Genomic DNA, 144,179 nt, shown 5'->3' on the forward strand with positions numbered 1-144,179 from the left:
TGGGTGTTACTGGAGGTAACACAAGTTATGGGCTCCATGTGATCGCCTACTGAGCTCTTCTTGCTCACAACAACCATTCACAGTGATTGCCAATGTGAGGCTTGAGCAGGAACTGCACTTTAAGCCGACAGTGATAGCCTGCATCCATCACCAATGAAACGGAAGATGACTGGTTCCCTGCGCCAGAACAGCAACCATCTGCTACTTGTGACCTGCTCCTTGCACTGACAACTCCCAACTTGCAGGCCCCACCAACACAAACAGCTCCTCCTCATGCAGATTAGGGAAATAACTCTTTAGCGGGCCCTGAACCCAACCTGTGCACTACCATTATCAGTCTAAACTTGAGACTTTTTCCCCGCCCAGTGTGAGCAGATAATTGCAACTGGCCCTTTCTGCTTTTTGGCTCTATTTTCACCTAAAACTTTTAAAACTAATATCTCTTGTTCTGCTGATTGGATTTTTGCCATTTTATTGTAATCTGATTTATTAAACATTACTCAATTTTTTTAAATTGGTTTGGAACTTTTCTTTGCTTGTGTTTTCACTTTACTACTGTTTGATTGCTGTATAATTTTTTTACATATTGCCTGTAAGTTAAGCCTGAATACTTTTTGCCAAGCTCCCATAGGGTTAAGCTCCAGTTTATTTAGTAGCTTGACAAGGATTGTGTTGTTTATTTAAGTGTGGCTTCCACCTTTCACAACTAGTAACCCTATTTCTTACACACAAAATTTCTTGTCACACAGTACCACTTCCACAATCCTGTTTTCATAATATAAATCGTAAAAATTGTGACGAGCGAGCACTGTCGTAACTAACCACCAATGACACCAACTAGCATCAGTCAAAAATTATTTGTGATCTGGCATCTACACTATTAAACAGGTAATGATTTTGCCTGGACAGTCCAATAGGTGTATTAGCCTAAAGGAACAAGGCTTACTACAGGATCGTTACAACACCCTTTCTTAAATAAAGGTTTTAGAATACCGCCACTTCAAGACAGATGAAGACGTTGTGCTCTCCTTGCAAAATACTGCAACAAGATTCTTAGCTCACTAATCAAGTAAATGTTGAAATGAATTTACAAGAAATACCTTCCGGGCCTGGAACCAAAGTTGAACAAAATGGACGTATTAGCTCTCAGAAAAAATGTCAAAATGTGTTGCATCTAATTCCTACTAGTAGAACGTTGCCTCTATTTAAGAACATTTTACCTGCTAAATTTCTAATCGAATTTGCAAATATGTTAGGCACGGCAGTGTTGTAGCCGAGTCATAGCGGGATTGCTGTGCTCAGTACTCAGGTGTTGATTTTTTGCCAAATTCAAACCACGGTTTTCCCACAGCGTTACCCAATTAACTTAAGAATAAAACACAGTGCAATTATCATTGATTATTCAAATATCCTAGAAAATGTGGGCAGGCATTATGACCTCCTGAACATAAATTGTCTAAAGAACTCCAAGGAACAAGATGTATTAAAACTGTAATTAGGTAAAGTCGATTTTATCCTGGGGCAATTTTATCTTCTGATATTCCTACCAAGTCAGAATGAGTATTTTTCCTGCTCAGCTAGGACAATGCACGTGCAACACGGTGAAAATTATTTCAAAACCTTTGTCATTTTTTATATGTGTTACTGCTACATAATGACTCATTACAAATATTTTCGTTTTCTTAGAAGCTCATTTTTATGCCGGTTTCATCGGTCTAGAATCATAGCATGTAAATGCTTCCATGCTATGATTATAGCAGGAGATATTTTTTAACTACAAATTTCTGCCATGGTAGCACAAATAAAAAAAAACTATATAAATAAATCATTATAAATGATACCCCACGTGCTATTCACACTCAGCTTTATAAATGTGTTGCAACTTCTTCAGTCTGTAGCTGTGCCTTTGCAAGGTGAAAATGAGGTTTTTGACACAGTCGCGCTCGCTTTAAAACAAAGCTTGCAAATGAATTAACAGTGAATATTGATTTCCTCCCGAAAACCTGCGGGAGTGTTGCTCTGATTACGTCATCCTGTGTAATCATCATTCTGACAGAGCGAGGGACTGTTTCAGTAATTCTCTCACGCTTCACGCAGGAAGAGGTGGGTATCAGCACAACACATAGAAGCTGCAGGTTCTAATTAAATTCACTATCTGTCTAACTTGTGTCTGTTGGATGCATGAGAGCGAGGCTTTCGCTAAGGGAATCCATCTGGGCCGGCCTCTCCCTAAGGGGTCTCCACACAAGTGTATTGAACATGATTGAGTTTTCAAAGGGAAAGTTGTTTTTGTCTAATTGAAGCAATAATATCAGGAAGGTTATTTCTGGCCAGTTCCCTGCTGTTTTCGCGACACACAATATGTTCCAGGTGTCTGCTAGGCAGAACAGTAAAGTAGTATTTTTTCGCTTCCTCTTGGCTGATATTTCTATGTGTCAGTGGACCAATAAACTTTGGGTTATTTAGACCGGAGGCTTTAAGTAGAAATTCTACACCTTTCAATAAATGTAGCAGTGTCGCCTTTTTTTACTGGTCCTTTAGCCATAATGTAGATTTCCATTAAATATTTCATTGCATATTTTTTAACCTTGTATCAGTTATGTCAGACTTTCTGAGTTTTTTTTTAACAATTAAGAAGCGAAAAGTATTAATAGAATGCAATTGGGAGATTCAATAAGCATGGCATATTGTAAATGTGAAAATGAGAACTTATATAAGGGGTCTGATTTACACAAATGTAAACCAAATCAGTTCTGTCAATGCACATTTTACAAAGTAGGTGGGTAGTTTTTATAAAACGACTCTAGGAAAAAAACCTACTCAAAATTATGAAAATATCTTCACACAAAATTGCCGACCATAAAATGGAAACAAAGCATATAACAAGAGAACTATAAGGAAGTCCCCAGAGCCACTATGAAGAGGCGAGAAGATTGATGTATTTAAGTCTGATGCGGTTAGTTAGATCTGAGCTGTGTGGCTAAAAGTGGTGTTTGCTTCAGTTTTATCACTATTGCTCTTTAAAAGCAAAGATCAAATTGCACTTGTGCGCATTCTGTTACAAAACATTTTCCACTAGTCATAAAGTATGTTGAAAATGTACAAAACCGGGTATTTAGTTGTGAAAACGAACAACAACCTTTGTACTCAATCGGTTGCAAAAGCATAGCTCATACTAGAACTAATTATCAGCACCGCTCTGTTTTTTGTCCAAATTTATGAGGGTCTGACATTATTTCCCTCAGCCTTCTCCGCACCTGCTTTCCACAAATTAATAGCCTGTGCAGTTTCACCAACTGTGACGGATTTACTTTCCATTTGTTTTGCATTGGAAAGCACTCCTTTAGTAACAGAAAGCAGATCTATTCTAAACTTTCTCTACTTTGCGTCAAGTGGGCACCTCATTGGTTTAACGTAGGTGTTTAAATTCATTCACCCAGTAATTTTAATACAATGTCTACCGACATTTTTACACAGGGCTTTGTACCAAAATGTGTGCCTTCTCAAGGCATGCGTAGAGTTGAAGAGAAGACTTTTCTCCAAAACTCTCTGTGCCGTTCAGCTCAAGTAGAAAGTTGGAAACGTTAAAAAAAAATGGCTAAGCCTATTTCTTTGGACTGGAAGGAAGGTCGCGCTTCCTGTAAACAATCTATGTTAGACATCATGCAGACACTATTGCATTGTGGCGCAATGTTGTGTGAATTGCACAAGTCTAAAGTGAGGCCTGTGTTGTACTGGTTAAACTGGTCGAACTGGGTAGAATATGCATAGATATCCAAATGCAGCAGTAGATTTAAAATCCGTAATGGAAATGAAAATGATGGTGCTATAGGCAGAGCTCCCTCGCTGACACACGTCAAAAAATAATTAGTGTTGCAGCTAGAAGGACTCGGGAAAGACTGAGGGCCTCATTTATGAAAAGTGACGCATCATTGCGTGAAAACAGTGATGCGTTACTTTTCACTGCGCCCTCCCTGCGACTACAATGATGCGTCATATTTACAGTATGACGCATCATGTCGCAAGGAGTCACAGATACGTCCGTATTTCTGACGTATCTGTAGGCGCAAAAGTGACGCATTGCTGGAGTGTGTCACAAAAGTGACGCAACTCCAGCAATGTGTCCTTTCACATGGGGCAAGCCCCATGTGAAAGGGCCTGCGTCAGTCTTACGCCTGCTGTGAGGCAGGCGCAAGATATTGACGCATTTGCACCCTAGAAGTGGCGCAGTGAAATCTCGTAGATTTCACTGCGTCACTTCTACGATGCTTACTTACGTGGGAACGCCCACCCTGCATACATTATACCTGACGCAGGTATATTGTAGCGCAGGGGTTTACAAAGTGACGCATCTAGGTAGATGCCTCACTTTGTAAATATGGCGCATCATGGCGCATGTTTTACGCCACTGGTGCGTCACAAAAAATGACGCACCGGTGGCGCAAAAGTGACGCAGGGGCTCATCAGGGGCTCATAAATGATTTCAGATTACATTTCAGACAATGATTGCAGCGATATGTACCGAAATAGGGTTTGAAAAGTGCCTGGATCAAATGTGTCCTGAACTGAAATGCACTCTATGGGGCTTACCTTGTGCCGCCGGTCCGTCACTTTTTGTGATGCTCCGGTGGCACAGGAGCCTGCTCCATATTTACCAGGCAGCACTAAGCCACTTTTTTTTGGCTTAATGCTGCCTTGTAAATATTGTTCCCCTAAACAGTTTTCTGTGTGAAAGGGGTGTGCAATGGGTGTTGCTGTGGGCATTCTCAGCAACATGCCCAGCTTTTTGACACTGTCCCAGATTTATGAGAAATCGTAACTCTGGTGCAGCGCTAAAAATGTACGCCTCCCCAGAGCAGGCGTAAGGGAGGCGGAACGAGGAGAAATATCTTTATTGCTTCTTGTTTTTCCTTTTTGTATATGGTGCAAATGTGCCTGCGTTGGCGCACGGCAGCCCATTGTGTGCCAGCGAAGGGGAAAAGGATAGGAATGCACCGTATCTGATATATACAGCAAATTCCTGCCCTCTTCTTTTGCTGTAGGACAGCGCAGATGGAAAGCATGCAGTGCTGCCCTACGGTAAAAACTCATAAATGAAGCACCATATCTCCATTTTAGATTCAGAATATCCTTAACTATGCACTTTGGCTATTTTGCACAAAATTGGTTAAAATCCGTAAATATTGGCTACTCCCTTTGTTTAACTTTTATTGACCCCTTAAGTGCAGGTTTCAGCCATTGGCCGACAACCGCACTACCTCCCCACTGCATCTGTTGGCCATTGGCCGACACTGGGAGTTATATAAAGTTTGCACCAGAGGGAGTCCCTTATTTTAGCCAGGGCTGATTGGGAAGAGCTTTTTGAGCAGTTAGAGTGTTGCTTTTTGTTGCTGTAATGACGATCGAAGCGCAGGGTGCGCTGACATCATTACAGTCAAATTGAAAGTAAAACAAGTCATTGGGCTCATTCTAATTTCCCTGATTCAATGCTTGGGGGCATATCTCAGCCCCCTGAGCACTGAGTCTCTTGGAGGAGATGTCACTGGAAAGGGGAGATTCTCCCCTTACTAATGGTCATCTGACCAATGGTTCTCTGCCTGACGATCACTGCCGGAGAGCTACCCAAGCAGGGATCCACCCAGTAGGAACCAGGGATAGGATGAGCAGCCCCTTAGGCAGGGGCTGTTGTTCTCCCTAGCAATTTAATTATATCAGTCTTTCTGCCCCCGTGAGGTAGATGGATGTTGTTACCCCCAATCTGCCATCCCAGGAGGGCAGAAGCCCAGTAAACACCAGGGTAAATAAACACAATAAATACAGGCATGGGGGCTACCCACTACAGGCTTGGCCATGCCCCCACTCCTAAGAAAGTATGGTGACAGTGTTTCTATCCCCACTGGAGGACAGATAGGAGAAATTGCCCCCAACCTGCCCACCGGGAAGGAGGGGGGCAGAAAGCCCACTCAACACCAGGGATTTTTTTTAAATATAGGCATGCCTCACCCCAGAAGGTGAAGAGACACTCTCTCTTCCCCCTGGGGGAAGATGGGGTTATTACACCCGATCTGTCCCCCAGGGGGCAGAAAGACCACTAGACACCACGATCAATAAAAACTAAATATAGGAATGAGGGATATGGGCATGGCCATGCCCCCATCCCTATCATTTTATGGTGATAGTTTTTCTTCCCCCACTCCCTGAGGGCAGGTGGGAGCGATTGCCCCAAATCTACTCTCCTGTGGGAAGGGGCAGAATGCCCACTAGACACCAGGGAATGTATTCTTTTAATTATCAGGGTGGGGGCTGCCAACCATGGACATGGCCATGCCCACACCCCAGCAAGAGGGCAGACAGATTTTCTGCCCCCATTAGATGCTAGGGTCTAAATTAAAAATATATAGACGTTGGTTGCCCACTATGGGCATGACCATGCCCCCACACCCAAATACATTTGGTGACAGTCTTTCTGCCCCCTAGAGGGTTGATGGGGTTGACTATTCCCAGTTAATCCCCACAAAGGACAGACGTTTCATTTGTTGACTGTCTTTCTGTCCCCCTGCAGGGGACAGAAGGCCCATTACACACCAGGGGGGAATAAACATACAGCCCCACCACAAAATGGGACAAACAGTCTTTCTGCCCCCCTGGGGGGTGGGTTGGGACTATTACCTCAATTTGCCCCAAGGGGCAGAAAGCCCACTAGACACCAGAGACTACATTTATGCAGTATTTTTGTGGTGAAGGCGGAGGTGGCCCCCCTGGGCTGGGTCCATGCTCTCTCACACCTTGCAGCCCAATGGACTTTCTGCCCCCTTGGTGGTGGATAAGGGTATTCACATCTAATCTTTCCCCCAGGGGGACAAATTGGCCACTAAATACCAGGCATTTCAAACAGAGTAAAACAAAAATAAAAGGAGGGTGCAGGCTTCCCTGGTATTGAGCCATACCCCCTCCTCAGACGAATAGTATCTTTCTTCCCCCCTATGGGGCAGGTAGTAGTTTTGTCCCAAATCAAGGAGATTGACTCAAATATGTGCCGGGGGGAGGTAGAAAGTTGACCTGACACCCTGACAAAAGGGATGTTGCATTTGGGGCAAAAGAATGTGGTGCAGGTGTTGCATTCTTGCATTGGTCACATCCCATAAGTCTTTTTGCCAACCCCACGGGCAAACAGCGGGTTTGCCCCAATGTGTCCCTGAGGGCCAGAAAGCCCACTGTAGGGCAGGTGTATATTTTTTTCATAAATAATAATGGGGTGGTTCTAGCCCATTCTAACATTTGCCCCACCCTCACCCCTAAAGCCTTAACAGTCTTTCTGCCCCCTAGTGCACTAAGAAATGTTCTCGTATGAAAATGTATACAGTGCATAGCTTCTCATAAGAGTATGGCAACCGCTTATGAACCTATACAGACTGTATGAAAAGCCAGGTTTTCATTTTATTTTTAAAGACGACAATGTCACATATTAGGCGCAGATCGCTCAGGAGCTTGGTCCAGTTGAACGGCCCCAAATAAGAGAAGGATTTGCCACCAGTTCTAAGCCGGCAGATATAAGGGACTTTCACCAAATGTGCTGAAGAGGAGCATAAGGTGAGAGCAGGGGTGTAGTCATGATTCCTCTCTCCTAGATAGCCGACTCCTGAACCATACACGGCTTTATGCATTAAAACCTTGGCCTTAAATTATATCCTTTTTTCATTGGGAGCCAGTGAAAGGCCTCTAAATGAGCGGTTATATAACCTAGGGGGAGAGTTCAGTAAGAGCCTGCCCACCAAATTTTGTACCACATGAATTCCGCGCAGAAGCTACTCTGGGAGACCAAGATAAAGGGCATTACCATAGTCCAGTCTCGAGGTAATCAAAGATTGGATAACTTTTTTTCTAGCAGACTCGGAAAAAAGAGGTTGGCATTTTTTAAGCATCCAGAGTATTTCAAAGTAGGAACTTGTCAGAGCCTGGATCTGAGGATGGAAGGAGAGGGCACTATCAAATTTAATAACTAGATTCCTTACAGAACTCTGTTCAGGGCCTGGCTGCGGGGCTTCCTTCAGCCAGCAAGATCTCCAGAGATTAGGGAAGAAGCCCAAAGATCATGACCTCAGTCCTGTCCGGGTTGCAATTTAGTTGGTGCAAAGCAAACCACTGAAACACCTTGGAGAGGCAGTTTGTAATGGACTCCCCATCTAGCTCCTCTCCCTTTCTACAGGAGAACAGAATCTGTGTGTCATCTGCATATGAGATATTATTTTTATGCCCATTGAATCTGCTAGTGCGGCCAGAGGCGCAAAATATACATTAAATGAGTAGGACTCAATGCTGAACCCTGAGGAACACCCACAGTCAGCGTCCGAGCTTGAGATGTGAAAGGAGGCATCCAGATTTCCTGGCTTCTGTTATCCAAAAAAGAGGAAAGCCATTTCAGAGCAATGTTCCTAATCCCCATTGCCTGAAGACGATCGAGCAGCCTTTGATGAGGAACACTATCAAAGGCTACAGATAGATCCAGCATAATCAGGATAGTCTTGCCTCCCTTATCAAGAGTGCCTCTAACATATTCCACTACTTCCAGAAGCGCTGTTTCTGTAATGAAGTGTGGCCTGAAGCCTAATTGACTAGAGTACGACACGTACATATGGGGCTGGGGTGGGGGTACGGCATGTACATACGGGGCTGGGGCTACAGCGCATACATACGGGGCTGGGGTGGGGGTACGGCACATACATACGGGCCTGGGGGTACGGCGCGTACATACGGGGCTGGGGGTACGGAATGTACATACGGGGCTGGGGTGGGGGTACGGCGCGTACATACGGGGCTGGGGTGGGGGTACGGCACGTACATACGGGGCTGGGGTGGGGGTACCGTACGTACATATGGGGCTGGGGGTACGGCACGTACATACGGGGCTGGGGTGGGGGTACAGCACGTACATACGGGGCTGGGGGTACAGCGCATACATACGGGGCTGGGGTGGGGGTACGGCGCGTACATACGGGGCTGGGGGTATGGCACATACATACGGGGCTGGGGGTACGGCACGTACATACGGGGCTGGGGGTATGGTGCGTACATACGGGGCTGGGGTGGGGGTACAGCGTGTACATACGGGGCTGGGGGTACGGCGCATACATACGGGGCTGGGGTGGAGGTACAGTGCATACATACAGGGCTGGGGGTACGGCGCGTACATATGGGGCTGGGGTGGGGGTACGGCGTGTACATACAGGGCTGGGGGTACGGCGTGTACATACGGGGCTGGGGTGGGGGTACGGCGTGTACATACGGGGCTGGGGGTACGGCGCGTACATACGGGGCTGGGGGTACAGCATGTACATATGGGGCTGGGGTGGGGGCACGGCGCGTAAATACAGGGCTGGGGGTACGGCGCGTACATACGGGGCTGGGGGTACGGCACGTACATACGGGGCTGGGGTGGGGGTACGGCACATGCATACGGGGGTGGGGGGTACGGTCCGTACATACGGGGGGTGGGGGGTACGGTCCGTATATGTGCAATGTTGGGGTATCCACCGTACATGATGACACAAACGATGTGGGTGATGGCGTGTACGTCGCGTAGCGGGCCCCCTTTTCCTCGTGCATCGCGGCGTACTTAGCTTTTCCGGCACTTTTTGGCTCCCGTAAAAATATAGCCGTGCGGAGTGCTGTGGGTACGAATCATACTTGCTGGTCCGTAAAACGCTGCCTGACTCCGTGCGGACGTCGCGTACGCGCTGTCCAGGATCGGAATTGTATGTATTTTTTAGCCGTACGGTGTTTTTTATGAATCGTACGGAAATGGTATTTCTGTATGAATCGTACTTGCTGGTTTGTACGGTGGAATTCCCGGGTATGAGTCGTACGGAGAAAACGCTCCGTACGACCATTTGTACCCGGGTTTTACAGGATCGGAATCGGCACCTTAGTGTTTATTTGTATTTATTTGTAGTTAAATAAATATACTTACTTTATTTGGTTGATGGAGTGTCCTTGGTAGATGTTGTGGTTTTATTGAATTTTGTAGAAGCTGTTAAAAAAAAAACAATTGTTAGCTATGCTTTGTTATTTTAATAAATGTGTTACTTTTAAATAATTTAAGTTATATGTTGGTTTAGTCATATACTTACTTTGTGCTATATTTTATTGTTGTGTACATTTATCTTTGTGTTGAATTTTCTAGGAGGAATTTTAGTGAAGTTGAATCTGTTATATATAAAGGAAAACATGTTATAATATTTGTAAAAGCTTATTTCATTTCTTTAATTACAAAGTTTTGTGCTTACCTTTATTGCGGGATGTTTGGAATAGTTTTTGGTGTAGTTGTTTTCGCTCTCTCTTTTCTCTCTCAAAGGTTCGCCCTTCCTTCCTCGTTGTCCGTTATACAGTAAATTTTATGTAAATTTTTTGATTATTTTTATAGTGTTTGTTTAATTAGTTAGAGTTTTCTATTCGTTTGTGTGTTTCAAAATGTATTGGTCGAGATAGCTTTTTAATTTTTTTAGCTCTTAAAATGTAATTTGTTCAATATTTATTATGTTTATTTATTGTTTGTTTTTATTTTGTGTATGGTTGTTATTTAATTTTATATGTAGATGCATGTGTTATGTATTTTTATATATTATATATATATTAATTTTTATTTTTGTTCTTTGTGAAATATTTTTAATGTTGTATTGTTTGTTTATTTGTTTAATTTTGTATTTTTAATTTATGTGTTTTAATTAATGTGAATAAATTGTAATTATTTTTATTGTTTCTTAAAAATATTTGGTATATGTTATTTTATTATATTATTGTAAATAGCATTATTTTAAGTTTAAATGTTATGTTCAATATAGTTTATATGTATTTTAACGATGTTTGTGTTGTTGATATTGTTTATATCAACATTTTTGTTGTGTCTTATTTTACTTCAATTTTATCGATATTTTTGTTGCCAATATTTTTGTGATCAAGTTCTTTATAGACAATATTTATTTATCGATCTTAGTGTCATTTCTATTTTGTGTACTGTGTATCGATATTTTTGTTTATGATATTGTTGACTCGATAATTTTGTAGTTTTATGTTATCAGAGTCGATGTTGTATCAGTGATCCCATTCATTCAGTATGTATTCGTGGTTGAAGGACGCCTCCAGATAGGGGCTAACTCATTAATGGTCTCTTGAATCCAACTATCGAGGCATGCAGCATCCTCTTCAAGAGAACCAGAAAGGACAGGGGTGTTTGCTACCAGGACTTGTGTCAAGTCACTTTGCTCGAACTTTGTGAAAGGTCCTGTAAAAGACCTCATAGATGCTAGTGGCCACATAAATGAAATGGGGGTGGTGATCAGACCATGCAAGGGGGGTTGGCTTCAACACCTCCAGGCTCACATTGGAAAATGCTTGGTCTAGTGCATGGCCAGCTTGATGTCTAGAGCTAAAAGCCTGTTAATTAAGTGCAAAAGCACTCATGGGCGTAAACTAGGGGTGGGCAGAATTTGTGTGGTCACGCTACGCAAAGCTCCGCGAAACGGTAAAAAATCTCTGCGAGCACGCAAAAGTTCAGCGAACTTGCAGAATTGCTTGTCCTGCCCATTTGCGATGCTTTTTTCTTGTTCGCGAATGCTGTTTGCGTGCTCGGGTAAAATATATCGCAAACACGCATTTTGAAAGCGCGAACAAGGATCGCAGAATTTTTGGCAATTCCACTTTCTCCGCGGAACGCGGAATTACCCAAATTCCGTGAGCAGAACGGAATTTGCCACCCAGGCCTAGTGGAAACAGAAGCGAGGAAGCCGGATGTGGGTAATAGTGAGGCACTTTATTGTTCAAAGGGTTGAATTTTGTAAAGAAAATGATAAGAAGGGAAGGAGAAGGAAACAAAACAAACATTTATCTATATAGAGAACGAAAGTTAAATGTCTGTTCTGTTTCAATAGGGTTCCAACTGAAATAGGTTTTCTTTATCCAGTCTTTTCTTCCTGGTATCTTCACTGTTTTCTCTCTCTTGATTCCTTTAGGTGCCTTGTCATGCTGCAGGGGTCACCGGAAGCTTGCAGAGGAAGCAAACAACACAGAACAAGGATGCGGTAAGTACAAAATAAGGGGGTGTCCTTATCTACCCTTTACCACACCCAGGTGGGAAGAGCATCCATGCAAAGCAAGTTAGGGACATAGAAGAAAATAGGAAGAGGGAAAATAAATAATTATAAGTGCCGTTTTGATATGGGCTCAGTGTTGGGAAACATTACACTAAGGAAGGAGGAATAAGGACATGATAGGGGTTTTTGTTTTTCATATCGTCCCTGGGTGCACGGTATTGAAATTGTCATGCCCAGAAATACCAAAGAAAAAAAGGGGTAGAAGAAAAAGATATGCAGCTGCGTAGCAAAGGGTTTCCTCCCCTGCTGCCCCAACCTCCGTCCCCTTGAGCGTTCATGTATCACTTTTAGACGCAACTCTCCTGAGTTGCAACAGCTCTTTGGACGTCCTCCGGTGACCACCACTCCTCGCTCCACACGTCCGGGGCTTCTTCCACTTCAGTTTCCTCTTGGTTGGTGCCCGTCCTGGTCACATCTTCTCCGGTGGTGCTGCCTTTCTTCTCTTCTCTGTCGGTGCTCACTCTCCTTGCGTCTTCTTCGTCCCTTGTTCTCGTCGACGTCCTGGTTGGGATCCTTTTCTCTTTTAGGCGCGCTGATTGGTCTTCTGGTTGCACAGTTGCTCTCCCGGATTGGTCCGGCCAGTGTGAGGCGTAGTTTTGGTCCTGCTGAGATGAACCACAGTCCATTATCAGTGTTTCTTCCTCCACGGCACGGTTGTTTGGTCACAGAAAGAAAAGGGATCGTGGTGCTGGGATAGGGGGTAAGTCGGGTCCTAAGAACGGGACCTGAGGCACTTCCTCACAGTCCCAAAAAGCTACATGGAGAGATCAACAATAGGGGGAGCTGTGGAATTTGGGGCAGTACTCAGTTGCCATTCATAGAAACCTACCAATCACAGACATTGTTTAAAACTAGACTCCAAGAGGATTCCAGGGTAGTGTGTCTTGTGTGGATCACACAAGGTTTTCTTATCCACAATGCCATACAAACCTCAAACTTTGATTGAAATCACACATTTGCGATACATTTCTGTGATGGAATATTCTAGAATTTGGAGGAATCCACAAAATCCCTACCACCCAAAATTACCAAACTTGTGCTGATAAAAAAGTTGTGACACTTGTGTGGCTGGGCCTAGTGCCTGTGACAGGAACGGATTAAGTCAAGATCAATGGAAGTTCCCTCACAATGACCCCTATTGACCTTGGTTTGATCCGTTCCAGTTGCAGACAGTAACCCCAGCTACACAAGAGGTGCAGCCTTTTTATCTGCACAAGTGGGGAAATGCTGGTTGGTAGGACTTTGGTGGATTACTGCAGATTACGGAAATTTACATCACAGAATGTAAGAGAAATGCATTATTTAGGCAAAGTTTGAGGTTTACAGGGCATTGTGGGTAAGAGAACCTAATGGGATATTTGTCTAGCTTTCAAAAATGTCTATGGTTCATAGGTTTGCATTGGTGGCATCACAACACGGCACCAAACACTGCAGCTACCCCAATTGCTTATCTTTCAATGTAGCTCTTTAGTGCATCTTTGTGTTGTGGTCTTGTGGACTATCCCCACAAGTGTGGTACTGTTCTTATGGGAACTCAGGGTGGTAGGAAATATGTGGGTCCATACAGAACTCAGAACTTTTCATCACATAAATGTGAGGTAAATATGTTTTTTAGTCAAAGCTTGTGGTTTGGAAGGTTTCTGGGTGAAAAACAAAAAGCACTAGGCTTACCCACACAACCGAGGTGACATTTCTATCTTGAGACTTGAGGAAATGCTGAGCAGAAGGAAGATTGTGGCTCCCCACAGATTCCAGATCTTTCCATCCCAGAAATGTGAGGAATATGTATTTTTATGTCAACGTTTGAGGTTTTTTAAGGGATTCTAGATAAATAAACTTGGTGAGAGCCATGAGAGTCACCTCACACAGGATTCCCCAAGGTGTTTAGGTTTTAAAAATGTGCAAGTTTTCTTAATTTTCCTAGGTACTGGCTGAGCTTGGGCCCAAAATGCACAGCTACCCACTTTCCAATAAAAGGTCCTTTTGAGTGGAGAAATTTGATATTTCCATGTTGCGGTTTGGGCCATTTCCTGTCACGGGCACAAGGTTCACCTATGCAGGTGAGGTGCCATTTTTATCATTAGCCTTGAAGGAATGCTGGGTTGAAGTTAATTTGTGACTCCCAGCAGATTCCTTAACTTTCCATCAGAGAAATGTGAGCAAATGTGTTTTTTTGTCAAAGTTTGAGGTGTGCAAGAGATTCTCGGTAACAAAATCCTGGTGAGAGCACCCTGGATTCACCCATGATTCTGGATTTCAAAAGTGGGCTAGTTTAATAGGTCTGCCTAGATGCCGGCTGAGCTAGAGACCAAAATCCACAGCTACCCACTTTGCAAAAAAAGAGTCAGTATTGAGTGGAAAATGTGATGGATCCATGTTGAGTTTTGGGGCATTTTCAGTCACTGGCACTAAACATACCCGCACAAGTGAGGTACCATTTTTATTGGAAGACATATGGGAGCATAGAATAGTAGAACATTTGGTAACACGAATTGGATTTGTCTGCATTCTTACCCTCCAAATATAAGCCATTGTGTAAGACAGAAGACATTGTGAAAACAACCCTCTAAATCATTTGCTATTATGGGTACCCACAGATGAAAATGTATTGTACAGTGCAGCTCAGTTGTTGACTCTGGGTCCCTTGGGTTCTTAGAGAACCTACAAACTTTATAGATTCACTCAATCAGAATGATCTAGCGGATGTAATGGTATAATGATTTTTTAAATCGGACACTGTGACGAAAAGTTACAGATGAAAATGTTGTCACAAATGGCAATTATTTCTTACTCATTATCAATATTTCTTTATTTCAACAGTTAGGGCCATATTTATGCTTCGCATTTAAACCACACAACATGATACATGTGTGGGAAAACCTTAAGTGAGATTTATCAAGCCACGCGAGGGCACTTTGCGTTGCCCTGAGTGGATCCTTAAATGCGGAGTAAAGCAATGCAGTGCAAATTGCTGCATTGCCTCACTCTGCTCAGAGAAGTCGTTCCATAGGCATTGCGTGGGTGTTCCGACACAGCTCTGAAAGATTTTGATGCATTCCCAGATTTACCAGAATTGGTAAACCTGGGAATGTTCCAAAAAGGAACGCCTTCCCAGGAAAAGTAAAACGAGGAGAATTATCTTTATTTCTCCTTGTTTCTTCCTCTTTTTATGTATGCTGCAATCTGCAGCACATGTAGATAGATGAATATGCCTCTCAGAATTGTTTTTGTGCTGGAAGTTATCCCTTCCTGCACAAAACCTTCCTTCATGCAACGGAGGCACCCTTGCCCCATGGCGCAAGAGTGTCTGTATTGGCGCTCAGCTGCGAAAAGGGCATTAGCGCAGGTAAAAAAAGGTAGGAATGTACCATATTGACTTAAATATGGTGCATTCCTGACCTTTCCCTGTCACACAGTGCAGCACAGCAAAGTGGCATGCTGCGCTGCATTATGGGACAAGTTTGGATATATACCCCTTAAATTCTTAGAATATACCTCAAGGGATCTACACATATGACCCCTTGCTGAATTTGTAATTTTGTCTACTTTTCAGAATGTTATAGCTGCCCTGGATCACCCATGGTTTTCATACTGGTTTCCAGTACAAACTGGAAGTAGGTTGAGAGCATAAGAAGTAGGAAAAATTGGCTAGCTACCTCTTTAAAAAATTTCAAAATTGTGGTAAAAAAGCCTTTTTTCTTTCAGCTCTAAATGTTACTGAAAGTTAGGAAGATGGTGACATTAGTGCAGCAACCCAATCATTGATGTCATTTTTAGGAAAGAAATATACACTTTCATCCAAAGCACTTTTTTCCTATTTCCCACCAAAACTGAAGATTTAGCTATATTTTGCCTCTTTTCTCGGTCCCCTCCAGGTAAATACACAAACTCTGAGTACCTTTAGAATCCCCAGGATGTTTTGAAAAAAAGAATGCAAATCTGGCATTGATACCTTATTTCGAGAAAAGTTATGGATCCCAAACGGCAAACTACTCCAAATAGCCAAAAAAGGCTTAACAAGGGGGGAAAAAGCTTAGCAGCGAAAGTTTAACAACAATGTTTGCAAAGGCCCAGCAGCTAAGTGGTTAAACTAGATTCAGCTCAGATGCACTAGCACTTGGTTTTAAGACTGACAATGAAATTATGTTTAACTCGTTGTCATCATACATATGGGCAACAGGGTAAACAGTTAGGAGTACCAAGAGCAGATGTGGATTAACGCAACCTATTTTGCAGGGAGGCCAATATTTTATATTCTGCATATTGCATTTTTGTTATGTATGCTAATTTTATGATTTAACCAATGTAGAGAATATGGTTATTATTTATTTTTATATTTGGGAAATGAGTAATAGTTGCATGCAATAATTTGTAGTGCTAGCTATGACAGTGAAGGCAAATTGGATAAGGAAGCCATTATTTTATGCTTTCCTAATTCTGCACCTGCTGAGAGTACTGGCTGATAACTCAAGTGTCTTGTTGGCTTTTGGGATTTTATTGCTTGATGGTTGTGATAATAATGTAAAATGCACAATTATATTAAATATTTAAGGTTTCAATTAAGTTTATTTTATACTGCACAGCATATTGTTAATGACAATAAATTGAAACTGAAAACCATACAATGTATCTCCCAATTTGGCTTTGTGTTGTCTTCTCTTCCATTGTGCTGTGATTTTCCTCTGTGTGTGTGTGTGTGTGTGTATGTGAAGTGTACTTTAATGACTGATGATGTGGTTTATATTACGCATTTGATAATTCAGTACAATAAATCTTTACAAATCAGAGTGCCACACACATTAGCTTATTTTAAAGAACAAAGGTCCTTAGCTTAAAGATAGATAATGAAAACATTTCAACATAGACTTCAATAAGAACTATGGATAGTCTTCCAATGTCCAGCCAGACAGAGGAACATTTATTTAGAGCAGATGCAAAAGGAATTAAACAAAGTGAAAGCAACAAGGAGGGTGAAACACGGGCACAATCCTGTACTGAGCTTACAAGAAGAAAAATGAAAAATGAGAAGAAAACAAAGTAGCAGGCAAAAACTTTGGAGCAAGTGGTAGCTTACAATACAGTACAATCTTAAGTAAGCTCTAACCAGCAGTTACCACAATACAATTTACACAGTGGATAAATTGCGGTACTGTTTGAAAAGTCTGACTTTGTTAATTATACAGTGACACAAATTAGCTTAGCATAGAATCATGTAGCCTCACACCATTCATGACACAATCAGTTAACCCAAACCTTTCAGCCGATAGCCATCAGCATACTAGGGTTTTGTGTTGTGTCTCTAGCTTTGATGGAATGTACGTCATAAGTAGATTGTGAGAGCACTCAATTGGGGTTGAGAGGTTTTACTGATGGGATTCAAGAAGTGACAGTTGGGGAAGTTGGGAGAAGTGTAACCAGGTGGTCAGAGGCTGGTTGTGTTAATAAAAGGAACTTACATACAGCTACATACATGATTCATTCCCACAATTTGGAGATGAGCTGTTAGAACAACCGGTGAATCCACAACGCTGCATCACTCATCTGCTGCTCACTATCCAGGATTGAGGTGACTCCAAACCCTGTGATGTGCTCTTTTTTTGGGGTGTGTGGCAGGGGTGTCAGGAACTGTACAGCATCCTCACCTTCTCATATGCCCAGTTGACAGTTTTCTTGAGTCCATGACTACTGGTCTTGTCTGGGGGTGCACTATTAAGCAGATGGTCACGTTCATCACCCGTAGTTCTTCGCTGTGAGGAATCACACTCACAGAGCACCACGTGCATAGACAGTCGAATTCCACAAGCATAGGGGTACACGCATGCAGCAAAGGAGCATCATCACAGTACGTGCAGCCATTTTGGAACTCTAAATTCAAGAAGAGTTTTTTGTTCTCCCTCTTCTTTAATACATTTTTTGGTTGTTGGTATTAAACTGTAACATTTAAATTGATATCAATGCTATACCATTCTTCAATATATGTGCTTCCCAAACATTTTCTTAAACCTCTTCTAAGCATTTTTCCCAACACCAGGAGATCTGGTCATGAGTGAAAAGAATACTTTATAAATTGGAGGATGAAAATGAGGAGAAATTTACAGCCTTAAAGAAAAAGAAAATACTGGTGCACGTCTTAGGTCCAGACGGTTTACAGATTTACAATCAAATAGAGATACGTTTAGGTCGAGTGATGAACTGGATGTGTACAGAAATACATTGGTGGATTTGGTTGCCTATTTTTGTCATATAGCATGGCCATTGTTTGCTATCATTTCTTTCAAAGGAAGCAGAACAATAATGAATTGGTGGAAGATTATGTGTCCTCCTTAAGGAAATTGGCCTTAACCTGCAAATTTAGCAGCCGTCATGATCGTTTCATTAGAGATCAAATAATAATGAACACTAATAATACACGCATGCAAGAAAATGTAAGGATTTATTGAGTTTATCCTGTGATGTATGTAGTAGTCTTTGTGAAAAAGGCGGAATAATCTAGAAGATGTACACAAGCGACCAATGTGAACCCAGGAGAACAGGAACAAGTGTGTGGTGTGGTGACAAGGTGAGTACCTCCATATACTAAAACCGAGAAAAGTAGATCAAGTTGGGGTAAATCTTCAGGAAAAAAGAACTATGACTCAGGGCCAGGCTTTTGAATACAGCAAGTGTTATCGCTGTTGTAGTGGTGCACATTTAGCTCGTGGTAGGAAGTGTCCTTCTATCAAACAAAAATGCTCATTTTTGGGAATTATAGGCCATTTTACCAAAATGTGCAGGAAGGAAATGTATGCCACAAAAGTCAAATGTGTCCATGATGAATCTGGTACAGATTCCTCTTATGGGGTATGAAATAAGGAGGCTCTGTTCTGAGCATTGACTCCAATCTCTTAGATGTCAATCTTGATTCTAGAAACAAGCCTATGCATGAAATGAATTTCAGAGGTGTCACCATTAACATTGCTATTATGACAGCTACAACAGTTCAAGAAATCAATTTAAAAGCAATGACAGACTATTACAGTCGCACATAAATACAGAAAATTTTAATTACAAAACAATGCATTTATAAACCACAACAAAAATCATAAAAAATTGGAAAGATCATGAAAAGGTACCCATAATAAATGAAAAAACAATGATCACTGCGAAAACATCTTTTACTGAAAGGACAACTACACAAAATAACAATTAAACAATACACAGAAGGTGCTTGCACAGTTACACAACAAATATCAAATGAAGACACAATGTACAGTGTAAACAGAGGAACAATGGCAGAGGAAAGAATGTTAAAACAAAGACAAGTCTGACAGGTCACAAGGACAACAATAGCAATAAATGCTTCCTCTTAAATATATGCCAAGGACAGGCATCAACGTCATTTTGACCTATGTACTTTATAAGGTCATCATCAGGACAGACAACAACATTTTGAGGAATTAAACAAAATGATTTGTAGAGTCCGAATTGAATGCGCATTGACAGAGATCGAAGTGTCTGCATGCTTGATTTATTCAGCAGTGTTAAGCATTGTATTGTTTTAATTTCGAGGGTGTTGGCTTTAAAGTTGAACCAGGTTCTTGTGGGGCACTGTGATTTATACATGTGTGCCTGAATGTTTCCACCTGGATTCTGATCTCGCATTATTATTCTTGTTGCTTCCATGTTTTGATTACGTCTGAATACATTCGATTCAGACTGTACAAATCATTTTGATTGGCTGCTCAAAATGTTGTTGTCTGTCCTGATGATGATCTTATAAAGTGTGTGCCAGTATATTTCTGTGAATGCGTGTGATTCAATATATGAATGAGAGTATGAGGGTGAGGGAGTAAGACTGTGACTTAGAATAAGTAAGTGTGAGTGAGATAGAGTGTGTTTGTGTGTGAGTGTGTATTATGCCTGCAAGTCTGTTGAAGGTCAGGGCATACTCAAGGTTATTCTTCATTATGGAGGTACTGTCAGAACCCCTTTCAGAGGGCCATGTGGTGAGAAGGAGTTACTGGCCTAACCATGATGATTGAGACCTTTTACTCCTGATATCCCAGGACCCGGCCTACTATGGGTCCTGATCAACTGTGCCAAGTACCCCTTCAGCACTTTGCTTTCAGTCATAGCCCGGATCAAGCAGTGCAAGACTTCTCAGGGGGGAGGTAGGTGAAAAGGGAAGAGAGGCTCACAATACAACCAGCAACCTCAATAAATGAATGTGCTGCCAGAAACTCATTTTATGTGAAAGTATTACTTATGTACAAACACAGAGTGAAATACAACACACACAGAAAATACACACAGCTCTCCTAAGGTTGGCAGTCTACCGTTGTCCGAGTGGGGTCCTCAGTCCCACTTACCTGTCTGCTGGCCTTGGTTATTCCTCATTCACAATAGGCAACATTAAGGTTAGGCGCTAACGAGTCAGAGTCTTCGAAGTTCCACAATGGCTTTTTATAAGTCAAAGTGCTGTAGCGCTGTAGCGCTATAATGCAGACCAAGTTCACCCCAGGACTATGCAGCTTGTCGATCAGTCTAAGCCACTACCAGTGATGTTGTGATACAAAAGAACCTGGGAGAGTTCACAGCATGGTGTTGAGGTAGACTGAAGTGTTTGCTGTTAGCATTAATGCTGCAGGCAGGATGAATGGATGCCCATGGAACTCCTCAGGTAATGTGTAAGTTCCTCTGATCCAGCTGGTTGGTCAGGGATAGTTACTTGATCCAAAGCTTTGGTCAGCCTCCTAGATGCACAAGTTAGAACTATCGGTGCGTCATGGTCACATGCTGCACCCGGGCATTGGCCCTCCCTCTTGTCAATTGTACACCAGAGCTATGTCCCTTGTTCTTCTTGGTGGCTTCTTCTGGCATGAGGGTCACCGACCTTTGGGCAGCACATGGGCAGATGGTCTGATCGATGTGGGAGCACTTATCTTCATGGCAGCATCCTTTGACATACAGGGTTGCTTACTTTCGGTGGCACATGGCCCGAGCAGTGGGGCAACGATGTCCTTAAGTATACAAAAAAGTCATGAATGGGATGCCTAAATTAGTTGTAGTCACTTGTAATTAGACAAGACCATATACCAGTCCATCATTATTTTGATCACCATGCCACCCCAGTTTGGATCCAGCCGTATGCAAATAATTCTTGACCCTGCTTCAATAGAAACAATACAGCTCAAACTTCCAGCCAGGTCCTCCCTGACCCAAAAGACAAGAATCCCTGGTCCAGTTTAGCCCTAGTTAGGGCTCATCGTCCAGGCATAGCTTGGTTCCAGTGACACAGTGTGCATGGGACCCGTGTCTGGGCATACCTGTTCCACTAAGGGTGACACCTTAAAGTATGCAAAAAAGTAATGGATGGAGTGCTTAAATTAATATCAGCCACTGGTAAATACTTTGGGCTGCATCTCAATCATTCGTTATTTTTCACACCACGGCACATCAGTTTTGACATTTTCATATGCAAATTAGTCTTCACCCTGCTTCAATGGGAACAGTCCAGCCTGAACTACCAGGCCAGGTACTTCCTTAACCAAAGCTCAAGAAACCCAGGACCGATTGTCTACCGCTCTAACCATTGAGCCACACTTTCCCACAACCCAGGCCTGTTCTAAGTCAGAGAGGAACTGGCCTTGCAGTTCCTGTTAGACTGTTCCCATGTGCTACTGGACTCTTTGGTCAAGGCAACATCCCTTTACTACTGTGAGGGTGGCAGTTTCGGCAGTTCTTCCAGTCTAATGATGTCGTAATCCATGAGACAGCACACACACATGATCCATGTTTGCCCATGACCATAAATCAGCATGAGGGATCGAGACATCATTGCAGCTGGGGTGCCTAGGTCAGGGGTGTACGTCCATTACCATGTGAAGGACCTTTCCGCCTTAACAGGTACCTATTGCCACCTACTGTCTCTGACCTATTGCAGGTACTGCTTGCAAGGCAGGGCAAATGTGGCTCAACACAGACCCCATCATACTGGAGGAAATTCTTGGTATATGTGGTACCCACGGTAAAATGTTGATGCTAAAGGTAATTCTTCACTAAATAGGGGTGCCATGGCATTTGGGGGGAGTTGAGGCATCCATGAAAAAATGTTGACCCTGACATACTTTAGGGCATTTTTGACAAATGGAGCTTCTACAATATATGGGTGTCCTGAATGGCAACATTTCTAGCATATTGTAAGTAATTCTTGCCATATAGGATGTTTGCATCTAAAAAAGCAACAATGGTACAGTGGTGGTAATTCTTACCATTTAAGCCCATAACAAATTTTGAAAAAATGGGTCAACACCTGTGAAGCTATAGGTTTCACTGGATCACTATGAAAGCCTGTGTTTTTTTAAAAAAAAAAAAATCATGTGCAAACCGTACTTTAAAAATAGCTATTTGACCCTCGTCTTTTAAAAATCTTCTCAAGGGATATACCTCCACGGACCTCCACAAACAAGTTAGGTGCGTTACTGCACTTGATTGCTGCAATTCTGGGCTAGTATTTTGCCCCACTGGGGAATTGCATGTTTCAATGTGCAAATTTATTCTCCTCTCGCCCTCTTTACATTTGATTCAAAACATGTGTGGTTTGGACAACGAGCCTTCTTCAGGGAGCAGATATTGTAAACTCTAATGCACATGCATGGTCTGCACATTATGCTCCCTTGGGAGAGGCATGACTTTCAGAGGGTATCAGTAGGATCCTAAATAACTTTTGAAGTTTCTCCTAGGACAGCAAACATCTGACCAGGAATTACCAGTCACTTCTAAATGTGTGCCCTCAGTCACTGACACAGAGACATTCAGCGGTGGTCATATGGATTCTATTTGTTGGGCATGATGGTACTCAGGCTTTGCTTCTTCATTGAGGTAGCACATGATCATAACCTCTTAGAGAACCCCAGGGTCCACTGCAAAGTTTGGGTGTCGGCCCTCCTAATAGTGACAGAGAAGTAGTTAATAACACCATAGTCAATGTGCCATGCATATCCGGTCCTTTCAAGACATACATTATGTAATGGCACATACAGTGAAAACAGTTGTGTGCAGTGATAATTGATTTGCACAATGTGGAGTGAGTGCACTATATGCAATGTTGTTTTATGCATCGATTTACTCATGCTGTAGAGCCCCTAACATTCTGATATTGTTGTCATCATGGCAGAACAGAAAGTCTCATTGATTTATTAAGACTTTATATGAACAATACAGAAATTTAGGCCCCCAAAATAGCTAATAGTCTACTTCCATACATTTACCCTACATTTGGAGTAGATTTACAACTTTTACAGGATTCACAAAGAGCACCAGCATGACTTCTGTTAATCCACACTGTGATAGATTTCAAAGAATACTGAAATGCACAAAATGTTCTTTCACAGGATGAAAAGGCTGTGTTAATAAGTGGTAATGCAATGTGGAGGGACAGAGTGAACCTTTTGCTCCTCTGGTTTTCCTGTTCTGAGAAATACCTAAACCAGCATAAATATGGTGATGATCTCTAACTTATCCCATCGTAGAAAGAGGCAGTCTCCTAACTTTGGCGTCAACTTACATAACTTCACAGGGTAGGAAACAACCACCACATTGTTTGTGAACACCCAAAAGCATGAATTTGCTGTTCATGTTAATATACAGCCAGAACACATTTCACCTGCAAAATGCTTGCAGTCCCAACTTTTTTCAGTTCAAGTATTTTTATTAGTTTAAAATTAAAAAGGAGCAAAAATTCGGAAATACATGCGATACAAGCATAATCTAAGCAATACAAAATTCACATTAAATTACAGTTGATTACACAGAGCAAATTGGTACAGTAGAGTCAGAGAAGTTAGACAGATGAGCGTGGACACAGCATAGGGATACATTCCCAATATAACGAATCAGAAAAATGTAATGAAGAACACAAAAATTGCCGTACTACCAGTAATACTAAGTGTGATTTAGAGCAGTACTAAGTAAATTAACAGTATTTATATCGCCTATGGTACATAGAAAAAAACAGGGGGAAAGGGGAAGGAAGGGGGTTGATGAATAGGTTGAGATATCTGTCACATGACTCTAGCATGATCCCTAAGAGCCAATAGTGGAAAGGGTCATTGAGCCCTGAGAGCATAGCTTCATGTAATTATCAAGGAACCGCCAAACCCTACTAGAGATTAGTGGTATGGAATTTTTCCCTAAGAGTGATATATGAGCCCCACAGAGATATGAAACCCAAGCTCACCCGGTGTGGTACGGTAGATTTTGAAAGGACTTCCATTCTAGAAGTATGACTTTAACTGCAATGGTTTAGTGCAAGTCTAACAAGGCCATATCTGTAGTGTCTAAGGGAGGAACAGTCAGGGAAGCCCAGGGGTCCAGTGTTATCATAGTGAAGGACATAGAGATAGGAGTATTAAGAATAATAGATACCTGTGTTTGTATTGCTAGCCAGTATAAGGTTAATAGGTGGCATCCAAAAAACGTGTGTTGATATGTGCCAGCCTCATGTTTGCAGCTCCAGCACTTGTCATTATCTCTTAGTTTCAGTTTGAATAGCTGATCTAGAGTCCAATGTAAAAGATTAATTGAGAAGAATTTTGACTGAATAAGAGATGGGGCAATTTTGTTTTGCAGGCAGAGTTTACCAATAGTGTGCCAAGAATCAGTTGTAATATGTTCAAAAACCCCTTCATCAAAATGTTTGGCCCACTTTGTGTAGATAAGTGACTCTCCTGATATAGGGGAATCAGATAGAAATTTGGAAAGTTTAGAAGCAATATGTTCCGAACATTGTCAGAAGTTAAGTTAAGTATCGTAACCAGTCCCAACTTTAACTGTAAAAATACAAATGAATCAATTCAGCTAAACAGATTTCCCCCATTTAAAATGCATTATTAACCCTTTCAGTGCTGGCACGAATATCCTACCACCCAGCATTCCCCTTGGTCTCCCGAGTAAATACATACCTCACTTGTGTGGCTATCCGATGCAGAATTGGCTAAAAACATATTTTAAAAACAAATGTAGTACCTAAAATTTGCTGTGCTATACCCTTTAGCCCTATGTTTTTGGCCCTTCCCAGTCACAAGTGAGGTATCATTTTACTCTGGAGAATAAGGGGGTGGTAGGACATTTATGCTGGCACAGTGATGCCATGCTAAAATGTGTGAAAATGGATTTCTTCAGCTAAATTTGCGGTTTGCAGGGGATTCTGGGTAGAAACTATTAGTGGATCAATGCATGCCATACCTCACTGGACTCTCCAGGGTTTATAGTTTTCAGAAATGTGTTGGTTTGGTAGGTTTCCCAAGATGGCCGCTGAGTTTGGGACCAAAAACCCAGGTGACTCCCTTTGCAAAACCAGGTCGTCTTGTGATAGGTCATTTTGATGTTGCCACAATACGTTTTGGGCCCTTGCCTGTCGCAGGTACTTGGCCCACACACAGGACTGAGATACTATTTTTATCAGGAGATCTGGGGGAACACTGAGTGGTAGGAAATTTGTGTCAGCCCAGTGATCCCACATCATCCCCATACAGAAATTTTTGAAAAATGTGATTTTTTCAGCTAACTTTGAGGTTTGCAGGGGATGCTGGGTAGAAAAACGTTGGGGGATACATGCAAACCATACCTCCCTTGATTTCCCCGGGTCTCTAGGTTTCAGAAATGTGTGGGTTTGGTAGGTTTCCCTAGATGGACATCAAGCCGGGATCCAAAAACCCAGGTGATCCCCCTTGCAAAAACATGTCATTTTGCGATAGGTAATTTTGATGTCTCCACAATACGTTTTGGGCCTTTCACAGGAACTTGGCCCAACCACAAGAGTGAGGTACCATTTTTATCGGGAGACTTTGGAGAATGCGGGATGTGTGGAAGTTTGTGGACCCACGCAGATTCCAGATCTTTCCATAACAGAAATGTGGGGAAATTGTGTCTTTTTACAAAGTTTGAAGTTTGCAAGGGATTCTGGGTAACATAAACTGGTGAGAGCCAGACAAGTCACCCCATCCTGTATTCCCCTGGGTGTCTTGTTTTAAAAAATGTATAGGTTTGCTAGGTTTCCCTAGGTACCTGCAGAGCTAGGGTTCAAAATCTGCAAATAGGCACTTTGCAAAAAAGGGTAGGTTTTCACTATAAAATTGGAGTGTCCACTTTGCCTTTTGGGCCATTTCCTATCATGGGTACTAGGCCTACCCACACAAGTGAGGTACTATTTTTATCGGAAGACCTTGGGAAATGTGGAGTATGTGGAATTTTGTAGATCCATGCAGATTCCAGAAATTACATCACAGAAATGTGAGGAAAATATGTTTCCTTTTTACAAAGTTTGAGGTTTGCAAGAGATTCTGGGCAACAGAACCTGGAGAGAGCCACTCAAGTCACCCAATCCTGGATTCCTCTGGGTGTGTAGTATTTAAAAATGTATAGGTTTGCTAGGTGTCCCTATGTGCAGGCTGAGCTAGGATTCAAAATCCACAGCTAGGCACTTTGTAAAAAAAGGGTCTGTTTTCATTGTAAAAATGTGGTGTGTCTACATTATGTTTTGGGCCATTTCCTGTTGCGGGCACCAGGCCTACCTACACAATTGAGGTACCATTTTCATCGATAGACTTTTGGGAACACAGAATTGTAGAGCAACTGGCTATTACCTATTGACTTTTGATGCATTTCTGCCTTCCAAATGTAAGACGATGTGGAAGAAAGAAGTCACTTTGAAAAATGTCCTATAATTCACATGCTAGTATGGGTACCCACAATTTCAGAGATGTGCAAATAGCTACAGTTCTAAACTCTATATTTTGTTCCTATTTTAGAAATACATAGGTGTCTTTGATACCTATTTTTCATTTTTTATATTTAACCAAATGAATTGATATGTACCCGGTACACAATGAAAAACCATTGCAAGATGCTGCTCAGTTATTGGCTCTGGGTTCCTCGGGGTCTTAGTGAACCTACAAGTCTTCTATATCCCAACAACCAGAAGGGTCCAGCAGATGTAATGGTGTATTGCTTTAAAAAATCTCTCATACTCAGAAGAAGTTACAGGTGAAAACGTTGGCACAAATGGCTGTTTTTTTCAAGTCATTTTCAATTTTTCTTAATTTCAACTGTTAATGTTCTGTAAAACAAAACCTTGAAGGATCTACACAAATGACCCCTTGCTGAATTCAGAATGTTGTCTACTTTCCAGAAATGTTTATCTTTCCAGGACAATTATTGCTTTAACGCCCATATTCAACACTAACTGGAAGGAGGTTGAAAGCACAAAAAGTAGCAAAAATAGACTATGTCCCAGTAAAATGCCAAAACTGTGTATAAAAGTTTGGTTTTCTGAAAAAAGTCAACCTGTCTCTGAAAGCTGGGAAGATGGTGATTTCTAACCCTGGGCGTAGTGGGCATAGTGGGGCTATGCGGAGCATCACGTAGTGGGGCCAAATCTACGCACACTCGTGCACTCCGCGTAGCCCCACTACGCGCCGCCCGCCTCCCTCCCGCCCTCTTTTAAAATCACTTAAAATGTTTAAAAGTAAGGAAAATGACTTACCTGAGCTGCGGCGTCCCAGGGCTCCCTCTTCCTGCTTCATCGGCAACTTCTTCCTCACAAATGCGCATGCGCGGGCGCCTGTGGATACCTTACATGGACAAAAAGAAACAGGGGCCTCAGAGAGAACTAAGTCAAATAGCCAAAAAAAGGCTTAGCAGGGGGCGGGGGGCTAGCAGCGAAGGGGTTAAAGAAAAAATTCTAACTTGTCCTGATTGTTCAAAAACTTTGAGAATTGAGACCTAATATGTCCACATAGCATATTTTGAGCACTTTACAATTCATACCTTTAAATTATCCACCCCTCGGGTATTTGCATGCAAGAATTTTAGATTTTCTAATGTCATACCTCTATTTATAATCAAGTTTACTTTTTAAATTATTTTTATATTATCAGCTACATAAGTTTCATTTAATGTCATACTTAAATGTCATTATTTTATTCCAATTTAAAGTATGGCTTTAGATATAAATAATGTTCGAGAGACATATAATTGGACAAATATGTGGCATTTCCACATTAATAAAAGTTTAGCTACATTTGACGAAATAACTGCAGCATATTGTAAGTCAAGATGCAATTGTTAGCACGAGCTAATTAAATTCAGCAATGTAGTTAATTATTTGCGGTTTAGCACTTTATGGTCGCTTTCACAGCTAGTAAAACTCAATAAAGATGTCTCTATTACTTCATTGGCCCGCGTTCAGTACAATAGAGTCTCTCTCTCTTTCTCGGAAAACAATTTAAATACGTGAAAGAGAGTTTTCTCCTCTTATTCTAAAAGTTTCATTTAGACTTCAGACCTATTTAGGTGAAGTCAACAAAATGTAATACATTTGTTTCATATGCATACTGTGCTTCATATATTATTTTTATAATGGGTTGATATTGTTAGAAAGTAATTAAACTGGAAACTAGAATTATTATTTGGTCTGACTAGTGGAATAATATTGGATGCATCTATGGATGCAAAACTGAAAGGAAAGCAATCGGGAGGCAAGCAAGCATACATGGACAAAACGCAGCAATCTGTTTCAATAAAGCAATGGTACTTTTGCTCCTAAACTAGTATGGTGAGTAAACACGACGATGTTCGATAATGATGTATGTATTTCTAAGCTTTCCAAAGTTACCTGTAGTAATTCTATTGAGACAATATGGAACTTGAAATCACATACATTAAATATGGTATTTGATGGTAGACTTCTTGAGATGTTCTGCAATATTAATGATGTCAGTTATCTAGCTTTCTGGTAATGTGAAGATCTTACTGACATGTAGCCCAATTATGAAGAGTCAGCTAAATGAGGTTGCTAACCGTGCACCCCCTCCTATACATTCAAACAAATGCTCAATTGGCACCCATTTCAGAGTTTGCCTCCTTGGAATGGAAACAACCAAAAACCAATGTTGCACACGATTTTCCATTCTGGTGTGCGTAAGCTGTGCAGGCATTTTATTTCCCATTCTCATGGGCATAAATGGATAATGTGAGCTATTTCGCCATGCAATATACATGACTTTTCACTAACGACACATTTTGAAATAAAACACCCCCAATTTGCATCTGATTCCTAGTCCCATTTTGGTAAAACAGGTGTTTACGTCCAAAACAGGACTTCTAACCCATCATGATCGATTGAGGGGTCTCTAGATCTTTTACACAGTGTTATTGCCCCTCCACATGGAACTATGTGAAACGATGTCATTTATTATTTTTGTTTGTACACATAGCTGCATTCATGTTATTTGCGTAATATAATCAATTCAGTTTATTACATTTATTCACAGTAACTCCATTGATCTTTTGTCACTTGTATTTGTCGTTTTAAATGATTACACTTCATTTAATGTAGTTCCTATAACGCATTTGCTGTTTTATTTACAGTTGCGTCATTGTTGCATGCTCGTTCTTTGAGTGGCATTCGAATTAATACTGGGTACAGGCTGACAGCTAGATCCATCTCCACTTTGAGAAGTAAATCCCGGACTCAGGTTAACCTCATATAATATAATAAAAGCCATAACTAATTCAACAGTGCTGAAACAGAGGGTCTGCTACAGAGGAAACCGTATCCTTCACCCTAACAACATTCCTGACAACTTCTTCCGTAACATAATAAATAATGAAAGCATCATCTTTCACTTCCAGCTAATGTTCCAAAATTGCAAAATAAGGCAGTATTCAAGTTCACTCACTTGCATTCCCCCATGTACTGAAATATTTTGTCATGTCTACCTACTAACCGTATACAAAGATACCCAAATCCCTGGTTCTGGCGCCGATGGCTAATATCACAGACCCTTCATCACAAATTGCCAGTACCCTACCCGGTTGTGGCTAGACATGATGATTCACTTGCACACACAGACTGCCTTAAAACATCTCCAGCACCATCCCATTGCAGTATGCCTGCATATGGAATCCGTAGCCGAAAGGCAGTGGAGCGCTAGGGAGGCTCAAAGGCAAAGCTACTGTCCACAAGCGACTGTAGGGGTGCCTGTGTCATAAGAACAGATGAGGACTGCTAATAGTGATGTAGAGTTTTTTTTTTTTTTTTTAAGATGAGTGTCTTTAACTATTTCCTTCATTGGAATAGGGGATTTATTTATTTATTATTTTATTTGAAAGGTTTTATACAGTGCTGGCTAGACCCGAAGGTATCAGAGCGCTTTACATGAGTATCGGACCATAGTTGCAGGTTATATCATTACAAGGTTACACAGTTTCAGAGCATAGTTACATAATTACATGTTATTTCGAGAAAAAACAATAAGGACATATACGTAAGGGAAAGAGCAGGCATGGGGGAGATTCAGGGGAGAGGGGGTGAAGAATGAAGGAGGGAAAGAGGTGGGGGAGGGTGAGAGACAGAGCATGAAAGAGGAGGGGGAGGGTGATAGGGGCACAAACCAGTGGACGAGTTAAAGCTGCGTCCAAGGCTCCGGTAATATCAGTCCTGATGTAGTAGTACTGAATATTATCAGTACTGAATGAAATCAGGGGCCTCTGTGACATGCTGATGGAATTCTGGGATGTGGGTCATCATGTCTCTGGTCTTCTGCTAAATAATCAATAATAAGTAGGTTGATAAATACATGGTAGTTATCCACCTGAAGTACAAGTTGTAACACATTGGGGTCAGGTCACTTCTTAAGTCTCGCAGAGTAGGAAATCATTCAACTCAGACTTCACAGTACAGAAAAATAACTGATTCTTAAATACATTATTGAAAACTAATATGTTTGTGCAAACATTTGCCTACTCATTAGAATCAAGGGATGTAATGGCAGAGTAACACTAGTTAGTAACCACACCATGCATCCTGGCATGGAGGACCCAAAAAATAGTGCATATATTGCAGACCATGTTACACATATCTGGCACAAGAGCGACTGTTTGCACATACGCAAATGCAAACAAATTATATATACTGCTCTTATAAGTTAAGTATTTAGTATTGTATTTTACTCTATTGCAACTTTTGCGTACTGCTTGAAACCCCTCATGAGGCCACAAAGAGCTCCAATGATGAAATATAGCCTTTGAGTTGGTTACTTAACAGAAAAGCAATCACTACCATCATTAAATGGCAAAATATTGCCAAAATAATATTGACGACCACAAAATTGTCACCTTATACTTAAAAACCCGCACAAATATTGATAACAAAAATATCAGTGTGAAAAATATTGAAAATATCAAAGACAACAATATTAAGAGAAAATATTGTTAAACCATTAAACATATAGAAAATAACGTAAATATAGGAATCAACATTAGCAACTACAATAGTAGGGTATTTGTAACAAAAGGGGTTCTGCCCATCAGATCCACCTGGATGTTTTGCTTTTTGACTATCTAGTATGTGACATTTTTACTGTGGGTGAGCCTCATAACCCGTGACTCACCCACTGTAAAATCATGGCAAATGGACTGTGCGTGTTTACCACCAGCATCCGCCTTTTAAGATAAGGCTGCAGTGGCCCAGCAAGGATAAGAGGTAATTGACAGGTTACAAATGAACATGTGCATGAGGGCTATGTGTGGAGACTCCTGTCAGACACAGCCCAGTAACTGCACACAGATAGCCTGATGCAGAAGGTCTCTGCAGGATTGAGTATTGACCTGGATTGGGTCCTATTTTTTTGGTACACACATATTGGGAAGGTCTGTGTGGGTTACTGTCTTGTCTGCAGTGACACTCCATTATATACTTATGGGGAAGGCAGCCTTAGAATGCAGCTCTGCTTCCCCGTGGTCTACAGAAAGCAGAGTCATACTGATGTACAGTGTAACCTGTGTGAAAAGAACAATACAGCTTATGGGTCATCCAGGAATGTCATAATTCTCTGGCTCAACTCAGGATCAGAGCCAAGGCCTTTTGTCACCCTGCAGGTCTGGGTTAAATACTTTTCTCTCCAGCATCAGGAACAAAGGCCTCCCCACACAAAGAGAGGAATTAACAGTGATTGAGTCAGCTCCTAAGAAGGAAAGGGGTTGGGCAGACTGCTCTGCATCAATCAGCTAGCTGTCACCCTGTGCCAAGAAGCGGGCCTGACCAAGCCCACTAAACACAGGAGAGAGCCCAGTCCTCTGGAGCCAAACCAGGAGGGGGGCTCCTTTGACTTTTTGCTTGGGAAGGCCCTGGTAGTGTTGTCATCAAGAGGTAAAGCTGAGACCCCCAGAGCAGATGCACCAAGTGACTCCTGGGTGATACTATTTTGAAATATGCCCGCTGGCTCCGCAGGAAAGTTGGGACAGGGCCAGAGAGGTGATGTTGTACCTCAGCATAGGCCAGAGGTGCCCCCCTGCTGGACCCTCCTGCTCTCTCTTGAAAGGTCCCACGCAGGGAAGAGAGCATTCTTTTGGGTGTGTCTTTGTGCTGGACACTGGAACTGGAGACATCTGCCATGAACAATTGGACGGAGGAACTCCTTAGCTGCCATCTGGCCTAAGGAACTCTGACTGACCCCAGGACCGGTGGGGCACTCCCCATTTACAGGGAAGTTGGTCCCCTCAAGCCTCCTGAGGACCATTTGGGGGAAAGACTGGGCACCTACATAAGGAAGGGGAGAATCCCAGGAGAAAAGTAAACAGAAAGGCTGGTGCAGGGAGCCAGTGAAACTAGCTCCTGGCAAGGTTCATCACCTTTGAGGCCAGGAGCCCTGAAGAAAGTGCTCCAGGTGGCTAGGGCTCGCCACCGGAGCAAAACAAGACTGAGAGCATTATAATTGGTTCCTAGTGGCATGAGATATGCCCTTTGATAGATTTGGTGACCTCTGACCTTTTTTACCTTGTTGGTGACCAAGCACATGGGGTCCTGGCACCGTGACCAGTTTTTCCTATGGGGTGGGCCAGGGCCTGGAGGCTGCCCCCAAGAAGTAACTGCAGAGAAGAGTTGTCACCCTATCCCTAGGCCTGAAAATTCCATGGAGCGAGGGAGCACTGTTGCGCTCCCCAAGATGACCCCATCCCTCGATGATGAGCAAGATGAGGGAGGAGTCCCACCACACTGCCCTGCATGGCCGGTCTGCTCTGCTCCCCATGTCCATGTCTGGGGGAGCAGGAAGGCCAGCCAGAAGTAACTTGCATGCCTGCAGGAGCAGGCAGGTAAGGAGAATGCTGCGAGCTCCTGCCACAGCACTCCAGAGTGCTGGTCTTGGGAGCTGGCAGGGGCAGCCGTAGGAAGGAATCTTACTTGTTTTGGGCTGGTGGTGGCCCCAGGAGAACGGGTTCACTAATATTAAACTCCACAAATGCTGGAAGAGCCGCAAGAGCAGTGCAGCCTCCATCCAAAGTATTGACAGAGTCCCCACAATAAGTTGGGTGGGAATCTAAAGAGAAACCCTACAGGGTGTCAAAGTATTTTCAAACACTTCCCAGGCTGGAACATGTGCTCTATAGCTGGGAGTGTTGCGTCCTCTATGGGCAAAGTCTAAGGATACAGGTCCTGTGGCCTGAAGGTGATCAACATACATTCTCATGTTGCGCAAACACTCTCTATGGATGAAAGTTTGAAAATTACACATGAGTTGTGATTCTAATTGTGATACTCTTTATGTATTATTGGTAAATTGCAATGTTTTATGCCAGAAGATGTTAAGAGTGTGGGCTACGAGACACCCTCTGGGGAAGAAGGCGTATAACTGCACAGTGTTGTGTTTATAAAAGTACTACCCTATAGGGGTTATGTTTTAATTGCGTTATGTCTACTAAAAGTTATGCTGAGTATATAATTGACCTAGACATGCAGAGACCTTTTCTCTTGTGAATGTTTTAATGAAGTAATGATGATGATAACAACTCATGTTCAGGGTATACATGCTTTATTGCCAACATTATGAGTATGCCTTGGACTATTCTGTCTCACCACCCATAAAGAGTCAAGTGCTACAATGGGGTGTTTGGTTCCTAGTGGAGGACAAATGTGGACTCATTACTTGTGCAGGCCACACAACTAATAACCCATTTTCTTACAGGATTCTTTCATGGAACGCTCAAGGGCTGGTCTACAAGGCCCAGACTGCAGCTGTGCATTAGGAGGTTGGGCCATCACTGCACGATCATTGAAATTATCAGCAGATCCTTGAATCGTGTTTTTCTTTTTTGGCACACTAAAGGGTTGGACTACAAGGCCCAGACAACTGATGTGCAAGAAGGAGGTGGGCCAGCACCGCATGGCCATTGAAATGGTCAGTGGGTCCCCCTTTGCTCTTGACACACATGGGATGTGCCTAGAAGCATGCCCGGACAAAGACTGGGCCAACAGCGGAACTGTCTGTGCCTGTCCCTGGAAGGACGATTCTGGGCCCCTCTCCCTCAACTTTAACCTAGTCTGCATGTGGGAACAATGTTGAAAAAAAGGTACACCTGGGGATCATTTTAATGAGGTAAGGCACACAGTGATCCAGGTTTTCTGAACTGTACTACAGAGGTAATCACAAAGGAAATAGAATTTGCAGAAATGTGTCTGTCTTTGTCTGATGAAGCTCCAATAAGTGAGACGGTTGCACCGTAGTCCCTACTGCACCCCATATGATTACAGTGGATGCGCAAATTCATGATGCCTGCTCTTCAAAGGTGCTTGTCAGCCTCCATTCCTCACCTGAGTCTCCTGTTTCTAACTCCAGGCCTGCGCCGAAGTGACAGAAAAAGGCCAGTGTAGAAAACCTCTGGAGCCTCCACAATCAATAAAAGCGGGTGTACTTTGGTTCTCTTGGCTTGATTTAAATAATCTAACAGATATGATATGTAGCAAAATGTAAACTCTTTTGCAAGAAAACCTTCAACCAATGTATTGTTATTTGGGGGAATTGTTTTATTGATTGCAAGATCAGGTATTAAGCATATGGACACTCTTAATGGGGCTGGTTTACCTTACCAGCACTAAATTATATGCCTGTTGTTCACCCCGTACGGGAATTTCACCCTCCAGTAGCACACAAGAAACAACTCAGTTCATTGTCAAAACAAGGTGGTCGACCTCACTGGGGAGAATCTGTATTTCGGGAAGATCCCAGTGCTCAGACAAGTGCACCTTTTGTTGGTACTCTTGCCGTTCACCTTCTCCGTCTCTGTGCTCTTGTGTAATAATTCTAACAGATGTCCCTTCTTTAGCCCTGGGGCCTTGGTGTCTATGGAGCAGTTGAAAAATAAAGTCGTTTTTTAAAATTTATTTTTTATTTTTATTTTATAGCCACAAACAAGAAGGAAAAAAATTGCAGCAAGTTACATGGACAGAAAAATGTCTTAAAGAATATACCATTATACCTAGAGCAATCATAAACAGTAAGAAAAAGCGAAGTCAGAAAAATAAGTAAAAAGTAAAGAAAAGAAGAAGCTGGGGGGAAGCAAAAGAAAATCAAGACCAGAGAGCATGTACAGACAAACACGAAAAAACACAGGGACAAAGCCACATTATAATTTACAAGAAGTTAGAAATTATACTCTTAATCCCATTGAAGGCAAGACCATGTCCTTTCGAATTTACACCAAGACCGAGGGCCTCTGGCTTTAGCTAATGCCATCCCCATTTCATAGATGTCTCTTAATAAACCCCAGAATTCGTTAACACTGGGGCCCTTGCTCTGAATCCAAGAACGAGCAATGCATAGGTGAATACAAGCAGATACAATAGAAACAAAAGATTTAGTAAGACAGCCTAACTCTGAAAACATTCCCAGAGCAAACTCTTTCTCAGTGATTACTTTGTCGTACCCAGCCCAGATTGCAAGAGCAAGAGAGATACCAGCCCAGAATTCCTTCAGTTGAAGACATAAAAAAAATATGTGACATAAATCCGCAGCGAATTCCGAACATTTCGGACAATATGATTTTGGGTTGTTTGAGTTGGTAGCCCATTTAGATATTCGCTCCGGGGTATAGTACAGCATGAAGATTAATCTGGTTTGCTGGAGTTTCGGATTAACAGACGTTACTGCAGAGTCTATTGTTTCCAGAGATTCGTTAATCTCTGCCTTAGTAATATTGCAGTTGAAATTCCGAGTTAACTTAGCCGCTATCTGTATCCCATCGTCAATAACTGCCCCCATTTTCTGATAGGCTTTACCGATGGCCCCTCGTCTGGCTGCCCCAAAGAAAGCAGACAGAACTTCAAAAGGAGATCCATTTAGCTCCAGGTCTAACATGCCTAAGCCTCGAACAAAATAATCCCTGATTTGCAAGTACTTAAAAAATATCTGTGTGGCAGAGACTGAAACCCTGCCTATCATAAAGATGACCCAGCCGGGTCACACCCTTACATTGCCATCCTTTGCCAACACAATCATGAAAAATACTCGGCAGTAGAGGATTCCCCCATAACACAGTACAGAAATGCAAATCAGGAAATTCGTATGCCTTAGAGATTTCACGCCATATACTAGCTATGCCCCTTATGATCTTGAATCGCACCCTCTTAAAATAGTTCGGATCGGATGTTTTAAAAAGCCAGTACCCAGAGTCAGATCCGGAGGCTAGCTGGTATGAAAGCCAAGTGGGACCGATTTTGAGTCCTTTGACTAAGCTCTGTATTCGCCCCGTAAATGCGGCCCAAAAGTATAACTTAAAATCTGGAAGTTTAAAGCCCCCCTGCTTAAATGGCAATTTTATATATAGTAAAGCTCTCCTGACACGCCGATAACCCCAAATACAACTACCTACGGCGCCATCCAGGCGTTTAAAAAAGGTTTGGGGAACCTTCAATGGGATAGTGCGAAAAAAATACAAAACGTTTGGGAGAACATTCATTTTGACGATGCTACATCCCCCATATATACTCAATGGGAGCGGGTGCCAGCAACGCAGGTTAGCAACAACTTTCCTCAAAAAAGGTTTATAGTTCAAAGATATGATATCTCTGACTTGACTACTTAAAGTAACTCCCAAGTATACTGCACTTTTTGTGGTATAGAATAAAGTATTTTTACTGGCTGAAATGCAATCTTATGTTCAACAACTGTCATTATATTGACATCCTAATAGTCAGTAGATTAGCTTGGGTCAGACAGTTGCCTTTGGAATATTCTGGCAATCGTGTTAACTTAAGCCATGTCCAGGTGGTTGCTTCTTTATTAGACTGGGTTTGTGCTGGCATTTTACCCTTGTCTCCAATCAAGCTTCTTCGTCTGGAGTATTTTTACCGGCATATGATCCTAGGCCCAAGGGACCCTATACTTTGTCACACACTGTTTCAACAAGAGTCAACAGTCCCAATACCAACACCTAATTTGCTTTGCTCTGCTTGCCAGCTCCGTTGATAATGACTTAAGCCCAAGACCAAACGTATGCAACCTGGATGGTGTAGGATCTCATAAATTGAAGGGGGGATCCTGTCATAATAAAGACAGTCTGGCTTTGCCAATTCCCTCCACTTTCAAACTAGTCAGTTGGAGCATTGCTGGAGTGAATACTTAATTGAATATGGAGTCTCAGATTCATCTTATATGACAGTTTGATGTGTTCCTATTTCAAGATATTTGGTGATATTGTGAGTTTTTGATTACGGCTATATGTGTTTCAGCAAACCTGCAATGAGGAACATGCAGTTAGGGCATTTACTGGCTTACAACATGGATCAAAGTCACTTTAAATTGTTCTTTCATGCCCATTCAAGTATCCTGTAATTTGATTCATGCTTTTTAATTTCATTCAACAGTTTACATTTTATTTTAATACATTCTTTTACAGATGATTTAATACCAGGGTTAGTATGAATTTTATAGCACTATTTGGCTTCATTGCTGAGGTAAGTACTTTGCACTTTTATGTGGAACAGGGCCTAAATATGTTTTTGGTGGGGGATTCTAATGATAAACTGTGTACCACAAACCTGATAACTATACATAACGTATTTTCATCCAGGGATCCAGAGGATGAGATACTAATTAGGATACAAAGGGGGGGACAAATGTATCATCTTTTGCTGCCTTTTGATCTGTCTGATGTTATGGGTGTCCACTCTCCTATCTATTTACCTTGTTAAGGTGCCCTTTGAGAGTTATACTCCTCTATCAATATCTCAGCCTTGCTTCCTAGTGTCTGTGCATTTTATTGTTTCCTATCAGTTGATGTCCTGTTCCCTTACAGATGGTTCTTCACTTCTATTAGTTCACCAACTTCCCTTACTTCTCTTATGTTGTGCATTTTCTTATCCCACATAATTCTAAACATAGCTGGGAATCTCAGCTGTTCTCCCATCTTACTTTGATCTTAAGAACTGCTGGAAATATCATACCCTTCACTAAGTATGACTGAAAATACACTATCTTTCTTGTTTCTTTCCTGTAGGTATTTAACTTAAATGGGTAACAATGCATATTACTTGCTCCCATTTAGAGGCATATTTACTATGCCATGTTGTATGGCAATCAACAATGCTGTGCTGCGTTGTGTTAATGTACGAGAGCTGAACAGCTATATATCTAATAGATATGTCACTCTTCAACTCTCTACCTGCGCTGTCACACTTGAGGCTACCTAGTACCATTGCAGGCACCCTAGTCCCATGGTGCAAGGATGTCTGTGTTAAGGCCAGGATTGGTTTAGTGCAGGAAGAGATACCTTCATACACAAAAAACACCCAACAGGCAATATCCTTCTTCTAGGCACGATGCAGAATGTATCACACATAGAAAGAGGAAATAATGAGGAAAAATAAACAAATTTCTCCTTTTTAGGACATTGTCAGCGGCGTATACAACTTTTTCCCAATTTGAGGTTTACAGACTTCAGTACATCTGGGATTTTTTCAAATTCCATGGGTGGATGCACGGGAATGACCATGCTTCACCCATAGATTGCCCACTACTACAAAATGTAAAGCATTGCAGTGCATGGCGCTGGGTTGCAAATCGACCCTTGTGTGGCTCTGTAAATCTTACTTAAAATTTTGCATTGCTTTGTGTCACCTTGAACAATGCAAGGACAACACAAAGACTTAGTAAATCTGGGCCGCGATCTCTGTTCTGATTTGGAAAATTCCCTCCGTAATCCTATTAGTCACATTGATTTTAAGGGCCACTTTTTGCCCTTTCTGGGACATTCATTATGTTCAGACTATTCTTTCTTAAGTGGTTTTCTAGCTGTTTGAGATATTATCTTATCGTTTTATTTTAGGCTTAAGATTTCTTGTTGATTACTCTCTACCTCTGCTGTAATTCTTTGCATTGCTTCCTCAAGTTTGGTGGTCCTTAATGATCTGTCATCTATCTTCTTTTGCAAGCAGGGCTGTTTGATCATCTGTTGGTTTCTTTCTGACATTGAAAGAACATTTCTAATATCTACTGTCAGCTTTGTTATTATGTCTGGAAGCCCTCCACCTGTCTCCTTGGATCCCTCCACCCACCTTGCTGCTACATACACTTCCTGGCCTGTTTTCTCATTCTTATTCTGCCCCACAGCATTAGCTATGGTCAGAATATGGACTAATGTGTTTCTGCATTAGTGTTTGAGCTTGTTCCACTTATCTGAGCGATATCTATACACAATGGTATTCTACCCTTGACTGCACATTATTATCATCTATACAAGCTTGCATTGAGATGCTATCATCTTGATCTTCTTGCCCTTTTACATTTATCGCAACTGCACTAATTTCTTCTCTTATCCCCTCTCTACTGCCTGAATGTATCCTGTTTTCATCTTTTTCCTTGAGACTGAATATATCTGCTACTTCCTTTCCAAGCCTGTTGTTATCTATAGTCACCTAAAAATTTAGATCTTAACAGGAAGTGGGTCTCTTAATGATGTTCTGGGTATTTTTCCCTATCTTTGTTGGGTCACGTTCTTTACTCTTTAGTTCTCTCTTGTGTTTCTTTTGCCTTCTACCCAAATCTGAATCCATAGTCTTTGGAGATGGCTTAAATCCAGCTCCTTTCCACAGACTCTTTTACTGGGGGTTAAAATGGACTGCTATGATTCCACTTTTCTGAACATAGTGCATATCTGATTAATACTACTCTTGTTTCTGTGTGTTTGTCTAAGTCCCCTTCGACCATCAGACAGTTATCTGATCTCCCTCAAGAACCTCAATATAGGGCACTTACTCTACATTCATCACTCAGCATTCTGACCTCCTCCTGTGCTGCCATGTGACAAGTCCCCTTCTGTCGCTCCGGCCTCTTAGGCTCATATCTGGTTCATGCTACTCCTGTTGCTGTATGTATGACTAAGTTCCCCCCAGCACCTTCAGGCCCTTCACTGATCTCTCTTGAGCTTGGTAAATATTAAGGATGCCAGTTAAATCAAGATAAAATGAAAGTCATGACCTCGAATGTTAAATCTGTGGCTAAGGAAGCAACAGAAGAGATGAGACATCTGGCAATTGCCATTACACAAGATCTTGAAAAGCTTTCTTTGAAAAACTATAATTATGTAATTGAGTAAATGGCAGAATCTACATCTAACTATCTTCAGGAGGGTTAATGTAATCAATATGTGTATAATGCCAAAACAAACTTTCTTATTTAACCATATCCCATTAGGTTTGAGCAGAAAAGAAATACAAAACATGTAGGGCAAATTAAAGAGTTTTTTTTAAAAAAATTATGTAGGCTAGTGTTTCAAACAACATTGAGAATAAAACTGTTGAAAGACGACTTACAATTAACCAATATTACCTCTATTGTCTAGCCTTTCAGTTTAAAAGTTGTTGGATGCTGTTAAGGACAACAGACCAATCTAGTAGGGAGCTAGTTTACATTTAAATTACAAGGGAGCTATGTCAACAAGGAGGCTTCTCATATACATTTGGAGAACCAACGTTTTTCAAGAAAGTACAACTAAAAGCTTTACGAGCATCTGCCAGGGCATGGTATAACATCAGAACAAATGAGATTGGGGTACTTTAGTAGGTTGGCACCAATCGGATTATCACCAGATACTTGAGGGAATGTGCCAGAGTGCATGAAAGATCAACTTTCAAGGACATCGATGGATGAAAAGATAGATGCTTCAGTGGGAAGAAATGACAAATGAAGTTGGCTTGCTTAAATGGGAAGAGTTAGCAGAATAAAAAAACCAAAGAGAAATCTTTAGAGATTTAAATATGTTTAAATAAGATCCTGGATGGAGAAGAACAAATATAAACAGTAATTTGAGCCACACAAAATTAAAGTAGAAGTACAAGAAATGATCCTTACTAAACAAGCATTTGCAATGCAATAGGTCTCGCATTTATAGGAGTTTGAGCTATTGGCATTGTAAATGACAATGCTTTTTATTTAAGTTTGTTTTTTTTAAAACATAAATAAAAGGCACTGTCATTTATAATGCCAATAGCTCAAACTTGTATAACTGCGAGACCTATTGCATTGCAAATGCTTGTTTTCCAAAGCATTCTGGGAAAGATGCCAACTAGAGCAAACTGTTAAAGAACACACAGTGTAGAGGGACGCGAAAGAAGGATTGCAAGCTTTGAGGAAGAGGAGGGCCACGGACAGAGATCATGCAGTGAGAAACAGGAGGGGCAAAGGAGAATACTGATCTACTGACCAACAACCACATCTTCTCAAAAGTCAAACGTGAAAAGTACCTACTTGAAACTCCACAAACACACTTTAAAAGCAAGCAAATGTAATACAATGTTAAACAAACAACAAGAACCCCTAAATGCTAAAATTAAAACTAACCTCAAAAACTAGGCAAAACTGTATTTTAAGTAAATAAACAAAATATACTTTTTCTACCCAGTAGGAAAAGATGTTCCACCTACACCACATCTCCAGTAATTCAAACAGAAACCGAAAAAAAAAATCAGCACTTCAAAAGGACAGCAACTATCTAAGTATAAAATGTAAACTTTAAAAAATCCATTCATTTAATGATCATAATTATAATTAAAATTCCATTTTGAACACAAAGTTATAAATGTATAACTTTAACACTTTCATATAAAATGGCAGAAACAGCAACATATATCACCTCCCAGAAAAGCAAACAATTGCTATCACATATGGGATACAGGTACATCCAGGACAACAAAAGCACCAAGAATATAAATTAGTACTATACTATATATTAGGATCATACCTGTTATGGGAGGGTTACAACTAGATATGTTGTTATCAACATAAGAGAATACAACCACTCCAAAGTCCATCTCGTTAACAAATACTTTCCTGACCAACATCAACTAACCTAGACTTCAATATCCGAGTTTACTCCCCTCTCCTGACATTCAAGGATAGTTGGTGACCAGACTGTGTTAACCACCTTATCTTCCAAGCTGAATTTTTTTTTATCCCTGGTTTTGCTTCCTTACTGCCTGCCTACTATGTAATGCAATTTCCGTCTGTTTTTCTTTACAGTATGTATGTAAAGCGCTCTGATACCTACGGGTCAAGCTAGCACTATATAAAACGTTTAAAATAAATAAAAATAAAACCACTCTTCAAATATAACAGAGATAGAAGTAAGCTATGTTTTGCTACATTGCATTGAAGCAAACACTAGCTCCCATAAGCCGCCGGAACAATTAAAAATAGCACATCAATTTCCTGAATACAGGCACCCTTTTTGGGTGATGTAAAAAAACACTTGTCCTCCTGATCTGGTTCTGTGTATGCCTGTGATGTGTCGAATAGGATTCCTGCAGAGCAGACGTATCTGAGTGCTTGATGGTAAAGTAGATGGGACAGTTCAGGTTCGTGGGACCTAAGTTGTCCAGTGCTTTAAATGTGTGTTTGAGGAGTTTGAAATGAGCGTGCTTGTGCATCGGGAGCCAGTGGAGCTTCTTGAGTTATGGTGTGATGTGGGTTCTCTGTGAGAGGTTGACAACGAGTTTTGAATGTTTGTAGTCTTCTAGTCAGCTGCATGGTGATCCTGCCGTAGTGGGTGTTTGCATAGTCCACCTGGCTGGTAAGCAGTGTGGGAGTAACAGTTTTTCTAGTGTTGCTTGGAAGCCATTTGAAGATCTTTTTCAGTATCTTCAGGGTGTGGAATCATGATGCAGTGATGGCATTGATTGTTGTTGGTCAGCGGGATCATGTGTGCATTGAAGAGGGTTTAGCTGAGTGATGAACCTTGAGGCACTCCGCAAAAGACTTTGCAGGCTTCTGAGAAGTAAGGTTACAGCCTGACCTCATATGCTCTATTCTGTTAAGAAGCAGATCTAGTGGAGAAAGGGTCCTTGGATGCCGATAATGTGCAGGCGCCTGATAAGGATTGAGTGTTAGAGTGTTTTCCATGTGGCAGAGATGCCCAGTAGAATGAGCCATGCCGTTTCGACTTTGTCAAGGATCATATAGATGTCATCTGTGGCAGAGATGAAAGCAGCTTCTATACTGTGGTTGGCCCTGAATCCGGACTGTGTGGTCTCGAGAAGCTGTTGTTTTCTGAAGTGGTCATGAGGCATTGGTTGATTAGTTTCTTCAAGACCTTTGCCTGGTATGGTAGAAGAGAGATGGGTCTGCAGTTCAAAACTGAGGCTGAGTCAGAAGATGTTTTCTTCAGCAGTGCCATGCCAGTAGCATGTTTCCAGGGGTTTGTGAATGTGGCTAAGTCGATTGAGTCATTGAGGCTGAGTGTTAGTGCTTCGCTGATCAGTAGGAGTCCTTTGTGGAAAGGGTGGTGAGAAAAAGGGTCCGATGTGGCCCTTGAGTGGATTGTGTTCAGGGTAGCAGCAATTTCAACAGTGTTGATGGTGTTGGGCCATAACATCAAGGTTCCATTTTTCGGCTGTGATGGGAAGTTGAGTTGCAGGTGTTACGAGGTCCAGTTGAGAGTCGAAATTGTAGTATATTGAAGTGATTTTGTCACGGATTAATTCTGAGAGCTTGTTGCCAAGGACTTGTGAGGGCATAATGTTGCTGGAGGCAGCAGGAGGCATGGTAATGTCTTTAGTGATTGTGAAAAATTCCATGCTGTAGTTATGTATGCCTTTGAGGTAATCATTAAAAGCTGTGCACTTGGTGTTCCGTATCTGCTGGGGTTAGTGTTGTAAGGCTGATTTGGGGATGTCATTATCTGAGATATCTGACTTGTTCGCTGCTGGTTCTCATCAGCATTATAGCTCATTAAGGCTCAGAACTGCTATTCACACTCGAGTCTAAGGCATTGTGGGGAAGGTGTTAGACACTAAAGGGGCAAATTCACAATCTTCTCTCCAATATAAGCTATTTTGCGGAAGATATTGACCACTAAAGATGTCAGGGTTAGAATTCCCACTCCAATCTAAGCTATTTTGGGGAAGATATTGGACATTAAAGGGCTCTGATGTACTACTCCTACTCCAATTTAAGCAAGGTTGGGCAAGGTTCTGGGCACCAAAGGAGCCAGATGCTCTATTCCCGCTCTAATCTAAGCCATTTTGGGGAAGGTGTGGGATAGTAAATGGGGCCTGATTGACTAATCCAATTTCAATCCAAACGATCTGGGGAAGGTGTTGGACACAGGAGGTGCCACATCTGCTTGTCTCACTCCATGAAAGGGCATTTGGGGGAGGTTGCTGGTTGATAAAAGGGGTAAAATTTATTATTCCCACCAAATCCAATAAAGAAGTAATATAATACTTATACTAAAAATAACCATACCTGCCCAAAAGTAAGCTTTACATTTAAATTTATAACACACTTTATAAACTCTTATTCATAAAATCTAAAACATAAATTAAAAACTAAACTATTAAGCAACTAAAATACATTTAGTTTTAAAATAGTATTACAACACGTTTCCCCCCAAAAAAATCATATTTTCAAAATTAAAACTCATCTTTGATAACTTAACTAAATGAATGTATTTTTGAAAACTTTTACATATATCACAATTATGAAATATATTTTTAAGAGTTACATTAATACAACAAATTAAAACAATGAAACTAAACATGTTAAATTATAAAAATATCCACAAATTGTAAAATACTAAATTAAATTCAAATGTGAATTACAAAATTAAAACTCAATATACTATTTCTATTTTATATTAATGTTTTGAAACAAATAACACTTTTTTCACAAATTAATAAATATAACAAAAATACATTTTTAAAAATAAGAGAAATTAAAACATTTTAATGTCTCTATAAAGTAAAACGAAAACTTTAAATTTACTTTGAAATTAATTTTACAATTATAAAAATAGAATTTGAAAAATCTCCCCTCCTGCCACTAAAACAGTTAATAAACTTTGAAATACACATTTAATTAAATGTTAGACATAAAACAATGCTTTAAATGTAAAAATTTTACAATTATTTTAACTCTACTATAAAAAAACAATTTTATAACAAAAATATTAAATATTGTAACATAAAACATTAAACAATAAATACGACTTGCAATGTAATAGAAATATCCCAAAAATGATATTTGCTGCAAGGATATTTTAACCATGATATTTGTAACAACCACATTAAAACAACCCTAAAAATAATACTCTTACCTGCTATGTTCCCATCAACAACATTTCCTACATAATGATATTCTTGTGGCAATATTCTGTTATCATGATATTTAAAACTCCATATTTTATCAAACACATTTATGAATTCAGTGGCCTGACCTGTTTTCTGTATCTAGATTACTTTATATATAGATCAGGAAGAGAAAAGCACAACTAACATGCAGTCTCGCAGTGTGGGAAAATAATATATATTTCTCTTGTTTATATGGTCAAAATGAATGTGTGAGAAATAAGAGAACCCTTTTAAAGAAAAACACTAGTTATCTTATTACCTAATTGTTAAAAGAATGTGTTTACAGTGCTATTTACATAATTGTTAAAAAAGGGATTATTTACAGCTCAAAACACACAACATATGTGGTTTTCTATTTCGTAGCTCATCTATAACGTTGAATACTCTCAAACAAGTTCTTTATAGAGCAGATTTTAGACTGGTATATAAATATTATGTTGACGACATTCAACCCAGCAATTCTATTTAAAATACACACAGACAGATCATCAATATTTTCAGTTACATTTTTTTTGCATGGCTGGTTGGGTTGTCAAACAATCAAAACAACATGAATAAATTATAGTTTTTAGTCAATCTCAATACTTTATAATAATAAGTGGCAGTGATGATCTTTGTTGTGGTCACAAATAGGAATAAGGACAATAAAAACGCAAGTCCCATTCTGCTCATTCACCGCAGAATCTCGAGTCTAAAAAGAGCCAATTAGGATTAATAGGGGCAACATAAGTACCTAAACAGCAGAATAAAATATACAATTCAGATCAAATTAATGTGAACTTCCAGCTACAAGAAGCATCTCCAGTAGCACCAAACTATTAGCTAGTTAAGATAAGAGGCACATTTTCAATGAATAGAAATATTTGCCTGGAAACCAGCAACTTTTGCCAGTCTGTGTACTGGTCATGTTGAAATGATTAAGGCACTGAAAGAAGAGAAGCTTGATATGTGAAGCCCATACCATTGTGAGAAAACAGTATATATATAGATGGGAGGGACACAGGAACACCGGCCCAATGGGGAAGGACCCGTCTCATGACAACACGAGTTTCAAAGTCAACAACAGCTCTGTAAACAAAACAGTTTATCAGATAAACACCTTTACGGCAGATATACAGAACTAGTTTACATTGCCAGGAGCTGAGTTGAGTCCAGGAACCCCATCTGAGACCATGCCGGCAAATCAATCACCCATAAAATAATGTCAGTTGACCCCTAAAACGTGATGCAGATATGAACACAATGTGTTAAAAATATTCTGACTTTATATCTACAAGAACACACCATATCAAATAGTTCTGGTAACAATTTTCATCACTTTACAAACCACTGTGGGGTTGATCATCAGTGAAACAATTACCACATGTAACTCATGAAACCCATAAATAAGGGCACATCAACACCTCAATGTTAACCCACTTGAAAACATGTGCCCAATTTACAGAGGATGTTCTGGAGAGTGCTTCCATCTTTTTTCTTCTCATTGGGTTGACCAGACATTTAATATCTTGGAAAGTCAAAATTCTCCACCCTCCACTGGTAATATTCCTTGGCACATTGATGTCTAATTCCTTAACTGATTCTATGGTAGCGTCAAAATATGTATGTCAAATGTGCCATATTGTATTAGTTGCCATCTGTTTCAAACTTCATGGGCGATGTAAAGCCTCATCCACATCTTTTTTGTTAAGTCATCTACCTGATACCCAATTCTGAACTTCCTCTTCTCAATCTATTGTAATCAGTGTAATGTCAGGGTTTTAGCATCATTTGTTGATTCAAAGGCAGCTCTGCCAAGTACCACACATCAGGCATTAAACGTATGCATCTCAGTTTGGTGGTCTGCATCATCATGCTGAAATGCAAAGTCACGCATAATAGCGCCTCCTGAGGTGCTAGAAATCATTCCATAGTTGCTGCAAGTAAAGTGGCAGTGGGCTGCTCCCGACAGGGTTGGGGGCTGGCTAAGTGTCTGCAGGTCTACTACCGACTACTCTAGTACAATGTAACATTACTAGTATTCACATGACACGGAAGGGCCACGGATCATATTTGGTAAGATTCATGAGACTGACATGAGTCAGTGCCCAATGGCAACTACTACGACATCAGCCTAAGTGAAGTATCCTCATCTGTTTTGTGACACACACTTAAATAGAGACATCTTGCTGACACCTGTGGCGGAGTGTGTGCGGGCACCTGCAGTTCAGTTTTGGCAGGTTAGCAGTGTCAACAGCAGCACTGTCCCTCCGTGGTAAATTAAGTGAGCCCCCGACTGGAGCTGACCCAGCGGCTGAGTGAATTCTATGCCACATTGTTCCCAGCAGCCAGAGAGCACATCTGGACACACTGTGGTGTGAAGCTGCTGCTCTGAGCCTCACAATTATCATGATGCCCGGGCTGCCAGCATTTGCTGTGGGAATCTTTGCAGACATGACGAAGGGCAGCCCAGAATTGACGCTCACCAAAATTAAGCAAAGTATGTGAGTCCCAGGGCCTGCTGGAGTGAACTTCTAATAAAACTTTGCTTTAATAGCATTAGCCAGCGGTCACACTGCTGGCGGTCGGTGCAACTCATTACTCACAGCCAGTAGCGTCACTTAAGTCAGAATCAGAATCAGAACAAAGTTTTATTTCGATTGTAACAAAACAATCCTAAAAAGCACAGATAAAAAGCGTTAATAAAATCAATATAAAATACATCATATGTTCTTAAAAAAAAAAAACATTTTAAAAACCAATTAGTAATACATATAAAAAGAAGCAAACCTCCTGATTCTAGATAACAATACTTTTTGTCTGGTTAAAAATTATTTTAAAAAACATGGATAGCCTCAAAGCAAAGTGTTCATTGTCCAGGAGCTGAAGTTTCATAAAAGCAGAACAACACTGTCTCAGCCCCCATTTCCGTAGAATTGGTAAGACCTTTCTTGTCTCCCCATATAGTTTAAAAAATAAAACAATGTGTATAGGTGATTGGGACGTCCGATTGTCACATGGGCAAGGTTGTAACTCGTTAGCCCAATCATTCAATGTAGAAAAGGAGACAAGCCTAGGTATTGTACCTAGTCTGAATCTTGTTAATAGAAACCTGTCGTAAACCCCGGCACAAAAGCGAAGTATGGCTGCAAGCTAAAAGGTGTAAGAACCAACTGATGCTGCATCACGCTGGGCTAAGTTATTTCCCTTGATAGTCTTTGGGTCTCCAGGTATGAGAGTACATCTTTTCTTAGCTTTTTCCTGGTAATCAAGGTAATAGCGTCAGGGTTAGTAAAAAATTCTTGTTTACCCATATCTTTCGTGAAATCTTGGATAAACTTAACCCAAGGTATCCTTTGTACACCATCCAGGCTGAGACTATCCTGTAATAACTCTCTATTGAGGGTGGTCTCATCACACGACCAGATCCTGTGCCACAAGAGAATAGGCTCTACTTTAACGAGGTCTGAAATGTGTGGAAGACCCAGTTCAGCATGTGAAACATAAGGAGGCCGATAAAATGTACTTTAAAAAATTGTTTTCAACTAATTGAATCGGGTTAGTATTCACAAAGCCCCAAATACACGCCCCATAGGTGGCAGTTGGTACACACTTAGCTTTATATATTTTTAAAAGCTCTAGAGGTGGTTTACATCCCAATTTTTTTGCGAAGCTGGCTAAAGCTGACGTAGTTCTAACTAGTGCCAGCTTCTTTGCTTCGACAGCCTTTGCCCAGGTATCGTTAATACTAAATAGGATACCTAGATAAGAGAAGCTCTTGGTGGCAGTGATCCAATTTCCCTCCACAGAGATATCTCTACTTTTTTAATACCATGACCACATCTCATTATAAATGTTTTTGAGATATTAATTCAGAGGTCAAGATCTGCAGGCCATTCTGGGTACGTGACAAGATCACAGCATCGTCCGTGTATAAAAATGCTGGGATTGGGCGAATGCCTATCTGTGGAAAGTCATTGACATCTTTGAGAAGAGCCTGCCTTAACCCGTTGATATAAAGATTGAATAGAAAGGGGGCTAGGACACAGCCTTGCCCAACCCCCCTACCTATCGGGAAAGCAGCAGTACATTCTCCTCCCAATCCAAAATCGCATGCTTGATTTGGCTCCATTATAAAGGAGGCGGATAAAGTTAATAATATTTCTATTGACCCCCAGCTGTGACATGATCTCCCAGAGCTTTGAGTGCCTTACGCAGTCAAAATCTGCTGAGAGATCTACAAAGACCAAATATAGATAACCCTTTTTAGCCCTGGTATACTTTCCCATCAATATCACTAGGTTTAGGCTCTGTTCCATGGTCCCTAGGCCTTCTTGGAATCCGTATTGAAGATCTGATAAAATTCGGTTTTCCTCAACCCAGAGCTGCAGGCGCTCCAAGACGATGCGTCCCACCACCTTGGTCATAGAGCCCAATAAAGAAATAGGCCTATAACAGAGTGGATCCTGTTGATCCCCCTTTTTAAATATGGGGACAATAGTGGATTCCACCCAAGTTGGTGGAAAAGCGGCCTTACAACTGGCTTTGATTATTTGAGTAATTATTGGAACCCATAAAGTGACGTTGAACTTGTACAGGTCCACAGGAATCCTATCTGGCCCGGAGGCCTTCCCACCTGCACTTGCAGAAAGAGCCCTACTCACTTCGTCGATATTGAAATCTAGGTTAGAAAACGGATTAATCAGTCCTGAATTTTCACTAACTTAACCAATACCAGTACTTGCCCCATTGTATATTTTGGAAAAATTATCAATCCATTGACCCTCTGAGATAGCTACTTCAATAGTTGGGCCCCCAACCGGGGTCAGCTACGGTGTTTTAACCGCTTTCCAGAATGTGGCACTATCTTTTGAGTGTGCAGCTTCGGAAAGCTTCTCCCATGCCTCTTTTCTGAGAGCATTCTTCCTTTCTTGGAGAGCCAGTCTGTAGTTCTTCCTCGCCTGTCTGATATTAGTGATGTTCCTTGGTACATTGTGCAGTTCTTTTTCAGATGGGAATGTGCCCGAGAGCAATTTAAATCAAACCATCGCTGAATGGCAGGCTTTTTACCCCCACGTTTGAACATTATGTCCCGAACCACAGTTGGCAAGTTTTGAAATGAGCACAGCAGCTCTCATGGGATGCTAATTCATTGAGACAGATGTCAATGTCCTTACTACACCTTGTGATTATTGTTTTATTAACTACCTCGGGGTCCATCATGTTCCAACGGTGTGTATAACCATTTGTTTTATCTAGTTTTAAGTGTACCAGGGCATCATCTATCTCCTGGTTATTTCTTCCCTGGCCAGTCACAACAAGAGTCAACGTGATACATATAGGGAAGTGATCACTCAGAGAAATTCTATCAACTTTAAAAGTAAGCAATCTAGGGGCAAAACTGTTCAATAACTAGATATAGTCTATTGTGGAGCAGTGGCCCCCACCATTGTAGGTCTGCAGCATTGGGACAGATCTTGTACATAGATCATTGGCAAAGCCTAAGTCTAGGTTGAAAACTAGTTCGTTAAAAGATCACCTGTACCCTGATGGCAAAAGTGTGTATTATGTATGCCTTCTAACTCATTAAGATCACATATCCTTTCGTCCTCAAAGGGGCACAGTTAAAATCCCCACATACAATGAGCATATTTTCAAGACCCTTCACATTACACATAGTATTTAGCTCTTTACAAAGTGTGTGAACCACCTTGGAGGTGCTATCAGGTAAAATATTATTATAAAAATTAACTAGAGTTATTGAGTTGGAAGCAGATGAGTACAAGGTGAAAAATTGGTAATAGGGGGATGCCAATTGAGAGACAATTCTAACAAAATTTAGCTTGTTGCTTACATATATACAAAGACCACCTTTAGCTCTGCCGTGAGACCCCCCTATCGCTTGGGTATCAAATGTTCTATAACCATTCAAATGGATTGGTTCCGTTGACCAAGTCTCTTGTAGGCAAATAATGTCCTGTTTTAAAACATATTCAGACCATAAGGGATTGTTAAACTTGGAGCGCAAACCAGCTATATTCCAGGATACAAGGCTACACCCAGGATTCAGATTATCATTGTAAGAACTAGCTAACCCCAAATCGGTCACCTTAACAGCAACATTGCCTCCCACGTGCCCAATACTGGGGCGTGAGTTAGTTGAGGATTGTGGTAGTGTATGTTCCCAAGGAAATAAGCCATTTGAAATACCCTCGTCCACAATAGTATGCATCAGTGGGAAGCCTAGAGGGACAGTTGGTGCCCCAAAGGAAGACACATTATCATGTAATTCAGCCGCTGTACCTTGTTCATGGGGTATAAATCTTTGGACTTCTACTGTTGTATAAGGCATATTTATATGGGTTCTCACCCTGCATGCCGACTGCCTAACTTGCCCACCAACAGGACTAATATACTTCCTAGAGTGTGATTGTCAATCGATGTCATCCAACGTGCGGAAGATATCGAAACGATTACTGGTTGGGACAGAGTATCTAGCGCAGTTATCATAGGTGGGAGCCTTCTCCCTAGAAGAAAGCCATGGGTTAGCCGATAGAGCCTGCGAAGAAGGAGAGTGAAAGTGCCCTAAGGGTAGTATAGCGGGTTCATCCGGTCTAACTGGCCCATAATCAGCCCTTTCTAGAATTAAATGAACAAGGTCTGGCGATTTAAATGACACCACAATACAATCCCCTTTAAGCTGCTTCCTAGATTGACCCACCCAGCCAATTCTACGTGCAAATTTGTATTCTGAGTACAAGAGGTTTGTATCAATCCTAGTCCTGGCACTAAGAAAGTAGAGAGATGTATTCCTCAGGCCAGACCAATGCTCACTATTATTAGGTGGCAGTGTGGGAATATTTGCCACTACCACAGTATAAGATGTTGCCTCAGGGGGTAGATTTAAATTTGTGACTCGTATCGGGATTGCATCAAGAGCATGGGACTTACTTCTCATAGAGCTTAGGGAGGGGCACTCCTTGGTTGTGTGAAATTTTCCCTGCTTGTGTTGTCACTAGGGTAATTACCAGATACTCCCTGTAATGGAGGGACGTGGCTTTGTGCAGCACCACCGCTACTTGTAGGTGTTGAGGACACTAAGCTTCCACTCTCCTTGTTGCTAGGGCATATTTTCTGCCTTATAGGGGCAACTAAAATGGGGATTAATGGCCTTTTGTCAAGGAGACCCTTATCATACACATTACACCCATGTTGGTACCTATCTGGGTTAGCCCTTCAATCATCCCCTGGTTTACCACTACTGATTGTGAAGGAGTTTAGAGGATTGTTTCCAAGTTAGCTAACCTGACCTCAATGTGAGAAAGTTTTTGTATTATGGGGTTAAGGAGGCATGAGAACATTAATTCCATTTGACGGGGGAATCCTCAGTCAATAAATTTGCTGAGGGTTCCGCTATCGCCCCCTCATCCCTTGCCCCCACAATCATAATTGTAGTTTTGCCTTGACGGTGTACAGTGAGGGGCTGGGAGGGTTTCCGACCTATATACTTCTGTGTGGGTAGGTTTGTTTTTTGATTGCCCTGCCCTTTCCTTTTCTTAGATGGAGGCGCTGAGACATGGGCCTGGGCGCTCTTAGTCTTTTGGCCCCTGGTTGTAACAGTGGGGCCAGGGGTACTAATTACCGACTGTGTCAGAGTTGATGGACCTTGATCTATAACACCCGAGTCACCTAAGGGAGGAGGAACCTCCACAATCTCCTCACTCTTCCCCGGGCTCAAAGGTGGCGGTATGGGCGGTGTGGAATTTTGCATCAAAAGGCATTGGGGATCTAGGGATAGCCTCATCTCCGTAAGTTCAATTTCGTGTACTAGGACTGATTCCGCCCTTTTCAAGAAGGTGTCCAAAGTCCCTACAACTCTCTGCCTAGGTATAAATGTTCTACTCATATTGAGGTCCCACAAGACAATGCAAGTACCCCTGTATAACAGGGCAATTTAATAGCAGTACCTTGTCGTTATCCAGACTCAAACATGGATCCTCCAGTTTGCCCGATCAATAATGTAGCTCTGCCCGGCCTCCTTCGGGCTCTGACGGGCGCAGATGGGCCCGCCCTTGGCCCGGGCTTTGCCCGGGCACGGCCCAGGCACGCCCGCGCGCATCCCGTGCTGCGAGAAGCCTGTCTCCCTTTTGTGCACCTCCCGGCGCTGCTCCTCAGTTGTGCGGGGTCCGCTAAGGGTACTGGGAGCTGTAGTCTCTAGTCCGTGAGACCAGCTCCACTCCCTAGATGACTCCGGTTTTTACGGCGTGAGCAGGCAGCAACTGGCGGTGGTGGCGGTGTGGACAGGCAATGACTAATAATGGCGGCGTGGGCAGACAACAACTGGCAATACGCTACGGCGTCACTTAAGTCAACAGAGCCTGGTGGTGGCCTTCCATTTCTGGTGCTTTGCAGCAGTTTTATGATCATCTTAGAGTTTCTCATTGCTCAAATGGGTGCAATTTCTGATATTTATATATTATCCATGTCTTTATTGCTTGATTTTGCTAGCAAGAAAGTGTCATTCATAGTCATTGAATCTCATTCATGATTCCACTGAAATTATGAAATGAAAATAGGCCATCTGAAACCTTGGCAGCTATGCAAAGGAGAGCTTAACATTTACCATTTTGCTTTCCACTTTCATTACAGTACCATCCAGAGATGTAATGGTGATTCTGAAATCAGAATCGAACCCCCGCATCTTTTGAGTAAAGCTCAGAATCGACCTCAGGAGCATTATTATCTTGAGAAGCAGCCTCCATGGGATTGTGAGCTACTGCAATTCAGGAGGAAGGACAGCTCTTATCTTAAACACAATAGAAGTTGCACGTACAATTATGGAAAGTGAGAACCTCTTTTATTCCAAATTTACACAATAGGATTGACAGCCCCTCAACACCATTGCTTTGAACTCAATTACATCAAAGATGGTGATTGCTTCGGAGAATGGTGGGTGACTGGGAAATTAGAAGCCTACCCTTCAAAATGGCTGCAATATTAATCTCAGTGAAATACCCATTAGGGTACATCAGAAAAAATAAATCTGGCACAGCCACCATGGGCAATAAGAGATCTTCACTGTGCTGCAGACATCAGCAGAGGTTCCATGCAGGCGGTCTATGTGAGTAATTCTAATTAAGCCACAGGATATTTCCCAGCAGTGAAAATAAAGCTCACTGTACCTCCTAAGTCAGCTTTATGGATCAACATCTTCCCTGACACAGTATGCAGCACTGTAGGCTCATCTGGTTAATTTATTTTATATGCCCTCATGTTATATGTAGTCTCTGTATCCTTAAGCAGCACTTTACTATTTGGATTTTTTGGACCAGGGCATAATCTGTTGAATAACAAAGATATATGCCTCCTTTATACAGAATGCCAGCAGCAATAGGGGCTATGAAAGCTAACTGTGCCATGCACTTTGATTACCCACTACTGTAGTCTAACATCGCATAAGTGCCCTAGGTACCAGCTTACAATCGATGTGGTCCTCAAGCTCCACCACCTCATCATATCACACAATAGAGCATCTATTTTAACAATCACCATGCAGTTAGATTTTCAATTAAAGTACACAGCTTGTTTAAGAGGAACGGTCACACAATTATAGGTTGGAAGTTGTCTCATAGTAACACATAGTAACTGTAGAAGGAATGAGAGAGCTCTGGGAAAAATACAGTTTTACTAATCAACAAACAGTTCGAACGAGAGAGTCCAAGGGAAAATTTTAAAGACCACTAAGGATTATATCCCCAATCAACTATTAGCAAACACAAAAATCCTAGGGTCTACGTAATACCTCTAAGTTACAACTTAAACCTATGCGATAGTAATAAACCTAATTGGTAAGAATTATTGAACAGAATGTTCCTAAGGGCAGATCCCTTTTAGGACGTAATCCCTCACTCACCAATGGTGACATGCTTCATCATAGGGACTCTCCTCCCAAAGGAAAGCCTAGTTCCTTTGGGGGCTACAACCCCCTCTCTGAGAGGGAGGAGCTCAGGGATGTTTTATTTCTAGTTTTGAGGACTAACTAAGTCCACATATGAAGAGCAAAGGTGTATGAGCAAGGATGCAGCGCAAATAATGAAAAATGGTGAATATGTGAAAAGAAGTGATCATTAAAGCAGGCTCTCCAGGTCTAGCGGTACCGACGGATAGAGCGGTGCTGCCTTCCTGACCGGTTGCCAGGTAGAGGTGAGATCCTGTACCCAGCCTTTGCGGGTATCTACAGGTTCAGATAGAGGCCTATGATATTGCTCTGGCCCTATATCCTTTTTGGTTCTGTTTTTACACTTCTTCACTTGCAGTAGCGTTTCTTTGTAAGGTCCTGACGAAAGCCCGATCCACCTTGGGTCTTCTAGGGCTGAAACATGTTGACCACCTAAAACTCACACCATAGCGGTTTTAAATCCATACCGCAGGTGCACTGCTTTTTAACACTGACAGTAGGCATCTTTTGATTAAAGTTTGGTTTTGATGCCTCCTAGCCAGTTTTAATGATCACTTCTTTTCACATATTCACCATTTTTCATTATTTGCGCTGCATCCTTGCTCATACTCCTTTGCTCATCATAGGTGGACTTAGTTAGTCCTCAAAACTAGAAATAAAACATCCCTGAGCTCCTCCCTGTCAGAGAGGGGGTTGTAGCCCCCAAAGGAACTAGGCTTTCCTTTGGGAGGAGAGTCCCTATGATGAAGCATGTCACCATTGGTGAGTGAGGGATTACATCCTAAAAGGGATCTGCCCTTAGGAACATTCTGTTCAATAATTCTTACCAATTAGGTTTATTACTATCGCATAGGTTTAAGTTGTAACTTAGAGGTAGTACGTAGACCCTAGGATTTTTGTGTTTGCTAAAAATAAAATTTTCCCTGTTGGAGCATTACTTATAAACTTTCGGACCACTTGTAGTAATGCTGCTCAAAGTCGGCTTTCTTACTGCTAGCTTCTCAAGAAAAATTTCTCCTCAAACTGTTTTTATTATTTAATCACCAGAATTCTAGCACTGGTATCTGACTTTTTGTGTGGAGAAATCCTATGATGACTCTGGAGCAGCTGATATGAGCAGAAAAATCCACCTGGCTAAACCACACCCTTCCTCTCTCTCATGGGTCACAAATCTTGAACAGGGTCCATTTTGTATGGACTGTTTCTTACCTTAGCTTAAAAAAAAAGAAATTAAGGTGGAGATATCAGGTAATGATCCCAGATGTGGAACGGTGTGTGGATGACCAGCATCTGTTCTATACATGCCCATACCTCATTATCTACTAAAGTGTAGTCGGTGTACATATAGAGGGTGCCTTGACTCTGAAATCTGATTATTAATTTATTGACACCAAATCAGGGGTGGACTGGCAATAGGGCACATAGCGAAACCCATCAGTAGATTGAGGACCTGAGGCCGCTTTTAGGAGTATACAGACAGTGGGATTGGGCGTTTCCAAACTGTCAGACATGGAACACATGCATAATTTTCTTCTAGACATGAAAATATTTTGAACCCTTCAATAGAATACATTTGATGGTTTGCTACTTCTCAATATTTACTATATGACAAAGTAATAAAGAAAAAAAAAATAGGACAAAAGAGGGATGACCAAGCAATGTACTATCTCACAGCTAATAACGAGAAATTCTAGCTTGCCTCTGTGGAACTTGTCCTGATAGGCTCATTAAAAGACTGTAGAAAACTATTTTCAGAAGGCAAAAATTTGCTCGTCCAGTTAACATATAAGTTTGCCTTCTGACATTTTGTAACTGCATTTGCAAATGTGGTATTACCATATCACATATCACATATTCCTATTCCTGTCTCAATGGGGATTCTACACCCAGTGGTCTTTGATGATATCACTTTGCAAATGATTGTGGAAAAGCTTGTGGTAATTATATTTCACAAGTTTTTCCCCATTTATGTGTGTAAACCCCTAAGGCCTAGGCTACTATCACACCCCCTGATTCTAGTAGCATTGTTACTGCATAAGAGCATTTCTTCTGGATTTAGTTGTAAGAATCTAAATGACCCTGTAAGTAGGGGACCCTGTAGTCATGCCGGACCCCCACATAGGTAGTAGGCATCTGCTTCTCTTGCACAAGTGGTATCCAGCAGATTCCTCAAGGATCAATTGTGTAGGGGCTCTCTCACTTGTAGCCTTGCAGGATTAAATAACTAACTTCATGGACAAGATCTCAACTATGCACTGCTTCAGCAAAAGGGAATCTTACTTTATCTGTAACCAATAATTGGAATTTATGCCTACTGTATTAAAACATAATTATGCTTGTGAGAAAGTGGTTTATTAGTCAGGGTGGATGGTAATCCTTCATAAGTAAAAATGTCATTATTCTTGTTAGATCCATTAAAGGTTTCACTAATTTAAACCTGAGCTCAAAACTGGTAGCTACAGCACTGAACAGAAAGGCTTAGCCTAAGAAATGTGTAAAGCATTTAGAAGTAACTAAGCAGTTAAAACTGTTAAAAAGTTGAAAACACAACACAATAAAAATTCTCATCCAATTTGAAAGAATACTGAATATTTAATGAACAAAAGGACACCAAAATGACAAAAGATCCAATAGGGGAACACGAGATATGATATTTTACATTTTTACATAAAAAGGTGCCAAAAGTGCAAAGGGCCAACATAGGAAACTAATCGCGCTAGGCCAGGACTAGGTTAAGGTTTGAGGCTGACCACAATGGAGCATGGGTCAGATACAAGGGCCAGGTTGGTCTAGGTGAAAGAGTTATCTTGGACACAGACAAATTTAAAAATGGTAGAAACCTCAGCGTACAAGGCTGCCTGCTGGATGCAAAGAAGGGCTCGTTGGTAATGGGTTGACGAAGGTCAATGTCTCGGTTAAACTGTTCATGAAGGTAGGAAAAGATCAGAGTGGGAAAAGTCCATATTTTGTGCCCAGGAAACCATCAAAGTCGATCAGATGCTTTTTGGCATCAGGCATGGTGAAGATTTCTACCATTGGTCTTAGACTCTTTCCTAGAAGTTGGATTTACTCTGTAGGGCAAGGCTGCAGGAGGTAGCCAAAGAGGATTCAACATTGCTGGATACTGGTCGATGTCAGGCCGGTTGAATCAAATTTGCGTCTGCAGAGAAGATCATGGCGGAAGCTGTGACAAAGTCAGGCTCACCGGCTATGCATTCTTGGTGGATCTGCTGACAGGTAGGTCCCAATCCCTTGATGGCACTTCAGGCAAAAAGTTAAAAAAAAGTTTCTAAGTCATAGCTTTCTAGGTTTGGGCAGTAGGAGTACACTCAGGAACCGGAGTGGGTCAGGACTCACTCCCACAGAAGGCAGCATCAGGGAACAGGGCAGGTCCAGTTGAAACTGCACTGCAGGACTGATTCAGGAAATTGGATTCTTGCAGATTTGTGTTCCGGTAGCTTCACAGGAGGTCAGACAACTAACCCTTGAAGTCCACTTCTTTTTCCTGGATACAAGTGGACGCAGGTCCAGCCCTTAAGGTTCTCCTCACAAGTCTCAACAGCAGGTGCAGTCCTTCTTCTCTTTTCCACAGGTCCAGTAGTGACCTGAAGAATGTACCAGGGAGGGACACATGTATGTGTGTCACTAGTTTTGTGGGTGGGAGTCCCTCCTGGCCTCTACCTAACCAATAGGGAAAAGTTCCTAAGGCAACAAAACCCACTTTTGCAGCAGTTCCTGTTTGCCTGGCAGCATAAAATCCCACACTGCTCTTCTCTACCCAAAACCAACATGGCAGAACCTATCTTCCCCTGTGCAGTGCTTTCTGTGCCCACCCAGCGGTGCAGCAATAGAAATGGCCAACCCCTCCCTCATGTCACTCTAAACAAGTTAAGGGACAGTTCACCCTACCACAGTGTTTGGAGCCAGCCTGACTAGGAAGACAAAAGGGGGCAGACCCAGGTATGAGCACATCTGCCAGTGACAGGGTAGGCATCCTTTGAAGATATGAAAGGGGTTAGGCACAGGCCATCATGCAAATGGAAGGTCAACCTCTCCCAACATCCAAGGCCTTACCCTCATCACAGGGAGCAAATTCACAACTCAATAGGGAGCTACTCAGCTCCTGGGTGACAGTTGGATACTCATCCAAATTGGGTTCTTTTTGTTTTAGTCAGACAAAGGGTGACTTTATAAACGTACCTTTTGTAAAATACTTAGCACAAATCGACTTTACCAATGGATTGGATTAGTAATAAATATTTTTCAACTCTTCAATAATTAACACGGTCGCCAGTGCCTACCTGAACATAACATTATTTAATTTTAATAATAACTGCCAATGCTTTCCAATGTAACAGCTAACCCTGCTACAGTGAAGTTAGCTTTAGGGGCCTTTTCACTGTAAATTAAGTTTTGCATTAAACTTTTACATGTCCTATTTTTAAATCCAATGCACCCTGCCTTATAGGGCATCCGGGCTTAATTAAAGGTGACCTATTTGTATTGAAAAAAAAAGGTATAGGACTGACAAAAGGGGTTATTTTGACAGGTCAAAATTTAAGTTTTGAAAATGCACTAACAGACTACAGGCGTAGGCATGCAGTCATGTGTTGCACTGTCACTCTGGTGGTGGCACAATGTGTGCTGAAGTGCACTAGTGACAGTTAACTTACAGGCCCTGGGTACACCTTGTACCATATACAAGGGAGGAATAGGTATGTTAAATACAACAACTAGCAGTACACCAATTCAACATGTGGTAAGGGTCAGAGCACAAACACTGTGAACTCGTCAGCAGTCCAAAAAACAGCAATAAAATTTAGAAAAAAGTGAGGGAGGCCACTCAAAAAGTGGCAAAAGAGGCATTTTACTAAAATGAGATTCTGCCCCAAGTGCGGAGACTCTGCACACGTAGCTCTGTAAGTCCCTTTATGAATCATGCCCATTGTTTTTATGTAAAGCAGTCTGTCCCCTCTCGGGACTTGTTAGTTCTATATACAACTGTAAATAAATAATATGTACAAATAAATAGAGGAGCTGTCCATTAAACCTTCTCTTTGAGAATGAATCAATTAAACATTTCGAATGAGATTTAGAGACTGAAACCTAATATCTAGATGTTAAAAAAACTGAAAACCACTTTATACTGAAGAGTTACATGTGGATATGATCGTATCCCGGCCCCTTTTGCTTCCATCGTGTTAATCGGTGATTAAAAGCATCACATAATTGGCATCTGTCCGCCCTTATAAAGCTACTTTAGCCATTGTGCAGCCTTTTGTTTTGGCTGAATGGTCGAAAAACGCCGAAACTTGGGGGCATATCAACAACAACCGGCGATAATTATCGCTCAGCGCTCTTAGCGTGAGGATAATTATCGCCGGCTAGCGTGAATTTTTATCGCTGAGATAGCATGCTATTAGCAACGCTTATCTCAATAGCGATAAAAATCTACACGCTAACAGGCTAACGTGAGATTATCGCTGGAAACCCAGCGATAATCACACGTTACCTTGTTGATAGGGACAGGCAAACTTAGCCATGATATCCTCCTTCCATAGGGTATCATGGCTAAGTCTGAAAATTAGCAGACGTAAAAAAGCAGCGTTAACTGCGGTTAGCGCTGCTTTTTTTGTCTCTAACAGGGTTAGCGACATTCTTGATAATAGGAGAAATGTCGCTTAGCGACATTTCTCCTATTATTTTACTCTGGAACGCCCCCTTTGCATCTCATTAGAGATGCAAGGGGAAGCGTAGAGTAAAAGGGTGCTAACATGCAAATTTGCGTGTTAGCACCCTGTTGTTGATAGGGTGCTAGTTTTATCTCTGCTTTTTTGGCTTTTAAAGCCAAAAAAGCAGAGATAAAGCCCTTGTTGATATGCCCCTTTGTACCATGAGTTTTCAGGAAAAACTGAAACGTCACAGAACCGCGCTTAGCCCTGGTGACGCACTAAGTAAAAGACCCAATGGCATACGTCACATCGTCAAGGGATTTTTGTTGGCAGAAGGCAGGATGCATTTTACACCTCATGTCGAAAGAGCCCAGGGCATGTTATCAATATTTTATTTTAATGCCCCACTAAGAGCACATTTAAAACTTAAATGTATTTTGGTATTTTTCCATATTTGGGTTTCCATTTACATCCTTGTTTCAAACCACTTACAACCAATTATCAGAATTGCTGTGCTCATTAGCACCATCAGCATCAAAAGGCGGATATTTCAGCCAGGCATTCCTTTGGCAAATTATCATACCCCAAATGACTGTCGGTCGGGGGCAGCCCTAATAGCAGCAACCACAATACCCATTTGATGAATTGTTTTATGACTAGCAATTTTGCTACTAGTGTAAATAATGTATTCATTTTCGACCGCCAGCTGTATTTATGTGGCACTTATACTACCTGCACTGCAAATGTGAGAACGTGAACACAGTTAGATAGTAATTTTAATTCAATGTTAGAGCCCGTAGAGGCCAATCATGTGTTGCACAGTAATAATGGGCTGGCAATTCCGTTCTTGGAATTACCAGAACTCTGCAGTATCACCATGCCATTACGGTGTAATTATGAGGTAATAATCTGCAATGGTTAATAACTTCTATGATATGTGATTACTGCAGGTGCGTCTGCCTGTTTTCCCCATTGCTGTGTTATTTGCTGTGCATGAATTCTTCCTGCAGGTAGAAATGTGCCGGTTTTATTGCACCCCATCGTAACAGGTGCAATAATATCTTCTAACCCGCAATACAGTTTCAGCCGGATGTTTACTGTAAAAACAGGACTACTGTTTCACTCGTTATCAGGCTATTACTACAGGGTAGTGTTAATGTACCGATTGTAAAACAGGTTTCTCAGTAAAGGTCTCCAGGTATGAGTTACATTCCTGCTCTTTGGAAAGGATGGATGACCCTCTTCGTTAAGCAACAACCCTTACATGTGAATCTATTGGAGTACTCTGCCACTGCTGGTGACACCTGTGGCCCTGTCTGTATCCCCTCCGTCACTTCCTACCACTGCACTGCTACTTTCTGATGCTGACTCTGTCACTGCTCTGTTGCTTTGGAGCCATTTGCAACCTAGATAAGTTCCCTTATACTCATGCGTACACTTTTGCACACTGCATGGAAGGAATATAAACAGCATCGCCATCACTGTGAGAAGCTCTTCTTATCTAGCTTTTTTTCCCCTCTGGGAGTTAGGAGTCTGGGGCCAGATGTACGACCATTCTGTTTCACGGGTCTCAAATTGTAATTTGTTTACGACTCGCAATTTGCAATTTGCGAAAGGGAAAGTACTAATCTGTCTCAGACACATTTAGCGATTCCCAATGGGGTTGCAAATGACCTGAATCATCAATATTTATGAGGCAGGTCGCAATTTGCGACCTATAGGGAATGAGATACTACCACAGGGATAGTGGCCTGCTAGCCACAGCAGACCACCATGTCTGTATTTGCCATTTAAATAAAACAACTTTTTGTTTTCAAATGCAGCCCGTTTTCCTTAAAGGAAAACGGGATGCATTTAAAAAAAAAAAAAAGATTATTTTTTTATTTTTAAGGGCATGCAGTGGTCTGTGGGACCACTGCCTGCTCTTAAGAAATATTTTCGCATTCATTCACAAAGTTTGCGACTGGCTTACCACCTACTGCGGTCGCAAAACAATTGTACAACCCCCTGCGACTCGCTATTAGGAACGGACCCTCTTGCCATGCCCCTTCCTAATTGCAACTCGCAAACCCGTTTTTGCGAGTTAGTAATAGGTTACCGACTAGCAAAATAGGGTTTGTACATGCTACAGCCCTTTTTAGGGGTTGGAAGCAGCACGATTTTCAATTTACTACAGCTAAAAACGATTGTACATCTGGCCCCTGGTGTGTGAAGGTTTAACATATCTCAAACAATTCACAAAATGGCTTAAGGACGTTAAATAGGCCGTCCTTGAGGTATCATGAGTCGGAAAACATCAATTTTTACAAGTTTCTTATATTGTGATTGCTTTTTCCAGTTCTTAAATTGACAATCTCAATTATCAAATCAAATACTGATTATACTAAGCATTTTCATTTTACGAATGGTCTCGTAAACAGCAAACTGCATGTGCAAATTAACACAAATGTGAACCGGGTGGTAATTAGTCACAGAGTATGAAAGCTCACTCAAAATGCATTGCAGTCATTCACAATTGCAGCACTGTATACAATAACGAGCAAGATGCACGTTTTAGGAGCACAGCAGAGGAGGAGGAGGAGGAGAGACAGGATTTGTAGGCAGAGCTTCACTTTGACAAACAGATGTATGAGGTAGGTACAAGTTTGGTAAGGAGGTGATTTCAGGTTTAATTCACGAGTTGGAACCTGGTTTTGGAAGGTCCACCCAGCATACTGTGGCTATCCTGAATCATATTCTAGTTTCATGTAACATTCACCTTTCTGCATCAGGAAGTTATCAGCGCACAATTGCTGGGGACATATTGCAGAGTGTTCTTTCTATAATAGTTTGAAACTTTCTCATACAAGACAGAGGTCCTCATCCTTGGATCCACTCCCTCCACCTGGGATGACTCTTGGTGGCCACCCGCCCTGGGAGCCGCACCCACACCCACCGACCACCACGCAACCTGGGGTTCATCCTGTACTCATCGCTCTCAAGGCGAACGGTGAAGCCTCGACATGGTAACCCAGCCTGCGCTTGTGTCTTTGTATTTTGCGCTTTAATCCTTTAAATTTCCCCGTTTTGTGCTGCATTTAATTTCTGATTTATTTGGTGATTCCCTGTTTTAACTTCTTCTCCACATACTTGCACCATAAAATTTACTGGATCACCGCGATTTCCGCGGGTCCCCTGCCCGGTAGATTGGACACTCAGTGCCATCTTGGGGGTGGTAGGGACGGATAGCGGGTGCCATCTTGTGTTGCGTTCTAGCAGCTAGGCTGTCGCGCAAGATGTTTATTTAAGGCGACAAGGCGAACGGTGAAGCCTCGACACGGTAACCCAGCCTGCGCTTGTGTCTTTGTATTTTCCGCTTTAATCCTTCAAACCAGTGCTTGAAATTGAATTTTAAATTTCCCCGTTTTGTGCTGCATTTAATTTTCGATTTATTTGGTGATTCCCTGTTTTAACTTCTTCTCCACATACTTGCACCATAAAATTTACTGGATCACCGCGATTTCTGCGGGTCCCCTGCCCGGTAGATTGGACACTCAGTGCCATCTTGGGGGTGGTAGGGACGGATAGCGGGTGCCATCTTGTGTAGCGTTCTAGCAGCTAGGCTGTCGCGCTAGACCTCTATTTAAGGCAATGATGCAAGCGCGCAGCGTTGGCGTGCAGCGGGCGCGCTGCATTCGCGCCGGAGTCGCGCCAGAGTCCAGCCCGTCTGCGCCCGTCCACGCTAAGGACGGGCTGGAGGACGGACTTGGTGCGTTATCTTCCGCACATGCTGAGGCCAATACTGTAAGTTATATGTATAATGATTTAGTAGCCGTTAGACCCCCACGCCTACATTGTCACCACTCTTTTCCTCCGGAGGCGTTCATGGACTCTCCGGGATGTGAGTGCTATTTGCCACTTTGCTCCTTGCCGCTTAATGGGGTGTCTTCTGTTAAACCTTCCACTATGCATGATGCACCTTTTAAAACTACGACTGAGTGTGGTTTCCTTATCAATGTCAGATCATTGGTGAAAAATAATATAGCCTTCAGAGAGTTTGTGTCAGTTAGAAAGCCCGCTTGGGTATTTCTTACGGAAACATGGGCCTCTGATTCTTCCGGTCCGGACCTTGTAGATGCCATCCCTGATAGCTACGCTCTTGCAAGATTGGACCGTGTGGGGCGTAGAGGAGGCGGGCTTGGGATTTTATACCAAACCTCCCATTCCTGCCGTACTACCCCTCTATCTGCCCCATCGGATTCCTTTCAGGCCCTACATTTTATAATAACCTCTCCTCTCGCTGCCCCTTTTGCGGGTATCTTTATTTATAGACCACCTGGACCTAGAACTGAATTTAGCCAGAATTTACTTAACCTCTTAGAACCTCATTTCGGTTGTGATCATCTGACGATCCTGGGGGACTTAAATTTTCATCTGGACAACCTTGATTCCAGGGATTCCCTTTCCCTCCTGGATTCGATGTCTGCTTGCGGCCTTATGCAATTGGTTAAGTACCCCACTCATCGGGCTGGTCACATCCTGGATGGGGTTTTCTCGAACGATTCAGGGATTTTAACTGGCCGGCCAACACCTCTGGTTTGGTCTGACCACTTGGCTGTTCCCTTGGAGCTTCAGGCCCCTCTAACTAATCATAGGCCCAATGTGCCTAGTAGGAAAGAACTTAAGCGTAATTTTAAGTTGATTTCCAATGAGACCCTAGCTCCTCTAATTCTTAACAGCAAGATTGCCACTGTGAGATACGTTAGTTTGGCGGCTTGTGAACTGAACTTTTCCTCGGGCAGGGCTGTGGATATTTTGGCCCCTGTCTCCCTACGATATTCTGCAAGAAAAAGTCCATCGGCCCCCTGGTTTTCGGACTCTTCGAGACGCTTAAGGCAGGGCTGTAGGAAGCAGGAGAGGCTGTGGAGGGCGAGTTGGGCCAATAAAGAAAGGGAGAAGCATAAACTCTCTCTGAAAAGGTACAAGACTGAGGTAATCAAAGAAAAGCAGGATTACTTCGCTAAGTTAACCACCGCTCTCTCGTCCCCCAGAGATCTTTTTAGAATTGTCGACTCTCTGTGCACGTTGCAACTGCCCGACCCTACTGTCAGTTCTCAGGATCTCTGTGATAGGATCGCCCAGTTTTTCCACGCCAAAATAGCTGATATCTATTCTGCCCTGGAATTGCAAAGGGCCTCTCTGCCTCCCTCCATCACTTTGGCTGTATCTGGCCTTGGAACTGAAAACTGGACCTCGAAAGCGAGTTTGTCCAGCTTTCCCTTGCTTACTTTGTGCCAACTGGACATATTGCTGAGTAAGACCAGGTCGGGGTCGCCTCTGGATCCTTGCCCTCTTAAAGTCTTTAAGGAATGCAGGGAAACCTTATTGCCCCCCCTTCTGGATATCATGAACAGGGCAATACAGGAGGGTGTATATCCTGCTGTATGGAAGAGGGCTGTGGTTAGGCCTTTACTAAAAAAGCCAACCCTGGATCCTGAAACTCTAAAGAACTTCCGACCCATCTCATTGCTTCCGGCACCAGCAAAGATGCTGGAGACCTACTTAAATGAACATTTGACGGCTTTTATGGATTCCAATGGTCTTCTTGATCAAGCCCAGCATGGCTTTCAGAGGTTTCATAGCACCGAGTCGGCCCTTACGGTCGTGCTCAATAACATCCGTAAGGAGGTTGATCAGGGCCACACTACTCTTTTGGTCCTGTTAGACTTGACAGCTGCCTTTGACACCCTGTCCCCAGTGACTTTAACATCTCGTCTTAGGGAGATAGGGGTGGAAGGCTCGGCTCTGAGCCTGTTGGCCTCCTTCTTGGATCGGAGGGAACAGAGGGTTAAACTAGGCGAATTTCTATCTCCATCCTGGCCTGTTCAATGTGGGGTCCCACAGGGTTCGGCTCTTAGTCCGACCCTTTTTAATATCTATGTGGCCCCACTGGCCAAGCTAATAAGATCTTATGGGATGGAGGTGGTTTCCTACGCAGATGACACCCAGATCATGGTGTCCCTTTCACACCCTAGTAAACCCTCGGCTCTCAGCTTCAGGAACTGCATGGAGGCAGTTTCTCACTGGATGGTTCTTAATTCATTGAAGTTGAATGGTGAAAAAACGGAGGTTCTGGTATTTGGTGGTAGGAGTGACCTATGGTCTGCGGAGTGGTGGCCCCCCACTTTGGGAATATGTCCTACCCCCACTGACTCAGCCCGTAATCTGGGAGTCTTGATTGACCCTTTTCTTTCCATGAACCAACAGGTAAACAGGACGGTTGCTACCTGCTGGGGCATTATTAAAACTCTAAGGAAAATAAAACACTACCTTGCTCCCCAGGCGCGCAAACAAATTGTAGTTGCCCTTGTGGTCTCACGGCTTGATTACTGTAATGCCCTTTACTCTGGTATAGATAAGGGTCTGGTGCAACGGCTACAAATTGTCCAGAATGCGGCTGCCAAATTTGTGACTGATGCCCCGAGGCTTTCCTCGGCTACTGCTGTCAGGAAGAGCCTGCACTGGCTTCCTATTTCTGCCAGGATTGTTTTTAAGATCCTCAGCCTGACGCACGGGGCAATATTTGGCCGGGGAGCTGGAGGAGTTAAGGACCTTTTAGTACCCTATGTCCCCGGTAGAAATCTCCGCTCTTTGGGAAAGAGCCTGCTTTCTGTGCCTCGTTTTAGGAGAGCTAGGTGGGGAGGAAGGTCTTTTTCCCATTTAGCTCTTAAGTTGTGGAATGCTCTCCCTATGGAAATTAAAGCTTAACCTTCTGTCCCCCTTTTTAGGAAGGCTTTAAAGACCTGGCTCTTTGTTAAGGCATATCCGTGAACTGGGCTCTGTGTTTTCTGATCTTATTTGGTAGGCGCCTTTATGCCTTTGGGCTTAGTTTGCGCGTTATAAATTATTTTTCATTCATTCATTCATTCAATGACCCAGCAAGTCAACGCCATCTCCTCCTCCTGCTTCAACACCCTCCGCATGCTCCGCAAGATCTACAGATGGATCCCCACCGGAACCAGAAGGACGGTCACACAGGCCCTCGTCAGCAGCAGACTGGACTATGGCAACGCCCTCTATGCAGGAACCATGATCAAACTCCAGAAGAGGCTCCAACGCATACAGAACCCCTCTGCACGCCTCATCCTCAACATACCCCACCACACCCACATCACTACACACCTGAAAGACCTGCACTGATTCCCAGTCAACAAGAGAATCACCTTCAAGCTCCTCACCCACGCCCACAAAGCACTACACAACGCCGGACCAGCATACCTCAACAAGTGCCTCACCTTCTACACCCCGAACCGCAAACTTCGCTCCGACGACCTCACCCTCGCCACCATCCCACGCATCCACAGGACCTCCACCGGCAGCAGATCCTTCTCCTACCTCGCTGCCAAGACATGGAACACTCTCCCCACACAGCTGCGACAGACCCAGGACCTGCTGACCTTCAGGACACTTCTCAAGACGTGGCTGTTCGATCAGTAGTTGCACCCCCACCCCCGTTCAGCACCTTGAGACCCTCACGGGTGATTAGTGCGCTCTATAAATAATTGATTGATTGATTGAAATACTATGGTTGACACATTAAATGACCATATTTATTTTCTGCATACTCCTGCTGAGTTGCAAGCAACAAGGATGGCTTTTTATTCTACTGTAGATTCCCCCAATGTAATTGGATGTGTGGATGGTACACATATTTTTATTTGTTCACCATCCGAATCAGAATATATCTTTCGAAATAGAAAATGTCACCACTCCCTAAATATCTAGGGTTTGTAATGTCCCATTCCTCATAACTGATACTGTAGCTGAGTTTCCAGGAAGCTCCATGATCCCTGTGTTTTTAAAAATTGAGATTTTTTCTACTTTTTGCTGGACCCTATATTTTTTGGGGCATTAGACCTCTGTACTCCCTCACCCTGCTAACCAGTTGTAAAGTGTCCGTGCACCTCCTTTAAACTTAGTCTAATTGGCATACTCAAATGATATATTTAACTAACATATAAGTCCGTAACATATTGTAAAAACATGTGCCCAGGACTGTAAGTTAGATGTAACTAGTGGGCTGCAGGATCTATTATGGCATCCACTTTATTAACAGGCTTAAATATATATTCAGGCCTACCATTGTAGTCTTACAGTGTCAGTTTAAACACTGCAATTGAACCTGTCGCAATAAACCCTTTTGATCCTGTGTAGGGTTTGGGGCCTTCAAGTTAGGGTGTTTAGTATGTAAAAGTAGGACATGTAGAACTTTATGTTAACGAGATCTTTCAGTGACTGGCACCCAAAATCTATTTTCCAATGTGGCAAGACTAGCTGTCCCTTGTAGAAAACCGGAGTACTGATTTGAAATTCTAATACTGTATCTCAGGAATGGGACTAGCTGGAATTATAATTAAATAACTATTTTTAATAATGATTGAAAATCCAATTTAATGATGAAGTTAAATTTAAAATAAATACAAAAGAAAAGTAACTTTTAGAAAGATAACTTTTTCCATCCTGATGTTCCTGGAGGTTACATTTGCATTTGCTGCCCCACTTCTGCTAGCTAGTAATTAGCATTTGGGTAGATGTAAAAAGGTGTGAAGTGTTTCATCAAAATTATCATCATCGTCATTAATCTTTATTCAGCAAAGACTGCCATAAAGCACATAAAATATATTATCAAGTACAATAAAACCATTTAAAACCATCAAATCAATTAGTTAAATAATTTGGCATGAAATTCATTAATTAGCAGCATAGTTAAATAAGTACAGTCATAGTCTGAATGAATAAAACAAATTACATAAAAGTCTAGTAAGGTTCATAATATTATACAACACAATATCCAGCTCAGGAAAGAAGCTAAGGCCAGTACATTGTTCAAGGGGCTAGCTTTTTAGTCTGATTCTCCTGGCTCTTTCACACAGGAGTGGAAGGTATTTGCGCACCTGCTTGATCCAACAATGACATGGCAGCAGTCAAAATCAGACTTCGATAGTGCCAAGACACCCTCAGGCATGAGTTTGTGCATTATAAATCACATTTACCTTACATTACATATTTAACAAAAAGCAGGAGATAGCAAATATGATAGGTTGGCTAATGTTGGTTCTCAATATCCTAGTCGCTAACTCAATATCCACTTCCTCCTATACACATGATATTGTGGGCAAACATTTACAAGGTGCTCAATTGATTCTATTACCTTGGGACAAAAGGGACATAATATATCTGGCTCTGAACAAATATGCTGCCATTTTGCTGTAACTGAATGGAATGGGAATGCCCCAATCCAAAATTTCATATACCATGTGTCAGCGAGTGGGGGCTCAATCTCACCCAAATAACTTTCCATGGAGTATACATCTTTAAACTCAAGGAAGCCTATAGTAGGAGACACCCTCCGATTGCTACATATCTCAGCATCTACAAAATACCAGTATGACCCAGTGAGCATAGAGTTCAGGATCCGGTATGCAATTTCAGGAGTAATCCAGAGATTCTCGCATCGAGCTCAGGTAAGCAATGTTTTTTTAATCTGACCCATAGAATCCTAGAAACTCCAGGTAATTTCAATATTTCCTCTTGACCCAACCAGTAAGGCATTAGCTCAGTAGATGCTACAACAAACAAATGATGGACGGAATGCTGACAATGCAGACATTCTCCCCCAGTCAACAGATCTGGGTTAAATCCATCGTTCTTTTGCCCACTACGCCACCCCAGCTCAGTAGACCCCGCACCCTACGCCAATGCAGTAGTGGTCTAAGGTCTACTTTATTAATAAGAGGTCTATATCCCAGCTCTAGCTGAAAGGCAATGAGGGGAGTAGTAGAGGGGAGATTGGTAAAGAGACAAAGGAAACAACTTTCAACTAGCTCCAATCACTTAGGTTTTCATGCCCCCAAGCTCCCTACCATATAATGATGCTCCAAGGGCTTGAAAATTATATATTTGAAGGCATGGGGATACTGGAGGAAATGTAAAGCCCTCACAAGGCACTCTGTGTATTGCTCCAATTTCAATATACATTTTTGTATCTGGGGTGTCCAACCAAACTGCTCTGTGAGCGTAAACTCTAGATAATCAGGTGTGCAAACTATCTTCAGGCTGTCACCATTGAGTACATGATGTGAACAAGTTGACAGGCAGGGATAAAAAACCATATACTTGCTTTTTAGTAAGAATGATCTCCAGACCTCTCTGCTTGCAGAAGACTCCAAACTGGTTTAAAAGATTTTGAATCCCAATTGGGGCTTTTGAAACCAAAATTGTGTCATCTGCAAACAGGAGCGCTGGGACCTTTCCATTGGCAAGACTCTGGGCATCAGGATTGCACAACTCAAGCTGGGCCACCAAGGCATTGACAAATAATAGAAAAAGTGTCAGGGTAAGCAAATATACTTGCCTTACATCCCCATATGAGTAGAATGGGGGCCATCAATTCATCAAGGAAGCAGCATCTGACCTGTGTGCAGGTAGTTAAGTGGAGCTTGATGATGACATCAACAAGGTATTTGGGAACTCCTATGTCAGTCATAATCCTCCAGAGGGCCTCCCTTGGTACAATGTCAAAAGCAGACCGAAGGTCCACTATGACTATGTATAGATGTCTACCCCCACAGGGTAACGTATTCTCGGAAACTTAATTGCAAACAAAATACCTGGCAAATGGTACTAGACCCTGCTCTGAACCCAGCTTGTAGGGGAGTCAACAGGCCCACATCTTCTATCCATTCATGAAATCTGTCCAACACAATCCAGCTGAAACACTTCTGAAAAACTATTGACGGATTGAAAATGTAATTTCATCATCAAATATATGTAATATATGTAATAAAATAACATAATGCAGTACAACACATAACAATTAGTCACAATAAATAAATAAATAAACTTCAACATTCTCACAAAATTACATTAACACAGTAAAAGATCAAAATTGTTAAAAAGCAACAAAAGACAAAGAAAGTCCTGAGAACATCCGGTCACTGGGATTGGGATAGCAAACTTTGTCTAATGAACCATGCTGCGTGCAAAAAATTAGATATGGCAACCACAACTACAGTTGAAGAGTCACTTTTGCAGATCCTAAGGACTTGAATTCTATCCATCAGACTCAGGCACCAGCAGAGAGGAACAATCCACTTACTTCTAGGTTTTGCATATAGTGGACAAAGATCACCAAGTGTTCCACTGTTTCATCTAAAAGAACGCAAAAGAAACAATGTGAGTGCACAGACAGAGTCCCATTTTGAAGTATAGAATGCAGTAGGAAGTTTTTTTTTTCCGTTTTTTATTTTTTTTACATTTCTTTTTAATAACCATCCAAAAAGTTGACAGTACAAAGCCTTTGACATACGGACATACATGCTTCGAGTCTTAGAGCATACATGGGTACAAACATACCAATCACATGAGTGACAGCGGGGACTACGGCGTAAGTTGGTAGTGTGAAACCGGGTTCGGGGGGGGGTACAAATACATCAACGATAATTATTCCATTTGTTCCAGATGGGGGACCATTTTCGGGGACACCCACGGGACACATGCACAGTTTTCTCTCTGAACATGCACCAGTCCATGTTGTTTTTCCAAGAGTTCACCCCGGGTGGCTCCCTCCCCCCCATGACTGCACTATGTTCCGCTTAGCTATCATTTGGCCCAGCGTAGCCCATATCTTGTCTCTACTATTGAGGTCGGTGGGCTCCCATATATTCAATAGGTTTCTCTTTGTCTCCGGCCGTATGACTACTCCTTACACCCGACTCATACACTCTAGCACTCTCGACCAATATGACTGAACAAGGGGGCACTCCTAAATTATGTGCATGAATGAGCCAATCTGTCCACATCCGTGCCTGCAATCCCCCTCATCCAGCCTACCCATTTTAACCAGTGTTGGTCCGGAAACATATATCCTGTGGAGGATCTTTAACTGGACCAGACGTAATCTAGAAGAGATGGCAACCTCCTTCGGGGAGGCCAGAGCCTCCTGCCACTCCTCATCATCTATCTCAAGCCCATCTCCCTCCCAACACTGTCTCAGGAGAATCAGGGGATCTCGTGTATCGTTGACTAGCTTTTTGTATGTCAGAGATAAAACTCCATCTGGTAAGTAGCCATCTAGAAGTCTGTCCTCTAGTGGTGAGGCATCCGGTAAGAAGGTGTCCTTGGGTAGGGTCGACTGTAGTGCATGTCTGACTTGCAGATATCAGGAGTACTCTGCGTCCTCAAGGTCGTGGCTCTCCTGCAAGTCAGCGAACAATACCACCTCCCCATTTTTCCACAGGTCTCCAACAGTAGAGATCCCGATCAGATCCCACTTGTCGAATCCATTGGAGGTGCCCAGTGTTCCCAGCTTTTCTGAGTCCCACAGGGGAGTAGCCAGAGAAAGTTTCCCATCCCAACCCAGGCTCTTGCTCGTCGTGTGCCATACAGCTACTGAATGGTTGGTTGGGCCCGTGAGGTGATACCTGTGGGGTCTGGAGTAAAGGGCTCTGTAATATATCCACCCTCGGAAGTAGCCATTTGTCCATCCTATAGGCAGGGTCATCTCCAGGTTTATATACACAGTGATTTATGGCTGCCAGGTGTGTGGCCCAATAATATCTCTTTATGTCGGATAGACCGATACCCCGTCGTACCAACCCAGGACAACTTCCGCAGCGTAATCCGAGGCCTACCCTCCCACAACAAGTTTCTTTGCAGGGCTTCTATCTCCCTAAAGTAGCTGGCAGGAACTAAGTCGAGGGAGATCTGCAGGGCTTATAGAAAGCGTGGCAGTGACATCAGTTTGAACAATGCTGCCTTCCCCAAGAGCAAGAGCGGGAGTTGCTTCCAAACTGCAACATCACGGTTAAGCCTCACTAGTGGGGGAAGTAGGTTACACTCATATCAGAGCCTGGGGTCAGCTGAGATAAAGATGCCAAATAGCAGAAACCCTCTCTTGCTATTTGCATGGGACAGTCGCGGGGCAGGGGGGGGTTCCCGTGAAGAAAGTATAGCAGAGACTTACTCCAGTTAATTCTATACCACGAGTACCTCCCAAAGACAGTAAAAATTTCAATAACAACTCGTAGGGAGGACTTGGGGAGGCTTAAAATAAAAGGATGTCATCTGCATGAAGTGAGATACGATCCTCCCATCCCGCCGCCCACTTGAGCCCCCAAATGGAAGGACTCCAACGGATCCACGCCGCTAAGGGCTCCAAGGACAGAGCAAAAAGGAGAGGTGAAAGAGGACACACCTGTCGGGTCCCCCGGCTCAGCCCAAAAATAACTGACTTTTTTGTTGTTGACTACTACCTGCGCCAAGGGCTCAGAATACAAGAACCACACCCACCCAATGAAACCGGGTCCGAAGCCCAACGTAGTCAGGACCACGAAGAGGTACGACCACTCCAGCGTATCAAACGCCATTGAGGCGTCCAGCGAAACCACCACCGCCGCCTCTCAAATGGTGTCAATCCTGCCCATGATGCCATGGAGGCACCGTAAATTTAGCGCCGTATTGTGGTGGGGCATGAATCCCGATTGGTCAGGGTGTATGAGGTTACAGATTACTTGTACCAGGCGATTTGCCAGCACCTTAGCTAGGATTTTGGGCTCTGCATTTAACAGGGAGATGGGCCTATAGGAGGAGCAGTGATTCTTGGACTTACCGTCCTTGTATATCGTCACCAGAGATGCTACATGCTGGTCGTAGGGCAGAAGTCCCTCCTCTTGGCTCTCGTTGAACATATTCCGCAGGTGGGGAGCAATAGCGTCCGGTTTCAGTTTGTACAGCTCGATCGGCAATCCATTAGGACCTGATGCCTTGCCGGTACGAAGGCAACGGATCGCTGTAGCCAGTTCATCATCCGTGAGTGCACTGTCAAGCGCATCTCTTTCGTCTGCCGTGAGGGCCGGCATACGGATATCCCGGAGGAGCTGTTCTGATTCTGTAACAGAGAAGCCATATGTAAACTTTAAAAACAATTAACTGGCACGCACCAGGGAGATGAAATAAAACAATTCCTCTGCTTCATGAATGGATTTGTGATCCAAGAAGTGTCTTATGAGGCTGTTAGCAGAACTGTGAAACTGGGCAATTTTGAACAGCACCTTTCTCCAGGAATTCTAGTTTTATCATTTGGGCAGCATTGGCTCGGATAGACAAAGGATCTTCCCAAAATTTGGCAAAACCCAGGTCAGACCAAGTTTGTTTATATAGGCCAGCCACTTGACCTTCATAGATGATTGTGAGTTTATAATCTTGTCACTCCCCTCTCTGTAGTGGTGTAATTCTCTATGTGGCCCATATGCGCACCCAATAGAGTTGTGGCCTCAAAAAGGCCAGGTCTGTGACAAAGATGATACCTAGGTCCAATGTTATTGGCACCAATGGTGTGCCCCCTCCCTAGATCAGTTAGGGTGCTGATAACATTATTTTCAGCATTGCCCAAGTGTCGATGTTACAGTGGCCCCATAGTTAAGTACCATACAGTTTCACACCCCAACTTTTATCTTATAAATGTCCATGGGAGGAAAGATTGGGAACCAAGAAGCCCTTTTGAAAATCTAAGAATAGCGCTGGCTGTATTTTTTATCACATGCAAACTTTTAGAAATCTGCTGGGGCAAAGACCCAGCATTGGCCAAATAAATTCTTATATAATCAAATTCCCCAACACTTTCCAAAAATTTCTTAGCAAACATGTAAAATATTTTTCACCCTTTTTTTCTAGAGTAGAGGAAGCCTCATTTAGTTTTGTCCAATAAGAAGGTGTCATTAGTGAAAAAGGGATGGAAGTGTTTCCAAGGAGTAAACAAGAGGCTGTTTAATATTGTCCAGGGATGACACCTTTGAGTCTTACAGATTATGGAGGGTCGGGCTGTTAGCATAATTCTTGACATTATTGTGTCAAATCCCACTTGCATGTCAAATCCTGATTGACAGGTCTGCTGTTTTTTTTTTTATATAACACTGGGGTGCACTTGAAGGGACAGGCAACAGGATGCCAAAATTCCAAAACAATTCTTTGTTTTCAACTGTTTGGTTGTTGGAAAGCCCTGCTTTGCTCTACCAGTCATCTATCTTTGGATTTATTGTGAGTACAGTGACTGTCCTAATCTGGATTTCAATATTAGATGTGGGAGGACACTAGTGTTACAATAGTACACTTCCCACGCACACACAGCCCCAAAAGCCCATGTTTATTATGGCTAAAAACCTATTTTATCTTGAAAAGGCCCAAAGTGGGTAAGGTTGGCCAAGGGAACTTTTACCTTATTGATTATGGCATGTCCACGAGTCATTCCCACCAAATAGAAAGCACCTGCCATAACTGTGGCATCTCCACCCACCCACTTCAGAACAGTCCTGGACCTGAGGAAGATTTAAAGGGGAGTAAACCTATTCTCTGCTACCTATGAAGAGTCATAAAGGAGTCTGGGTCTATTCTCTCTTGCACTCAAAACAAAGAAGTGGACTCCAAGGGCCAAAAGACTGGCCTCCTGTTAAAGCTACAGTGACACAACAAGCTACCAGAGGCCTTTCCCTGCAACATTACGCATTGCCCTAAATCAAGCCTGTCTGCTCTATGCCATAGCTACCCAGGGGTTGAGCTCAAGCTAATTTAGTGACTTTGAGGATCTTTCCTGACAAGGGTTGTGATTATTCCTTGGGGTGGGTTGTCATCCACTCCAAACAATAATCCAATTTTTTACAGTAAAGATACATTTATAATTTAATATTAAATTGTTATTTTGAAATTATGTTTTAACCACTAATAAATACTTGCATATCTGTACCTTATTTCTGTCTAAGGATGACTACCAAGAGGAGGTACAATCAAACTCACAAGCAAACAAGACCAATATTAGAAAGAACATTTGGTTATTTAAAGGGAAGTTTTGATGTCTTCATAAGTCTGTGGCATAGCTGAGAATGACCCTTCAACATGTTGTAAAACTATTTCTACATGTGCTGCACAACCTTAAAGTTAATAAAAAAGGGCATGCCTTCGATAATTGTCTCTGGTAACTCTGACAATGAGAAACAAAAAATGATTAAATAACAAATCCGCCAACCCCCAGACAAGAGGCTACCAGAGCTACTGAAGGTCAACAATTCAGAATTGATATGACGCACAATTATTTTTTATAGTTCAATTAAAAAACATTATTTGTTCTTCCAATAATGTTTATTTTTTATGATTATATTTCAAATAAAATAAAAATCTTTTTTTTGCCATAAAATATTAACCAGTGAACATTAAAAAATAAAAGAAGTATCTTTGAATAGCATTGTTGTTGCTCAATAGTTGCTTTTTAAATAATACATTAACGCAAAGGTGATAATGATTAGCTGTGGTTGACAAGCTTTTGTAGGTCAAGTTTTTTGGTGAGAAAGAGGTCTGAAACCAGTCGTACTATACTTTTACAGATTCCCATATCATTGAGCAGTAACAAATATGTGTAAAAAGTATTGGTGCACATAGAAAGGTTTTTGTTGAGAAAGGAGTTCTGTGCTGTTCTGCTGCAGCATTATTAACAGGTGAGAGAATCAAGAGAAGTGGGTTCATACAGCGATTTCTAACTGTAGCGATTGTGTGTGAGGAACCAAATGAAGTGGTACGTCCACGGATGCACTACTGATAAAACAAAAGCAAAGTTTGTTTATGATTGTTAACTGTGGCTAATTTGTTTGAGGAACTAAAACAGTTTCCAATGTATGATTGCAGACCCCTCATTATGAAGCAGTAAAACATTAGTAAAATGCAGCAGTGTACATAGAAAAACAAGTGAGAAAGGTAACAATTGGTGAACTCATAAAGCGCAGCTGCAGTGCTACTGTAGCTGCGGTCTCCTGCGCTGCCCATAAGTAAACCTAGAAAGGCACCATCAAAATGAAACATGAAGCGTGGCATCCACTGATGTTGTGCTGATAAAACAAAATGCAAAGTTTGTTTCCATGCTAGTAGGAAATACAAATGCCATCCAAACTTGAAGCGCTACATCCTGAAGTGGGTACCGTGCTGAAATGCAAACTGAGAGAAACAAAACAAACAGTGACCAGCGGTAGAAATAAAAATAGTTCTCCCAAAGAAAGATGAAGAATGAAAGCGTAAGGAAACAGTACTTGACAGGTGCCAGGTGCTCCTCTCTCTTAAAAGTAAGTGCGCTATCGGCTGCACAAACAAGTTAGGTGGCAGGAAAGATGAGCAATGCTGGAGTGAACCACTGACAAACAACAGACAGGATTACACTCAGTACGAGCGATTACAGCAGGTCTTGCATACAGCGCATGCACGCTGATGCTCGACCTAAAAAGTGCCTCTACTTTTCCCAACGATCAGGCAAGCTTGAAGGACAGAAGCTTGCGGCAAGCCCTAGTGCATAGAGAAATTTATGTACAGCATGCCGGTGGCCATCTTATGGTGTTGGGAGAAAACATAAGAATTCACACTCTGACATAGCACGTTGGCTGCAATTTTAAACTGGGAGAAAAAAAATTGTGGCAAATTGAGCATATGATATTCTAGGGGCGGTGTTGGGAGAAAACATAAGAATTCACACTTTGATATAGCACGTTGGCTGCAATTTTAAACTGGGAGAAAAAATATAGTGGCAAATTGAGCATATGATATTCTAAGGGCTGAAATTATCCCAGTAGACCGCTACTGAGAGCAAGTAAAGAACAGTGCACACAGCATCTTGAAGGCCATTGAATAAAATTGGGCATAAATGAGATGCCACAAAGAATGCTTCCCACATTAATTATTATTACATCAAAGTAGTAGAATTTGGTTGGTTAATGGCACAGTACAGCTGAGCACTTCCTAGGAGCACCTGTGTCTGAAGGTGGGCTGAGTATATTACCAGCCAATGGATAAAAGGTAATAAATATTATATTCCAACAGTTTAAGGAAATCTCTGAATGTGAGAGTACTTTGTATGGAAGACTTGTTTTTCTTTTATGTTCCAAGGGGAAAAGTAACATATATACTTAAAGTAACATGCAGAATGTGATACACCCATTTTTTTAAAGTCCAAGAGACCAAAATGAAGTGGGCAAAAAGGAAAAAAAGTATTTTTCAATCATGCAGTATGTGGGACAGGTCTAAGAGTTGGGCAAAAGTTAGCACTAATAATCCATAACGTAGGGGCTAAGAGACAAGATCAAGATGTAGAGGAGAACCTTCCGGATTGTGAGAAGAAGATTGCCAATAAAACATTGGATCTACATTATTTACTTCACACACACACACACTATTTTAGAATGTTATCATTTTGTAAAACGCATTCAAAAAGATGGGGAATCCATGTGTAGCATCACTAGAAGAACTGATCAGAGACCAATTTATTTTACCCTGGAAAAGTAATAGAATAAGAGAACAACTGTGGTCTCTTGCAGCGGAAAGAAGATGCTGTTTAGCTCTTCCAAGGAGTGAAGTTGCTCAAATTACATATGTCAAACAACTCTCTGCCTTGCTGCAATCTTATTGTGGCATTCTATATGTCTCAGGATGATGGTTAGCCTGATCAGATCATTCTGAAGGAACGTTTAGAGTTGATAAAATCATGTGGCTGAAGCATGTTAAGTATACTTTTAGGGCTCTTGGCTTACTAGATTTGTACGAAAACCCTTCTAATAGTGTGTTCATCTCTAAAGCCAGGATTAAAGACTTTATCCTTCAGAAAATGAAGTTTGATAGAAGGGAGGCTAACAGCATTAAAGTAACTGTGAAGGCTGTATAAACTGCTCCTCCAAATCCCAGGATTATGTGTTCTTACTTATCTACTGTTTCTAATCTTCAGCATAGGTTTCTTTTAATGATGTTTCATTTAAATTACATCCCTTTGATGTTGGGATATCCCAGCAATGTATATTCTGCAAATGATTTGAATTCATGCCCCTGTGATGGGATGTCTTCTCAGACAGATTTGCACATACTTTTTTTCTGCTCCCTCTACACTTTTCAGAGGAAGAGATTTATAATTCTTATTATACGTACATTTAATTTTAGGGGTTATAGATCAGCATTATACTTCGTTCAAATGCTGGGCAACCCTGAAGTGTGTTACTCATTGGCTTCATTTCATTGGGCTGCCTTGAAGCAAAGACAAGCTCAGTCACTTCACGAAATTACATTTTAGAAGTTTCTTTTGCTTTTCTCCTCATTTTCCAGAACTGATGCTCACCTGCTTTTATTGTTTGTTTTTTATGGATGAAATAGCTTTTGAAAATTGTATTTTGATTTTTTATAGCTTATGTGTTCCTAGTTTTTTAAATGATACCTTGTTATTGCATGAGATTTTTATATGAATGTTTCTTGTGTCTGTACTTTATATGCTATGAAATTAGCAAAATAAAGAGTGTTGACTGACTTTAGAGAAATGTGGATGAAGGATGAGCCACAGTTGGAGGATGATCTAGCTACAGCAAATAAAATAGAACACATGATGAATTGTGTTGAGGAATTGAAGAGAATACAGTGAAGGAGATGGTGAAAGCTATGGAAGATAAACTTCAACAAACAGACATGTGAGCCTAATGGGAAAATTGCAAGGTAAATGATTACATTGTGGGCAGTTTTGCCACATAGCCAATATTAACAATTGTCTCGCTCATTAGGCACTTTGTAACCAATGTGGATGCAAAGGAAACTACTCTAATTGTTGTTGCAGTACTGAAAAACTGGAAGACCTAACAAAAAAACACATTGAAGGAAGTTGTGGAAGAAGTCATGTTACAGGTATATGATTATAAATTGGAGAGGATAGAGCAGAACATTTTACAAGTTGAAGACCAGGCTACGATTTACCTAGAAGACAAAGTTAAAGTGAACGATGTAGAAATATGGATGCTATTCAACTTGTATTCCAAACTTACCATTTTTTTTACATGGTGTACGTAAAACTGTTTCAGGTTAATTGCGCATTGCATCACGTATTGAATGGACAATAGGCCAGGTGGGTGCAGTGTTCAGGAAATTAAAATGAAAGGATTTTCAATGGGAAGTGTGGAATATAGTATTCGAATCATTCCTGGAAAAATATATTTGACTGTTAAAGGAGAAAATATTCTTGGGTGACCACATTAGAAGGAGTTTCAGAGTCTACCTTGATCCACATTCTAAACCACAGGTGACAGTAAAACAAATTGAAAAAAAAACATGTGCGAATTGTTCTTGTCTTCACCCAGAAGTGTTTAAAGAAAAATTGGGGTGAACATAAAAATATGTGCACTACATTAAACTAAAACTAGGAGCCAATCCAGTTACGGCTAAGGTAAGGAGAATAACTTCAAGTACAGGAAGAAGTCCACAAGGAATTGAATAGGCTAGAGTCAACGGATGCTATCCATTCCATTGAGGCTTCTATGTGGCATATGCCTTCTGTGATACCACACAAACCATCTGAGGTTATTAGGATACGTGTGGGTTTGAGGGGTCCAAACAGGGATATTGTAGTAGTAAAATATCCCTTACCCAACATTTCTGATATGATGGCCACATTGGGGGGTGGTGCAAGATTGTTCACCTCTCTTGATCTTGGATCTGCCTATAATCAGATTCAATTGCATCCCACATCACAAGGACTTACTTCGTTCCAAACACCCATGGGATCTTTCAAATTTCTGAGAATGCCGTTTGGTCTGTCTTCGGCTGCCTCCGTCTTCCAGAGGGTTATAAACTCTATGCCAGGACCCATGAAAGGCGTCTGTTGTTTCCAGGATGATGTGTTGATTTATGGAAAAACATGGGGAGAACATAATAAACGGGTTGTGACAGTTTTAGAAAGCTTCAGGGCTGCAAGGCTTACCCTAAATATAGAGAAATGTAGATTTGGAAAAAATGAAAATTCATATCTAGGACACACATTGACGAGTCAAGGAGTTAAACCTAAGGAATAATTAGTGAACATAATTTGTCATTTGAGTTATCCTAGCAATAAGGAAGAGGGGGTGTCAGTCCTGAGCATGGTAGAGTTTTACAGCAAATTCATAAATTATTTGTGCAGTAAAACCCAGGAAATGTCAGGTTGTGCAAAAGAGAAGTATAATTTGTATGGAGCACTGAATGTCAGCGGGAATTCGAATATGCGAAACAAGATTTACAAACAGCACCTGATCCTAAGGTGTTTTTTGAAGGCAGACTGATTAAGATCATTATGGATGCAAGCAGTCAGGGACTGGCTGCTGTGCTAGTACAAATAGTGGATGAAACTGAGAAGACTGTTCCTTGTGCATCCAGGGCTTTCAGGTGAAAGGAATATAATTTTATGTAATCAAAAGGATAGCCTTAACAATTTGTGGGGCCATTAGGAAGTTCAAGCATTTTCCCAGGGGCATATGTTTCATGGTGAAAATGGACCACAAGCCTTTAAAGGACATTTTTAGGAAAATAGGGTTGGACAGTGTGTCAGTGAAGATATTTAAATGGGTGGGGGAATTTCAGGAATTCACATTTGCTGTGAAGGACATCCCTGGCGTGCAGAATAACACTGCTGACTGTTTGTCTCACTTGGTTCCAATGAGTGAGAAGGTGGAGGAAATCTCAGAGGCTGTTTAGCAGTCAGATAAAGAAGTGTGTGTTGTAACCGAAGGGACAATCTCAGAAGAGGAGTGGAAATATGAGGTAAAAACGGATGAAGTCCTTCGAACTCTAGCTTCACTCATTCAGAAGGGCTGTCCGGGAAAGGATGTTTCTGAATTAGATAGTTCGGTCATTCTGGATTTTTTATTTTTTTATTTCTTTATTGGTATTTTTTAGTTAGTATCCCATGGTTTCAGAATTGGATTTCAAACAGTAAGTCAAAATAACTTTGTGCATCATTCAATTTAATAAAAACACTGTAATATGATATATGTCCTGCTTTTGGTTTTACACAGTGTCAATCTCATCATATAACTCAGCTACAAAAAAGGCACTTTAATTCTGTGCAACAGGATGGTACAAATGGGGTCTCCCCCATAATGTCCCCAGAGCTTTATAACAAAACCCACACTCAGGAGGGTACGGTAAGGTAATTTTTATTATAGATGATTAGTTAAAACCGTTGCATATACATATCACATTGCTTGGTAAGGTCGACCATTTAACAAACAGCAAAGTTAAAAACATAGTTTAAAAGAAGAACCTATTTGATCAATTGTGTCCATGTTGTATGTATTTAGTTTTAAAATCAATAAGGGTGGCCGCTCTGTGCTCCTTTTGTCCTTCCTGCACTGATGTTCTTTTGGCCGGAGGGGAATATTGCATCAGTTTACTTTTGGGTGATGCCTTGTGCACGATGGAGCTATGCAGAGGAGGTTTGTAGGATTCATGAAGCTGTAATTGCCCTGTGAAGGACTTACAGTTGATGACCTTCCTGTTTGAATTATTGTTTGTTGTTCAGTCTCCTATTTTAATTTGTAGTGTAATGCTTATGGGAGCTGTGTGATGAGAAGAGTTAGGATGCTTCTTGCTGCAGTCTATTGAGAAATTTGTGAAGGCTTTTGCAATTGCAAATTATATGAACAAGGTCTTCTGTTCCGAGAGTACATAATCGACAGCTGTTGACTCCGGGTTTCCTCTTCCATGTTGGTAGGTGTGGTAGGATCTGCATTATGCCCAACCTGTATTTTAAGAATTTCCTGTTTCAGATAGATGTTAAATCCTTCGCTCATATAATTTTGTGATTTGGATGTTACATATTGTTTAAGACATGCCAACCGTGTGCTCTCTTCACAAGCGCAGCTTTGTCTTCTGCCAGTGACCGTACTTTAATGGTCTTTAAAACCACTTTCTTGAAAGTGAGGTGGGACACCGATGTCTCCCAGAGGTTATTCAGGCCAAGTTAACTTAGGGAGTTGACTTAGAGAGTTGACCTCTGAGGTATCGTTCCATCGGTGAGTACACTCTTGTTAGTTCGACCAAAAGTTCCCGGTTTAGTGTGTCTTGTGCTGGCCATTAGATTTTGTGCCAGCATTTTATGAATGCACCCCTTCTGGCAAGTGTCTGCTTCTGTATCTCAAACTCTAGCCTTATTTGGTGGGGAAAGTATGTTTTGGGAAGATAAAGATAGTTCTAAAAGATCCAGTGACAATTTTTTCTACAGTGTAAACGTCTCTTCCTCTCATTGCCAAACTCCCGTGTTTTATCGTCGGAAGGAGTTAGGCTTGAGTGACCTCCAATAGTGGCGTCAAAGAGGGCCCGGCAGTCGCTTTCTTAAGAGTCTTCATGGCAAATTATATTGTATTGCCTTTTTGTTTTAGTGTTCTATATGAGGGTTAAAGGACCCTTTATTGTCTAGCAGAACACCCAAATATTTGTATTAGTTTGTCAATCCTAGTCGATGTGTATCTAGAAGCCAGCAGATTTTTTTTTCCTTTTGCTGGCGTTAACAGTCATTGTTTTTGTTTTGCTTAAATTGATGTTCAAGGCATTGTCATTGGAGTATTCCTGAGTTACATCAAGTAAGTGTTGGAGATCTATTAGTGTTCGGCTTGCTAGGACTAAGTCCTCAGCGTATAAAAGATTGGAGATAGTTGTCTTGCTGAGCTTAGGGGCGTGGGAGATGCAATTATCCAACTTTGCAGGTAGATCTGCCCTGAAGAGATAGAAAAACATAGGGGCTAAGACGCACCCCTGTTTTAGACCCTTTCTGGTTGCTATGCGTCTTGAAAGATGTGTTCCCAGTATGTAGTAACACCAGTTGTATTCGTAGGAGGGGTGGTATGCCCCATCATTCCAGCTTCTTCCAGAGTCTTGTTTGATCTGTATAGTCGAAAGCTGATCTGTAGTAAATAATAAAAAGGTATAGGGGGTTATCTGGCTTCCTTCACAGCATTGATCAGTAGAGTTAGTGCATTGATTTTTTGTGGTTGTTCCCATGTGTTTGCAGAAACCACTCTGGTTTATCGGTATAATTGTTGTGGCCCAGGTTTTCAATTCTTCCAAGATCAGTCCTGCATAGCATTTAGCTTCATTGTGAATCAGGGCGACAAGACTGTAGTTTTTCACATCGGTCTTGTCACCCTGCTTGTATACTGGTGAGATTATTTCGTTTTTCCAGGAGTCTGGGATTATTCCCCTGGACAAGGTCTTATTATATACTGGTCCCAGGATATAGGCCCAAAACTGTGGTTCGCATTTGTATAGAATTGGCAGAATACCATTTGGACCCCTTGCTCCTTTTTGCCTCCCTTTTATGATTTGCCTCATTATTTGTGAATTTGTTATTTTGAGTGGTTCATCTCCCAGATCTAGGGCTGGTTCATTGGATAGTAGTTCTTTGCCCACTTCATGGCAGTTGTCATTGATGTCTGATTCTCATTTTGTTTGGCTCACCACATATACCCCATGATCTTCCTCAGGACAATTTCCTTTTGGATCTTTATTAAGGTGATCATGGAAATGTGTTACCCACTCCACTTCTGGGAGGTTGAAGTCTATTCTAGGGTGGGGAGAGCATTGTAAGGAGTTAAATGTTTGCCAGAACTTTGCATTGTTCTTGTTTTTTGATTCATGGGCAAGCTTTGCCCACATTAGTTCATTCTCTTGCCTCTTTATGTCCCATTTTTTTTTTTATACTTGATCTTAGTTTCTTGAATTCCCCCCGCAGGTTGTCCTCCCTCAAGTATTGGCGTAGTTTCCTTAGTATCAGATTGATTGCACTTTTTAGTTGAGCCAAGTTGTCAAGTGCTGGTTTTGTTGTACTTGGTGCTCCTTTTCTGGCTCCCACGTTTGTAACAAACTTTTCCCAGAGGTTGTGAGTTACGGTTACCCACATGGCGAGATGCTCCTTTTTGAGCGGTAATTTCGTGCAGAATGGATTTAGCTGGTTATAAGAGCTGCTTCACAGAGTCTAGCCTGACCTCGATTCCTTTATTTTTGGTCATGTATTCTGTGGTGATTGCTTTAATCGCTGTATGGAGTGGGGGAGCGGTTCCTCTAAAGGTGACTTCTTGGGGTAAATGGTAACTCTCAGTTTAATCTCCTAGTCTGTATGAAGATTTTTTTTTAAATAATGTGAGGATTGTAAATTTGTAGTCAATGTGGGAGGTGGCAGATATCGAATAAAAGGTGGGTGCTGGCGGATTGTCTTCGTGAGATCGCGCGTACAGGGCTCTAAGGTTGAAGTGTTTAAGCTCCCATAGAAGATAACCACTGAATCCAGTCTGCTTATTTGTAGTGCTTTTCCCCTGTGGTGGGATTTCCCATGCGCTGTTTAGATCCTGTGGCAAGTCATCTTCACTTGGTGCGCCCATAAAGTGTAGGTTGAAGTCTCCTGCAACTATGATATTTTCAGTTTCTTCCTCCTCTATAACTTTTGACAGCTCGACTGTTAGTTGTTTTGCCCCCTTCATTTTATGCCTAGGATGTAGGTAGACATTCACAATTTGTCAATTGTGATACATTTTTTTACTGCCAATAATTTGATGGGTTCTGATAGAGTTGCATCCAAAGGCTTGACTGGCCCGATTGTTATTAATGATGTGTTGATTGATAGGCCCCCTTTCCTATGTCCAAAGGTGGCTTCTTTTCATGGTTGAGTATGGTGTAGGTAATATCCCTGCAGATAGATTAGTTGATCAGCCCAAGTTTCTTGAAGAAGTATACGATCGAAAGTTTGAATATAGGACATTGTTTGCGAGTCTCTTTCTTTGTTTGGCAGGCCGCTGATGTTCCATGTGCACATTCTAATTGGTCTAAGGTCAGGTGCATTATGATGGCAGTAGAGACGAGCAGTCTGTCATTGGCTAGTGAACGTGTTGAATATTCGGGTTACTTAACCACAATTACCCCTATTTGTTGCATCCAGTGGCTTGTGTCTAGTTCTTGCCTTGTTCTTTTTGCTTCTTTGACTGGTATGGGTCACGGTTGGAGATTTACTTCTTGCGTACAGAGAATTTGATGGATTGCTTCTGAGTTCCGGTTGCGGGTAGGGTTTGGATGAGAAATGGAGTGGGGCATGCCGGTTTGTGATAGGGCTCAATCCTTATACCCCATTGGCAAAAAGTTTTCGTGTTTCTCAATATATTTGCTGTTGTTTCTTTTGTGGTTCATGTTGCTTTGGTTGCCTCTGGTTCTTGGGGGTTGTACACATATAGGAATTCTATAGATTCTAGTTCTACTGATTCCACATCTTCCAGGTTCTGTATGGCATGGAGAAGGAGAAGGCTTATTATGTTCCCTCTATTTAAAAGGTCTCCTTTGCCCCTGGATTTATATTCAGGCTAGAATATTATGCAGGTTGTTGTGGGTTGATCTTTTCCTGGAGTCCGGTTATGATGATGATTTTGTGCATCGTTGAGTTGAACAGGTGATGTGGAATGTGAGTTCGAGTTGGTTTTATTTTGCTTATTTTCTGGAGGATCTCTGAGTTCTATGGTTGTTCTTGTTATGCAGTGAACTTCTGGTGTCAATATTATGGCTGGCAGCAATCTATAGTTATGGGGGTCTTTCCCATCCTCTGTTGATTGGTGGTTTTCAGCTAGCTTGACTTGTGCCTTAAGTGGCTCTGTTTTTTTTGTTGAGGCTTGGATTCTGAGGTTCTGTTTTGAAGTAGGAAGTTTGGTTTTTGACTTATTGTCACAGTGCCATAAGGTTGCTGTTTGCTTATGCCCTTACTCTTAGTTACCCAAGGTCTTTCAAATTGCCCACTGTTGGGTGAGCATATTATTGCTCCCGAATGTACTCCATGATTTGCGCCTCTTCCATTGTCTTTTGTTCTGCGGGTAGCCCACTAAGGGCTCATTTCTGTTTGGGTTTTACATTTCTTGTGTTGGTCTCAGTCCCATCAGTTTTAAGTTTGGTTCTGTTGTTTGAGGAAGAGATGATAACTGTTGGTTGAGTTGAAGCCGATCTTCAGTGGGCCTTATAGTTGATTCCTGTGTGGTTAAACCAGGTGTTGTGCCTTGGGTCCCCTTCATTTTTTTTCTATGTTATGTCTATGGGGATTGTTCAGTTTTTGAACATGACTACAGCCCGAAATCTTGAATGGAATAACACCAACTTTGGCAAAAAGCTAGCTGTTGGTCCGGAATGCATGCTTTTTGTGATTGAGTGTGAATCCTTTCAGACGTTTCAGAGATATTTAACTTTTAAAAATATAGATACCTAGGAGCCCCAAATCCTACTGAAATGCTACTGAAATTTGATTGGCTAATAAGACTTCAACCAGATAGTGTTGGCAGCCATTTTAGGGCTTGGCTTGAAGCAGAGTCCCATAAAGAAAGTTCAAAATTAAGAAAAGGGGGCATGGTATGAATACCCTGAGCCGCAGATATGGTGGAGGGGTCCCACAGGGACCCCGCCGGGGGCAGATACAGGGGCAGATTCTAGCAAAATGCAAAAAATGAAATGTGGAGTCACATGCATCTTTATAATCCGTGGGTCATGCTTTTAAAAATATTCAGGGAGTACCCATGCAGCCCCACGAGTCCCAGGGACCACCACCTACCTGAGACAAACAAGTAAACTGATGCAGGGGGGCCACCTGACCCCCCTCAGCTCTGGTGACCCTCACCCATGGGCTATTTGTTAAATGAGTGTATGGAAGGCTCATATAGCCTCCCTGGCAGTCCTGGAGCCAGCCACCTCCCTGGGGCTTTATCTATAATGAAAGAGGGGGTTGCGCAGACCACCCTGCAGCCCCAGGGGCCACCAACTCCTTGGGACAAATAACTTAGTCATGTGGGGATGTCTGCATACCCCATGCAGCCCTGGGGACCACCACCTTCCCAGGGCTTTTGTAATAATAAATGCGGAGGGCCGTGTGGACTGTCATCTCCCTAGCGCTGAACTAAAGATTGGAGGGGGGCTGTGCAGCCCCCCCAGAGCCAAATAATGGCCCTGGGAACCACCACCCACCAGGGATGGCTCCTGCTATGTCCCAGGGTGCCCACCCCGAGACATACGTCTTTGCTATGGCTTGGAAGAAGCTTTCCAGCTCCCACCAAATCATAGCAAACTCTGCTGTGCTTCTAGCATGCGAGAGCATAAAAATGCTCCCGCTTGCTGAAAGTGGAGCAGAATTGCATGTGGACAAAGTAAGCCGCATGTTAGCAGCTCTCTCTGTCTAAAAGCAATGCCAACTCCCACAAGATGTGGCCAGCCAACAGGGACAGCATGTGTCCTGAGGCTCTCCCCATGGCCCTCAAACATTGGTAGTGAGGGCCCTGGGTTGGGACCAGGGTACCAACAATTGAGGCAAGACTGGCAAGTCGCTGGAGGCCCGGCCCCTTTTCTTCACTACTCTGCAAATGCTCCTCTTGGCTCAGTGCCGGTTGGGGGCTGAAGTCCCTATGGATGCTGAGGGTTCTTGGGGGCCAGGAACCTCTTCTATTACCTCCAGTGAGTTCAAGATAGCAGGATGGCTGAGAGGAATTGGAGACTACGCCCCTTTTCTATAGCACTCTGCGACCGTACCTCCTGGTGCACTGCTGGTTGGGAAATGAAGTCCCCTTGGCTTCAGAGGGTCCTTGTGGACCAACAAGATCTCCTGTTACCTCCAGTAGGTCCTACAAAGTGGGAATGCTGAGAGGTCTTAGGAGGCCACACCCACTTTCTACACCAATCTGCCAACTCTGGTACACTACTTATTGGGGGATGAAGTCCCCTTGCCTCCTGGGTGTCCTTGGGGGCCAGAAAGCCCTCCTGTTACCTCCAGTAAGTCTCACACAGCTGGATTGCTGAGACATGGTCAGAGGCCACACACCGTTTTTCCATCACTCTGCAAATGTGCCTTCTGGTCCACACTAGTTGGGGAATGAAATCCCCTTGAATGTTGTGGGTCGTTGGGGCTCATCAAGCCCGCCTGTTTCCCAGTTAGTTACAAATAGGGGGATTACTGAGAGGTCGCCTGAGACAATGCCGCTTTCTCCACCAGTCTGCAAATGCACCTCCTTGTGCACTACTGGTTGGAGGATGAAGTCTCATTGGCTGCTGAGGGCCAGTGGGGCCAACAAGCCCTCCTGTTACCTACAGTAAATCCCACAGAGCAAGATTGCTGAAAGGCCTCCTGGAGCATAGCTGTTTGGGGAATGAAGTCCACTTGGAAACTTTGGCTCCTTAGGGGCCTAGAAGCTCTCCTGTTACCTCTAGTAACTGTGACATAGTGGGATTCGAGCGAGCTGGTTGGAGGTCCACTCTTTCTCCACCACTCTAGATACATGACTACTAGTTAAAAAAACATAGAAATTCACTAAAAAAATAAAGGTTACAAGGACGTTTTAGTTAGGAAAGAGAATTTAAAAAACCTTAAAAATTCGCTGAAAAAATGTAAGGTTCAGGAACATTATAGTTAGACTGACATTTCACTTGTAAAAAAACAGAGAAATTCAGCAGCTATAGTTAGATGAACTAACTATAAGTGAAACCCCAACAATGGATTTCTTATAACCTCACATATTACATCAGATGGTCAGTGACATTAATCATGACATCACAGATGATATCTCAAATGACATCACTGATAACATCATCCATGCTCACACACCAACTCACTGATTTATAGAGCCACTCACACATCAAGTCACCCATACAGCCACTAACACAACCACTAACTCACATATACAGCCACTCATGTACCCACTCACTGACCAATATAGCAACTCACACATCCAGTCATACAGATATACACCCACTTACATGCCCACTCATACACCAATACAGCCAGTCTCATACTCAGTCACTTATACAAATACTCACATGCATTTTTAGTCACCCATACAGTCATTCACGCATCCACTCACTTATCCAGTTACTCACACATTCATTCACTTACTCATATATATACTAACACATCTACTCACTCATCTATACAGACACTGAGACATGTACATACTCTCCCATACAACCTCTCTCACACTCACTTTCTCATACTCACCGATACAACCCCTCACATACCCATTCACTCACCCATACAACTACTCACACACCATACACCCACTTACACACCCATTCATGCACCCATACAGTGACTTATATACCTGCTCAGTCACACATTCAGCCACTCATGTACTCTCTCATTCACCATTACTCCCACATAAACAACTCACTCACCCATACAGATACTCACACAGCCATTCACTTACTCATACACCCACTGACACACCCAGTCTCTCACTTACCCACTCACTCTTCTAGCCACCACATACACACTCACTCACTCACCTATATAGAAACTCCCACAACCAGTTACCTTAGTATACATGTTTAATACATTTAGAACTCCCACAACCACTTACCTTGATATATATGTTTAACACTTTTTAGAAATCATTCACATCACTGGATGATGTCACCAGTGATGTAATTAGTGATGTCATCTGAGATGTCATAAGTGTTATCATCAGTGATGTATTTTGTGATATCAGTGAAGTCATGAGTGCTGTCACTGACAATGTAATGAGTGATGTCATATGTGAGGTCTTAAGCAGTGCATTGCAGGGGTGTAAGTTATAGATAGCTCAGCTAACAATAACTGCTGAATTCTCTTGTTTTGTATGAGTGAAATGTCAGTCTAACTATAATGTCCCTGTAACCTTTGTTTTTCTCAGTGAATTTTTAAGGTTTCAACCATACCATACCAATAACTTTTGTTTATTACAGTACATTTATATCTATATATATATTCAGTGAAAAAACCATAGGTTTCACACATGTTATAGTTAGCTGGACATTTTACTCGTAAAAAACCAATGAAATTGCCCCGTTATAGTTAGTTCAGCTAACTATAACTCGCGCGCCCGCAATGCACTGCTGATGACGTCACATATTACATCACTCATGACATGGTCAGTGACATCACTCATGACATCACTGATGACATCTCAAATGACATCACTGATGACATCACTGATGACATCATCCAGTGAATGTGTGTTTTTCTGAAAATTAAATATGTTTTATATATGTGTATCTCAAGGTCGATGGAAGAATAAATGGGTATATAAGTGTCTAAATGGATGATTTGTTTTTGAAAAATTGATTGTGTTACTGACTGATTAAGTGTATCTCTCACTTTGTGTATAAGTGGCTGCATGGGTTGGTGAGTAGCTACATGGGTGTCTATATAGGTTATTAGTTGTTTTTTTGAGTATCAGTCTGAGTGTCTGTATGGTACGGTGGGGGGTATTACGTAGTGCATAGATGCATGAATGAGTGACTCACTGTTTGTATGTGTTGAAGACAGCATGTGTGCAGGACTGTATGGGTGGATGAGTGTGTGTATGGGTGTGTTAGTGAGTGAATGACTGTCTCAATAGTGTCTTCAGGAGTAACTACATATGTTTTTAACTAGTATATGTGACTATTGGTGTATATATGTGAGTATATGTGAGAGGGAGAGATTGAAAGAGTTCCTGTATGAATAAGTATGTGTTTCTATAAGTGATTGTTTAAAAGACTAAGTATGTGTAAGTTTCCGTAGAAGTAAGTATGGTGGTGTGTGTATTACTGTATATGCAAGTAAATGTATGTTTTATTCTTTATTAGCATGAGTGACTATGTGTGTGAGTAACTCTATGGATGAGTGGCATTGTGTAACAGGATGTATAGATGTATGAGTACATATGATGAGTGAGTACATGTATGAGTGACTGTATAGGACTGTTGGTGAATGAGTGGATGTGTATGTGGATCTTAGAATTACTGAAGAGGTTGTTGTAACTGGTATTGGTATGTCCATTGTTTTGAAATTTTTAGTCTCTATTTTTGAATGTGTGTATCAAAGCTTATATTAAGGTGAGAGGAGGTCTGCCACTCTATCACAAGGATGATGTCATCAGTGATGTCATCAGTGATGTCATTTGAGATGTCATCAGTGATGTCATGAGTGATGTCACTGACCATGTCATGAGTGATGTAATATGTGACGTCATCAGCAGTGCATTGCGGGCGCGCGAGTTATAGTTAGCTGAACTAACTATAACGGGGCAATTTCATTGGTTTTTTACGAGTAAAATGTCCAGCTAACTATAACATGTGTGAAACCTATGGTTTTTTCACTGAATTTCTAAGGTTTTTTAAATGCTAATTCCTAACTATAACGTGTGTGAAACCTATGGTTTTTTCAGTGAATTTCTAAGGTTTTTTAAATGCTAATTCCTAACTATAACGTGTGTGAAACCCATGGTTTTTTCAGTGAATTTGCAAGGTTTTTTAAATGCTAATTCCTAACTATAACGTGTGTGAAACCCATGGTTTTTTCAGTGAATTTGCAAGGTTTTTTAAATGCTATTTTTTTTTTATTCTTCATTTTTTTCAAACATATTTTTAATTTAATTTTCTTATCTTTTATAAAGACTATGCTTAAATTTTTAAAATCCTTAAATATTTTTTTTATATATATTTTTTAAAATAAACATGTAAAATTTATTTCCAGTTTTTTTTTTTTTTTTTTTATTTTTTTTTATAGTACGCGTACCGTAAGCTCACGGTAAGCGTACGGTTTACGCAACGCCCGTAATCTATCTACGCTGCTTGCGTATAGTTACGTACTTTGCGTAGCCGCGCGTACTGCGCGTGGGACGCGTGCGCGCTTACGCAACACGCGTACGTTACGCGGAAGTGCCGGGGAGTGACTGTTATGCGCATGCGCGCAAGCGCGTGTCTTTTTTACGCGCACGCGTACTTTTTGCCGTAAGCGTACCGTAAGCGTACCGTAAGCGTACGGTAGGTCATGTGATCTTGAAACACAACTTTTGATTGGTTGAAACTACTTTCAGTTCTAGAACTCTCCTACACCACACCCATTCCCCTCATTTCTGCTTGTGATCCCTTGGGAGAAGGAGCTGGTTTGTCTTTGGGATACGATGGCAGAACAGCAGAGCTCTTCTGAGAGTGAGGCTAGCACCAGCAGCACTGTCTTGAGGCAGAGAGCGAGGAAAGTAAAGCCTTCTTATGTTTGGGATTATTTTACTTTTCCAGAAGGCCAGCAAAAGGTGAATGCACCCTTAGTTACTTGCAAGCTGTGTAAGCGTGTACTTTCTAGAGGTAATCCTAACAGGAAGTATTCCTTTGGGAATCACACCATGAAGAGACACCTCCAGGAAGTACACAGAAGGACACATGGTCATCTTTTTGGAGGTAACTCTTCAGAAAGACGAGCCAGTACATCCACAGCAGCTCAGCCTGGACCATCATCTGCAGGGCAGACTCCTTCTTCTGCAGGTCAGGTGAGCCCTTCATCTGTGGGGGGAGAATCTCCTTTTGCTGGCCCTCTGGAAATTAACCCTCGGTTTGCGAGGGTTGAAGTACGGTGCGCCACTTGTCACGATCTAATTACTTATAGGGAGACCAGTGTTTCCCTGGTGAACAGTAAAATAGATCAGCACACTTGTCGTACCGTCTAATATTCCCAATCTTTCTTTCCTCTGTCCCTGCATGAACACAACGGTTCTTTTAAGAGCCAACCTTATCTTTCATCTTTTTTTTTCTTTTTTTTGTAAAACTTTTTTTTTTTTTTTACCGTACGCGTACGGTAAGCGTACCTTTTTTTTATTTTTTAAAAAAAAACACTAAAAATCATTTATCTCATTACAAAGTCCTTGAGAGACTACAATTTTTATTTTTAACTTACCATACTCACTCAAAAAAATATTTATTCATTTGTTTTTTTAAAAAATAGTTTTTAAAATGGTTGTAGTTTCCGAAAATGTTCTATATCGATCTGAAAATAAAGAAAAAAGTATTAATATTTTTTATCCATTTTATAATACAATACACATATTTACATTTTTTACAAAAAAATATTTTTGCCTTATTTTTGCTGTTTTCAGAATATATTGCATTTCACTATTAATTGTGAAAGCAATTGCATTCATCATTTTACAGCGGGCAAAAAAAATTAACAATCACAAAGATTGCATTAAAAAAGCCCAGAATGTCTTCTCACTTAAACTTATCATTACAGAAATGCATATTATTCTAAAAAAATATCATCTAAAAACAATACTTTTTTCTTTAAAATACCGTCTGATATGTTTGTTTCAGAAGTATAATCACAATATTATATCTCAAATAACTCCAAAATACATCTGATTTTATTTCCTTTAGGCCAAATAGTATTTTTTTTTTTTTCCTGGAATAAATTTCCAAGGGAAAACCATTAAAATTCTAAAGTTTAATCTGTCCAGATCTCACCAATTCTCTGTAACATTTTGGTTCACGAAAATTTTTTGAATAATTTATTTAGTCCACAATAGAATTGCTTACTTTTCCACATGGCCAAATAGTAATTTTTTAAATCATTTTTGAAAAAATTTCCAATGGCAGTCCAATAGCATTCCATAATTTAAAATGTGCAGAAGTTACCGATTATCTCTAAATTATTGGTTTTTGAAAATTGCATTAAAATTTAAAAAAGTCCACATTACAATTGGTTATCTTTCCTTTAGGCCAAATGATAATTTTAAAAATCTTTTTTCTACAAAATTGCAATGGTAATCCAGTAAAATGGTAAAATTATTTTGTCCAGATCTTGCCAAATCTCTCTAAAATTTAGGTTTCAGGAAGATTAGATAGGAATTTGCTAAATCAAAAGGCAAACGTTGTTTGAAAATCAATTGGGAATCATTACACAGTGTCCAGCCTTTTTCACATTTTAGATAAACTGTGTAATGTCCAGAAGTAACAGTAGGTCCATCATGGAAAATTATTGCAACAGTTACAAAAGTTTTTCCTGAAATTGATAATTGCTGTCCTGTAAACTTCTTTATTAAAGTATCCAATTTTGATCCATCAGCTCTACATCGTTGCATCATTAAAATTACATACTGTCCGTATTCCCTTAAAATTAATGTTGAAAACATGTCAGATTTACACTCACCACATTTCATGCTATGATTAGTATCTTTAACTAATTTTGCAAAAGTGACTGTTTTACTCTCTGGCAATGTCAAATAAATAAACCTTTCATTATCAACAATAGAGCCACATATATTATAACAATTATCACAACTATGTTCCCATTTATAAGAGAGACCAAAAAAAATGTCAATGGGAACTCCTTCTTCTTCCACTACCTGAAGAAAATACATCAAAAATTCGTGTGCATCTTGCTGTTCATTTTGAGAAAACTGTGTTCGTCCTGAACATACATCTAAAAGTTTTCTAATTTCAGTAGCACTTTCTATTTGAGTTTTATCTTTACTCAGCTTTTGAAAAAGGAGACTGAGCTCTGAACAGAATCTTTTTCCCTGATTTACTATTATCTGCTCTTGCAAACTTTCCAGATAAAATGCAACATTCAGCACTACATTAGCGTAGCAGTTGACACCAGAGCTATTTTCAAAATGACATCCTACAACCTGTTCTTCATTTTCCTTATTCTTTTTGCTTGCAATTACATCACTCCTCTTTTTTTTCCTCTTCTCTACATCTTCATTACAGATATTCTCATTTCTCCTTTTACGAGAAACTACACGTTTCTCCAACACAGGATACTGACCTAAATGAGGAGCATAGCTTCTTCTTAATCTATTATACTCCTTTACACAGTTTGTATCAGCACTAACTTTTGAGTCATCAAAGTCTATCATGAATAAACCTGATAATGTTTTGACTCGTGACAAAGCTACATATGCCATACCTTCTTTGAACACAGTTGAACCAATGTTCACAAATGCACAATCTACAGTCAATCCTTGAGACTTGTGGATAGTTACAGCATATGCTAGTGAAAACGGAAACTGCTTCCTACGTACATATAAGTCTTTCACAAGCATGAAACGAACTGAACAACGACAAATGTCTTTAACTTCCTCTATCTGATCAAATTTTATCTGTAAACATTCAATTCCTTCTTTTTTCTGATAATTAATAAAACCCACAACTCTTCCCATCGCTCCATTCACTAAGCCTTTCTCAACATCCAAATTTCTCCTTAAAAACACTCTACAGTTCATGCAAACATAAAGATTTTTTTCTAATCCTGCTGTTTTGGAGATGTTCTTCTCTAGTGAGTCCAATTTATTTTTCAGTTTGCCTGTTACTGTGACTGTAATTCTTCCATCCTCAATTTTGTCCACTGCTTCCAATTTCCTGATGTCTTCCTTTTCCAATTTCAAAAGCTCCTCATTAAATATTGAGCATTCACGTAGAGTTGGCATTAAGCAGATGACACTTTTGTTTTCTGCAATATTCTTGTATATTTTCTCTGCAACTATTTCTTCCTTTGGAAATAAATTATGTAGCAGCCGACTCTGTAATGCTTTTTTCCCAACATCTGTGAGTAGTCCAATCCTGATATCTTTCAGAATACTTCCATATTCTTCATCGTTTGCTTGCCTCATATTAGTTGTAAGTTCCTTGTACTCAAAGAAGGACCAAATATTTGTATTTCCAATGCTTCCCAATGACTTCTTTGTGTCTTCATGTGTCACAGTATTAAACACTGGTTGTCCTTTAACTGGAGTAAGTTGCAAAAGATCCCCAAAAACTATGACGTGTTTTCCACCAAATAACACGTCATAGTCTGTCTTCAAAATTTGCTGCATTCTTAAATGCACAAAGGCAAGCATTAAGTTTGATACCATGCTCACCTCATCAATAATGAGAACTTGCATCTTCTTCAATACTCGTGAAACTTCCAAGGATGCTTCTCCAGTTAGCTTGTTGAATTGTATTTTGTTCTCATGCTCCACTGGTAACATTAGCAAACGATGTAAGGTGATTCCTTTTATGTTATATGCTGCTAACCCAGTTGGAGCAGTAACCACACAAGACAAAGTAGAATCCGTTTTTTGCTTTAGGTAGCTTCTGATGACTTTAATTAGGAAACTTTTTCCAGTGCCAGCTTGTCCGCTTACATACATCCTGATTGGATGAAATGATGTGCATGAGCACTCTTTTTTGATATGTAGAAATCCGTGATCAATTTTGTTTTTGATCTCTTCATAAATTTGTTGCTGCTCTTGATTCAGTTGTCTTTCCAAATTTTCTAAGTCTATAAATTCTTCTTGAGCTTGATTCATAGCCGTTTCCACTTCATTCATGGCTATTGATGCTTCATTTTCAACGATTGGTTGTCCTAGGGGATCTTGACTGTGTGTTCCTGAACTTTGGCTGTCCTGAGAACTGTCTCTAGCTATTTCTGCTGCAATTGTAGTTTCCTGTTCAATTTCTTCATTTAACATTTGCAGATAAGTTGAGAATGTACTGCATTGTATGCTGTCTTTGCAAGCATTAAAAGAATCTTCATAGCTCTGGAATTCTCCCAGTAGTTCATCCTCTGTACGCCATGGTTTAAACAACTGTAAAAGAGCCAAGTAGTAAAATTCTTTCTTGTCGGTAGTGTCGCAACTCAGCTTCCGGTGATTTATCAAACTTCCTTTGGTTTGCTTCACCAAACATCCTTCTTCACCAACAACTTTATATTTTCCACTGTTGATGTCTTCTGCAGCTTTCCGTGAATAAATGTAGTTCTGTAACACTTCATAGAGACACATGTTCTCCAGATGATGACTTCTCTTGGGATAATATGTGTCCAACATGTTTGTTTTCAATATGTCTGTACTTTCTGGGTCATTCTCAGCCAAATATTCAATTTCTCCAACAGATTTCAGTACCCGATTTCTCATTGCTGCAAGGCCTAAACTTGCCCAAATTATTCTTCTTGACTTCGAGTAGAGACTTGCAGAAGATAACCTATCTGAACATTCGTAGGATCCAATTTCTCGATGCGATAACATCTTCAAACTGAAACTGTACAGCTTCTTACTGACAGTCTTCTCGTGAGAAATCTCTTCCCACATTTCCTTCAATTCTGTTTTTTCTGATTTCGTAATGTAAGACGTTACATATCGAGCAACAGCAATGGAATTGTCAGCAACATACTGTATATCCATGTTAGCGTTCCACATGGATAAAATGACTGGGTTGTAGTCATTTATATTTTTTGATTCTTCTTTTCTTTTAAGGTTGTAGGTATTCTTAGGTGATTTTCTTGTGATAGTATGTCTCACAGCTGACATAAAACTGTTGACTCTTCCATTTGTAAGAACAGGTCTAGGAAATCCAAATCGACATTTAGTGTAGTATTTTTCTTTGCTCTTGTATTTCCGTCGACAGTATTTTCCACACCGATGACTTTGGAAACGTAGAACTTGCTCCTTTAACTTGTTCTCTTCTGTGCTTTTAGGTATAGCACATGTTGCATATTCTTCAATGTAAGATAACACTGCTTCATCAGTATCTGTTCCAAACTTTGGGGCATCCTTGATCCACAGCAGCATATGAATATGAGGAGCACCTCTTGCCTGGTACTCTTTTCTCCAAAAGAAATCCACTACTTCTCCAAGGGGTGGATTTTTTTTATTGCAGATGAAGGACATCATAGCCTCAAATCTATGATTGAAATATCTGCAAACATTAACCGGATCCAATGAGCACAGTTCTCCTGCTGTCTTGTATTCGATGTTTTTAATGTTTGAATTGGCCTCTCGTAGAAAATCCAGTAAATCATCCCAAGCGTACTCGGCACAGCTTAGGGTAAGGAACCATGTTGGTGTTCCTAAATTGCGTAACATGCATTTTAGTTCACCATGGCGTCGGTACCAATATTCATTTGTCCCACGCTGACAAGCCATCAGATTGATCAGTTGTGTTTCCAAATGATCATCTCGGTGCTGCACTTTCTCCATAAAATCCTTAGCAGACACATTTTGTAAATGTACTCCACTTTTTAAAATGTGATTTACTGCATAAGACAGTGCAGACAAGTCGCTTTCAAATAAAAGATGGAACAAATAAGGAATACTTTGTCGAAATCTGGGATCTTCAGCATATAGTCTTGTAGTTCGATACTCTGAAGCTGGAATCTGTTCTGGACGTTCATCGTATCGTCCTCCTTTTCCTTTAGGAAACAGCTGGGGAAAACATCGAGCTTCCAAGCTCTCCTCCCATACACTCACGGGATTTCCTTTTGCTTTCTTCATCTGAAAGAGATCAATATTGTCTCCCATAACTTCTTTCGAATGGAGAGGATGTATGCTAAAATGTTCATAAATTTCTTCTTCCTTTGACTTGTCCACTTTTTCAATTTGTCCAGTTGGTGTTTCTGTGTCTCCTTGTAAATCTTCTTCTTCTTCTTCTTCTTCTTCTTCTATATAAATTGATTCATACCATTTGTTATTTTTTTTCAAATACAAATTTGCTCTTTGTACTTTCCGCACATCTACCAGCTCCTGCCAAATCTTCTTATTCTTTGTAGGTACACCATTAACCAGAATAATTAATGGTTCAGTTTCCAAAGTATCCGCATCAATAGTTTCCATATTTTTTTTCAAATCCAAGGGCAAATACACCACTCTACCTTTTAAACCTCTCAGTAAATCTGAAGGAGGTAATTTACCAGTTTTGGGCTCCATACGTACTATGGTCTGGAACGGATGAACACATTGAATGAGTATAGACTCATATGTATTTAATTCAGAAAGTTCAGCAGAAATAGCATCCAATTCTAAATTATTATGTACAGCTCTGGTCGGCATTCTATTTTCCTCTAACTTGTTGTAGCAGTACTTACAAATACGCTGATCTTCACCCAATTCAAAACAATTTTCAAGAAATATATATGTGGCAAAATCCATCCACTTATAATTATCTTCATTTTCACTCTTTCTGTAGAGATCAACATTCCTAGTTTGTTTTCTATAATGAGTTCTGCGGCAACAAATACAAGTAACATTTGGTCTTTCATTAGAGATTATTGCAAATTTTGTTATGTGATCATTAAATGTCTTACTTACACAAGGTTCTACATTCTCTTCCACTTCTGCCTCATTTACTGTGTCCTTCTCTGCACTGTTTTGTTCAGGACCAAAGTAACAAAACTGAATTTCATCAACAACCTTCTCTACATCTGATACCGTTCCTCGGAACAGAGCCCTATTCAATTCATTTAACTTTATTGCTGGACTTTTGGCAAAATACAACCGTCTCACAAACTTTCTCATTTCAGTATGATGAACAGCCAGCATCCTAAAATGATGGAAAACACTATTGCACACTTTTCTAGATAGACAAGCAAGAGAATGACCCTGCAAACCAGTATTCTCTCTCACTCTGCATGGATCCAGACTTTGAAGCACCTTAATCTTTTGTTTTACACTTTTTTTACTATATTCTCTTAGAAACTCTCGAAATCTGTCAATAGATTCCTGACGCACAGTGCAAATACTACTACAATTCCAAGTGTACACTGGGGCTTTAGGACGTCTCCCCATTGCCTCATCTGCCATCACTTGTACCTCATCTCTTGGAACCATTATCTCCTTCTCCATTATGCAACCATTTTTTACTTCGTATGAACGACCTCTGGTGTCAACTGCATGCAGCAAACTATTACTTTGAAAATAGCTCTCTTCATTAAAAAAAGGTTCACTACTTGAACTATGCATCCACTTTCCTAAAAACACTTTACAAAAGTTTGTTCTGTTCACTACTCTTTTGCTTTTGCTTTGTGATTTCAGTACATTAACCATTTTATCTAATGTACGCATCCTATTCAAAATTAATATGAATAGTTTCCTTTTTAATTCTAATGCTTTTGCTGCAATGGCTTCAATTTCTTTTTTTCTCTTGTAATATTTAGCCTTTTGCTTATATTTCTTTATATCCTTTATCAAATTGGACATAACTCTTCTCTGAAACATTTTTCTACGTATCTCTTTAAATGCTGTTTTTCTGTTTATGTTAAACTTTTCAATTGCAGAAGGTATATTTGCATTAACTAAATTCTCAATTTTTTGCTGTTCTCTATTTTTTATTACATTTTTCCGAGAACAGACATTTTGTACATTTTTCTTTGTTTTGAATATTTTGTTTAGAAATTGTTTTTTTTGCTTACCAGAAGATTTTTTCTTTTTCCCAACATCAGCATCTTCTACTAACTTTGGTCCTCCAGTTGTCTTCAAATATAGTTTTTTTTTTAGCGTTTTTTGAACTCGAGATTTTGTAGGCATCTTAAATTTTGTTCACTGTTCTTCAGTAATACCTGAAAAAAACTAAAAAAAAAATCCTTTATTGTATTTAAATATATTACTACATTTCTTTTCACAATAGTCACAAAACGAAATTTCTTTGCCAATTTGAATGCACACAAACTGCTCTTTTTTTTGGGCAAGTGAAAATCTCTTTTACAAACTGTCACATTATGAAACCAAGCTGTTTTTTCAGACCACCACCATGTGTATTCTCTGTGACTGCCTACACTCCAGCAGGGGCAACCAGCCTTAGTGATGCTGAATGTATTTGCATTACAGACTTAAACCTGAAAACCCCACTCGCTTCTAATTACTGTGCATGACTATACATGGCAAGCACATGGGTGTGTGCTAAGCCTCTGCTTCTTCCCCCAAAAAATCGCTCCCCCTTTCCATCTACTGCAACTGTGAAATCACCAGAGCAAGACGCAATAAATCTCTGCCTATAATTCTTCTATGCACACAGAGTCATGTTTTCACATTAGTGCCAAAACGAAATTTCTTTGCCAATTTGAAAGCACACTTACTGCTCTTTTTTTTTCGGGCCAAGTGAAAATCTCTTTTTACAATTTGAAATCACTTTTACAGACTGACACATTCTGAAACCTTTTTTTTAAATTTATTTAAATGCACATGTCCAAGCTGGTTTTTTTTCAGACCACCACCGTGTGTATTCTCTGTGACTGCCTACACTCCAGCAGGGGCAACCAGCCTTAGTGATGCTGAATGTATTTGCATTACAGACTTAAACCTGAAAACCCCACTCGCTTCTAATTACTGTGCATGACTATACATGGCAAGCACATGGGTGTGTGCTAAGCCTGTGCTTCTTCCCTCAAAAATTCGCTCCTCTTTTCCATCTACTGCAACTGTGAAATCACCAGAGCAAGACGCAATAAATCTCTGCCTATAATTCTTCTATGCACACAGAGTCATGTTTTCACATTAGTTCCAAAACTAAATTTCTTTGCCAATTTGAAAGCACACTTACTGCTCTTTTTTTTTCGGGCCAAGTGAAAATCTCTTTTTACAATTTGAAATCACTTTTACAGACTGACACATTCTGAAACCTTTTTTTTAAATTTATTTAAATGCACATGTCCAAGCTGTTTTTTTTTCAGACCACCACCGTGTGTATTCTCTGTGACTGCCTACACTCCAGCAGAGGCAACCAGCCTTAGTGATGCTGAATGTATTTGCATTACAGACTTAAACCTGAAAACCCCACTCGCTTCTAATTACTGTGCATGACTATACATGGCAAGCACATGGGTGTGTGCTAAGCCTCTGCTTCTTCCCCCAAAAATTCGCTCCCCCTTTCCATCTACTGCAAATGTGAAATCACCAGAGCAAGAAGCAATAAATCTCTGCCTATAATTCTTCTATGCACACAGAGTCATGTTTTCACATTAGTGCCAAAACGAAATTTCTTTGCCAATTTGAAAGCACACTTACTGCTCTTTTTTTTTCCGGCCAAGTGAAAATCTCTTTTTACAATTTGAAATCACTTTTACAGACTGACACATTCTGAAACCTTTTTTTTAAATTTATTTAAATGCACATGTCCAAGCTGTTTTTTTTTCAGACCACCACCGTGTGTATTCTCTGTGACTGCCTACACTCCAGCAGGGGCAACCAGCCTTAGTGATGCTGAATGTATTTGCATTACAGACTTAAACCTGAAAACCCCACTCGCTTCTAATTACTGTGCATGACTATACATGGCAAGCACATGGGTGTGTGCTAAGCCTCTGCTTCTTCCCCCAAAAATTCGCTCCCCCTTTCCATCTACTGCAACTGTGAAATCACCAGAGCAAGACGCAATAAATCTCTGCCTATAATTCTTCTATGCACACAGAGTCATGTTTTCACATTAGTGCCAAAACGAAATTTCTTTGCCAATTTGAAAGCACACTTACTGCTCTTTTTTTTTCGGGCCAAGTGAAAATCTCTTTTTACAATTTGAAATCACTTTTACAGACTGACACATTCTGAATCCTTTTTTTTTAAATTTATTTAAATGCACATGTCCAAGCTGTTTTTTTTTCAGACCACCACCGTGTGTATTCTCTGTGACTGCCTACACTCCAGCAGGGGCAACCAGCCTTAGTGATGCTGAATGTATTTGCATTACAGACTTAAACCTGAAAACCCCACTCGCTTCTAATTACTGTGCATGACTATACATGGCAAGCACATGGGTGTGTGCTAAGCCTCTGCTTCTTCCCCCAAAAATTCGCTCCCCCTTTCCATCTACTGCAACTGTGAAATCACCAGAGCAAGACGCAATAAATCTCTGCCTATAATTCTTCTATGCACACAGAGTCATGTTTTCACATTAGTGCCAAAACGAAATTTCTTTGCCAATTTGAAAGCACACTTACTGCTCTTTTTTTTTCGGGCCAAGTGAAAATCTCTTTTTACAATTTGAAATCACTTTTACAGACTGACACATTCTGAAACCTTTTTTTTATATTTATTTAAATGCACATGTCCAAGCTGTTTTTTTTTCAGACCACCACCGTGTGTATTCTCTGTGACTGCCTACACTCCAGCAGGGGCAACCAGCCTTAGTGATGCTGAATGTATTTGCATTACAGACTTAAACCTGAAAACCCCACTCGCTTCTAATTACTGTGCATGACTATACATGGCAAGCACATGGGTGTGTGCTAAGCCTCTGCTTCTTCCCCCAAAAATTCGCTCCCCCTTTCCATCTACTGCAAATGTGAAATCACCAGAGCAAGACGCAATAAATCTCTGCCTATAATTCTTCTATGCACACAGAGTCATGTTTTCACATTAGTGCCAAAATGAAATTTCTTTGCCAATTTGAAAGCACACTTACTGCTCTTTTTTTTTCGGGCCAAGTGAAAATCTCTTTTTACAATTTGAAATCACTTTTACAGACTGACACATTCTGAAACCTTTTTTTTAAATTTATTTAAATGCACATGTCCAAGCTGTTTTTTTTTCAGACCACCACCGTGTGTATTCTCTGTGACTGCCTACACTCCAGCAGGGGCAACCAGCCTTAGTGATGCTGAATGTATTTGCATTACAGACTTAAACCTGAAAACCCCACTCGCTTCTAATTACTGTGCATGACTATACATGGCAAGCACATGGGTGTGTGCTAAGCCTCTGCTTCTTCCCCCAAAAATTCGCTCCTCTTTTCCATCTACTGCAACTGTGAATTCACCAGAGCAAGACGCAATAAATCTCTGCCTATAATTCTTCTATGCACACAGAGTCATGTTTTCACATTAGTGCCAAAACGAAATTTCTTTGCCAATTTGAAAGCACACTTACTGCTCTTTTTTTTTCGGGCCAAGTGAAAATCTCTTTTTACAATTTGAAATCACTTTTACAGACTGACACATTCTGAATCCTTTTTTTTAAAATTTATTTAAATGCACATGTCCAAGCTGTTTTTTTTTCAGACCACCACCGTGTGTATTCTCTGTGACTGCCTACACTCCAGCAGGGGCAACCAGCCTTAGTGATGCTGAATGTATTTGCATTACAGACTTAAACCTGAAAACCCCACTCGCTTCTAATTACTGTGCATGACTATACATGGCAAGCACATGGGTGTGTGCTAAGCCTCTGCTTCTTCCCCCAAAAATTCGCTCCCCCTTTCCATCTACTGCAACTGTGAAATCACCAGAGCAAGACGCAATAAATCTCTGCCTATAATTCTTCTATGCACACAGAGTCATGTTTTCACATTAGTGCCAAAACGAAATTTCTTTGCCAATTTGAAAGCACACTTACTGCTCTTTTTTTTTCGGGCCAAGTGAAAATCACTTTTACAGACTGACACATTATGAAACCACCATGTGTAACTACAACAAAAACAATTCCCATTTCTATTATTCATTTCTTAAGTTACCACATACATCCCCTCTCAAACTGTAAACTCACCTTTAAAATTAGTTAGTTGTGAAAGAAATGTGACACTCAAACAGCAGATTATCAGAGCCAGGATCTCTGTTCTCTACACCTCTCTCCTCTCAGCAGAACCAGATAATGGCAAACTTTCCCTCTATTTTTCCACACATATACATGTAAGTTTCAAATCTCAGTGCTTCCCCCTTTTTTTCAAATGTAATGACACATTTCTATTGGTTGAAAACCAACCCTTTTCCAAAAGTACCCTGCCCCCAACTTGACTTCTGCCTAGTACCCTTCCCCCAACTTGACTTCTGCCTGCTACCATAGCAACAGCTCATGGAACACTGCTGTGTGCAGTTAGGTCAGAAGTTCGACACACAATGTTTCAATTCCACAGAGCAAGAGTGCTTGACTTTTCAAACCTAACAGCAAATCCATAGTACTGTTCTTTGGTTACACATTTTTTTGTACCAATACAAAACATGCTTCTTTTAATTTTCACATACAGCCTAGTTTTTTTTCTAGAATGGTATGAAACAGCCAATCAGTTCTTTTTGTTTTGTAAAAAATATGTATGCCTCCATTTCCAAACTGTCTTTCTTTTCATATTGCCATTCTACTGAAAGACACCTCCTGAGTGCATCCAGTTCTCCTTTGAAGATGTTCACAGTGTGGATTGTAGGGCACAGCTATGTCTTCTGGAGTGAAAAGTTTGCAGAGAAAACAGATATGGTGAGAGACCTTGCTTTGCCAAATGTAGACATTAAATGGATTGGTCAGAGAGGGTTAAAGTGGCACCAATTGATGCCATTGGTGAAATCCTTCATTCAAATCCAACACCCTGACCTCATAATAGTGCACTGTGGTGGCAATGACCTAGGCACTTTGACTGGGGTAGGTCTGGAAATGCTTATGAAGGACACCTTTGCACAACTGTTTACACTTTTCCCTAAAACTGCCTTTGTGTTTTCCAACATATGCCAAAGGCAAAAATGGAACTGGTCCAATCATTTCTGTCCTCAGATTGACAAAGCAAGAAAGCACGTCAACAAATCTGTTTCTGCTTTCCTCCGTGACTATGGTATGGGTGCCATTTACCACAACAACTTGCGTTACGACATGCAAGACATTTATAGAGGAGATGGTGTGCACTTCAATGATGAAGGGAACAGAGTCTTCCTCTTGAACCTTAGACTCTGCATCGGTACTTACTTGTAGGTACCACTAAAAAAATGACTCCATAAACACAACAGCTCTTTTTAGAGCTCCCTAATTTCTAAACTCTTAAATCTGCTTTTCATTTATTTATTTATTTATTTTTTTACCGTATGCTTACCGTAAGCTTACCGTACGCGTACCCCGTGATTTTTTTTAAAATCAATAAATGTTTTTTTTGTACTTTTCTGTCCTTCTTTGACCCCCTTACAATTGTTAGGGGGTCTGTAACTCTCCTCATTGCCCCCTTTCCTTGTTTTCACTCTTTTTTTTCAGAGTGAAATACACAAAATGGCGGCCGCCGCTTCCTGGTTTCGGCCGATTCGAATGTTTACTAAGATCTAAGAGCCAATCAGAATCGCGCTCGCGCACGCCACCGTACGCTTACCGTAAGCGTACGGTAAGCGTACCGTAAGCGGGCTCAGATATATATATTGATTTAAAGGCTATTTTCTCAGAATCTACTGAACAGATTTACACCAAACCTACAAAAGGCACTTCCTTGACCTAGGGACTACCTCTCTGCCAAATTTTGAGTAATTCTGTTCAGCCGTTCGGTCTGTAGCTCGTTCTAAAGGTCCTATGGAAAAATGCATGGGAAAAACGCGTTTTGGGACCCCCCTTTTATCTCAGCCCCCGCTTGACGGATCCTCCCGAGACTTTCAGGGTAGGAGCGGAGCGTAGCGCCCCACCTATTTTGAGAAATTCGCGAGGATTCGTCGACCGGCGCCAAAGTTATTCAAAATAGAATGTTGAGGTTTTCCTATGGAAACGTGGTCCTAACTATAACTACCTACTGGCGACCGCCAGTAGGTAATATATATGAAAGCCAAAATCCTGGAACGATCCTTAATGGGATCCAAAAGCAGGTACGGACCACAACGTGGAAGATAAATTCTTTTTTATTGAGTTTGCAGATTAAAGTGCATAGTGCATGGAAATATCACGCAAGTGCTCAGCCTGACGCGTTTCGACTGCCCCACGGCAGTCTTGATCACATGACGCGCAGGACCAATCAGTGACTATATATAAGGTGACTAATAACAAAACCGCTTAGATAATTGCCAACATAGTTTACGAATGAACATAAACATAGGACTGCGATTTTTAAAATTATACAAATATTTTCCTAAGTGATTGCACATTAGCCGATCATTACATAATGAATAAAATTACCACAGTGATAGGCATGGGAATCTAATTGTCAAATAAGAACATAGTGTTCCTATAAGTTCTTTTAAAATTTAGAACATCACCATTTTGGTATTTGACATAAGATGCATAGTTTTGTTTTCAACAGTTGTAAACATTCTAAATACTCAATAAGAACATAGTGTTCATTTACGACAATTCACAACTATAAAGCATCACATAGGTAGGAACCACCCTATCTGTTGTCGATAATTATATATTCAAGCATAATGCATTTTTGTTAACATGTAATGACTGGCAAAATTGCCTATGTGCAAATTTACTTCTTTGATACAGTTTTATACACAAGTCCATTAAAATATTTGGCATGTTCTTCGGTCGATCTAACAAAAGTGCAAAATTGTGCAAATAAAGTGCTAATATTAAAGTGCATAATCATAGTGAACTTATATATATAAAGTGTAATAAGTATAAAATACATAGCAGCTTATAATAGACGTTTTAAGAGTTTTTCCACGTTTCAGATAATTTGAAATATAATGTTCATACAGATATACGCGTCATCTTCTTCAAAACTGTTTCTTGTTACTAGCATCTAATGAGACAAGGAAATCAAATATTTTTCGGTTAGGATTGAACACAGACCTAAAATGTTTATATTACTATATAGTCATGTAATAACATATAGGTCTGAATAAAACCAATAGTTAGCAGCCAAAAAATCACACATAATTGTACATCTTAAAATGATGTTTTAAAAATAGGTAAAATCTAAGAGCTTAAAACCAACAATAAAATCCCACAAAAACCAAATAAAATCTAGAAACCCAGATAAAATATGGTAAAATTAGGGATAAAACGCCAGTCTAAAAGCAAACCAGGAACTCACCAAATCCTCAACATCATTGAATTAAAATAATTCATTATAAAAAGTTGTGCAAATCTTCATTGTTATCAAGACCATTTGGCATCTTGGTGTCTAATAACATGATAAATTCAGACTCCACTTGTCTCAGCCTTTTCTCCCTATTTCCCCCTCTGATGTTTTTGGGTATCGCACTAATGACGTAGTAACTGAGGTCATTGAGGTTATTCTTGTGTACTAACTTTAAATGTCGCGCTACAGGATAGGTGGGATCGGAATTAACCACAGCTCTAAGGTGTTGTAAAATCCTGTTAAAAACTTGCAACTTAGTACTGCCCACATATAGTAGATGGCAAGTGCATTCCAAAATATAGATTGCATATTCAGTTCTGCAAGTAAAATGTCCTTTTATTTTAACTGGATTGGGACTAAAAGCTGTGACATATTCTGATACATTTTTTCCGAACTTACACGTGCGACAAGAGTTACACTTTAAAAAACCATGCCTAGCTGTTAGCCATGTATTGGAAGTCATCACCTCAGGACTATTTTTGACGAGAGCATCCCTCATTGAGGGGGCCCTTCTAAATGTCAATAGGGGGAGTTCTGGCAGAATTTGCGACATAGTAATGTCTGTCCGAATTATTGGCCAATTCTTGTATAAAATTCTGCGAATCTGTCTCTCTTGTGTGCAATAATTAGTTATCAATCTGATGTTGCTTATAGATTCCGAAATAGTGGAGTCAATATCATTAGTACTCAGCCTTGATGGTTCTTGGGCCTCGTGAACAATGTGCTGATGAGCAACCAGGGCTGTGCTATTTGCCTTGTCTCGAGCTATGTGCAAATCAGAAGCCTTATAACCCCTGTTTAAGAATCTTTCAGACGTATCATTTTGACAGGTTTTTAGATCTTCCTCATGGCTGCAAATCCGTTTAGTTCTTAAAAATTCCCCTTAGGGGATACTACGAATGAGATGGCGAGGGTGAGAACTCTTAGCATGCAGTACAGAGTTCCCGGCTGTTGTTTTTCTGTGCAATTTAGTGTGTAATGTGCCCTCTCTAATAAAGATTTCAACGTCCAGGAATTGTACTTTAGTTTTACTTATATCTGAAGTGAACTTAAGATTCAGTGTATTTTTGTTAATTTCTTCCACAAAGTTATTGGCTGACTCAATGGTAACTTTCCAAATTACGAGAGAAAGGGTATGCCGTTCCTCCTGGTCAGGGGAGTTTGTGTGAAATGTACACTCTACCCCAAAGTGGAGACAAAGTGAAAGGTAATGTCTAGACAGCCTGAGGACTTAAAGCACGTGGTGGGTGGGGGAACCCACGTTGGTGGAACTAAAACCCTCACACACCCAGCAAGCTAGGTGTCATGCTTCATCATCTGGGTTTTGCTCCTCGTCGGGTCGGCGCTGCAATTCCCAACGGGCACCCAAAGATGGGGCTCTTTAACGGAGATCTTTTGTTCCTCGCCGATAGTTGCGTGCAAGTGAGGGCCAGGGATCCCCTAGACGCTGGTGGACGGTTGACCGCTGCTTTTGTGACGGACCGACCCTAACGCTGACATGGGCCGCCGACCTCTGTGGACGGCACATTAGGCTTGGGGTTGGTTCGCTCCTCGAGCGGGTGTTCCCGGTCTCCGGGGATCCGGGGGATCGTGCCTACTAGTTCCCCTGACAGCACCTAGCACTTAGCAGGTGTATTGAATGTTTACACCTTCCTAGTTGAGTTCCTTGTTTGTTTGATACACATTACAGCAGGCTACTACGCCATCCCAAGAGGCTCGCCACGCACCGACTGGAGCGGCACTAGTTTAATCCTTAGGTGAGCGTTGTTAGACCTCGTTATTACAATTCAGGGTACTTCGGATTGAAGTCTTTTAGACCACTTGACACGTTGTTTTGACACTGCATCCACTTATGCATGATCACTCTATTCGAGCACAATTGCTTCGTGTATTGGACATGCATACGAGGAGTCCTTGACTCCAGATTACTATGTATATAAACGACAAAGTGTTTTTTAATGTTTTGTGTTGGCCTGTTATGCTTCTTTTCTCCCTTTCCTTTAGGCCACTCCCATGCGGAAGTGTTAGTTATTTCCACACTTTCATAGGGTAGTTTTGTTCAGGCACAAACACAATGATTTAATATCCTGTTATACACCCTCACTTTTTGTAGATAGTTCACACCACATTGGTCCTGATGAATTGCCGCTGGATCCCCCTGACCATGAGGCGAGAAACATGTTGACCATCTGAGTTGAGCGGATCAAGTCTTTGACTCATTGTGTCCAGACTACCGCCACTCATATCGTTTTTAATAGGGTGGTTTACTGACCCAATAAACTCGTTATTCAGACTAACCAACCCTGTTTTAAAATACACTCACCAACGTCTACACTCACCTGGCCCTCACTTGCACGCAACTATCGGCGAGGAACAAAAGATCTCCGTTAAAGAGCCCCATCTTTGGGTGCCCGTTGGGAATTGCAGCGCCGACCCGACGAGGAGCAAAACCCAGATGATGAAGCATGACACCTAGCTTGCTGGGTGTGTGAGGGTTTTAGTTCCACCAACGTGGGTTCCCCCACCCACCACGTGCTTTAAGTCCTCAGGCTGTCTAGACATTACCTTTCACTTTGTCTCCACTTTGGGGTAGAGTGTACATTTCACACAAACTCCCCTGACCAGGAGGAACGGCATACCCTTTCTCTCGTAATTACTTCAGGGCTTGTATGCTGGACCTCATTAAACATAGCCCACCCGTTTTTACTTCCTTCTCTTGGTTGAAACTTTCCAAATTAAACAAACATCATCGATGAATCTCCACCAATGGAGCACATGTTGTTCAAATATAACCTTGTGGGTGACCTTTAAAACATGCTCCTCCCACCAGCCCACGTGCAAACACGCGTAACTGGGGGAGAAGCATGCTGCCATGGCCACGCCGCGCAGTTGTTGGAAAACTTCCTTATTGAATAAAAAATAGTTATTGGTCAAACAAGTGGTAATCATTTTTACAATCATTTTGTTATGTTCATACATGTGTATACTTCTTTTGTCTAAATAAAAGCGAACTGCATTTGTACCATCACTGTGGTTAATGCTGGTATACAATGAACAAATGTCCATCACTATTAGGTAACAATCATTCTCCCATTTGACATTTTTCAATTTAGTTAGAAAGTGTCCAGTATCCCTTATGTAAGACGGCAGACTTTCCACAAATTCATGTAGAAAGTAGTCTACATATTTCGACATAGCTTCTAGTAGACTCTTTTGTGCTGATATGATTGGTCTGCCTGGAACTGGTGTTATATTCTTATGCACTTTAGGGATAAAATATAAAATGGGGGTCATAGGATGGTCATTCTTTAAAAAATTGTATTCATTTTTAGTTAGTAATCCCACTCGTTTCCATTGCAATAGTTCGGCAAATACATTATCCTTTATTTGGTGCAATTCCTGGAAGCTAGCTTTCTTATAACAACTGGCATCACTGAGATGATGCCATGCTTCCTCCATATAGAGAGATCTGGGCCACAAAACAATATTACCGCCCTTGTCAGCTTTATTGATAATGACTTCCGTATGTTTCTGCAGCTTGTGGATGAGTTTATTATATTGTAGTTCAGAATAATTGTAGCGTCTTTTCTGTTTAAGAACATTGCAATTCAATTTTTTAGGATCTTCAATCATGCAGTCACTAAACACATCGATCGCATCCCGTGGCATCATGGGGATAAATGTTGACGGAGGCTTAAATGGACTAATCGCTGGAATATTACACATGATACCTGTTTCACTGAGATCTTTCTGTGTAGAATTCCCTATAGGATTGTTGTCATTTGCCAGAGAGTGTACTGCTAACATCGTGCCTACATACGAAGCTTGCAGATTTGAATGTAATCCTTGCAGTGATCTAGTTTGTACTACAATATTGACTGCGCTTTTGAGTTGGAAAAGTTTTTTCAACTTCAACTTACAGATGAATTTGAAAACATCCACTCTCGTTTGTGTATATTTAAAGCAGTTCGATGGACAAAAAGATAAACCTAAAGCTAACAACTGCTGTTCAGCAATTGATAAAGTTATTTCTGATAAATTAATCACAGTATTGTCCACAACATCAACATTTACCTTATTTATTTTCGGTTGCTGTAATTCTTCTTGCCTCTTCCTCTGTAGTTTGCTTTTCCGCCTCTGTTTCCTCCGTTGGTTTTTTCTACTTCTTGACCCATTGTATATATATATATATATTCACTGAAAAAACCATAGGTTTCAGGGGCGTTGTAGTTAGGAATTGGCATTTAAAAAACCTTAGAAATTCACTGAAAAAACCATAGGTTTCAGGGGCGTTATAGTTAGCTGGACATTTCCCTCGTACAAAACCCTAGAAATTCCCCCGTTATAGTTAGTTCAGCTAACTATAACTCGCGCCCCCGCAATGCACTGCTGATGACGTCACATATTACATAACTCATGACATGGTCAGTGACATCACTGATGACATCACTGATGACATCTGAAATGACATCACTGATGACATCACTGATGACGTCATGTAGTGAGTGTGTGTTTCTGTAAATTTTAAATATGTTTAATATACATATAGGGGAAAACCTATTGAAGAATGAGTGGGTGTATAAGTGTGTGAATGGATGATTTAGTAGGTGCGTGACTGACTCCATAAGTGAGTCATTAAACATATCTTACTCCAGACTAGTGACTAAACTGTGTGAATGTTTGTATCTGTCTGTCTGTTGGTGTATAAGCGGCTGCATGGTTTTGTGGGACCCCCTGAGCAGGCCTAGGGGGTCAGGGTGTTTCTACCCTGCCCCCTTGTCACGTTTTGCGCCTTTGTTTTTGTGCTTTCTTGTGCCTGCTCAGGGGGTCCCATAAGGACCCCCAGGGCCTAAAAAAGCATGTTTTTAAAAAAACGTGCTAGAGTCGCGAATTCTGCCGAAATTGTGAAAAAACAATGAAGCACAGGTTCCCGCATTTTATTTTAATGAGGACCCTGGGTGGGCTAGGGCCCGGGGGCATTTCTTAAAAAATAATAGGGGGCCTGCGGGGGCCCCCGCAGCCCTGGTGACAACCACATCTGGGGGGCTTCACTCATGTTGGGAGGTGGCGTACAGCCCTCCTCCTGGAGCCGGTGATGGCCCTGGGACAGCCACCCCCCAGGGCCGGTTCCTGCAGCGTCCCGGGGTGCCCACCCCGGGACAGTGCTATTTGCTGTGACAGGGCGGGCTAAGCACGACTTCGACCCTGTCATAGCATACTTGCTTTGGATTTTGAAAGCGAGAGCTGGGGAACCTGCTCCCGCTTCCAAAACCCAAAGCTGATTGCTTTTCCACTAGGGGAGGTGCATGTCAGCAACTCCCAGTGTGGAAAAGCAATGCCGGCTCCGGCAGGACGCGGGGAGCAGGTGGGACCGTGGGGGCATTGGTGCTCCCCCCACAGTCCCCAATGGCGAGGCCAGGCCCCGGGGATGGAGTCCTGGGGGCTGGAATTGGCAACGGGAGGGGGTTAACGCGGTCCTCTTCGCGTTTTTTTTTTTAAATAATGAAGATGCCGGCATGCTTCGGGGGATAGGGTCCCCGAGGCGAATGTACATTAGTGAAAGTGGACTTTTTTTTAGTCTCGACTCTAGCACGACTCTCAGCGTGGGCCCCGTGTGAAAGCGATGGGTGTGCGGCACTCAGCGCGGCACTCAAGTACTTCTTACGTCTTTGAAACACCGAGGGATAACTTCTCAAGGACACATCTCCGAGTTATCAGCAATTTTTCGCAACCAAAATTGTGATAAATGTATCGCACCATTCACAAGCTGGAGCAAACAGCCATAATACCAGCGATAGCAGCCTCAAAAAGCATCGTCACGGATGACCCCAGCAAATATCGCTAATGAGGTGGAGAGTAGGCGTTCCTGTGCAAAGAGCAGCGAGCACATCATTTTGCAAGTTTCTCAACCACCTGCAAGATCGTCAAAGAGAGTACAAATCAGGTGATATGGTGCATTAGTAGCAGGAAGTTTACACCTGCTCTGAGCTGGTGTAAAGTCGGACTACAACCTAAAAGATGAAAGGGAGCCCAGCTCAGAGCCACACCTGAACGACAACAGATGCAATGGAGCCAACGATCATGCAGCTCGGACACCCAACAATGCTCCGACACCCCTGCCACAAACCCCTTGTCCACCATACCCCCCTCACCCCCCCACAAACAAATGTGACAGCAACATTAGGAAATCTGGAATGTAAGAAATTGGCTGATGTCGCACAATTAGAATTCAGAACATGCATGTGAGGTTGTACAAATAGGAATCACAGTCATGTATGGATATACATATTAAACATTTTATTTAAACAAAACAACAATAAATAAAACTAGGCACAGCCATGGCATGTCATCCCTCGACCATTTGTGAATCACAGTCTGCAAGACAAAAAGCTAAATAAGATTGTGCATCATGCGTCCATCAAAGGTGAGAGAGAGAGAGAGAGAGAGAGAGGAATAGAGAGAGAAAGAAAGAAAGAGTGAGAGAGAGAGAGGAAGACAGAGAAAGAGAGAAAGAGTGAGAGAGAGAGGAAGAGAGAGAGAAAGAAAAAGAATGAGAGAGAGAGGAAGAGACAGAGAAAGAGTGTGAGAGAGAGAAAGGAAGAGATAGAGAGTAAGAGAGAGAAAGAGTGTGAGTGACAGAAAAGAAGAGATGGAGAGGGAGAGGGAGTGTTCACACTGTGGAGAAAATCCTCACAGCTCACCTTTCTGCCACCAGTGTGTCTCCAACCACGTGCCAGGATATAGTGCAGCCCTCAAGCTTATTCATCTGAAACATAGCATGGAATCAGTAATGGCAGAGTACATACAATTGTGCATGCCTAAATCACTGTCCCGCCTTTGTGTATCCATGCTACTGTCCCCATCCACTTCCACTGCCCAGAGGTGTCTGCCCGCCGCTGCGCACCCAGGTTGCTGCATTCCATCCACTTCCACTGCCCAAAGTTGTCTGCCTGCTGCTGTACACCCAGCTGCTGCACCCCATCCACTCCCACTGTCCATAGGTGTCTACCCGCCGCTGCTCACCCAGGCTGCTGCACCCCATCCACTCTCACTGACCAGAGGTATCTGACAGCCGCTGCGCACCCAGGCTGCTGCACCCCATCCACTCCCACTGCCCAGAGGTGACTGCCCGCTGCTGCGCACCCAGGCTGCTGCGCACTCAGGCTGCTGCACCCAATCCACTCCTGTTGCCCGGAGGTGACTGCCTGCCGCTGCGCACCTTCCACCACCAGCGTGTGTTGAAGAGGGTCCACCACATGCCGAAGCAACCTCCTCACCCATTGTGTACACACGGTGAAGCTGAGCTCACAAATCAAAATAGATGTTGATTGCCAGGATGGCCAAGCATCATTACAGGCTGCACATTCTTTCAGCTCTGGTGGCATTAACTAAGTAGAACTGAAGTCATCGCCTCGTGGCGGGAGGTCCGTGTTCGGTGGGGGGGCGTCAATCTGTGAATCACAGCCTGCTAGACAAAAAGCAAGATAAGATTGTGCGTCATGCGTCCATCAAAGGAGAGAGAGAGAGAGAAAGAGTGAGAGAGAGGAAGAGAGAGAAAGAAAGAAAGAAAGAAAGAAAGAAAGAAAGAAAGAAAGAAAGAAAGAAAGAAAGAAAGAAAGAAAGAAAGAAAGAAAGAAAGAAAGAAAGAAAGAAAGAAAGAAAGAAAGAAAGAGAGAGGAAGAGAGAGAAACAGTGAGAGAGAGGAAGAGAGAGAGAAAGAGAGAAAAAGTGTGAGAAAGAGGAAGAGAGAAACAGAGGAAAAGTGATAGAGAGAGAAAGAGAGAAAGAGTGAGAGAGGAAGAGATAGAGTGAGAGAGAGAGGAAGAGAGAGAGAAAGAGTGTGGGGGAGAGAAAGGATGTAGAGGGACAGTGAGTGCCCACACTGTGGACAAGACCCTCAGAGCTCACCTTTCCGCCTCCGGTGTGTCTCCAACCACATGCCAGGACACAGTGGAGCCCTCAAGCTTACTCATCTGAAACGTAGTATGGAATCAGTAATGGCAGAGTACATACAACTGCGCATGCCTAAATCGTTGTCCCCCCGCTGCGCAACCAGGCTGCTGCACCCCATCCACTTCCACTGCACAGAGGTGTCTGCCCGCTGCTGTGCACCCAGGCTTCTGCACCCCATCCAATCCCACTGCCAGGAGGTGACTGCCCACCGTTTCGCAAACAAGCCTCTCTGCTCACCTCCCACCACTGGTGTGTGTCGAAGAGGGTCCACCACGTGCCGAAGTAGCCTCCTCACCCATTGTGTACATGTGGTGAAGCAGAGCTCACAATTCAGGGTGAGTGTTGATTGCAGGATGGCCATGCATCATCGCAGGCCTGCAAGACAAAAAGCAAGATAAGATTGTGCGTCATGCGTCCATCAAAGGAGAGAGAAAGAGAGAAACAGTATGAGAAAGAGGAAGAGAGAAACAGAGGAAGAGTGAGAGTGAGAGAAAGACTGAGAGAGGAAGAGACAGAGAAAGAGAGAAACAGTGTGAGAGAGAGGAAGAGATAGAGTGAGAGAGAGAGGAAGAGATAGAGTGAGAGAGAGAGGAAGAGAGAGAGAAAGAGTGTGAGGGAGAGAAAGGAAGAGATGTAGAGGGACAGTGAGTGCCCACACTGTACACAAAACCCTCACAGCTCACCTTTCTACCACTGGTGTGTCTCCAACTACATGCCGGGACATTGTGGAGCCCTCAAGCTTACTCATCTGAAACGTAGTATGGAATCAGTATTGGCAGACTACATACAACTGCACACACCTAAATCGCTGTCCCGCTGCTGCGCACGCAGGCTGCTGCACCTCATCCACTTCCACTGCCCAGAGGTGTCTGCCCACTGCTGTGCACCCAGGCTGCCACACCCCATCCACTCCCATTGCCCGAAGGTGACTGCCCACCACTGCACACCCAGGCTGCTGCACCCCATGCACTACCACTACCAGGAGGTGACCGCCTGCCGCTGCACAAACAAGCCTCTCTGCTCACCTTTCGCAACCTGCATGTAGAAAAGAGGGCCGACCATGTGCCGCTGGAAATCCCAAGCCTGGAGCCCGCGGACAGGGTACCCTCCATATCATGCAGCCCCTCTCCGCAGGCCACCAGGTCTCAAATTTGGTGCTGAGTCTTGATTTCACCATGGCAGAGGACACACCAGGGCACTCTGTTTTTCATCGCAGGTTGCACACCCGCTCAGCCCTTGCAGTGCCACTAACTCAGTGACCAGCGAGATGATGCCATGTGGTGGTAGCCCTGCTCTGTGTGATGGCTCAGGCCTACACTGCAGTCCAGCAGGGCACACAAAACCTGAGCTGTCCAAACTGCCGGGACGGGCGATCATCACAGGCTGCACACCTGCTCAGTAGTTACGGTACCCGTACCTCATTGGACTGAAAGTCACCGTCCCGTGCTGATGTGCCTGTGCCGGCCGCAGTGCATCCGGTGCGAGCAACTCAACATGGCGTAAAGCATGTGCGCCTGGTCGTTATTATTGGAAGGGTCACATGTCCTGTGACGTCTGTGCTGGATGGGTGTGGTGTATACCAGCCATGAGGGAGTAGCTGTGGCAAACTGACAACTAGGCCTGTGATCAGCAGATCACTGAAAAGAAAATCCGGGCCATGTATCGTTGTTGTCCTTCCCTGTAAGCGTAAGTGGAGTGGGCTGGCCTGGCATATGCCAGTCCTGCGTGAGGCTGTGAAGAATGACTCCAGATATATGGGCGTGGCTCCGTCGTGAGCTGTATGAGGAATGAACTGATGCGGGTGTCCATGTTGTAGTGCTGCCGTCACCCGGGTCGCAAGCGCCAATGTGTCACTCTGTGAGCCAAGTCCCACAACATGGCCAACATGGAGGGTACAGGGAATCACTGACCCTACATTCATCCATAGTTCCACACATGAAAGATGGTGGACATAACACATCTGTGTGGATATGAATGTTTATTGCCCATTCAGTGGAGTGGTGCAGCTGTAGCAATACAGGGCCATGGAAAGTTCAAGTTTCAGTTTTTGGCACATGGAGGGCAGCCAATTAGAGCCAAGGTTGTGTTCGGGGTTAGGCTACGCCAACATATGTAGTTATACAATCACTCCGCCAATCTCCAAGCACTTATAATTTCACTATACACTCTCATTGCAGTACTCCAATGATCCAGTCTCTACATACGTACTTGTACAATGACCGAGACAAAGTTACATAACCAAAGTTTTCCCCCACTGCCCGAGGCAACATGGTTGCAATACGCTGTCCACAGCACAATGTAATGTGGTAGGGCCCTGGGGCAGCATCTTGCATACATAATGAACACACGGACACAGATAGATAGTGGAACTGGGTACGGGCACATGCGCTTGACTCCTTTTTATTACCAGGGTCACATGTCCAGTGACGTCTGTGCTGGATGCGTGTGGGGTGAGTGTAAGCCAGCCCTCCGGGAATGGTTGGTGCTGGTAAAAAGTAAAACAGCAATCATCGGATCACACACAGAGATTCAATCATAAAGGGTCCATGACTTGTGCTGCACTAAGTTAGGGGCACCAGATGTGAAATAATACACAAAAGATTCTATCGTGAAGGATTCATGACTTGTGGTACACTGAGGTAGGGGCAGAAGATTTGAAATCATACACAAAAGATTCTATCATAAAGGGTCCATGAGTTGTGGTGCACTGAGGTAGGGGCATCAGAAGCATTCTGCGTGTGCACAGCTAGCAATGATGCGTGGTCCCGGAGGGCCGCACTGGTAGCAATGTCTATTGCCTACTGGACTGCGTCATCTGCAATCGCAACTCTATCTGAATTGTGAGCCGTGCAGTCCACAATGTAGATGGAAGGCAGTAGTCAGCACAGACATTGAGGAATGCTTTTTGTCACTTCCTCCTGACAAAATTCTAGGACATTGAATACAATTCTGTCTGCAATTAATAAATCATGTCTCAATGTAAATTGTGAGCTCCGCTGACCGCAGTGTAGGTAACAAAAGATGAAATATGTATGAAATACATTGTCGAAATGTGTAGGTTTCGGGGACGTTATAGTTAGTTGCCTACTGGACTCTGAAATTAATGAATCAAGACTCAATATGAATTTTGAGCCCTGCTGACCACAGTGTAGGCCGGAGGCAGCAGTCAGCAAAGGCCCACAGCCATGTGGCGTTGACTTTAGCTGCACAGATTGCAAGCATTTGGTTTTCTTAACCGATTATAGCCTCTTACACAATTTGCATTGGTTGTAATCTTGAAGTGTGAGCCCTGCTGACCACAGTGTAGACCGGAGGCAGTGGTCAGGAAGGGCACATAGCCTTGTGGTGTTGACTTGAGCTATGTAGAGTTAGTGGTAGGTGTGGCGCTCAGCGTGGGCGCAGCCAGCGATGATGTGTGGTGTGCGCGGGCCACACTGGGAGCAATGTCTTTTGCCTACTGGACTGTGTCATCTGCAATCGCGACTCCATCTGAATTGTGAGCCCTGCTGTCCGCAGTGTAGATCGGAAGCAGTAGTCAGCACAGACATTGAGGAATACTTTTTGTGACTTCCTCTTGAGAAAATCCAACGACATAGAGTACAGTTCACTCTGCAATAAATAAATCAAAACTGAATTCGAACTTTGAACTCTGCTGTCCGCAGTGTAGACTGCCATTCAGTGTTCCTTTGAACTTGCAAGATGAATTTGGTCATTGTACTAAAGCTATAATTGATATCAAAAAAGTTCTTGATGCAAGGATACAAAAAGGATATTATTTAGATTTTGAAGACGTTGTAGTTAGTTGCCTACTGGACTCTGTAATTAATGAATCAAGACTCAATTTTAATTGTGAGCCCTGCTGACTGCAGTGAACAGCCGGAGGCAGCGGTCAGCAAGGGCCCACAGCCATGTGGCGTTGAGTTGAGCTGCACACTTAGTGATACCTGAAGCAACCGGCATGTGCGAAGCCTGCGATGATGCGTGGTCCGGACGGGCCGCACTAGTAGCAATGCCTTTTGTCTAATGAATTCTGCCTTAATAAGGCAACATGGTGATGACTTGTGGTGCAGTGAGTTAGTGGCAACTGAAGCACTCAGCGTGTGCGCACCCTACGATGATACGTGGTACAGGCGGATCGCCCTGCTAGCAACGTCTTTTGTCTACTGAATTCTGCCTTAATAAGGCCACGTGGCATTGACTTGTGGTGCACTGAGTTAGTGGTACCTCTGACGCTCAGCATGTGTGCAGCCTGCGATGATGCGTGGTCCAGGCGGGCCGCACTGGGAGCAATGTGTCTTGCCTAATGGACTGCGTCATCTGCAATCGCCACTCATTCTGAATTGTGAGCCCTGCTGTCCGCAGTGTAGTTCGAAGGCAGTAGCCTGTACAGACATAAGTCTGAGGTGCTGTGCCGCTGTGTTCGTGGGGGGTCTGTGTCTAGGAGGTCGGCGGACATGGTGGCAGTCACATGGCAGGGTGAGGGCCGCTTCTCTGGCAGACGTGTTGGCCTTCACACAAGTAAACCACACCCAGAGCTCCGGCCTATTTATTCACAGATCTAAGCTGGAGTGGCGTATGTTGGACCACCCCACTGCACTTCCGCTTACAGGGGACGACAATACTGGTACATGACCGGGATCTTCCCCACTGCCTGAGGTAACATGGTTGCGTCCACTGTCCACAACACTACAAGCACCAGCAGTATATGTACACATGGAGAGGTTTGTGCTCTGCATAGTGAGGTCTGTCCAGCACATCACCGCTTCACTTGGTATTGTGTGCATTATTATTGGTGGGTGATGTGCGTCCTTCACACATGTTTGGTTGCTACATCTTCAAACATTCAGCTATTGTGTAGCTGAGGGGCCATGCAATTTTTGGAAAGTCCGCTGTCCTTTTGTGCACTGCCTCAGTGGTAGTAGGGGGGGTGGTCCGGGGGAGGTCCTGCGGGTGGTGGCAGTGGGTTTTGTGGCCTTCTTGTGGGTCGGAGGTGCATGATCAGTAGCTCTATGACATGTGTTGGTCTTCAGATGTGATTCTGGGCTGAGCTCCCTCTCACACTGTAGGTAGTCATCCTACTTTACACTAGTAAAAGGCAGATGTTACATTCCTACTGCTAACGCAGCTTGTTGTCTATTTTTGGATCGCACCGCAGATTTGGCTGCTAGTTGAAAATATTGGGAAGTGGTGTTTTCGTGTTATAGTTGCACAGGAACGCCTACTCCGCATATTATTAGCGTTAGTTGTTGCTCTCATTTGTGGCGATTTTTTTTGTGAAAGCCATTGCTGGAAAACTGGCGATATCGTCTGTTTTCACCAGGTTGAGAATGGAATGATAACTTAAAATCACTGAAAAAACTATAGGTTTAATAAATCCTGATAATTAGAAATTAGCATTTAAAAAACCTCTGAAATTCACTGATAAAACCATAGGTTTCGGGGACGTTCTAGTTAGAAATTAGCATTTTAAAAAACCTTAGAAATTCACTGAATAAAACCATAGGTTTCAGGGACGTTATAGTTAGTTGGACTTTTCACTCATACAAAACCAGAGAAATTTGAACGTTATAGTTAGTACAGCTAACTATAACTCACGCCCCTGCAATGCACTGCTGATGTCGTCACATATTACATCACTCATGACATGGACATGGGGAGAGGAGTGGGCCTAACGGTTAGGGCGCTTGACCTCGGAGCAGGGGGAGCTGGGTTCGAGTCTCGGTAACAACGCTAAACCTCTTGTTATTCAGGACAAATCACTTAATCTCCCCGTGCCTAACGAAAAATTTTTTAAAATGAATGTGCGTCCTCATGTAACGTAACTGGTGCTATGTAAAGCACTCTGATACCTGATTGGATTCGGGTCAAGTTCGCGCTATATAAAACTCTGCTAAAAAATAAATAAAATAAAAAATAAAATAAAAAATAAAAAACTTCCCTGAAACCTATGGTTTTTTCAGTGAATTTCTAAGGTTTTTTTGAATGCTAATTTCTAACTATAGCGTCCCTGATACCTATATATATATATTCACTGAAAAAACCATAGGTTTCACACACGTTATAGTTAGGAATTAGCATTTAAAAAACCTTAGAAAGTTATAGTTAGCTGAACTAACTATAACGGGGAAATTTCATTGGTTTTTTACGAGTGAAATGTCCAGCTAACTATAACATGTGTGAAACCTTTGGTTTTTTCATTGAATTTCTAAGGTTTTTTAAATGCTAATTCCTAACTATAACGTGTGTGAAACCTATGGTTTTTTCAGTGAATTTGCAAGGTTTTTTAAATGCTAATTCCTAACTATAATATGTTTGAAACCTATGGTTTTTCCAGTGACATTGCAAGATTTTTAAAATGCTAATTTCTAACTATAATGTGTGTGATTCCCATGGTTTTTTCAGTGAATTTGTATGGTTTTTTAAATGCAAATTTTTTTTATGTCATTTTTTGTAAGCCTTTTTATAAAATAATATATGTACTATATCCTGCATTATGGAAAGGTTTTTTTTTATGCATTTTTTTCCGTGCGCGTACGGTAAGCTGACAGTACGCGCTTCGCAGGATACGCGTACGGTAAGCTGACGCTACGCGCTTTGGACGTCATTAGTACAGCGCGCCTACGTGATACGTGCGTGACGTACGCGTACACCCGGAAGCAACGTCGCGGTTACGCAGGGGCGTGTAATGCGCATGCGCGATACGCGATACGTGCGTGCCGTACGCGTATACCCGGAAGCAACGTCGCGGTTACGCAGGGGCGTGTAATGCGCATGCGCGAAAGTGACGTACGCGCTGCGTAAGCGCACCGTAAGCGTCACGTGCGCGCACGGCAGGTCATGTGACTTACAAAGAACACTTTTTATTGGTTGAAATTACTTTCAGTTCCAGAAACTTCCCACACCACACCCATTCCCCTCATTACTGCTTGAAAGAACACTTTTCATTGGTTGAAACTACTTTCAGTTCCAGACTCTTCCCACACCACACCCATTCCCCTCATTTCTGCTTGTGATTCTCTAGGAGCAGGAGCTGGATTGACATTGGGATACAATGGCAGAACAGCAGACCTCTTCTGAGAGTGAGGCCAGCAGCACCACCATGATCCAGAGAAGGAGGATTTGGTCACTTGCACACTTTGTGGTCGTGTTTTATCAAGAGGAAATCCAAGGAGGAAATATTCCTTTGGAAATCACTCTATGAAGAGACACCTCCAGGACAGACACCCAAGGACCTTTGCTCGACATACTGGAGAAAACTCTTCAGTAAGTCACCAGAGCCCAGCCTCAGATGCTCAGCCGAGTACATCATCGGCAGCTCAGCTGAGCCCTTCCTCTGTTGTTGGAGCATCACCTTCTTCTTTTCCTTTGGACATCAACCCTCGATTTGGGAGTGTTGAAATGAGGTGTACAAAATGTGGTGGTCTTATTGTTTTTGGGGAGGTCAGTCTTCCCCTTATTAACAATAAGATAGACCAGCATGTTTGTAGACGCTCATAATACTCCCATTCTTTCTTTCCTCCATCCCTGTATGAACCCAACGGCTCTTATAAGAGCCAACCTTACCTCTCAACTTTTTTTTATTTTTTCTTTTAAACTTTTTTTTCTTTTTTTTTTTTTACCGTATGCGCACGGTAAGCGTATTTTTTTTTTTTTTTAAAAACACTAAAAATCAATTACCACATCTCAAGATCCATGAGAAATTAATAACTAATTTTTAAAAATCTTTTTGAGATAAAGTGGACCAGACCACAAAGTATGCAAGTGACCAATTGAGCATTCACCTTTTTCTCCCCCTCTTGAAAAGAAAAATACTCCCATACAAAAGAAGTCTTTTGTTTCCTCCTTCTCTGGATCATGGTGGTGCTGCTGGCCTCACTCTCAGAAGAGGTCTGCTGTTCTGCCATTGAATCCCAATGTCAATGTCCACACATATACATGTTAATTTCAAATCTCAGTGCTTCCCCCTTTTTTTCAAATGTAATCACACATTTCTATTGGTTGAAAACCAACCCTTTTCCAAAAGTACCCTTCCCCCAACTTGACTTCTGCCTAGTACCCTTCCCCCAACTTGACTTCTGCCTGCTACCATAGCAACAGCTCATGGAACACTGCTGTGTGGAGTCAGGTCAGAAGTTCGCCACACAATGTTTCAATTCCACAGAGCAAGAGTGCTTGACTTTTCAAACCTAACAGCAAATCCAAAGTACTGTTCTTTGGTAACACATTTTTCTGTACCAATACAAAACATGCTTCTATAAATTTACACATACAGCCTAGTTTTTATTCTAGAATGGTATGAAACAGCCAATCAGTTCTTTTTTTTATGAAAAAAATATGTATGCCTCCATTTCCAAACTGTCTTTCATTTCTTTTTACCATTCTACTGAATTACACCTCCTGAGTGCATCCAGATCTCCTTGGAAGATGTTCACAGTGTGGATTGTAGGGCACAGCTATGTTTTCTGGAGTGAAAAGTTTGCAGAGAAAGCAGGTATGGTGAGAGACCTTGCTTTGCCAAATGTAGACATTAAATGGATTGGTCAGAGAGGGTTAAAGTGGCACCAATTGATGCCATTGGTGAAATCCTTCATGCAAATCCAACACCCTGACCTCATAATAGTGCACTGTGGTGGCAATGACCTAGGCACTTTGACTGGGGTAGGTCTGGAAATGCTTATGAAGGACACCTTTGCACAACTGTTTTCACTTTTCCCTAAAACTGCCTTTGTGTTTTCTAACATATGCCAAAGGCAAAAATGGAACTGGTCCAATCATTTCTGTCCGCAGATTGACAAAGCAAGAAAGCACGTCAACAAATCTGTTTCTGCTTTCCTCCGTGACTATGGTATGGGTTCCATTTACCACAACAACTTGCGTTACGACATGCAAGACATTTATAGAGGAGATGGTGTGCACTTCAATGATGAAGGGAACAGAGTCTTCCTCTTGAACCTTAGACTCTGCATCGGTACTTACTTGTAGGTACCACTAAAAAATCACTTCATAAACACAACGGCTCTTTTTAGAGCCCCCTAATATCTAAACTCTTAAATCTGAATTTTATTTCTTTTTTTATTTTTTTTTCTACCGTGCGCGTACGGTAAGCTTAAGATTTTTTTTTAACAATAATAAATGTTTTCTTTGAACTTTTCTGTCCTTCTTTGACCCCCTTACAAATGTTAGGGGGTCTGTAACTCTCCTCCTTGCCCCCTTTTCAAGATATCACTCTTTTTTATCTGAGTGAAACACACGAAATGGCGGCCGCCGCTTCCTGGTTTCGACCGATTCGAATGTTTACTAAGATCTAACAGCCAATCAGAATTGCGCTCGCGCACGCCACCGTACGCGCACGGTAAGCGCACCGTAAGCGCACGGTAAGCTGCCACAGATATATATATTGATTTAAAGGCTATTTTCTCTGATTCTACTGAACAGATTTACACCAAACCTACAAAAGGCACTTCCTTGACCTAGGGACTACCTCTCTGCCAAATTTCAAGTAATTCTGTTCAGCCGTTCGGGCTGTAGCCCTGTCTAAAGGTCCTATGGAAAAATGCATGGGAAAAACGCGTTTTGGGACCCCCCTTTTATCTCAGCCCCCGCTTGACGAATCCCCCCGAGACTTTCAGGGTAGGAGCGGAGCATAGCGCCCCACCTATTTTGAAAAATTCGCGAGGATTCGTCGACCGGCGCCAAAGTTATTCAAAATAGAATGTTGAGGTTTTCCTATGGAAAAGGGGTCCTAACTATAACTACCTACTGGCGACCGCCAGTAGGTAATGTATATATATATATATATATATATATATATATATATATATCCACACAACAGTTCTCCACTTTGCTAGGAGCCCCCGTCCCTGCAGGGCGGCCTCGTAGGAACAGGCAAGGAGTCTCCTGTCTTTCAAAACTGCACACAAGAAGAGATGTCGAGGCTTCAAGTCCGTGAATTGCAAGCTTTATTTCAGTAACACAGAGGCAGCATTCCACTCTTTTCCTGACGCGTTTCGACAAATGATTGCCTTGTTCACAGGTGAGTTGAAACATAGTGCTTGATATTATTGGCCTTAAGTACCCTGCACATGTGACCTCTATTGTCAGCATACATCATCCATGATGCACCATAATTATGAATAAATTCAAAGCGTAAGTATTCTGCTTAATAGCACGAAATTCATAGCACAGTGCATTATTGGTGCAGCATGATTTTCAACAGTCACAAAATGTAGGGAAGGCATCCAAAATAAATAGCTGTTCAACTCAAATGCTGCCATATAAATCTGTTAAAAAGCGCAAATTGTCACGGAAATAACAAGATGAAAGCTTCCATCCTGTTGCCCTTTCTCACCTCCTTAATTGCAAATCACCAGGAAAATTCCATCATGGTACAAAGGGGGGTGAGCGGGACATGCTCCCCGAGTTAAATCCACACAACAGTTCTCCACTTTGCTAGGAGCCCCCGTCCCTGCAGGGCGGCCTCGTAGGAACAGGCAAGGAGTCTCCTGTCTTTCAAAACTGCACACAAGAAGAGATGTCGAGGCTTCAAGTCCGTGAATTGCAAGCTTTATTTCAGTAACACAGAGGCAGCATTCCACTCTTTTCCTGACGCGTTTCGACAAATGATTGCCTTGTTCACAGGTGAGTTGAAACATAGTGCTTGATATTATTGGCCTTAAGTACCCTGCACATGTGACCTCTATTGTCAGCATACATCATCCATGATGCACCATAATTATGAATAAATTCAAAGCGTAAGTATTCTGCTTAATAGCACGAAATTCATAGCACAGTGCATTATTGGTGCAGCATGATTTTCAACAGTCACAAAATGTAGGGAAGGCATCCAAAATAAATAGCTGTTCAACTCAAATGCTGCCATATAAATCTGTTAAAAAGCGCAAATTGTCACGGAAATAACAAGATGAAAGCTTCCATCCTGTTGCCCTTTCTCACCTCCTTAATTGCAAATCACCAGGAAAATTCCATCATGGTACAAAGGGGGGTGAGCGGGACATGCTCCCCGAGTTAAATCCACACAACAGTTCTCCACTTTGCTAGGAGCCCCCGTCCCTGCAGGGCGGCCTCGTAGGAACAGGCAAGGAGTCTCCTGTCTTTCAAAACTGCACACAAGAAGAGATGTCGAGGCTTCAAGTCCGTGAATTGCAATCTTTATTTCAGTAACACAGAGGCAGCATTCCACTCTTTTCCTGACGCGTTTCGACAAATGATTGCCTTGTTCACAGGTGAGTTGAAACATAGTGCTTGATATTATTGGCCTTAAGTACCCTGCACATGTGACCTCTATTGTCAGCATACATCATCCATGATGCACCATAATTATGAATAAATTCAAAGCGTAAGTATTCTGCTTAATAGCACGAAATTCATAGCACAGTGCATTATTGGTGCAGCATGATTTTCAACAGTCACAAAATGTAGGGAAGGCATCCAAAATAAATAGCTGTTCAACTCAAATGCTGCCATATAAATCTGTTAAAAAGCGCAAATTGTCACGGAAATAACAAGATGAAAGCTTCCATCCTGTTGCCCTTTCTCACCTCCTTAATTGCAAATCACCAGGAAAATTCCATCATGGTACAAAGGGGGGTGAGCGGGACATGCTCCCCGAGTTAAATCCACACAACAGTTCTCCACTTTGCTAGGAGCCCCCGTCCCTGCAGGGCGGCCTCGTAGGAACAGGCAAGGAGTCTCCTGTCTTTCAAAACTGCACACAAGAAGAGATGTCGAGGCTTCAAGTCCGTAAATTGCAAGCTTTATTTCAGTAACACAGAGGCAGCATTCCACTCTTTTCCTGACGCGTTTCGACAAATGATTGCCTTGTTCACAGGTGAGTTGAAACATACTGCTTGATATTATTGGCCTTAAGTACCCTGCACATGTGACCTCTATTGTCAGCATACATCATCCATGATGCACCATAATTATGAATAAATTCAAAGCGTAAGTATTCTGCTTAATAGCACGAAATTCATAGCACAGTGCATTATTGGTGCAGCATGATTTTCAACAGTCACAAAATGTAGGGAAGGCATCCAAAATAAATAGCTGTTCAACTCAAATGCTGCCATATAAATCTGTTAAAAAGCGCAAATTGTCACGGAAATAACAAGATGAAAGCTTCCATCCTGTTGCCCTTTCTCACCTCCTTAATTGCAAATCACCAGGAAAATTCCATCATGGTACAAAGGGGGGTGAGCGGGACATGCTCCCCGAGTTAAATCCACACAACAGTTCTCCACTTTGCTAGGAGCCCCCGTCCCTGCAGGGCGGCCTCGTAGGAACAGGCAAGGAGTCTCCTGTCTTTCAAAACTGCACACAAGAAGAGATGTCGAGGCTTCAAGTCCGTGAATTGCAAGCTTTATTTCAGTAACACAGAGGCAGCATTCCACTCTTTTCCTGACGCGTTTCGACAAATGATTGCCTTGTTCACAGGTGAGTTGAAACATAGTGCTTGATATTATTGGCCTTAAGTACCCTGCACATGTGACCTCTATTGTCAGCATACATCATCCATGATGCACCATAATTATGAATAAATTCAAAGCGTAAGTATTCTGCTTAATAGCACGAAATTCATAGCACAGTGCATTATTGGTGCAGCATGATTTTCAACAGTCACAAAATGTAGGGAAGGCATCCAAAATAAATAGCTGTTCAACTCAAATGCTGCCATATAAATCTGTTAAAAAGCGCAAATTGTCACGGAAATAACAAGATGAAAGCTTCCATCCTGTTGCCCTTTCTCACCTCCTTAATTGCAAATCACCAGGAAAATTCCATCATGGTACAAAGGGGGGTGAGCGGGACATGCTCCCCGAGTTATTGTTTCCGTGACAATTTGCGCTTTTTAACAGATTTATATGGCAGCATTTGAGTTGAACAGCTATTTATTTTGGATGCCTTCCCTACATTTTGTGACTGTTGAAAATCATGCTGCACCAATAATGCACTGTGCTATGAATTTCGTGCTATTAAGCAGAATACTTACGCTTTGAATTTATTCATAATTATGGTGCATCATGGATGATGTATGCTGACAATAGAGGTCACATGTGCAGGGTACTTAAGGCCAATAATATCAAGCACTATGTTTCAACTCACCTGTGAACAAGGCAATCATTTGTCGAAACGCGTCAGGAAAAGAGTGGAATGCTGCCTCTGTGTTACTGAAATAAAGCTTGCAATTCACGGACTTGAAGCCTCGACATCTCTTCTTGTGTGCAGTTTTGAAAGACAGGAGACTCCTTGCCTGTTCCTACGAGGCCGCCCTGCAGGGACGGGGGCTCCTAGCAAAGTGGAGAACTGTTGTGTGGATTTAACTCGGGGAGCATGTCCCGCTCACCCCCCTTTGTACCATGATGGAATTTTCCTGGTGATTTGCAATTAAGGAGGTGAGAAAGGGCAACAGGATGGAAGCTTTCATCTTGTTATTTCCGTGACAATTTGCGCTTTTTAACAGATTTATATGGCAGCATTTGAGTTGAACAGCTATTTATTTTGGATGCCTTCCCTACATTTTGTGACTGTTGAAAATCATGCTGCACCAATAATGCACTGTGCTATGAATTTCGTGCTATTAAGCAGAATACTTACGCTTTGAATTTATTCATAATTATGGTGCATCATGGATGATGTATGCTGACAATAGAGGTCACATGTGCAGGGTACTTAAGGCCAATAATATCAAGCACTATGTTTCAACTCACCTGTGAACAAGGCAATCATTTGTCAAAACGCGTCAGGAAAAGAGTGGAATGCTGCCTCTGTGTTACTGAAATAAAGCTTGCAATTCACGGACTTGAAGCCTCGACATCTCTTCTTGTGTGCAGTTTTGAAAGACAGGAGACTCCTTGCCTGTTCCTACGAGGCCGCCCTGCAGGGACGGGGGCTCCTAGCAAAGTGGAGAACTGTTGTGTGGATTTAACTCGGGGAGCATGTCCCGCTCACCCCCCTTTGTACCATGATGGAATTTTCCTGGTGATTTGCAATTAAGGAGGTGAGAAAGGGCAACAGGATGGAAGCTTTCATCTTGTTATTTCCGTGACAATTTGCGCTTTTTAACAGATTTATATGGCAGCATTTGAGTTGAACAGCTATTTATTTTGGATGCCTTCCCTACATTTTGTGACTGTTGAAAATCATGCTGCACCAATAATGCACTGTGCTATGAATTTCGTGCTATTAAGCAGAATACTTACGCTTTGAATTTATTCATAATTATGGTGCATCATGGATGATGTATGCTGACAATAGAGGTCACATGTGCAGGGTACTTAAGGCCAATAATATCAAGCACTATGTTTCAACTCACCTGTGAACAAGGCAATCATTTGTCGAAACGCGTCAGGAAAAGAGTGGAATGCTGCCTCTGTGTTACTGAAATAAAGCTTGCAATTCACGGACTTGAAGCCTCGACATCTCTTCTTGTGTGCAGTTTTGAAAGACAGGAGACTCCTTGCCTGTTCCTACGAGGCCGCCCTGCAGGGACGGGGGCTCCTAGCAAAGTGGAGAACTGTTGTGTGGATTTAACTCGGGGAGCATGTCCCGCTCACCCCCCTTTGTACCATGATGGAATTTTCCTGGTGATTTGCAATTAAGGAGGTGAGAAAGGGCAACAGGATGGAAGCTTTCATCTTGTTATTTCCGTGACAATTTGCGCTTTTTAACAGATTTATATGGCAGCATTTGAGTTGAACAGCTATTTATTTTGGATGCCTTCCCTACATTTTGTGACTGTTGAAAATCATGCTGCACCAATAATGCACTGTGCTATGAATTTCGTGCTATTAAGCAGAATACTTACGCTTTGAATTTATTCATAATTATGGTGCATCATGGATGATGTATGCTGACAATAGAGGTCACATGTGCAGGGTACTTAAGGCCAATAATATCAAGCACTATGTTTCAACTCACCTGTGAACAAGGCAATCATTTGTCGAAACGCGTCAGGAAAAGAGTGGAATGCTGCCTCTGTGTTACTGAAATAAAGCTTGCAATTCACGGACTTGAAGCCTCGACATCTCTTCTTGTGTGCAATATATATATATATATATATATTACCTACTGGCGGTCGCCAGTAGGTAGTTATAGTTAGGACCACGTTTCCATAGGAAAACCTCAACATTCTATTTTGAATAACTTTGGCGCCGGTCGACGAATCCTCGCGAATTTCTCAAAATAGGTGGGGCGCTACGCTCCGCTCCTACCCTGAAAGTCTCGGGGGGATTCGTCAAGCGGGGGCTGAGATAAAAGGGGGGTCCCAAAACGCGTTTTTCCCATGCATTTTTCCATAGGACCTTTAGAATGAGCTACAGCCCGAACGGCTGAACAGAATTACTAGAAATTTGGCAGAGAGGTAGTCCCTAGGTCAAGGAAGTGCCTTTTGTAGGTTTGGTGTAAATCTGTTCAGTAGATTCTGAGAAAATAGCCTTTAAATCAATATATATATCTGAGCCCGCTTACGGTACGCTTACCGTACGCTTACGGTAAGCGTACGGTGGCGTGCGCGAGCGCGATTCTGATTGGCTCTTAGATCTTAGTAAACATTCGAATCGGCAGAAACCAGGAAGCGGCGTCCGCCATTTTGTCTACCGCACTGAGTGTTATGTATCAAACATGATGGCCAAAAACATGTTACGGGGATGTTTTGACAACTCCCTCTCACATAGTCATGTTGAGGGAGTCCCCAAACATCCCCCAAGAGCAAAAACGGCATTATTTTTTTTTCGGCAATTTCGCGCGGTACGCTTACCGTACGCTTACCGTAAGCGTACGGTAAAAAAATAAAAATAAAAAAAACACTATCCACACTTTCTCCACCCCTTGTGCAAATGGTGGCCGAAGGCCACCATTTGTGCATGGCTTATCAGAGCACAGAAATTTCCCAAAAAATTTCAACAGATTACCTATCACAAGGAAGCGCATAATATGTCCTCCATGTGCGCACGGTGCGCGAAGCGCATCGTGCGTACATGGCCCATCTAGCGTAACGTGGGCACGGCACTAACTGCGTAAAGTGGGTGCGCGGTGCGCGAAGCGCACCGCGTGCTCACTGTGCGCGCACGGTGCGCGAAGCGCACCGTGCGCGCACGGAACGAACTGCGTTAAGTGGGCGCGCACGCCACGAATGGCGTAAAGTCACTTAGCATTTAAAAAAACGTACAAATTCACTGAAAAAACCATAGGTTTCACACACGTTATAGTTAGGAATTAGCATTTAAAAAACCTTGCAAATTCACTGAAAAAACCATAGGTTTCACACATGTTATAGTTAGCGGAAATTTTACTGATAAAAAACCAATGAAATTGCCCCGTTATAGTTAGTGCTGGCAACTATAACTCACGCGACCGCAATCTTCTGCTGATGACATATGTGTCTTTATGAAAAAAAAATATTTGTAATATATGTATAGCTAAAAATGTATGGAAGAAGACATGGGCAAATAAGTGTCTAAATACAGTATTAGCATCAGCAGAGGATTGCGGTCGCGTGAGTTATAGTTGCCAGCACTAACTATAACGGGGCAATTTCATTGGTTTTTTATCAGTAAAATTTCCGCTAACTATAACATGTGTGAAACCTATGGTTTTTTCAGTGAATTTGCAAGGTTTTTTAAATGCTAATTCCTAACTATAACGTGTGTGAAACCTATGGTTTTTTCAGTGAATATATATATATATATATACATATATATATATATATATATATATATATATTACCTACTGGCGGTCGCCAGTAGGTAGTTATAGTTAGGACCACGTTTCCATAGGAAAACCTCAACATTCTATTTTGAATAACTTTGGCGCCGGTCGACGAATCCTCGCGAATTTCTCAAAATAGGTGGGGCGCTACGCTCCGCTCCTACCCTGAAAGTCTCGGGGGGATCCGTCAAGCGGGGGCTGAGATAAAAGGGGGGTCCCAAAACGCGTTTTTCCCATGCATTTTTCCATAGGACCTTTAGAACGAGCTACAGCCCGAACGGCTGAACAGAATTACTCAAAATTTGGCAGAGAGGTAGTCCCTAGGTCAAGGAAGTGCCTTTTGTAGGTTTGGTGTAAATCTGTTCAGTAGATTCTGAGAAAATAGCCTTTAAATCAATATATATATCTGAGCCCGCTTACGGTACGCTTACCGTACGCTTACGGTAAGCGTACGGTGGCGTGCGCGAGCGCGATTCTGATTGGCTCTTAGATCTTAGTAAACATTCGAATCGGCCGAAACCAGGAAGCGGCGGCCGCCATTTTGTGTATTTCACTCTGAAAAAAAAGAGTGAAAACAAGGAAAGGGGGCAATGAGGAGAGTTACAGACCCCCTAACAATTGTAAGGGGGTCAAAGAAGGACAGAAAAGTACAAAAAAAACATTTATTGATTTTAAAAAAAATCACGGGGTACGCGTACGGTAAGCTTACGGTAAGCGTACGGTAAAAAAAATAAAAAAAAAATAAATGAAAAGCAGATTTAAGAGTTTAGAAATTAGGGAGCTCTAAAAAGAGCTGTTGTGTTTATGGAGTCATTTTTTTAGTGGTACCTACAAGTAAGTACCGATGCAGAGTCTAAGGTTCAAGAGGAAGACTCTGTTCCCTTCATCATTGAAGTGCACACCATCTCCTCTATAAATGTCTTGCATGTCGTAACGCAAGTTGTTGTGGTAAATGGCACCCATACCATAGTCACGGAGGAAAGCAGAAACAGATTTGTTGACGTGCTTTCTTGCTTTGTCAATCTGAGGACAGAAATGATTGGACCAGTTCCATTTTTGCCTTTGGCATATGTTGGAAAACACAAAGGCAGTTTTAGGGAAAAGTGTAAACAGTTGTGCAAAGGTGTCCTTCATAAGCATTTCCAGACCTACCCCAGTCAAAGTGCCTAGGTCATTGCCACCACAGTGCACTATTATGAGGTCAGGGTGTTGGATTTGAATGAAGGATTTCACCAATGGCATCAATTGGTGCCACTTTAACCCTCTCTGACCAATCCATTTAATGTCTACATTTGGCAAAGCAAGGTCTCTCACCATATCTGTTTTCTCTGCAAACTTTTCACTCCAGAAGACATAGCTGTGCCCTACAATCCACACTGTGAACATCTTCAAAGGAGAACTGGATGCACTCAGGAGGTGTCTTTCAGTAGAATGGCAATATGAAAAGAAAGACAGTTTGGAAATGGAGGCATACATATTTTTTACAAAACAAAAAGAACTGATTGGCTGTTTCATACCATTCTAGAAAAAAAACTAGGCTGTATGTGAAAATTAAAAGAAGCATGTTTTGTATTGGTACAAAAAAATGTGTAACCAAAGAACAGTACTATGGATTTGCTGTTAGGTTTGAAAAGTCAAGCACTCTTGCTCTGTGGAATTGAAACATTGTGTGTCGAACTTCTGACCTAACTGCACACAGCAGTGTTCCATGAGCTGTTGCTATGGTAGCAGGCAGAAGTCAAGTTGGGGGAAGGGTACTAGGCAGAAGTCAAGTTGGGGGCAGGGTACTTTTGGAAAAGGGTTGGTTTTCAACCAATAGAAATGTGTCATTACATTTGAAAAAAAGGGGGAAGCACTGAGATTTGAAACTTACATGTATATGTGTGGAAAAATAGAGGGAAAGTTTGCCATTATCTGGTTCTGCTGAGAGGAGAGAGGTGTAGAGAACAGAGATCCGGGCTCTGATAATCTGCTGTTTGAGTGTCACATTTCTTTCACAACTAACTAATTTTAAAGGTGAGTTTACAGTTTGAGAGGGGATGTATGTGGTAACTTAAGAAATGAATAATAGAAATGGGAATTGTTTTTGTTGTAGTTACACATGGTGGTTTCATAATGTGTCAGTCTGTAAAAGTGATTTTCACTTGGCCCGAAAAAAAAGAGCAGTAAGTGTGCTTTCAAATTGGCAAAGAAATTTCGTTTTGGCACTAATGTGAAAACATGACTCTGTGTGCATAGAAGAATTATAGGCAGAGATTTATTGTGTCTTGCTCTGGTGATTTCACAGTTGCAGTAGATGGAAAGGGGGAGCGAATTTTTGGGGGAAGAAGCAGAGGCTTAGCACACACCCATGTGCTTGCCATGTATAGTCATGCACAGTAATTAGAAGCGAGTGGGGTTTTCAGGTTTAAGTCTGTAATGCAAATACATTCAGCATCACTAAGGCTGGTTGCCCCTGCTGGAGTGTAGGCAGTCACAGAGAATACACACGGTGGTGGTCTGAAAAAAAAACAGCTTGGACATGTGCATTTAAATAAATTTAAAAAAAAAGGATTCAGAATGTGTCAGTCTGTAAAAGTGATTTCAAATTGTAAAAAGAGATTTTCACTTGGCCCGAAAAAAAAAGAGCAGTAAGTGTGCTTTCAAATTGGCAAAGAAATTTCGTTTTGGCACTAATGTGAAAACATGACTCTGTGTGCATAGAAGAATTATAGGCAGAGATTTATTGCGTCTTGCTCTGGTGAATTCACAGTTGCAGTAGATGGAAAAGAGGAGCGAATTTTTGGGGGAAGAAGCAGAGGCTTAGCACACACCCATGTGCTTGCCATGTATAGTCATGCACAGTAATTAGAAGCGAGTGGGGTTTTCAGGTTTAAGTCTGTAATGCAAATACATTCAGCATCACTAAGGCTGGTTGCCCCTGCTGGAGTGTAGGCAGTCACAGAGAATACACACGGTGGTGGTCTGAAAAAAAAACAGCTTGGACATGTGCATTTAAATAAATTTAAAAAAAAGGTTTCAGAATGTGTCAGTCTGTAAAAGTGATTTCAAATTGTAAAAAGAGATTTTCACTTGGCCCGAAAAAAAAAGAGCAGTAAGTGTGCTTTCAAATTGGCAAAGAAATTTCGTTTTGGCACTAATGTGAAAACATGACTCTGTGTGCATAGAAGAATTATAGGCAGAGATTTATTGCGTCTTGCTCTGGTGATTTCACATTTGCAGTAGATGGAAAGGGGGAGCGAATTTTTGGGGGAAGAAGCAGAGGCTTAGCACACACCCATGTGCTTGCCATGTATAGTCATGCACAGTAATTAGAAGCGAGTGGGGTTTTCAGGTTTAAGTCTGTAATGCAAATACATTCAGCATCACTAAGGCTGGTTGCCCCTGCTGGAGTGTAGGCAGTCACAGAGAATACACACGGTGGTGGTCTGAAAAAAAAACAGCTTGGACATGTGCATTTAAATAAATATAAAAAAAAGGTTTCAGAATGTGTCAGTCTGTAAAAGTGATTTCAAATTGTAAAAAGAGATTTTCACTTGGCCCGAAAAAAAAAGAGCAGTAAGTGTGCTTTCAAATTGGCAAAGAAATTTCGTTTTGGCACTAATGTGAAAACATGACTCTGTGTGCATAGAAGAATTATAGGCAGAGATTTATTGCGTCTTGCTCTGGTGATTTCACAGTTGCAGTAGATGGAAAGGGGGAGCGAATTTTTGGGGGAAGAAGCAGAGGCTTAGCACACACCCATGTGCTTGCCATGTATAGTCATGCACAGTAATTAGAAGCGAGTGGGGTTTTCAGGTTTAAGTCTGTAATGCAAATACATTCAGCATCACTAAGGCTGGTTGCCCCTGCTGGAGTGTAGGCAGTCACAGAGAATACACACGGTGGTGGTCTGAAAAAAAAACAGCTTGGACATGTGCATTTAAATAAATTTAAAAAAAAGGTTTCAGAATGTGTCAGTCTGTAAAAGTGATTTCAAATTGTAAAAAGAGATTTTCACTTGGCCGGAAAAAAAAAGAGCAGTAAGTGTGCTTTCAAATTGGCAAAGAAATTTCGTTTTGGCACTAATGTGAAAACATGACTCTGTGTGCATAGAAGAATTATAGGCAGAGATTTATTGCTTCTTGCTCTGGTTATTTCACATTTGCAGTAGATGGAAAGGGGGAGCGAATTTTTGGGGGAAGAAGCAGAGGCTTAGCACACACCCATGTGCTTGCCATGTATAGTCATGCACAGTAATTAGAAGCGAGTGGGGTTTTCAGGTTTAAGTCTGTAATGCAAATACATTCAGCATCACTAAGGCTGGTTGCCCCTGCTGGAGTGTAGGCAGTCACAGAGAATACACACGGTGGTGGTCTGAAAAAAAAACAGCTTGGACATGTGCATTTAAATAAATTTAAAAAAAAGGTTTCAGAATGTGTCAGTCTGTAAAAGTGATTTCAAATTGTAAAAAGAGATTTTCACTTGGCCCGAAAAAAAAAGAGCAGTAAGTGTGCTTTCAAATTGGCAAAGAAATTTCGTTTTGGCACTAATGTGAAAACATGACTCTGTGTGCATAGAAGAATTATAGGCAGAGATTTATTGCGTCTTGCTCTGGTGATTTCACAGTTGCAGTAGATGGAAAAGAGGAGCGAATTTTTGAGGGAAGAAGCACAGGCTTAGCACACACCCATGTGCTTGCCATGTATAGTCATGCACAGTAATTAGAAGCGAGTGGGGTTTTCAGGTTTAAGTCTGTAATGCAAATACATTCAGCATCACTAAGGCTGGTTGCCCCTGCTGGAGGGTAGGCAGTCACAGAGAATACACACGGTGGTGGTCTGAAAAAAAAACAGCTTGGACATGTGCATTTAAATAAATTTAAAAAAAAGGTTTCAGAATGTGTCAGTCTGTAAAAGTGATTTCAAATTGTAAAAAGAGATTTTCACTTGGCCCGAAAAAAAAAGAGCAGTAAGTGTGCTTTCAAATTGGCAAAGAAATTTCGTTTTGGCACTAATGTGAAAACATGACTCTGTGTGCATAGAAGAATTATAGGCAGAGATTTATTGCGTCTTGCTCTGGTGATTTCACAGTTGCAGTAGATGGAAAAGAGGAGCGAATTTTTGGGGGAAGAAGCAGAGGCTTAGCACACACCCATGTGCTTGCCATGTATAGTCATGCACAGTAATTAGAAGCGAGTGGGGTTTTCAGGTTTAAGTCTGTAATGCAAATACATTCAGCATCACTAAGGCTGGTTGCCCCTGCTGGAGTGTAGGCAGTCACAGAGAATACACACGGTGGTGGTCTGAAAAAAAAACAGCTTGGACATGTGCATTTAAATAAATTTAAAAAAAAGGTTTCAGAATGTGTCAGTCTGTAAAAGTGATTTCAAATTGTAAAAAGAGATTTTCACTTGGCCCGAAAAAAAAAGAGCAGTAAGTGTGCTTTCAAATTGGCAAAGAAATTTCGTTTTTGGCACTAATGTGAAAACATGACTCTGTGTGCATAGAAGAATTATAGGCAGAGATTTATTGCGTCTTGCTCTGGTGATTTCACAGTTGCAGTAGATGGAAAGGGGGAGCGATTTTTTGGGGGAAGAAGCAGAGGCTTAGCACACACCCATGTGCTTGCCATGTATAGTCATGCACAGTAATTAGAAGCGAGTGGGGTTTTCAGGTTTAAGTCTGTAATGCAAATACATTCAGCATCACTAAGGCTGGTTGCCCCTGCTGGAGTGTAGGCAGTCACAGAGAATACACATGGTGGTGGTCTGAAAAAACAGCTTGGTTTCATAATGTGACAGTTTGTAAAAGAGATTTTCACTTGCCCAAAAAAAAGAGCAGTTTGTGTGCATTCAAATTGGCAAAGAAATTTCGTTTTGTGACTATTGTGAAAAGAAATGTAGTAATATATTTAAATACAATAAAGGATTTTTTTTTTAGTTTTTTTCAGGTATTACTGAAGAACAGTGAACAAAATTTAAGATGCCTACAAAATCTCGAGTTCAAAAAACGCTAAAAAAAAAACTATATTTGAAGACAACTGGAGGACCAAAGTTAGTAGAAGATGCTGATGTTGGGAAAAAGAAAAAATCTTCTGGTAAGCAAAAAAAACAATTTCTAAACAAAATATTCAAAACAAAGAAAAATGTACAAAATGTCTGTTCTCGGAAAAATGTAATAAAAAATAGAGAACAGCAAAAAATTGAGAATTTAGTTAATGCAAATATACCTTCTGCAATTGAAAAGTTTAACATAAACAGAAAAACAGCATTTAAAGAGATACGTAGAAAAATGTTTCAGAGAAGAGTTATGTCCAATTTGATAAAGGATATAAAGAAATATAAGCAAAAGGCTAAATATTACAAGAGAAAAAAAGAAATTGAAGCCATTGCAGCAAAAGCATTAGAATTAAAAAGGAAACTATTCATATTAATTTTGAATAGGATGCGTACATTAGATAAAATGGTTAATGTACTGAAATCACAAAGCAAAAGCAAAAGAGTAGTGAACAGAACAAACTTTTGTAAAGTGTTTTTAGGAAAGTGGATGCATAGTTCAAGTAGTGAACCTTTTTTTAATGAAGAGAGCTATTTTCAAAGTAATAGTTTGCTGCATGCAGTTGACACCAGAGGTCGTTCATACGAAGTAAAAAATGGTTGCATAATGGAGAAGGAGATAATGGTTCCAAGAGATGAGGTACAAGTGATGGCAGATGAGGCAATGGGGAGACGTCCTAAAGCCCCAGTGTACACTTGGAATTGTAGTAGTATTTGCACTGTGCGTCAGGAATCTATTGACAGATTTCGAGAGTTTCTAAGAGAATATAGTAAAAAAAGTGTAAAACAAAAGATTAAGGTGCTTCAAAGTCTGGATCCATGCAGAGTGAGAGAGAATACTGGTTTGCAGGGTCATTCTCTTGCTTGTCTATCTAGAAAAGTGTGCAATAGTGTTTTCCATCATTTTAGGATGCTGGCTGTTCATCATACTGAAATGAGAAAGTTTGTGAGACGGTTGTATTTTGCCAAAAGTCCAGCAATAAAGTTAAATGAATTGAATAGGGCTCTGTTCCGAGGAACGGTATCAGATGTAGAGAAGGTTGTTGATGAAATTCAGTTTTGTTACTTTGGTCCTGAACAAAACAGTGCAGAGAAGGACACAGTAAATGAGGCAGAAGTGGAAGAGAATGTAGAACCTTGTGTAAGTAAGACATTTAATGATCACATAACAAAATTTGCAATAATCTCTAATGAAAGACCAAATGTTACTTGTATTTGTTGCCGCAGAACTCATTATAGAAAACAAACTAGGAATGTTGATCTCTACAGAAAGAGTGAAAATGAAGATAATTATAAGTGGATGGATTTTGCCACATATATATTTCTTGAAAATTGTTTTGAATTGGGTGAAGATCAGCGTATTTGTAAGTACTGCTACAACAAGTTAGAGGAAAATAGAATGCCGACCAGAGCTGTACATAATAATTTAGAATTGGATGCTATTCCTGCTGAACTTTCTGAATTAAATACATATGAGTCTATACTCATTCAATGTGTTCATCCGTTCCAGACCATAGTACGTATGGAGCCCAAAACTGGTAAATTACCTCCTTCAGATTTACTGAGAGGTTTAAAAGGTAGAGTGGTGTATTTGCCCTTGGATTTGAAAAAAAATATGGAAACTATTGATGCGGATACTTTGGAAACTGAACCATTAATTATTCTGGTTAATGGTGTACCTACAAAGAATAAGAAGATTTGGCAGGAGCTGGTAGATGTGCGGAAAGTACAAAGAGCAAATTTGTATTTGAAAAAAAATAACAAATGGTATGAATCAATTTATATAGAAGAAGAAGAAGAAGAAGAAGAAGATTTACAAGGAGACACAGAAACACCAACTGGACAAATTGAAAAAGTGGACAAGTCAAAGGAAGAAGAAATTTATGAACATTTTAGCATACATCCTCTCCATTCGAAAGAAGTTATGGGAGACAATATTGATCTCTTTCAGATGAAGAAAGCAAAAGGAAATCCCGTGAGTGTATGGGAGGAGAGCTTGGAAGCTCGATGTTTTCCCCAGCTGTTTCCTAAAGGAAAAGGAGGACGATACGATGAACGTCCAGAACAGATTCCAGCTTCAGAGTATCGAACTACAAGACTATATGCTGAAGATCCCAGATTTCGACAAAGTATTCCTTATTTGTTCCATCTTTTATTTGAAAGCGACTTGTCTGCACTGTCTTATGCAGTAAATCACATTTTAAAAAGTGGAGTACATTTACAAAATGTGTCTGCTAAGGATTTTATGGAGAAAGTGCAGCACCGAGATGATCATTTGGAAACACAACTGATCAATCTGATGGCTTGTCAGCGTGGGACAAATGAATATTGGTACCGACGCCATGGTGAACTAAAATGCATGTTACGCAATTTAGGAACACCAACATGGTTCCTTACCCTAAGCTGTGCCGAGTACGCTTGGGATGATTTACTGGATTTTCTACGAGAGGCCAATTCAAACATTAAAAACATCGAATACAAGACAGCAGGAGAACTGTGCTCATTGGATCCGGTTAATGTTTGCAGATATTTCAATCATAGATTTGAGGCTATGATGTCCTTCATCTGCAATAAAAAAAATCCACCCCTTGGAGAAGTAGTGGATTTCTTTTGGAGAAAAGAGTACCAGGCAAGAGGTGCTCCTCATATTCATATGCTGCTGTATCAAGGATGCCCCAAAGTTTGGAACAGATACTGATGAAGCAGTGTTATCTTACATTGAAGAATATGCAACATGTGCTATACCTAAAAGCACAGAAGAGAACAAGTTAAAGGAGCAAGTTCTACGTTTCCAAAGTCATCGGTGTGGAAAATACTGTCGACGGAAATACAAGAGCAAAGAAAAATACTACACTAAATGTCGATTTGGATTTCCTAGACCTGTTCTTACAAATGGAAGAGTCAACAGTTTTATGTCAGCTGTGAGACATACTATCACAAGAAAATCACCTAAGAATACCTACAACCTTAAAAGAAAAGAAGAATCAAAAAATATAAATGACTACAACCCAGTCATTTTATCCATGTGGAACGCTAACATGGATATACAGTATGTTGCTGACAATTCCATTGCTGTTGCTCGATATGTAACGTCTTACATTACGAAATCAGAAAAAACAGAATTGAAGGAAATGTGGGAAGAGATTTCTCACGAGAAGACTGTCAGTAAGAAGCTGTACAGTTTCAGTTTGAAGATGTTATCGCATCGAGAAATTGGATCCTACGAATGTTCAGATAGGTTATCTTCTGCAAGTCTCTACTCGAAGTCAAGAAGAATAATTTGGGCAAGTTTAGGCCTTGCAGCAATGAGAAATCGGGTACTGAAATCTGTTGGAGAAATTGAATATTTGGCTGAGAATGACCCAGAAAGTACAGACATATTGAAAACAAACATGTTGGACACATATTATCCCAAGAGAAGTCATCATCTGGAGAACATGTGTCTCTATGAAGTGTTACAGAACTACATTTATTCACGGAAAGCTGCAGAAGACATCAACAGTGGAAAATATAAAGTTGTTGGTGAAGAAGGATGTTTGGTGAAGCAAACCAAAGGAAGTTTGATAAATCACCGGAAGCTGAGTTGCGACACTACCGACAAGAAAGAATTTTACTACTTGGCTCTTTTACAGTTGTTTAAACCATGGCGTACAGAGGATGAACTACTGGGAGAATTCCAGAGCTATGAAGATTCTTTTAATGCTTGCAAAGACAGCATACAATGCAGTACATTCTCAACTTATCTGCAAATGTTAAATGAAGAAATTGAACAGGAAACTACAATTGCAGCAGAAATAGCTAGAGACAGTTCTCAGGACAGCCAAAGTTCAGGAACACACAGTCAAGATCCCCTAGGACAACCAATCGTTGAAAATGAAGCATCAATAGCCATGAATGAAGTGGAAACGGCTATGAATCAAGCTCAAGAAGAATTTATAGACTTAGAAAATTTGGAAAGACAACTGAATCAAGAGCAGCAACAAATTTATGAAGAGATCAAAAACAAAATTGATCACGGATTTCTACATATCAAAAAAGAGTGCTCATGCACATCATTTCATCCAATCAGGATGTATGTAAGCGGACAAGCTGGCACTGGAAAAAGTTTCCTAATTAAAGTCAT

Source organism: Triturus cristatus, chromosome 6, assembly GCF_964204655.1.
Source record: "Triturus cristatus chromosome 6, aTriCri1.1, whole genome shotgun sequence".
Lineage (NCBI taxonomy): Eukaryota > Metazoa > Chordata > Amphibia > Caudata > Salamandridae > Triturus > Triturus cristatus.